The sequence below is a fragment of the Salvelinus namaycush genome, chromosome 25, assembly GCF_016432855.1.
Source record: "Salvelinus namaycush isolate Seneca chromosome 25, SaNama_1.0, whole genome shotgun sequence".
Taxonomy (NCBI): Eukaryota; Metazoa; Chordata; class Actinopteri; order Salmoniformes; family Salmonidae; genus Salvelinus; species Salvelinus namaycush.
The window spans coordinates 24,387,038-24,508,231 of record NC_052331.1 but is presented as its reverse complement, the minus strand read 5'-3'; the positions used below and the strand labels follow the sequence as shown (position 1 = coordinate 24,508,231).

General features: G+C 42.3%; 2 protein-coding genes across 11 annotated transcripts; both read left to right on the top strand.

Moving 5' to 3' along the window:
- The first annotated feature begins 18,438 nt into the window (after positions 1-18,438).
- Positions 18,439-86,220, top strand: LOC120020383 (nuclear receptor coactivator 2-like). 10 transcript variants are annotated; one of them, XM_038963993.1, is made up of 23 exons: positions 18,440-18,581; positions 25,540-25,621; positions 33,458-33,568; positions 34,118-34,290; positions 49,864-49,967; positions 52,040-52,217; positions 52,636-52,833; positions 53,839-53,940; positions 55,085-55,225; positions 55,344-55,491; positions 59,497-60,808; positions 61,964-62,180; positions 62,519-62,722; positions 62,942-63,124; positions 63,334-63,457; positions 65,066-65,234; positions 65,901-66,167; positions 74,037-74,114; positions 74,403-74,892; positions 77,113-77,296; positions 78,054-78,252; positions 83,767-83,814; positions 84,620-86,220. In XM_038963993.1, the coding sequence occupies exons 3-22, from the start codon at positions 33,477-33,479 to the stop codon at positions 83,776-83,778; spliced, it is 4,575 nt and encodes a 1,524-aa protein (XP_038819921.1). In that variant the 5' UTR covers positions 18,440-18,581; positions 25,540-25,621; positions 33,458-33,476; the 3' UTR covers positions 83,779-83,814; positions 84,620-86,220. The 10 variants fall into 10 exon arrangements, with proteins under 10 accessions (XP_038819923.1, XP_038819921.1, XP_038819919.1 ...); XM_038963995.1 differs by lacking the exon at positions 78,054-78,252 and having other exon boundaries at positions 18,439-18,581; XM_038963991.1 differs by lacking the exon at positions 83,767-83,814 and having other exon boundaries at positions 74,040-74,114.
- Positions 86,221-88,381: 2,161 nt separating this feature from the next.
- LOC120020559 (solute carrier organic anion transporter family member 5A1-like) lies at positions 88,382-116,716 on the top strand. The gene is made up of 10 exons (XM_038964264.1): positions 88,382-88,544; positions 90,378-91,783; positions 105,418-105,550; positions 105,914-106,131; positions 106,863-107,027; positions 107,560-107,758; positions 110,123-110,282; positions 110,896-111,137; positions 114,290-114,354; positions 115,720-116,716. Exons 2-10 carry the CDS (start codon positions 90,799-90,801, stop codon positions 116,190-116,192), a joined length of 2,640 nt encoding a protein of 879 aa, XP_038820192.1. The 5' UTR covers positions 88,382-88,544; positions 90,378-90,798; the 3' UTR covers positions 116,193-116,716.
- Positions 116,717-121,194: the final 4,478 nt, after the last annotated feature.

Sequence of the window (121,194 nt, the reverse complement as noted above, 5' to 3'; positions counted from 1 at the left end):
AAACTTCTGACTTCAACTGTACATACCATACCAATCGTAACAGGTCGCAGTGGTGGGTGGTATAAGGTGATTTGGTAACAAAACGGATGGCACTGTGATAGACTGCATCCAGTTTGCTGAGTAGAGTGTTGGAAGCTATTTTGTAGATGACATCGCCGAAGTCGAGGATCGGTAGGATAGTCAGTTTTACTAGGGTAAGTTTGGCGGCGTGAGTGATGGAGGCTTTGTTGCGAAATAGAAAGCCGATTCTAGATTTGATTTTGGATTGGAGATGTTTAATATGAGTCTGGAAGGAGAGTTTACAGTCTAGCCAGACACCTAGGTATTTATAGGTCGGAACCGTCCAGGGTGGTGATGCTAGTCGGGCAGGCGGGTGCGGGCAGCGAACGGTTGAAAAGCATGCATTTGGTTTTACTAGCGTTTAAGAGCGGTTGGGGGTCACGGAAGGAGTGTTGTATGGCATTGAAGCTCGTTTGGAGGTTAGTTAGCACAGTGTCCAAGGAAAGGCCAGAAGTATACAGAATGGTGTCGTCTGCGTAGAGGTGGATCAGGGAATCGCCTGCAGCAAGAGCGACATCGTGATTGACAGAGTCGAAAGCCTTGGCCAGGTCGATGAAGACGGCTGCACAGTACTGTCTTTTATCGATGGCGGTTATGATATCGTTTAGTACCTTAAGCGTGGCTGAGGTGCACCCGTGACCGGCTCGGAAGCCGGATTTTATAGAGGAGAAGGTACGGTGGGATTCAAAATGGTCAGTGATCTTTTTATTAACTTGGCTTTCGAAGACTTTAGATAGGCAGGGCAGGATGGATATAGGTCTGTAACAGTTTGGGTCTAGGGTGTCACCCCCTTTGAAGAGGGGGACGACCGCGGCAGCTTTCCAATCATTAGGGATCTCAGACGATACGAAAGAGAGGTTGAACAGGCTGGTAATAGGGGTTGCAACAATGGCGGCGGATAGTTTTAGAAAGAGAGGGTCCAGATTGTCTAACCCAGCTGATTTGTATGGGTCCAGGTTTAGCAGCTCTTTCAGAACATCTGCTGTCTGGATTTTGGTGAAGGAAAAGCTGGGGAGGCTTGGGCGAGTAGCTGCGGGTGAGGCGGAGCTGTTGGCCGGGGTTGGAGTAGCCAGGAGGAAGGCATGGCCAGCCGTTGAGAAATGCTTATTGAAATTTTCGATTATCATGGATTTATCAGTGGTGACCGTGTTACCTAGCCTCAGTGCAGTGGGCAGCTGGGAGGAGGTGCTCTTGTTCTCCATGGACTTTACAGTGTCCCAAAACTTTTGGAGTTAGAGCTACAGGATGCGAATTTCTGCTTGAAAAAGCTAGCCTTTGCTTTTGACTGACTGCGTGTATTGGTTCCTGACTTCCCTGAACAGTTGCATATCGTGGGGACTATTCGATGCTATTGCAGTCCGCCACAGGATGTTTTTGTGCTGGTCAAGGGCAGTCAGGTCTGGAGTGAACCAAGGGCTATATCTGTTCTTAGTTCTGCATTTTTTGAACGGGGCATGCTTATCTAAGATGGTGAGGAAATTACTTTTAAAGATTGACCAGGCATCCTCGACTGACGGGATGAGGTCGATATCCTTCCAGGATACCCGGGCCAGGTCGATTAGAAAGTAAGGCCATTCTACTGCCAATATTTGTCTATGGAGATTGCATGGCTGTGTGCTCGATTTTATACACCTGTCATGAAACGGGTGTGGCTGAAATAGTGTCCCCATACTTTTGTATGTATGGTGTATATATACACTACCATTCAAAAGTTTGGGGTCACTTAGAAATGTCCTTGTTTTTGAAATAAAAGCAATTTTTTTGTCCATTAAAATAACATCAAATTGATCAGAAATACAGTGTAGACATTGTTAATTTTGTAAATGACTATTGTAGCTGGAAACGGCAGATTTTTTATGCAATATCTACATAGGCGTACAGAGGCCCATTATCAGCAACCATCACTCCTGTGTTCCAGTAGCACGTTGTGTTAGCTAATCCAAGTTTATAATTTTAAAAGGCTAATTGATCATTAGAAAACCCTTTTGCAATTATGTTAGCACAGCTGAAAACTGTTGTCCTGATTAAGAAGCAATAAAACGGGCCTTCTTTAGACTAGTTGAGTATCTGGAGCATCAGCATTTGTGGGTTCGATAACAGGCTCAAAATGGCCAAGAACAAATAACTTTCTTCTGAAACTCATCAGTCTATTTTTGTTCTGAGAAATGAAGGCTATTCCATGCGAGAAATTGCCAAGAACCTGAAGATCTCATACAACGCTGTATACTACTCCCTTCACAGAACAGCGCAAACTGGCTCTAACCAGAATAGAAAGAGGAGTGGGAGGCCCCGGTGCACAACTGAGCCAGAGGACAAGTATATTAGAGTGTCTAGCTTGAGAAACAGACGCCTCACAAGTACTCAACTGGCAGCTTCAATAAATAGTATCCGCAAAACACCAGTCTCAACGTCAACAGTGAAGAGTCGACTCCGGATTTCTGGCCTTGTAGGCAGAGTTCCTCTATCCAGTGTCTGTGTTCTTTTGCCAATCTGAATCTTTTCTTTTTATTGGCTATTCTGAGATATGGCTTTTTCTTTGCAACTCTGCCTAGAAGGCCAGCATCCCGGAGTCGCCTCTTCACTGTTGACGTTGAGACTGGTGTTTTGCGGATACTATTTATTGAAGCTGCAAATTCAACAGTAACTCTGAAATTAGTTGAATTTGATATGCAAGTATAAGGATATATTATTTGTTATAAGCATTTATGAACCTTCGATAATGTGTTATTATAAGGGTTATACTAGGTTATGTTGCTCAGTCCTTAGATATTGTTATATAAGGTAAATGACAGCTACTGCCACATTGACCATTAGGTAGAATCTGTTCATCTGGCATTCATTCTCCACATTGCTCTCACTGACCACTTCCTGTGAGATAATGCCTCTTGTATTGTGCCAGTGTTTTGTCCTTGGGGGGGGGGGGGGGGTTGAGGGGATTGTTCCGAGTCATCATCCATGCCTTCCTTCCAGAGACAAAAAAAACTATATTGACCTCTGACCCCTTTTAGCATTAGAATTGAATTGAATATCAATATTCTAGCGTACCGACAGCGGCAAATGGCTTTACACAATGGCCGTCTCCCGATTTCCAAACTCCAGATTTCTTTAATGAACCCAGAATAAAGTCTGTGTATTGGGAAAGCAGGGAGCGGGGAGTGGAGAGAGGGAAGAAAGAGAGGGAGGGAGGATTGAGCTCATCTGCATTTCAGATGAGGCTTCTATGAGAAAAATCAACCATCCATAATTCATTACATTTTCTACAGAGCCTAGCGACAGAGGTGATCCTAGCAACAGAATCCTAGCAACAGCAACAACCACCCCCTCACCCTATCAAGAACCTGCATGTCTGATCCAATTTAGCCAATGGAGAGAGGGAAGGAACTGAGGGAAAAATTATGTTTCCTTTCTCCCCCAGCTGTGTGGACATACCACTAACTCACAACCTTTCTGTGTCTGTTGCTCAGGTACACACACACACACACACAAACACACACAGACAAATACCATGTTTGTTGGAGAAACACTTATGAATAGAGAGTGCTTTACACATATCCACCTTGGTACAGAGGCTGGACAAAAATAATAACAACTGTCATGACGTAGACCATGTTGATCAAAACATGAACATGAACATTATTAAAGATTACAGAAAGCAAAGCAGATATTATACTTTCTCTGCTATTGCAAAAATACCTGGAGACACATTTATTCAGGTTTGTTTATTAGTATATGGTAGCACACAAACATTTGGAACCCTGAATATTTTTTTAATATAATGTGCTTAGATTTAATATCTCCCTTCCAAAAAGTTCCTGCAGGAATATTTCAGGAAATCCCAGCAGAATCCCTCAGGAAACATCGAAATGAGCATGTCCTACAATATATCATAAATCCTAGTGGTTCTACTCCTACAGGCTCCTGCAGGAATATACGTGAGATGTGCAAGATATTTTAAATTCCTTCAGGATATCTTTTTCCTGCAGGATTTCATCAAGCCACAATCAGTCCACAATTGGGCCACAATCAGCCCAGGGACATTCTATGGTATGAGGGGGAAAAGCTTGCATTTAACTTGAACTTCTTTGACTGAATCCAATATGGCTTTGCATCTGACAGACACAACAGCGTCTTTCTCTTTCCTGGCCAGAGGTGGGTATTATCTAGAGATGTATTATTTGGCTTAATCTAAAAATGAAAATGGGAGTCTTACCTGCTCTTTCAAAAGCTAACACTGCTCATTCATGCCTCCATTCTCTACCAGGCAATCTATCACAGACACTTTCATCTCAGATGATTTCTATAAAAATAGAAGAGCTGTTGTTTGTAATGTGATTTAAAGGGCTTGTCCATGATACAGAAAAGGGGGTGTCAGTGTTATATTCTGTGTTGTCCATCCAGGGCATCAGCTACAGATAATGTGCTATTACTTTGGTGGAGTCCAAATGGCACCTATACAGTCCACTTCTTTTGACCAGAGCCCTGTGGGGGAATATCAAGTTGTGTCAACCAATAAAATCGCTGAACTCTACCACTATGTAATTACAAAGCTGCAACTAAATAACATGTTAGTAAAATGTTACTTAAGTAATTACAGCAATATTACACAGATAGAAACAGCAGCTAATTAGTGTTACCAGTTGTTATATTGTCTGTCTCCAGAAAGTTAAAACTGCTGTTCCTATCTGGAGAGAAAAAAAAAACATGTCAATATTTTCATTTGAAAGTGACATTGAACTTCATCAGATCTCATCGTTACCACCATCCCCTTGCTTTTTGAAAATGTGTAAGTAGGGAGGAATATTACGCTCTTTAAAATTTGAATTCAGAGAGCGTGTAATTGAAACAATTCTAGATGAGACAGTGTGTGGGTAGAGACCCCATTAAAGGGCTAGCAAGGCCCGTGTGACGACTGGGTGACACACGGCTCATTTGGATCAAGATCAGAAAACTGCAGGTCCCCTGACAGGTGGTGGTCTCTCAATGTGCTATTAGAAATAAGGACACTGCACTGAATCATATACAGACACAGGATATGTCCCAAATGGCACCCTATTCCCCACATAGTGCACTACTTTTGACCAGAGCCCTATGCACTACATAGGAAATAGGGTGTCATTTGGGACCTAGATATATAGTTCTAAATGAGGGAGAATGAATCATCATCTCCAGATTAAATTAAAATTATAGGGTCTCGCTGTTGACATCTATGCAATCAGCAAGGATCACACTTTGGAGTCCCATAGATATTCAATATTTAAAACTTTCACAAATGTGATAAAAATCTGAATTGCAAATTCAGTTCATCATTTCCCCTTAGCCAACAATAGTCACCTTTCTATTTTAAAAGGTAATGACTCTGAATGTGCTAGTCGGGTGAGAAAAATCCCATCAGAATGGTATGGCATGGACGAATGAAAAGCGGTACGGATTGGGTAACCAGCCATGCAATAACCTGTCCTAGCATAGAATAGATCAGTATTTTCCTATTACTACAGTTCAATGTTCCTATGTCTGATTCTTCACATGTAGAACGCTGCCATGGATCCTTGCCAGGTTCCGTATGGTGCACATTATTTGCCCTAGCTTTCGGGATTTCACAAGGCAGCAATTTATGTCTCAACACCTCAGTCTATGCTCTTCTTCTATTAACAATTTAGCAATGGATGCCATGGTCGCACTTCAGGATATCCTCTTTCTCTCTCTCTCTCTCTCTCTCTCTCTCTCTCACTCACTCACTCACTCACGATTGTTTTTCTCCATGACTGCTTAGATTAATCAGCAGTTTACTGCCGCTGTCTGACAGTTTTCCCCTAGTTGGCTCTGGTCCAGATCAGCCTGAGACACGAGCCTGCCGTGAATCAGCATATTGGCAAATGGAACAGTTGTAATTTAGTCCTGAGGGGATACAAGCTGCTGAGTAACAATCTCTCACTTCCACCCCTTGTTTCAACACTGTTTTGAATTATTCAAACAGACAACAAAAGGACCCAACATGGCAGTTGGTACCTGCACATATGAAAGGAGTGTGAATCTCCTTGACAGCAGGATTTAACAACTGATAACAACAACACAATCGGGTCGAAGAATATGTTTAAAATTAGATGTTGGATCTTCTGCACATGAAACAAGAATGAAACCAAAGTACTAGAGCCTACATTTAACTTAAAACATGAAGAAGCTGCAGTTTTCAGACAACATGGAACTATCAGAAAATACAATATTGAATATTACAATGATATAGCACCATGCTCAAAAGCTAAAGTTATCTAACTGTCAGGGGTTGTGTTCAGTACAAGCAGCTACTGTAGTCAAGCAGTTATAAAAGACTATGGTAATTAAGGAGAAGCATGGAGAAGGAAGGGATGAGTAGGACATGATGAGGTCTGGAAATTCAACAGCAGTACCCAAACAGCAACTCTTTCAAGTACAATCAAATGGAGGTTTTATTCAGTGTGGAAAATCAATACACTTGAATATGTTTTTACAAAGGGTTTCGTTGTCTCTTGGTGTAACCGGATTTAATGTATTCCAGCTGACGAAACTAATTAAGCAATATCTAGCTAACCCTCCACTCTAATGAAGAGCCAGGAGCGGTCAGACAGGGAAACATTGAGAATGCTGATGTGGTAGAGTAAGGTAAGGTAGGTTAACTGAGTCTGGCAATGTCCCAAATGGCACTCACATAGTGTGCTACTTTCGACCAGGCTCTGGTCAAGCCTGGTCGAACGTAGTGCACCATATAGGGAATAGGGTTCCATTTGGGCTGAAACCTAAGTCTGTCTGCCCACATATCTCATGCAGAGCCTTGTTATACACATCATATTGATTTTGGCTGGCAATATTGACACGATGCTGTGGCCAAGGTAGGAGGACAGCTCAATAGCATCATGCTCTTTCATTGCTGGTGTAAATTGTCAATCCCACTGTGTTATATACACTGAGGGTACAAAACATTAGGAACACCTTCCTACTTTGAGTTGCACCCCCTTTTGCCCTTAGAATAGCCTCAATTCATCGGGGCATGGACTCTACAAGGTGTCAAAAGCGTTCCACAGGGATGCTGGCCCACGTTGACTCAAATGCTTCCCACAGTTAGTTGTGTCAAGTTGGCTGGCTGTCCTTTGGGTGGTGGAACATTCTTGATACACCCGGGAAACTCTTGAGCATGAAAAACCCAGCAGCATTGCAGTTCTTGACACAACTCAAATCGGTGCGCCTGGCACCTACTACCATATCCTGTTCAAAGGCAATTTTTGTCTTGCCCATTCACCCTCTGAATGGGACACATACACAATCCATGTCTCAAGGCTTGAAACTAAACCTGTCTCCTCCCCTTCATCTACGATGATTGAAGTGGATTTAACAAGTGACATCAAAAAGGGATCATAGCTTTCACCTGGATTCACCTGGTCAGTCTATGTCATGGAAAGAGCAGGTGTTCCTAATGTTTTGTCCAATCAGTGTATATTTTGTATCTCGCATCAGAATGTGTTGACGTCCCTTCTGCCTTTCAGCACTCTCATCAGTCCCCCCATATGACCTCTAGCCACAGAACTTTAAAGAACAACATATTTTACAACTGAATCCCAAATTGCACCCTTTTCCCTATATAATGCACTACTGAAGGGTGCCATTTGGGATGTATCCGTAGACTACAGTACAAGAAGCTTCACCACAGCAAGAGGAGGGGTAGTATCCTTCATTGGTGGGGACATCATACAGGGTTAGGACATGGTTGATGCACATGCACAGAAAATTGTATCACAACTTTGACCGGAACAGTCCTTAGCTGCACTCATGGCTCATGCATACCTCATTGCTTCTTTCTCTATTTGAAAGGACTCAGAACTGACAGGGTAGAGTGCAATAAATGGTGGCATATTGCTTGAATACAAGAATTCTGAATGGTGAAACAGTAAACAGACGATATATGGAGTGCAGTCAGAATATTCTAAGAGATACATAGGCAAACGGGAGGCTGTATTTGGATAATAATACTTTGATAACAACATACTCCAAAGTGGGATATTGAAGAGATGATTGTGACTCAGCATCCTCACGACTGTCTGCTTCCATTAAAGATTAATGGGCGTAGATCGCAGCGAAGTGTTGAAGGATGGGGGAGAGATTACACATCAGGCATTTATCCTAAAATGGCTGTTATCTATGATCCATATTTAAAACTCATCCTGCTACACCTGCTTGGTCATACATTATTAACAACCGGTGTCTCGGTCCAATGAGCTGGTTCCTCTGCTTCTCTCTCTCTGCTTCTCTCTCACTCTGTCTCTCTCTCTGCTTCTTTTTCTCTCTCTCTCTCTCCATTTAATCCATTGGTAAATTAAGTTTCTAAATGGGAAATGTAATTACACCACGTTTTTTTGCATTTTGAATAATAAATTATGATAAGATTAGTGCCATTATATTTCTTCTTTTTATGAATTATGAAGGGTTCTATGATATTTTTTTCTGTGTAATTTTTTTCCTGGGTTAATGTCTGAATAGCACTATGCTTCTGCAGGGCTATAACAAAGGCAGTGTGATGGATTTGTGTAACAAAATGCTATAACCAAAGGAGCCTTCAGTAATCCTCAACTTTCTCTCATTTCCCCCTTACCCTCTACTACCCCATTTATTTTTCACAGAAATTCACACAGAACAATTTATTGTGATTAGGCATGTAAATAAAAATATAATTTCTATATTTATTTTCTCCTTTCTTTCTCTAAGTCTATTACATTTGTATTGAATAGGCGGCAGTGGAGAGAGAGTGAGGTATGGAGGGAAGGAAAGCAGAGTGATTATAATGTGAGATTACAGGCAGATTGCACAGCCATTTTGTTGTAATTACAGAGGGAGAGAGGAGAAGTAAAGGGCCCTGATGCTCAGATGGCAGTATCCATTTCATTTAGGAACGGTCTCTGCTACCTCTCAATGCTCCTGTAAATAGTATATAGACCAAGCAGCCATTTTTATATCAAAACACAGCATTCAGTGGGATGGATTGTTGGCCCCATTGTACGATTCATGGCTGCATCTTTATCTCAGTTTTATGGGTTCATTTGAATGTATCGATCCTGTTGTGTTGTAATGCATGCAGTATTACTCATGATGCACTAAGGGGGTAATAGAATGAATAAAATCAATCCTCTAATCAATTCCCTTCATAAAAGATCATGCTGTTCTTTATCTTGTGCATGGGCCTACTGACAATAAGGGGGATAATGCTGCAAAGCCAAAACAAATGGAAATTGTTAAATCCTATAAGAAATGTATCTATTTCCTATTGCATATTGAGACTGTCTATCTAGCAGACAAAAATAATCTGACTTTACTCATTCTAAAGAATCTTGGTCAATCCACTTAGAGAGGCTAAACCATAGAAATATAATAATTATTGTTCTGTGGGCTGGACAAACCCATGGACATTTTTTAAGATGGGAAAACCTAATGCTCACACACAATTTATAACCCAACATTTTATAGAAAAATATGTGTTCATCTTTTTTTTTTCACAGATAAAGAAATTAGTTTTTCATTTTATTGTTCTGTAGCACTTTATATATTCTAAAACATACTGATTAAGACTTATGGAACCAAGTCTAGACTGCACACGTATATTATCTCTGAATAAAATGACAATGGCTCCACCTACTGATCTACCTACCAGCTTGTGCTTTTTTCCTCCCACAATACTTTTATTTTGAAAACGAGGCGATACGTTATACAGGTAGTAACCTTCCACTGGGTGACTATTTCCAAGTTCAAAGCAAATTTCTAGCTGAAACTTCCGTGTCTTTGGCCTCGCCTTTTCCTGTTGCACCTTTGAATTTACATTGAGATTTATATTCTAACCTGGTTGTTTGCCGTAAATCGGACCATGACTGCCATACTCCCTCGTATCGATCAGTTGTCTTCCAGTTGTGTGAATTCTGGCATGCAACCCTGGTTCAATGACAGTACAAGAAACCAATAAATATTTAGTGGAAACGAGAAAATGCGATTTTCATTTAGTAAAATATACTACAGTTGCTAGCCACGCTTGCCCCTCTTGGAGAGCATCGGCTCAGCTTTCCAGGTGCTATTGTAGCAAAGAGGGTTCCATTCTTTCTGGGTTGTCTAATGTATCCCAATAATGGACTAAATGAGCCTACCGTTACTCCTTATAGTCCAAGGACCTTACATGTTCTGTTTAGAGGCGAATTGGCTCTGGCAGCCAAAACGGACAAATACTCCCATCTAAACTAGCCGACTAAACTCCACCGTGTGCGACTTGTGTGAGCGCACTGGAGCTCCAAAGTTACATAAAATACGTATTTTAGCACGCAAAGAATAGCGCGCAATTACACAGAACAACGTCATGTGTAATCGGGGGCTGTTCTTTTGAAATCTGTCGTTTTTGATAACTTTCTTTATTGTGAGGTTCAGTCCGCCCACACTAGTCACCGCTCAACTCCATCTTAAATCGCGGAGTTGGAGTTTAATCGGCGACATCTAAATGAATAGATTCTCAATTGCTGAACAATTCTATAAAGATAGCTAAAGCTCTCTACTTTTGTATCACCTCTAAATAATTTCACAAATGCAAAATATACACTTAACCGTTTTTTACACATTTGAATGCGACTGTATTTTTCAGTGACAACACGTTCTAACGTTACTTACATTTACACTCAGACTCAGATAGCTAATTGGCACAGGTAATCCTGTCTTCCTCTTTTTTCAATAAACATGCCCTGTAACATGGAAACATGGCAGTGTGGGAATTCTAACCCTATAAAGGTGTGATTTTTATTTTTTATTTAACCAGGTAGGCAAGTTGAGAACAAGTTCTCATTTACAATTGCGACCTGGCCAATATAAAGCAAAGCAGTTCGACACATACAACAACACAGAGTTACACATGGAGTAAAACAAACATACAGTCAATAATACAGTAGAAAAATAAGTCTATATACAAAGGAAGGTAAAGGCAAAAAAAGGCCATGGTGGCGAAGTAAATACAATATAGCAAGTAAAACACTGGAATGGTCGATTTGCAGTGGAAGAATGTGCAAAGTAGAAATAGAAATAATGGGGTGCAAAGGAGCAAAATAAATAAATACAGTAGGGGAAGAGTTAGTTGTTTGGGCTAAATTATAGATGGGCTATGTACACGTGCAGTAATCTATCTGTGAGCTGCTCTGACAACTGGTGCTTAAAGCTAGTGAGGGAGATAAGTGTTTCCAGTTTCAGAGATTTTTGTAATAATTTAACCTTTTGTTTTAGAAAAGTATTTCTCGCTGATTTCAGTTCCTTATGTTTCCAAAACCGTACTGCAAGCGATGCGTTTTTAGGTTCATAATGAGTGTCAGGGCAAAACACCCCCGACCAGAAGTTACTATCGTCAATAGACGTAGTTAGGGCTGGGTCAAATGACCCAGTGGGCTGGGTCAAATGGGCTGGGTCAAATGCGGTAAGATTGTAGGCAGCTATTGTTTGTATGGATATTGAAATTGACCAAAAGTGTCAAGATGCATGAATGAAGTACTGTACTTGTTTTCAGACAAGTTTTGATAGACACAAGAGCCTGCTGATGAGTACATCAGCAGTCTCAAACAAGCCTTGAGTCAGTTCAACACTACCATCCAGGAGATCATTGTCACCCATTGGCAGCACCACCATACAGGTGGATAGACATCAGCAGGGACATCACTGGAGGTAAGAGTGACACCTGAGGATAAGCTTCTCTGTCATTTGGTCAGCTCCAGTTTGACAGCGCTGAAGCTCTACAGTGACTAGCTCATTTTCAGGACATAACCTATGGCTTGCTGAGACTGAGCTTCTGTGTCAGCAAGCGTAATGCCTTGGACCAGAGCTAGAGGCCAATGCTTTTATTTTTGCATGCACGTTCAGAGTTAAAAGTCAGTAAACTTCCTCGCTCTCCCCCAACTGACGAAATAATAGTGCAAAGTAAGATGTACACTTACCTGAAGCATGGAGATAGAGGGGGCCACACTGAAGTGAGTTGATTGTCTAGTGTTACTATGTGTTACTAGTATGTGCATGCATGTGCCCTTTTAAGTAATATATTGGCCAAAGCCAGTGTCATGTGTGTCTGTCTGTATGTCTGTCTATCTCTGTGGCTGTATGTATGTGCAGTGTCTCATCCACAGTCTGAGCATGGTTGTCTATCTGTCTGTGCATGGTCCTGTTCTCCCCAGGACACACAGAGGTCCTCGTGTTGGAGGAGGAGAAGGCCAACTTCTCAGGAGACTGTATTCTGGGGGAGGGAACTGCCGTGTTTGAAGATCTCTATGACTATGTGAAATCTCTGCAAATCCTGTTGGACTCACAGGCTGACCTAATATACTCAACTCTGAAACACTGAATGGTATAATTGAATGAAAAGTGCTCAAAAAAGGCATGGATATCATCCATTAGAAAAGACACATTACATTACATAAATTATACTGTCAGTCACACCTTCAAATGGCTAGTTCACATTAGCTACAGTGCCTTCAGAAAGTATTCACACCCCTTGACTTTTTGTTGTGTTACATCCTGAATTTAAAATGCATTACATTGAGATGTGTGTCACTGGCCCATACACAATACCCCATAATGTCAAGGTGGAAATGAAAGCTGAAGTGTCAATAAGTCAATAAGTATTCAACCCCTTTGTTATGGCAAGAAGTACAAATTTGCTTAACAAGTCACAAAATAATTTGCATGGACTCACTGTGTGCAATAATAGTGTTTAACATGATCTTTGAATAACTACCTCATTTCTGTACCCCACACATACAATTATCTGTAAGGTCCCTCAGTCGAGCAGTGAATTACAAACAGATTCAACCACAAAGATCAGGGAGGTTTTCCAATGCCTCGCAAAGAAGGGCACCTATTGAGCATAGTGAAGTTATTAATTATACTTTGGATGGTGTATCAACACACCCAGTCACGACAAAGATACAGGCGTCTTTCCTAACTCAGTTGCCGGAAAGGAAAGAAACCGCTCAGGGATTTCACAATGATGCAGGCCAATGGTGACTTTAAAACAGTTTAATGGCTGTGATAGGCGAAAACTGAGTATTGATCAACAACATTGTAGTTACTCCACAATACTAACCTAAATGACAGAGTGAAAAGAAGGAAGCTTGTACAGAATAAAAATATTCAAAAACATGCATCCTGTTTGCAATAAGGCAAAAAAGTTAAACTGCAAAAAATTTAACTTTGTCCAGAATTCAAAGCGTTATGTTTGGGGCAAATCCAACACATCACTGAGTACCACTCTTCATGTTATCAAGCATGGGGGTGGCTGCATCATGTTATGGGTGTGCTTGTCATCAGCAAGGACTAGGGAGTTTTTTTTTTAGGATAAAAAGAAACTGAATAAAACTAAGCACAGACAAAATCCTAGAGGAAAACCTGGTCAGTCTGCTTTCCAACAGACACTGTAAGACAAATCCCCCTTTCAGCAGGACAATAACCTAAAACACAAGGCCAAATATACACTGGAGTTGCTTACCAGGATTACAGTGAATGTTCCTGAGTGGCCTAGTTACAGTTTTGACTTACACTGAACAAAAATATAAATGGAACATGTAACATTTTCAAAGATTTTACTGAGTAACAGTTCATATAAGGAAATCAGTCAATTGAAATTAATTCATTAGGCCCTAATCTATGGATTTCACATGACTGGGAATACAGATATGCATCCGTTGGTCACAGATACCATTTAAAAAAGGTAGGGGTGGGGATCAGAAAACCAGTCAGTATCTGGTGTGACCACCATTTGCCTCATGCAGCGCGACACATCTCCTTTGCATAGAGTTGATCAGGCTGTTGATTGTGGCCTGTGGAATGTTGTCCCACTCCTCTTCAATGGCTGTGCAAAGTTGCTGGACTTTGGCGGGAACTGGAACATGCTGTCGTACACGTCGATCCAGAGCATCCAAAACATGCTCAATGGGTGACATGTCTGGTGAGTATGCAGGCCATTGAAGAACTGGGCCTCTTTCAGCTTCCAGGAATTGAGTAAAGATCCTTGCGACATGGGGTTGTGCATTATGCTGAAACATGAGGTGATGGTGGGGGATGAATGGCATCAATAAAATGCAACTGTGTTTGTTGTGCCTAGCTTATGCCTACTCATACATAATCCCACCGCCACCATGGGGCACACTGTTCACAATGTTGACATCAACAAACCGCTCGCCCAATTGAGGCCATACACGCTGTCTGCCATCTGCCCGGTACAGTTGAAACCGGGATTAATCCGTGAAGGGCACACTTCTCCAGCGTGCCAGTGGCCATCAAAGTTAAGCATTTTCCCACTGAAGTCGGTTATGACACCAAACTGCGGTCAGGTCAAGACCCTGGTGAGGACGACGAGCACACATGAGCTTCCCTGAGACTTTCTGACAGTTTGTGCAGAAATTCTTCAGTTGTGCAAACCCATAGATTCATCAACTGTCCGGGTGTCTGGTCTCAGACCATCCCATAGGCGAAGAAACCAGATGTGGAGTTCCTGGGCTGGCGTGGTTACACATTGTCTGTGGTTGTGAGGCCGGCTGGACGTACTGCCAAATTCTCTAAAACGACGTTGGAGGCGGGTTAGGTAGAGAGATGAACTTTAAATTCTCTGGTAACAGCTCTGATGGACATTCCTGCAGTCAGCAAGCCAATTGCACACTACCTCAAAACTTGAGACATCTATGGCATTGTGTTGTGAGACAAAGCTGCACATTTTAGAGTGGCCTTTTATTGTCCCCAGCATAAGGTGCACCTGTAAAAAGATCATGCTGTTTAATCAGCTTCTTGATATGCCACATCGTACAAGTGGATGGTTTATCTTGGCCAAGGATAAATGCCCACTAACAGGGATGCAAACAAAATTGTGCACAAAATTTGAAAGAAATAAGCTTTTTGTGCGTATGGAACATTTCTGGGAACTTTTATTTCAGCTCATGAAACATGGGACCAACACTTTACATGTTGCATTTATATTTTTGTTCAGTGTAAATTGGCTTGAAAATAAATAGACTTGAAAATGGCTGTCTAGCAATGATCAACAACCAACTTGACAGAGCTTGAAGAATTTGAAAAAGAATGTACAAATATTTAACAATCCAGTTGTGCAAAGCTCAGAGACTTATCCAGAAAGACTCACAGCTGTAATCACTGCCAAAGGTGATTCTAACATGTATTGACTCAGGGGTGTGAATAAATTATACATGTCAGTGTTTACATTTCAATACATTATGCAAAACTGTCTAAAAACATGTTTTCGCTTTCTCATTATGGGGTATTGTGTGTAAACGGGTGAGAAAAAAAAATATTTAATCCATTTTGAATTCAGGCTGTAACACAACAAAATGTGGAATAAGTCAAGGGGTATGAATGATTTCTGAAGGCTCTTTAGGTATAGAAATCAACACAAAAACATCTTCTACAAGAGTCATTAATTTCTTCCTTATCTAATATCTGCAGGCCATAGCCCTGTGGTCCAAGATGCAGCTTCTAAGTTCCAGCATTACATCAGCCATAGAAACCTCAGAAAGCAACAGTTCCTCACTGTCCTCCAGGCAGCCGTAAGGGAACACATTGACTTCTATGGAACTGGTCAAAGTCGTCTACAAGGTGTGGGAATTGTAACTTAAAGTTATGATCCTCTGTTGGTAACTGTAAGATTGATATACAGTATGTGTAGATGCTGACCCAAGAATGTTAAGTCATTCAAAACATACTAACTAACACTGCTTTGCCTATAGAAATGAACATTTACAAATCTGTGGAATCTTGTGCTATACTCTACTTTGTATCTCACTGTAACATTTAGGAGACACCTGAACGTCTGCATAAAGCAACAAAGGTGAACCTTGTGCATCACCTTAAGGAATTTGAGAAGGATGGGAAGAAAACTGTTGGTTTGTCTTAATTTCTCTCAATTTCTCTCAATTAAATTGTCATCTTATGTTACACTATTTGATTAATGTACTGTAATACTATGTTCTAGATGTTTATAATTTTGTCTCCAATCTTCTCACACAAATAAATGGAAGAGTAGTTTGTGATCCACACTTTAATACGACAAAGGACACTTGAGATCTTGGATTTCCCTGTGCAACGCACAAATGAGCTTGGTTTGGTGTGATATGAAGAGTATTTTGCAAGAATATGAAGTTATTCTTCATATCAATTAAATGATTGTGTCTGTACTGTCTGAATACAGCCAAAGGAGAAAGTTGAAATGTGAAAGAAGAGTATAGCTGGCCCGGCACATCAATTTAGGGCGCTACCAATGTACTGGTGGCCACCTTTCATCCATTTTTAACATGCCGACTTTGGACATTTGAGGACATCGTTTGAACTTCGGTATGTGCCTAGGGACAGCTGAACTCAAGATAAGCACATATAAATTGAAACCCTGTGCAAAGAGTTCATTTCAACCAAGATCACGCTGATTTTCCAATTGAAACACCAAGATCAAACTATATGACTCCATAATGCAAAATGTGCAGATGCCTAATAAATTATACTTTTTCAAAATAGAACAAAACGCGACTGAACGTTCTAATTTCATCATTCATTGCCTTTTGCTGATTGTGCAATTTAAACCTTGTATGGGGGCCCATGATCAACGCTAATGCATGCGCTAACGTCACTCTGAGAAATACTCACAAGGTGGCAGTGTTTATCAAAGAAAGAATAAACGAACTGGAAAATGAGAAAGAGGAGTAGAATCAGAGACGGAAGTGGAAGCAAGAGACAACCCACTCAATGTTTGGAAGGCAATTGCAACCCACCAACCTACTCAATGTTTTTTCTGGTTCAATGAAAGTCAATTAACTAAGTAAACCAGACCCAGCTGCTATTGCATTGGTGCCTATGGGAGACCCTCCCCGTTAAATAGACCGGAACTGACCTTGGTAGAATGTCAGCCTATAATGGCATAGATTTAGCATTTAGCCCACAAGCAGGGAACCACTCAACAAGCAACAACATTAGGATATTACCAATCAGAAAAAACATTGAGTAGGTTGGTGGGTTGGGGTGGCTTTTGAATGTACTACTGAATTGTGATTTTGAAACTGTAATAGGCAACCAAAGCAATGATTGGCTGCCCTTGATTCCACCCTATGAAATGTATGGAACTAAATCCCCAAAATTTCTCAAACTAGATAAACATTATATTTACAGGATAGAGAATTAAAAGGTGTAAAATACTGCTAAAAAGCATGAAACGAGTATAACATAAGGCAGAGAAATAGCTACACGAGTCCCTCTTTCAAAATGTACAAACCCTTTACCTTCCCCAAACAATCTCCATTTAATTGAAGCACATTATTTAACAACAATTAATTTTATCAACAGCAGGTTTGGCCAATAAGCAAGTGGCTATGGCCACTATAAAGGCAGAAACGGGGGAAAGTAAGTAGCCTAATTGGTTCTATGGATATTTTGAGGATGCAACATTGTATCTGTCCCCTTATGGTGTCTTTGAGAGCATGGGCAGCACCATTGAAGCCATCTCCATTTTGAAGTAGTACATTTTTGTCTTCTACTACTTCTATGAGTTTGTAAACAAACTGAAAGGGTACATACTACCACCTGGATTGTGTTGTTTGAACAGGTATAAAACCAAAGTTGTCAATTTACTGCCACCTGCATTTATGGAATGTTTGCTCAGGAGTATAATTAATTGGCTGATCCCTCCTGATGTGGATGGAATTGTGATCGTTCCTTAACTCATGGGAAGTCCCACCCAGTTGACTAGTTAAGAATTATGAAAGTCCTCAATGGCACTGCCCATGTTAACTGGCTTTTGGGCACTAGAGTCCTCTATCTAGCTCTATGGTTTGGACCAAGATGATTTATGAGCAGTTCGAACATCTGCCTGAGACATTTTTACCATGCCATAGAGACAAAATTCCTAATGTGAAGAGAGGCACTATCTTACTGTGTTTGTGTGGAGGCATGTTAATTGACTCCTACTTATATGTGTTGTAGCTTGGGCTGCATGGCAAATACAAAGCCTAACATCAAATACAAACCTGAAGAGTAAGGCACACTTTTTCACTCATTAATTTGGGCCTAAAATGACGGGGTGTTTGTTGGTAGCCTACATTTGAAAGACTCCAAAATGTAATGTTTCATTATTTAAATTCAACCTTGAAAGGACGATATGACTAAAACACTTCTGAGTAAGCACAGCAGGGTCAACCTATTCAAGTTAAAAAAAATACATTGTTAACTAACTTTAATCGGCCGCATTGATACCATGAGTCTGTCTGCCTTTAAGCTGTTATGGTTGGCTGCAGTGTCATTATTTTGTCCTTCTGTTCTGTGAGCAGCAAAGTCTATTGTGGTAATGAGGGCTGGTGCGCTGCGCGTGTGGGGGAGGACTACGGGCATGATAAACAAGCACCCAGTCATCGCAGAGGAACATGGCGGCAGTGCTGTTACATTGCCGATTCACGAGTACGAAGGTCCTGACATAGCAGTTCACATTTATGGGACTTCAAGTTACGGTAAGTTATGGAGAGTAACTTACAATATATGCATTTTGTAGTGAAGAAATATGTTTTTGTGCAGATATATATGCTATAATCCATAATGTCAGTTTAGGTTTACCATTGGGAAGCTGCGTTGTTGCTTGTTATCTGAAGCGAGATATTTCTTTAGATGGTTCGAAGATTACTTCCACACTAGTTTTGTTTTGAAGCGTTGCTGAAGTTTAACTTTGTTTAGGCTACTAAGCAATGTAAATCACATTTGTTTTGGCTTGTGAGTCTATAGGCTACTGTGTTTGAGTTTCAGAGAGAAGTTGAAGGAGATTTCTATTTGCAAATTCATTTGAAGATTGAACAACGACATCGATAGCGGATATAGTGGTAAACATTGCACGTAGTTCGAGGTTTTTGCATAATGCAAAATAGCTTATTGAAACCAAAAGAACAGATGTGGTTGAAGAAACCAAACGTCACTGGCGTATGATTTCAAGTAGGAAATCCTCAGCAAGCAAGGCACCACATTTTCGATTGGTAATCCGTCTTATCAACTATTTAACACTGTTAGAAACTTTTGCGATCTGAGAAGTGCAACAATATATCAATCACATTGACACATTCAAAGAAATATCATTTTGACTTCAACTGTTCATCAACCTTTGAGTGACGTCATATGGCGAACGTGACGCAAGTCTTCCCACAGGAGTTATCTATAACTGTTCCCCCAAAAAATTTTTTGTTCCAAAACACAAATATTTGGCAATTCGTTCCTATAACCTAACTGTTGGTTTATCAGTGACTATCACCTAAACGGTTAAAACAAATATCTCAATCATAGTATTATTTTATTGCTTGCCTTGTTGTGAGAATCTCTGTGTTACTGTGTGTTAATGAATCATAATGAATCATCAGCTTTAAATTGCTAGTAAAGAATTTTAGGAGAAAGGAATGGCTCCAAAATCGAATACAGTTCACATTGAGCAGGGCCAGTTGGCCACCAATAAATTGTCCTGCAGAAGGTTGACCATATGGCAGGTGTAGTGTTATCCATAGTGAGATATTACCTAATAAGTCAAACTGCTATTAGAGTAGAAATATAAAGATTGGACGAAAGGCTGGATCTATTGGTAGAGAATCTCTTAATATTGGACTAGTGGCCCTTTAAAGACTTTATTCTCTGCTTCTGTATTACACACCAGTGAACTTGGAAAGCTATTGCATCACACAGCCGCTTTCCTTGTTCTGTCATTGTCCATCTTTTCATTATTAAATGCACGAATCTTACATGAAAAACTGAACTTTGTTGACAGAGATGGGCAACTTTATATTTGTTTAGTAATGGAACATATAGTATTTTCGATCTTATTTTGCTTATCGCTTTAGAGCCTTTTAGCCTGTTCATTTGCCATTATTTAGTAAGCTATGCAGAAGACTTGGCATGTGCTTCAAACATACAGTACACAGCGAGTGATTTGAAAGGGATGCCATTTCATTGCATAGCTCGATGACTGTACTTAACATTTAAAGTGGAACTGACAGTGTTTTAGCATTTTACATTTTAGGCATTTAAAATACATTTATCCAGAGAAACTTATGGGAGCAATTAGGGTTAAGTGCCTTGCTCAAGGGCACACTGGTAGATTTTTCACCCAGTTGGCTCATGGATTCAAACCAGCAACCTTTCGGTTACTGGCCCAACGCTCTTGGCATGAAATCTTATTTAAATCTGTTCATATTCACCCCCAGGAAGAATATGATGCCTTTAAAAAAAAAAAAACTTTTAATTTACATTTTCTGAGTAGCGAGCACTTAGCTATGGTCATTTTCACGTTTTCATACTTCCATAGAATGTTGGGGAATGACGTAGAGGAAGACTTTTGTTAAAAATTCTAATGCAATATAGAGTGGGAAAGCGGCCATGCATTTGGACAATTCAGTAAATAACACCTAATAAAAACGTGTCAGTCTGGTCAAGGACCGGACTCTACACAGACCGGTTCACCATAGCCAATCGGAGCTACAGTAGGTCCAGATGCAAATAAGCAATTTTCCACATGGGCCTGCCATCATTTACTTTGAACTTTGACTGTGTTTACAGGCAGTAGCAACAGCAAATTTTTTGATAATTAGAAAAGCATTTGCCAAAAGCCACAAAATACCAGAATGAAATTAGCTACAATCTAATGAGGGAACAGTAGATAAACCCTCTCAAACTTTCAGCTTGTAGTTGGCTGTCATAATTGAACTGATAAGCGATGGGGAATAGTAGCCTGCTCGCCCTTCTGCAGCTTGCCTGCCAATGCATGCTTGTCCCAACCCACGCTTTGACAACTGAATGGGAACTTGCCTGCCTGCACATTTTGATCGATGGGCAGTTTTTCTCAAGCAGGTTTCTGCAGGCTAAACATGAATTTAGGGCTTGCAAAGTTATCGTGTAACCGACTAAAATAAAATAACCGTCATGACCGTTTTTATTATATTTTGTTTATTTGTGGAATGAACACCTGACTGAAGACAGGCCAGGCAGTCTTGCAGTTTACTCTATTGTCTGTGGTAACATGAACTCTTTACAGCTGCGATGAAACTGTGTTGCTCCTTGCTGAAACAACCTAGGTGTTTTAGGAAAGGAGTCTGGTTGCCTAGGCTATGCCACCTTCACTTCAGCAGCAGAATATGCAGTCAGGAGAGGAGAAAAATGTGTACCTTTTCATATATATATATTTTTAATGGAAACAATACTATTCAAACGATTATAACAGTGACTGCGATCATTTGGCTGACCAATAACCATTATTGAAAATTCCTTGATGTCACAGCCCTGCCTGAACTTAAATCCCATCTTGGGGTTAAGTCTGCTGAAAGCACAGCAACATCAGTTATTTCTTTTGCTTTGAGTTTATTTACTCATTTCAAAGTAATCCGAACTCTGATATTTGAAGCGCTGCATCAGTAAATTGAGTGCTCTAACCTACATCTCACCTTGTGCTTTCCTCCACTGGCCATTGAAATTCCAGGGTAATGCTCTGCTTCTCAGTAATTGTATTGTATATCTGTTCTTATGTGGCCTAGTTATGAGAGGCTGTGTACTACTACAGTATGATTATTAATTTATCCAGGGCCCTTGAATGTCCATTCTGCGTTCATGTTACTATTGGAATTCTATCTTTTGGACATACATTTTCTCTTTTACTTTAGCGTGCCCAGTTCCTGTCACAGTTGTTCAATTGATCTATTCATATGGATTCATTTCATTACCTTTTATCTTTGTATACAATGCAGACCAGGTTATGATACAACAGCATTGTTTGTTTATATGTTGTCCACCATACTGTGGGACAGAATGGCTCTGTAGGGTGACTACAATTCTAAATGATTGGACCTCGGTACTGGAGAATTAGTCACATTACAGTTTTCTTCCAAGTGCATGCAGGCCAGTGCTGCTTACAAGGGCACTTCCCAGGACAGAGTGTGTGTGTATATGGTGCTGCCACCCTCTGGCAGTCATCTCCTCAAATACCTCAATGACGGTTCATGGGTGGACTGTCACCTTACAATAAGCAGTCCATTCCTTTCTAGCATTCAGCAATGCAGAAAAATAGCAATTACTGTCATGAAATGGTGGATGTAACATACTGGACTGAGGAGGAGACTGGTTCAAATGGTGTATCTGTGTGTGTGAACCCCTCAGTGTACAGTCCGCACACACACACAGTCGAATAAGTGTACTTAGGCTGCATTTACACAGGCAGCCCAATTCTGATATTTTGCCAAATTGTTGGCAAAAGAGCTGATTTGATTGGTCAAAAGACACAATTCGTGAAAAAAATATCAGAATTGGGCTGCCTGTGTAAATGCAGCAATAGTGTACACATAGTCACAACCCACCATGGTAAACTGTTTCTAGGCCACCCAGCAAACAAGAGGGAATGCAGCAGAATGAACCAGTGGCCAGGGAGCCAAGTCCAGGGTTGCATAACAAGTGCTAATTTGGTTTGAGCTGTGGACATAATTCTGCAGCTATGTGACAGGGCCCTGGTGGTAAAGTCTCCCCTGTGCTACACCCTGTGTGAAGCACTGTGGGCTAACATGACTAGCAGCCAAGCCTGCATGCTTGGATCCAACCTCTGTTTTGTTTAGAATGTTATTTTCTTCTTCGGGAATCCCACATTGCTGTGAGAAAGGTCAGCAGCATTTTCATGTAGGTGCTCGCATGTTAACTCCACCAGTGGTTAGGACAAGTACTGTTCTGCAGTATTTGCCTGCATGTGTAGAGAAACCTGGAGGCAGTGGTTGCATGAATTAGCCTGGAATAATATTAGGTAGTATGGATGTGAAAAGCCTACCAATAAACTCTGAAGCCTTGTTCACACTGCAGGCCTTAATGCTCAAATCAGCTTTGTTTTTCAGTTCTGTTTTGGAATATTGACTGTCCAAACACCAAGTTACAAGTGACCAAACTGGATTTGTGTGTGTGTTCAGACAGCAGTTATTTGCTGACATGGCTACAATAGTTATTATAGTAACGAGTGGTGTAGGCTGATTTGGTAGTGGTTCTCATGCTTCTGATCACTCAGACGTTATGTAGCAAGCTAAAGTGACAACAATGTCTGTCATGGATGTTTCCCAGTTGCTTTGAATGTTCAAAATCATTGTGTAAGAACTTATTTTTTTTATTTGTATTTTTTTTAAAGCCTCAAAGGATAAGATGATCCAACTTTCAAAACTAGTCATTTTTGGCTAGCCACAGCACTGAACTAGCTAGCTAGCTGTTTAGCTTTCTATCACATTCACTCATTTGTTTTATAAACAATTAACAAGCTAGTTAGCTACCACATGTTCTTGGCAAACTGTCAACAGAATAGCTAGCAAGCAACAAGGTATGCCAAATAGCAGTTTAAAAACCACTTGAGGGCAAATAAATCAAATTTGACCTTTCAGAGACCAGTCGCATGGCCAAGGTGGTTTGAAATGTGGCTTGAAATATCAGATTCCATATGCTTTTTGGCTGTTTAGACTGCAGGAAAAATAACAGATTTGAGTCGGACATGCAAAAAAAAAAAAAAAAAGGATTTGAGTGATTTCAAACTACCATTGTGAACAAGGCTTAATTGTGCCATGTTATGAAAATAAGTTTGTGGTTATGGTGGTTTTAAGTTAGGATCAATGTAAAATCATCAGGTATTACAATGTGATCATGATATCGACCATTTAACATCCTAACTTTCATCACTGCTGACAACGGAAGGCAAGAAGTATTTGTTGCAATACCATAATGACAAAAGGCTTCTAAGGCTAGATGCTTACCATCTGGTTGCTTGGTAACACAAATTAATCATAGCCTGGAAGTGTGTGTGTGTGTGTGTGTGTAAAATGGTTTAAGGATCACTACCATCGCATGTGCTTCTGTAGTTTACTATGTTGGTGTACAGATGTGAAACTAGACACCTAGAAAACACTATGGAGAAAACAATATTTACTTTCTACAGATCTAAGATCAGCTGTACTTTGTACCGTGTAATTGCTAAGGCTTGGATTGGTTGAGAAAAATCTGATTTTAGATCTGTGCAGGCAGGGGGCAAAGTCTACCATGAGCCAGTTGGACAAATTAAAATTCATGACAGCATTCCGTGTCGATTGAGTAATGACTTGTAAGCACTCGGCCAAAGGTCTGAGAGATCCGCTCGGGTATCTACTGTAGCTTCAAGCCATCAACCAGGAGAGAAATTCCATCTGAGTGAGGTGCCATTTTATCCTGATGTGTGTTGTGTTCAGATCACATGACTGGATCAAATGAATTGATCTGGGTGAGCCAGCATTGCTCTTCGAGCTGCCCTGTCATTGGTTCATTCCGGTGGGAATGAGCCAATGCAAAACTGTCATTGAAGAATCTCAAATATATATAAATATTTTGATTTGTTTAACAATTCTTTTTGGTTTCTACATGATTCCATGTGTTATTTCATAGTTTTGATGTCTTCACTATTCTACAATGTAGGAAATTAGTAAACAAAATAAAGAAAAACCCCAGAATGAATAGGTGTCCAAACTTTTGACTGGTAGTGTACATCCTAAGCATAGCTCATTGTTCTGTTGTGAATTCTTCCTTTAACTGATTGACTATCAACAGAAAGCTGATGTCCTCTGGCCATGCTCCCCCACCCATCCCCTCTCTCTCGGGCCCTGTGGTTGGTGGAGATCATGTTACAGCAGGAGGAAAGCACTGCTGCTCTCAACACACAGCATTACATGATAGTCCTGACTGACTTGGGGAGATTTAACCTGTCCCTGTTCAATGCTGGACTGTGTCTGCAACTGCTTTGTGTGCGCACACAGCACCTGTTCTCATTTGAAGACTATTTGACTTGCTTTTGTCCTGCATATTTTTGAAATTCACTTAACAGGAGATGTGATGGATGTAGGCCTACATCAATATGCAATGAAAGAAGAAACCCTGAAATACAACCAGTGTGTGCTAGGTCCTAGGCCCTGCTCCTCCCTCTGAATGGGATGGTGTGTTAGGATCAGCTGTAGGCCCCACTCCCCACACCTCCCTTTGGTCACTCTGGGACCAGGTGCATCTTTAAGTTCTCTGTGGTTTGAGGCTGCAGCCTGCTGAGCGTCTGTCATACAGCGTCTGTCATACAGTACAAATCAGACAAACACCACCGGGGAAGCTCTAGCAGATGTATACAGTTGACCAGTCACCAACAAATGTGCTTCCCCTTTCTACTCTTTCTCTTACTGCAGTGCTTTCTGACTTGTTGCTTTCAATTTCATGTCATGCTGCTCACACGTTGAAGTGAGGTAATCATGGTATAGCTACCGGTCCTCGCAGGTTCAACTAATGCAAATTAGCAATGTGTCTGTGGAACTTGGCTGATTGCATTGAAAAATTAACTATAGCTCTCGAGTCAATTGAATGTACAGTAAATGTGTCTTTAGGTTTGGATCAAACTGTAGTATGCCTCTTCTTGTTCAGGCCTTCAAAGAGAGGAGTGGGTGATACCTGAAGGAAACCTGCAGCAGAAGTTCGTTAAGAAGGATGCATTTCATAAGCCAAGGTGAGTCAGCTGAATCAACCGTTCTCATTCCCTCCCTGATATTGTGCCATTTCTGCTTTGGAACCGTCCTGTTTACTATAAGACACTTAAGCCTTGTCTGAGCCATAAGGCAGGAGGAGCCTGTCTCGTGTTTCTGAGGGCGTGAGGCTGTTTGATGTACAAGTACAACCCCTGTACAGGACGCTAGCCAACGGTGTATAATATAGTGTATACTATATTTGTATCTAACAACAATCTACATTTACTGGCAATTACTGACATACATACCTCTATGACAACAAGCCATTTGTTGGTTCTATAGAACTGTTATAAACCAAATATTGATGTTATGTAATGATCTGCAAAGTGAAAGTAAAGAGAAGCGACAGGCCTCTGCAGGTTGACTGGCTAGTGAAACGAAAGCCAGCTGCCTGCTGTGTTTAAAACACACACACTTCTTTTGTCTTTTGCCAGCCCATTGTTGCCTCTGCTTTGTCTCATGTGACAAGAGCAGGCCATTATCTTGGTGAAAAGGGAAACCACTTTTTGGGGCCTGGCATCATAAACTATTGGAATTTTCGAGTGCTCTCTGCTCTCTCTAGCTGCTGGATTTCCGGAGGCGGGGCCAGGGAAGAGTGGGGGAGGGGATTGGAGATCATCGGCTGCGACTCTGAGGGGATTTGTGCTGTAGTTTGTCAGCTGTCATTAGGAGCAGATGACACAGGAGGTAATCTGCTGTTTGTGCATGTCCTTGCTCCAGCATGTGTCTCTGTCTACATCGCTGCGTAGCGTGTACAGCGCTGTGACTGCCTGTCTGCCTGGGCTCAACGTTAACCAGGCTATATGGGAGGGCTTCTCCTGTTTTTGCTGTGAAACTGAATCTACAGTAGCCATGGGTCAGACACTGTTGATTTATGGACCCATGTTTGGTCAAAGGGGTAAGTAATCAAGGAATGGAATAAATAGCTATTGTTTCCCAATGGAGGAGATTACATTAAGTTTAGAATTGTTTGTTTCTTGGTATAGAATTGTTGCTGTTTTAGGTGAGTGTTTTGTGTGTGTGATTTTTATCTATGTTGTGTATTTCAAACTTCCTACGGTATCCTGAGAGGAATTTAGATGTCCACAGAACATTCCATTAGCTCTTTGTTGTGTGCTGTCAGCAGTCCTACTGATGCCACCGGAGATGAACAGGACAAGCCCCTCTGTAAACAACCCAGAGGGCCACCAGTCTGGTGAGGGGGCTGGGATACTAAATTAACTTTGTATATAGAGCTGTGAATGTGTGGCCAAATAAATGTGTACAGTTAACTGACAGTAATGAATTTAGGCTTCTGGATCCTGTCATCAGACACGAGGGCTCAGAAGTGCATTTCATTGGGCTTTGGTCAAAAGTAGTGTACTACATACTATTTGTTTTTTTGACCAAGTCGTATATTAGGCCCCTAGCTGTCGGTCATGGGGCATCTCTTCAGTAGAGGGCTGAGGAAGGTGAACCTGGCTCTTTAACACACCTCTCACCCTGCCGGCTTCTTGCCTGGCATAGAAAAGCATAGGCCAGGTGACAGCAACAGGTGGGCCGCAGGCCAAAAACTTTGCCACAGTGTAAGTGTGTTCAATGGTATTGATCTGGTTCCATGATCAATGCATTATAACATTGGTTGTGTCCCAAATGGCTCCCTATGTAGTGCACTACCTTTGACCAGAGCCCAATAGGCCTATATAAGGAATATGGTGCCATTTCTGACACAGACATTGTCAAGCCCACACAGGCTGTAATGTAAGGTCAGCCTGTTATTTTCATGTTGCCTTCCATCGGCCCATTGAGCAAAATCTGAACCAATTTTGTGTGCTCAGAAATATTTCTTAGAGGATAATTTGGACTAATTCTAAGTAAATTACATTGACTGTTCGCTTCATTCAAATAGCAATTTGGGATGTATTAATGGGACAGAAGTGGGTCATTGACGATGAGCACACTTGGACTACACTTCACAGCGCGCACCCAGTCAGTCGTTTGGTGCAAATTCCAGCACACAAGTGTCACAAGGCATCAGTAAATTAGGAAAACACAAAAGACTATTATAAATGCCTATCCTGTTTTACCAATGGTAGCAGCCAGGGCTGAGCAGATAACATCTGGTTGGTCCTATGCTTTCTGTCTATTAGGAGTGACTCATTTCTTCTAGATACACCCAGTCTTCTGGATATTCTATGATATCACCATTAATTCACAAGAGAAGTGTTTGCTAATTCCGCTACGGGGTGCGAGTCATGGGTTGCGTCCCAAATGGCACCCTATTCCCCATTTTTTTTTAATTCCCTATATAGTGCATATGAGCCTTGGTCAAAAGTAGTACACTACAACAGGAATAGGGTACTGTTTGGGACGTACCATAGCTGTCCACTGAAGACTGAGCAGGGTCCAAGCCTCTTGGACCAGGGTTGATAGCCATTAAAGTGCCTTTTTTATTTAGGTCTGACTTTTGTCGGCTGGCAATGCTAAGTGTGTACCCTTACTATAGGGGAGAGGGGCTAGGGGACATAGGCAGGGGAGTGTATCTTAAATGGCACCCTATTACCTATACTTGTGCTCTACTTTTGACCAGGGACCATACAGCTCTGGTCAAAAGTAGTGCACCGAATAGGGTGCCATTTGGGATATACCCAGGTAGTGTGAGTGGGCCAGGGGACGTCGGCAGGCCAGGGCTGAGCCCTGATTCAATTTGACCTGAGGGATCAGCCTGATAATGGCTGGCTCCAGCTCTCATCCGACGTCTCGTTGAATTGATTATTTTAGTCTGCTGCCTCCCTGGCCGCACCAGTATCAGATCAATGTGCAGGGGTACAAGGTATTTGTTTATTTATTTATATTTCACCTTTATTTAACCAGGTAGGCCAGTTGAGAACAAGTTCTCATTCACAACTGCGACCTGGCCAAGATGAAGCAAAGCAGTGCGACACAGACAACAACACAGAGTTACACATGGAATAAACAAACGTACAGTCAATAACACAAAATAAAAAAAGATGTACATAAAGGCAGGGTAAAGTGGCTAGGCATCAGGATGGATAATAAGAGTAAGAATAAAGAACAGAGCAGCAGCGAGTTGAGTTGTCCCTTTTTGTCATTTACAGTTTAGGAATTGACTCGCGTGACAATGGAAAAACCACAGTATTTAATTTGGTTTTGTTTATTAGGATCTTTTAGCCCACCAAGGGCTAGTTTTCAAGAGTATTTTCATTTTCATTGTTTTAGCCAACCCAATGTGGTGGTGTTGGGCTGTGTGTGTTAGTCTATTTTGGTCCATATGTCTTTTGTCTCCCAGACAGCGAAGAGGTTACAGGATAAACAACAGCTGCAAACAGAGATTGCGCACAAACATACGTAGCTACAGAAAAATGAAGGCTCCTAATCTGCATGTACACTAAAGATTTAATACCCAGTGTATATGTCTGATGGGAGGGCTTCAGCCCTGTTACCGTGAGGTTTTATACAGGCTTAGACCTCCGTCTCTGTACAGGCTTAGACATCTTTCAACAGTCGAACTGACTGATATATCTCACTGACTAAGAGGGTCCACGTCATGTCAGTCTGCATGCGTGGTATCTCAACATCCTCAATAAGGCTCTTCTGAACTCAGTTACGCAGGAAAGCAATCAGGCCTATGTGATCAGAAATATTTTGATTTATATATTCCTATATTTTGTTGTGCTGGCCAGCCTTGATACTCTTGTCAAAGCACTTGACTCTCCAGGGAGGATGATGATGATGAAGAGAGCAGTTACATCTGATTATGACATCATGGTGTTGATCCGATGTGGCCCCATTCTCAGCTCCCAGGAGGGTGGTGACCTCACAGAAAGCATGCTGGGACAGATTGCTCCATCACCGCTCGAGGCAGGCACACTCTTGATGAATTAACAGTGATGAAGCCTACCACAAAATGCTAACACCCCAGCATCTTCTCCTTCCAATCCAATGCTAATGAAATTAGAGCCAAGTGCCTCAAAAGTAAAACCATTTAAAAACAATTTCGTCAGAGAGAAGAAAACAGTTCAGAGATCAACTGAGCCATTTAAAGAATGAACAGTTGGATTGATCACTGCTTCCTAGCGGGATTATCTTCCTGATCAAAACACAAACCACTGTTCTGCTTTTGGGAGAATCACTTGTCATGTAGTGTGTTATTTTCAACCATAAAATAATTACAATTGTTTTAATCGTCTTGTGCAGCATGCCTAAAACATTCATACTATTTTTTTTTTAAATTAAGGACATTTTTAGAGTCTTACGCCTACTTTCCCTCACGTGTTATGAACCTGTGGAAATTGGAAGACTAATGTGCTGGCCACACCGGTTGCGTTATGTGCGCGAGCATTGCAAAATAAATGTACACGTGTTATTCAATCATTGCATCCATACTGCTCGAGTGCGTCAACGAGCATCTGCGTTAGGAGCGTATACCCATGTGGGTTATTGAAAGATGAACTGAGGTCCAGTTGCACCTTAAAGTTGGTTGCCAACTGTAATATAAATTCCAAAGAAGAATCCTGAAGGAGGAGAGATTACTAGAAACAAACTCAGTTTACCCTTTTATCTGTGGATTAATTATCGGAGTAGAGGACCTTGTGCATTTTAGGTAAAATAACAACCCAATGTTTATATCCCTGGACAAATTAGCTAGCAACAGCAAGCTAGCTAGCTAAATTGCCATACATGTTTTAATGCTTTCGACCTGTCCCCAAATTAATATAGTTGGTTTAGAGTTTGTTTTGATATTTCAACCTGCGTGTATTGATCGTGTCTGGTGTGAGTGGGTAAAATCGATATGCATGAGATGCGCTTGCCTGGTGTAGTCGGCATGTAAGGCGTCATAAAGATCCATTTCCTCCATTGCATTTCGAGGAGGAGTAAGAAGATGTCACTAAATCTCTGCAAATGTGTCTACAACCCACGATCGGATTGAATCCCGGCTAAAGGTTACTCCTACGTTATCAGACCATTTTTAAAGGGCTTTTGCCCTTTTTTTTAATGTGAAAAAGTATTATAAGTTGGAAGACCTTGCTCCAAATCACAATAGTCAAAGGCCATAGTGTGCTATTTTACTCAATGGTGGAAATGGCTGAATGGCCAACATTCTGAAATGATTTGTAACTTCTGAATGCATTGAGCTGCTACCTTGTAATGGAATGAGGATGTAGGCTCTGTCTATGCATTTAGAGCAAGCAGCCAGTCAAATAGCAGGCTGTTTACAATGGTTTGCGTCCCAAATGGCACTCTATTCCCTGTGTGGTGCACTACGTTTGACCAGGACCTATAGGGCTCTGTTTACTGAGTCATGTGTGACCATGCCTCTGTTGTATTGTACTACCATTACCTTTAGGAGGGCATCTCTTGTTGTCTCTTCATCAGGATCAGAGGCTGTTTCACAGGGTAGGCTATATAGCGTTCTATTACATAATATTATATTCTCCCAAACACCTGCTCTGACTTTAAACTCAAAAGTTCGGCAAGCTACTTTTCTCAGCATCATGGAAAGTGCTACAATCTAAATGGGACGGTGGCTGATGTCTTCAATATTCTCACTGTTATCTAATAACAATATTATTCTCACTTATCACTGTTATATCTCTCATTTAACTGATCAAGTGATTAGCCCTAATGATTCCTTCCTGTATAAATTTGCTAACCATGCATACATGAGAGAAGTAGATTGAGACTCCTCCTGCTCCCACTCCTCATCCTCTTTCCTTCCTCCTCTCCTCTCCCCGCTCCTCCTCCTACTCCCCTCCTCCCTCTCATCCTCCTGATCGAATGGGGCCACTGTACTCTCAGTAAGGATCTGTGGGCTGATTATTCATTTAGATGAGCAGGGAGATTTGCTCCAGCCGGCCCTCTACTCCTCTCATCTGCTCAGTGGCAGGTCCAGGCTGTGTGTTATGTAATGATCAGGTGCTGGCCTGTTAGTAATTTATTCTGCTGCTCCACCAGCAGATCAGCTCAACGCTAGGCTAGCTGACACCACCACTGCCCTAAAGACGAGCTAGGTGGCCACACTGTCGCATATGTAATGAAACCTCACTGTACATAATATGCTTTTGCTGTTTTTATTTATATTTATTCAGGAATTGGGGCATTTATTATGATTAACTTATTTAAATTGTCCTCCGGGTAGATACAGATCACCGTAGGATTGTATTTTCACAAGTTAGTCAGAAATCTGTGATGCTTTTTGCTTACAACATTCGTTCTGGCTAAAGCAGTTCCATTTTGAATGAGGCCACGAATCTGTCTATTCAGATCAGTTGTGATTATCCTCTGTTTTTAAGCGTTATTTGCGTGACTGTTCTTGTCTCTGTGTACCACTGTTGTTTCATGTATTTGTGTGGACTCCAAGAAGAATACTACTGCTTCAGCAAAAGCAAGTGGAGATCTGAACAAACCAATAGTTCACAGCCCCTTGTTGTTGACAGGTCTCTTATTGTTACTTTTCAAGTATCAGCCAATGCAGGACCTGAATGTCAGCCTAGTTGCCATCCACACATACTGGGCACAAGGAAAGAGCTCTGTTTGGGCTACTAAGGTGCTGTGTCCCAAATTGCACCCTATTCCCTTTTAAAGTGCACTGCTTTTGACCAGAGCCCTGGTCAAAGTACTGTACTATAAAGGGAATTGAGTGCAATGTGGGATCCATGCAGGGTGAAGTCTCCAATATTGTTCGGTCTGGCCTGGTAATACACCCTTTTAGAGGCGCTCTTATGCTGCTTTTTGACTGTAACACCAGTGTATATACCAGACTAGGGAAATTGTTTCCATAGCTAGAGCTGACAGTGAGGACTTGTGAAGAGCAGAATCAACAACCTCTGCATAATCAAAACAGTTGCTTTGTGAGAAGGTGTTAAAAGTCACAGTCAGCCATTGTTATGTAAATGCAGGCTGAACAGAACCAGTGGCCTGGCTTTGGCCTCAAGTGAAAGCAGATCCACCAGAGCCATGGCCCAGTGTGATACGGTTGCCGGCCCGGGTAGATGGAAGCTGAGCATTTTGGGTAAAACACTGGGGGAAATGCGGCATTACTTCTATAAATGACAAACAGAGCATTGACCGGTGAAGGGCCTTGGACAAACAGACTAGTGGGGGGGGGGGGGGGGTGTACCTCGGCTGCAAATGGAGCAGAAACACAAGGTGGCCATACTCTCGGGTCTATCACCTTCTGCCTGGATTTGATGAGACGTGTTAAACCGAAGCCCATGCTATAACACAGCCACACAAATTGCCTTATGTTGAGGTAAACATTGACACCTCTTACAGTTAGCCTTCCCACACAACGTAGCTTATTGTGGGATGCCGTGTACTAGATCTGTGGCTGACAGTCATGATTTAACACCCATCTCAGTCTCTCATAGGTTCACTAGCTGCTGTCAACACATTTTGTTAGTACAATTATGATCCACAACATATCTGCAATTCAATTTTAACGGCATGATCAAATTTTATTAGTCACATGTGCCGAATACAACAGGTGTAGACCTTACAGTGAAATGCTTACTTACAGACTAGTGGGGGGGAGGGCAGCCGTATTTTTTTGAAACTGCACTAAGAATAAGTAGCAAGTAATTAAATGATGTAGCTAGTCTCTGGGTCGCTCATTGTCCTAAAATGTATCTGGTTTCAAATGTATTGTACAGACATCCAGTAACTTGCAGGTGCTAGGGTAGAAAAAATGTATGGATAAAATATTGGTAGATACCCGTATACTGATTAATGCTCCAGCGGTTTATTGCAACGTTTCAACCTGAAGGTCTTCATCAGGCTTGAGCCTTAATGGTGTCTTCTCCTCTCTCTTTCTGTAGTTGGTGATATTTGCTGAAGATGAGTAGTGCGGGGGACAACACCCCCGACCCTGCTGCCAGGGGAGAGTCTCTGAAGCGGAAAGAATGTGGTCCGGACCTCCTGGGGCCCAGGTAAGATCAGCTGTCAAACACACACACACACACACACACACACACACACACACACAACCATAGTATGCGTCCCAAATGGCACCCTATTCCCTCTATATAGTGCACAACTTTTGATTAGGGCTCTTACAGATCCCTCTCCAATATGTGCGCGCACACCTACGCCTCAACACAACCTTAGTTACGGATCCCTTTCCGATGCAAAGCTCTAGAAGGTCATTCAGCAGTCAGGTTATACACCGGTCATACGGAGAGCATGTCACCGTTCAAAATGGCACCCTATTCCCTATTTAGTGCACTAGTTTTGATCAGAACGTGATCAAAATAATTGCACTTTGTAGAGAATAGGGTGCCATCATGCAATGACTGAATACAGAATGACATGTTTTTTTTCTTGCCGTCTATTAATCTAAAGTATAGGCTATCTATATTGCTTGCTTAAGTTTTGATTAAAAGACACCACACGTATTGCTGTGAAAGTATTTTTCCTAATCAGTGTTGTTCACGTGCCCTGGGTTGCCGGTTGTCTTACCTCGGTCTCTGTCTCCACAGCCCCAAGCGGAGCACGGAAAAACCAAACCGGGAGCATGAAAACAAATACATTGAAGAACTGGCGGAGTTGATCTTTGCAAACATCAACGACATTGACAACTTCAATGTCAAGCCTGACAAATGTGCAATCTTGAAAGAAACTGTGAAGCAGATTCGTCAAATAAAAGAGCAGGGTAAGGCTTTATTTGACTTTATTGACCCTTTCTAATATTGAGGTAATTCCCCTCCATTGTAAGCACACACATTCCTCTGTCACAGCAATCACTTGCTTTCTTCAAAATACCACACTTAATGTACATTTCATGTGTGTGAGCGAGTAGGACAGCGCGGGTATTTCAGTCAGCTGCGTTGTGTGTCTGTGCTTGAAGGGCAGACAACAGCCGATCAGACGCGCGCACACACAGTGGAAGATCAGATGAGACACTCTTCTTGATGATAATGAAAAGCAGGCTGTTATTCACTGACTGGATTATATAATGATGAGCAATGTGATGGAAGACTCAGAGGAAACTAGGAGAGAGTGAGAGAGACGGCCTACTGTATTATACAGTTGAAGTCGGAAGTTTACATACACTTAGGTTGGAGTCATTAACTCGTTTTTCAACCGCTCCACAAATTTCTTGATAACAAACTATAGTTTTGGGAAGTCGGCTAGGACATCTACTTTGTGTATGACACAAGTCATTTTTCCAACAATTATTTACAGACAGATTATTTCACTTGTAATTCACTGTATCACAATTCCAGTGGGTCAGAAGTTTACATACACTAAGTTGACTGTGCCTTTAAACAGCTTGGAAAATTCCAGAAAATGATGTCATGGCTTTAGAAGCTTCTGATAGGCTAATTGACATCATTTGAGTAAATTGGAGGTGTACATGTGGATTTATTTCAAGGCCTACCTTCACTCAGTGCCTTTTTGCTTGACATCATGGGAATATCAAAAGAAATCAGCCAAGACCACAGAAAGAAAATTGTAGACCTCCAAGTCTGGTTCATCCTTGGGAGCAATTTCCAAATGTCTGAAGGTACCACGTTCATCTGTACAAACAATAGTATGCAAGTATAAACACCATGGGACCACGCAGCCGTTATACTGTTCAGGAAGGAGACGCGTTCTGTCTCCTAGAGATGAACGTATTTTGGTGCAAAAAGTGCAAATCAATCCCAGAACAACAGCAAAGGACCTTGTGAAGATGCTGGAGGAAACGGGTACAAAAGTAACTATATCCACAGTAAAACGAGTCCTATATCGACATAACCTGAAAGGCTGCTCAGCAAGGAAGAAGCCACTGCTCCAAAACTGCCATAAAAAGCCAGACTATGGTTTGCAACTGCACATGGGGACAAAGATCGTACTTTTTGGAGAAAAGTCCTCTGGTCTGATGAAACAAAAATGGAACTGTTTGGCCATAATGACCATCGTTATGTTTGGAGGAAAAAGGATGAGGCTTGTAGCCTAGTGGTTAGAGCGTTGGACTAGTAACCGAAAGGCTGCAAGATCAAATCCCCGAGCTGACAAGGTAAAAAGATCTCTCGTTCTGCCCCTGAACAAGGCAGTTAACCCACTGTTCCTAGGCCGGCATTGAAAATATGAATTTGTTCTTAACTGACTTGCCTAGTTAAATAAAATGTTTTTAAAAATTAAATAAATTGAATTGTGTCTGCAAGTAGCCAACTTCAGGACAGTTAGCTTGGGTGCTTGACCTCCGTTGTGAGGAACGCTCGGATCAACACTACTCATCGGCCAGAGTGTCCAGTGTCCAATAGTGCAGTGTGTGTGCTGCGCGATCAGCGAGCAAAATACTCAGAATTTATGAACGACCCACTGGAGGCAATATACAAACGCACCCTTAGTTGTCAATGAAACACAGTACCAGTCAAGTTTGGACACGCCTACTCATTCAAGGGTTTTTACATTGTAGAATATTGAAGACATCAAAACTATGATATCATGTAGAGAAAAAAAAGGGTTAAACAAATCAAAATATATTTGAGATTCTTCAAAGTAGCCACCCTTTGCCTTGACAGCTTTGCACACTCTTGCCATTCTCTCAACCAGCTTCACCTGGAATGCTTTTCCAACAGTCTTGAAGGAGTTCCCACATATGCTGAGCACTTGTTGGCTGCTATTCCTTCACTCCGCGGTCCAACTCATCCCAAACCATCTCAATTGGGTTGAGGTCGGTGATTATGGAGTCCAGGTCATCTGATGCAGCACTCCAACACTCTCCTTCTTGGTAAAACTGCACTTGAAGAAACGTTCTTGAAATTTTCCGCATTGACTGACCTTCATGTCCTAAAAGTAATGGAATGTCGATGCTCTTTGCTCATGTGAGCCATTCTTGCCACAATATGGACTTGGTCTTTTACCAAATAGGGCCATTTTCTGTATGCCACCCTTAACGTGTCACAACACAACTGATTGGCTCAAACGCATTAAGGAAAGAAATTCCACAAATTAACTTAAGGCACACCTGTTAATTGAAATGCATTCAATTTAAGTCTTGCCATACACTTTCAAGCCGATTTAAGTCAAAACTGTAACTAGGCCACTAGGGAACATTCAATTTCGTCTTGGTAAACAACTTGTGTATATTTGGCCTTGTGATTTAGGTTATTGTCCTGCTGAAAGGGGGATTTGTCTCCCAGTGTCTGTTGGAAAGCAGACTGACCAGGTTTTCCTCTAGGATGTGCTTAGTTTTATTCCGTTTCTTTTTACCCTAAAAAACTCCCTAGTCCTTGCTGATGACAAGCATACTCATAACATGATGCAGCCACCCCGCTTAAAAACATGGAGTGGTATTCAGTGATGTGTTGTTGTGGATTTGCCCAAAACATAATGCTTTGTATTCAGGACAAAGTTGATTTTTTTCCTAGCAGTTTTAGTGCCTTTTTGCAAACATCATCCATGTTTTGGAATATTTGTATTCTGTATGGGCTTACTTCTTTTCACTGTCATTTAGGTTAGTATTGTGGAGTAGTTACAATGATTGATCCATCGTCAGTTCTATCACAGCCATAACTCTGTTTTAAAGTCACCATTGACCTTACGGTGAAATCCCTGAGCAGTTTCCTTCCTCTCCGGCAACTGAGTTAGGAAGGACGCCTGTATCTTTGTAGTGACTGGGTGTATTGAAACAAAAACCCAAGTATAATTAGTAACTTTATCCATAGGTGCTCTTTGTGAGGCATTGGAAAACCTCCCTGGTCTTTGGGGTTGAATCTGTGTTTGAAATTCACTGCTCAACTGTGGGACATTACACATAATTGTATGTGTGGGGTACAGAGAGGTAGTAAAAAAAACACACAAACAAACACATTAAAGCACTATTATTACAGCAAATAAGCACATTTTTACTCCTGAACTTATTTAGGCTTGCCATAACAAAGGGGTTTAATACTTAGACTCAAGACATTTTAGCTTTTCATTTTTAAATTAGTAAAGAATGTCTAAAAGGATAATTCCACTTTGACATTAATAGGGTATTGTGTGACATCTCAATTTAACACATTTTAAATTAAAATCAATCCTTCTAGTGTATAAGTGTTTAAAAGTTATTTTTGAAAGAATACAATATTAAACATTTGGTTTTGTGAGTTTTAAAAATGAAAACCTTCGCCAGCAGAATCAAGCGATTGTATATTATGTTGCATCTGTCCCATTCTGTCCCACACTTGAACCCCTCACTCTGACCATTTTACTCGCTCTGTCCCATTCTGTCCCACACTTGAACCCCTCACTCTGACCATTTTACTCGCTCTAGCAGAGTTGGTTAGGCTGTATCTATCTACATATTATCTAGAGCAATAGTGACTAACTGTGCTGCTGGCAACACTGGCAATGACTTTTTTTGCCAACGTTTACTGACACCGGTCATATTCAGCGGGTTTTGCGCATTCCTATATTAATCAGTTATTTTGCGCTCTGGCACACTCAGACAAGAGTGCTCTGAAATCGGAGTAGATCTCCAGAGTGAATTTACGAATGCAAGAGATGCTAACTGAAGAACAGTCGGTCAAGTTTAGAATAGCTAGCTAGAAAAGCGATTCACATTTCTTCCTTGCTAACCAAGTGACACCTGCATCTCTAGCTGTAGCCACGGAAAATAAAATGAGGGGGGGGGGGGAACTCACCCACTCCTTCGATGACATCCTCCCAGGAGCTAGCTAATGTTAGGCTCTGGGTTTTTAGCTTGCTAGATAAATAGATATGCTAGCTTATTAGCCATGTTATAACTGACTTGTGATTATTGCCCTTGCTAGTTTGATTTTATTGACAATCTCGGCCTTAGTTACATTCGTCCATTTTTTTGTCATTGAAACCAACAGTGCATCCCGACTGGGTGGAGGCAGCAAACAATGTACCAGGCCAGCTGTGATTTACAACCTGATAGTAATATTTTTTTGGGCTACCAAGAAATGTATTGGAAAATTGTATTAGCCGTGCGTTGAACTGCATCCATCTATTCTGCCATCATGCAATCTTGAGTCAAGTAGAACCTATTTTTAAAACATGTTATAAAGTTAGTTTTGTAGCATGAACTGGGAATTTGATTTTGACTTTTATATCCGCAAAGTTGTTAGGGCTATTAGCGCACTACCCTTTTAATAAAGTGGAACTATGTTAGACTGCATCTATAGGCTTTCATGTATTGGCAACTGCATTCATATAGGTCAGTGGTTTCCAAACTTTTTATAGTCCCGTACCCCTTCAAACATTCAACCTCCATCTGCGTACCAGGGTCAGCTCACTCTCAAATGTTGTTTTTTGCCGTCATTGTAAGCCTGCCACACACACACACACTATACGATACATTTATTAAACATAAGAATGAGTGAGTTTGTCACAACCCGGTTTGTGGGAAGTGACAAAGAGCTCTTATAGGACACGGGCACTAATAATAATAAATCATTTTGCTCTTTATTAAGCCATTTTACATATAAAACCTTATTTGTTCATCAAATTGTGAATAACTCACCACAGGTTAATGAGAAGGGTGTGCTTGAAAGGATGCACATAACTCTGCAACGTTGGGTTGTATTGGAGAGCGTCTGTCTTAAATCATTTTCCACACAGTCTGCCTGTATTTAGTTTTCATGCTAGTGAGGACCGAGAATCCAGTCTCACATAAGTACGTGGTTGCAAAGGGCATCAGTGTCTTAACAGCGCGATTTGCCAAGAAACTGCATGCAGCCCAATCCAGAAATCTGTCCATGGCTTCTGATTTTTAAAATCAGTTTTTACAGACCCACTTGTTGCAATTTCGATGAGGCTCTCTTGTTCAGATATCGTGGACTGGAGGCAGGGTGTAACAGTATAACTTTAGTACGTCCCCTCGCCCCGACACGGGCGCGAACCAGGGACCCTCTGCACACATCAACAACGGTCGCCCACGAAGCGTCGTTATCCATCGCTCCACAAAAGCCGCAGCCCTTGCAGAGCAAGGGGCAACACTACTTCTAGGTTTCAGAGCAAGTGACGTAACTGATTGAAACGCTAGTAGCGCGTACCCGCTAACTAGCTAGCCATTTCACATCCGTTACAAGGGCATGAAAGGGATAACGAATCCAGTTTGCGTCGTCCGTTTCGGGAAAGTACCTGTGTAATTGCGCACCCAGCTCACGCCGGTGCTTCGCTATATGACATTTGACATTGTCAGTAAGCTTGAGTTCATTTGCACACAAACAAATCACACAGTGATGGAAAGACCTGTGTGTTAACCTTGTTAATGCAGACAGAAAAGAGTTCCAACTTCTTAATCATCGCCTCAATTTTGTCCCGAACATTGAATATAGTTGCAGAGTCCCTGTAATCCTAGATTCAGATCATTCAAGCGAGGAAAAAATATCACCCAGATAGGCCAGTCGTGTGAGAAACTCATCATGCAAGCGGTCAGACAAGTGAAAATTATGGTCAGTAAAAACTTTAGGCTCGTCTCTTAATTAAAAAAAAAAAGTGTCAATACTTTGCCCGTTGATAACCAGCGCACTTCTGTATGTTGTAAAAGCCTTACTTGGGCGCTGCCCATATCATTGCATAATGCAGAAAATACACGAGTTCAGGGGCCTTGCTTTAACAAAGTTAACCGTTTTCACTGTAGTGTCCAAAACGTCTTTCAAGCTGTCAGGCATTCCCTTGGCAGCAAGAGCCTCTTGGTGGATGCTGCAGTTCCCGAAGCCACTTCGGTACACGACTGCTTGCACGCGCGGTACCACTCCACTATGTCTCCCTGTCATGGCTTTTGCACCATCAGTACAGATATCAACACATCTTGACCACAAGTCCATTTGATGCCACAAAGCTGTCCAGTACTTTTAAAAATATCCTCATGTTGTCCTGGTTTGCAGACGAGGATGTCTTCCTTAATTGACCCCCCCCCCCCCCCCATAAACGTAACGGACATATACCTGGAGCTGTACCAGGCCCGCCACATCTGACTCATCCAGCTATAACGCATGTAATTGTTTCAAAACATCTCCTGCCATGTCACTGATGTGTCGTGAAACAGTGTTTGATGAAGGCGTTGTCTGTATAGTTTTTTTGGCCTTGTCATGTTTTGTTTCCAAATGTCTGCGCAAAGAGTGAAGGTTTCCCGCGAGAGCGTAACGGTTAATGTGATTGGATGTTAATTATTTGACAAGGCTACCTGTATTTGACATTGTTGTTATTTCGCTGAACACTAATGTTTTTTTTTGGTAGTGAAACGAGGCTACTCAGGCGAGGGGGGACCTCACCCAAATGTATAGCCCTGTTGGAAAATATAAATGTACAGTTTGAAAATGTTAAGTAAAATATACATGCATGCATGCATGCATGCATACACACACGTGTATATAAATAAATGTGAATCACATTTTTATCTGGTGTACCCCTTGGGGCATTGCGAGTACCCCTGCTTTCTGCTGTTTAACAAGGGGCATGACCTATTTCTACAGAATAAGCCCATTTTTATTCACAACCTATTTAACTCTTCAATATGCTTTTTAAAAGATCGCTTTTCATCTATATTTATAAGCTGAGAGACGATCAATTTGGGCACCATCCACAGTACATATGCCTAAATCATCAGATACATTTTTAAGTGTTCTGGAAAACAACATATACTTGGTTTTATCTGCATTCAGCACCAATTTCAGTTCAACAAAGACTTTCTGTAAAGCAATGAATGGAGACTTTAGCTCAAAGAACCTGGTTGACTGTGGGGTCAATAGCATACACAAGTGTTCATGTAAATGGTGAACAGAAATGGACCAAAAATGTATCCCTGTGGGACACCTTATGTCCAGATTTTTTTCTAACCAGCTACACACAGCCTGGTTCAGGCAAATTGATGAAAGCCTCTGAATAAGCAATAAGTGATCAACAGTATTGAATTCCTTAGACAGGCCAGTGAAGAGGGCAGCACAATTTCCTTTTATCCATGCAATTGAATTAACCACGTTTAAAACCATGGATGCATCAGAGATGGTGCTTGTGCTATAACCTGGTCTGAAACCTGACTGACTACATTTAGATGGGTGGAAAGAGTACTGTAAAATCCTACTCAAGTAGAAGTACTGTTACTTTAATGAAATTGTAATCAAGTAGAGGTAAAAGTATTGGTGTAAATATAAAATATAAAAAAAACTAAAGTACTGAGTAAAAGTGACTAATTTCTAAAATAATTTGCTATTTCAATTTTGATGGTTATTTTTATTCTCTGTGTACAAGAACTGAATTTCATGTGAAAAGGGCGTGGCAATTGAGTGCAAGCTTCACAAATGAATATTAAAAAGTAATTTTCTATATACTACTGTAAATGCAATATTGTTTACATGTAATGCTTCCATAAAACACCAGAAAAGAACCAACACAGCTGATTTTAATATTAAATCTTCAACTTCACGTATACAAATGTTCAAAAGGCATATATTGGTGGAACTACCAATCGTACACAACTCATTTCACTTCTCTCTGAATTTGCCATTGTTTCAGTAGGAGCTGATTTAAAAATATATATATATTTTTAAAGTTAATTGAGTCTATCCTGGCTCGCTTTGCAGTGAAGAGCATTCCAGCACAGCTAAAAAGCCGCTCACAGGTGGCAGATGCAGGCAGGCCTGTTTTGAGTTTTAGAGACAACTTCTTTATGTACGGAACAAATAAAGTAAATCCATTTTGTCCGATGGACTAGCAAGATACCCATCCAGCTCCCCTGTACCTTCTGACCATTTGGTTGTCAGTGATGAGGGGGAAATCTTCATCAGATTAATGCTGCCTTAGATGCTCAGTCTCGTCCTGTGTGATTGTGTCAAGATGATTCTTCAGGTACGCCAAACCTGTACATTGGAAACAACACAACATTCAATGTTTCAGCAAACTCTGTTGTATGTGACTGGCAACACAAGCATGTTATTGGCATTGCAATAGCTCTAACACAGACTTCCACACTTGTTATTCTCAGATACTGAGATTGGAGTTGTTCAATTACAATCAGACCTTACAAATTCTCTAATGTTGAGGTGAGTCCGTGTCTGGCTGTACCCAAACATAGTTATATGCAAAGGTTATTGTCCAGCACCTGTAATGAAACTTAAATAATGAAAAAAAAGAAACCTAAGCAATTAAAGAAAAGACTCAAAGACCAAAAGATATCATCATCATCAAATGGACAATGAGGTTAAAACCTTTTGGAGTAAAGAATCATACCGGCTGACGACATCTTGAACTTTGGCAGAAGGATTGCAGCAGCAATAAGCTGTGGCTCCTCCATCATTTCTCCAAAGTGCTTTTGGAGACCGTTCTGAATGGCTCTAAGTGTCGGCACATTTGGCAGGATGCTTCCAGCCTTTTGAAGTTTTGTTTTTAGTAAGAAGATCACTGCCAGCAGCCACCCCATATGTGTGTTGGTCTCAGACTGTAGAATGTTCAAAGCTGAGACCAAAGGCTTCATCACTTTGCAGTACTCATTCAAGAAGGACATTTCTGCCGGACTCAGCTTGAAAGATAAGGTAAATGTAATACCTCTTAGAATTCTAACATTTCATGGACAATAAATATTACTGTAATAGGAAAACATTACATTCATTCAAAGAATTGCTACTCACATTTTCACTTTTAAATCTTCACACACATTTCTTATGGCATCCTCCTCCTTCGCTTGTATGATATGTGTGATCCTCTCCACAGCCAGGTAAGTTGAGTTCCAACGTGTTTGATTTGGACGGATCAACTGCAGTTTGCACTCATTCTCTACAACTTCGGCAGCTAAGGTTGACCGCCCCGTTTTATTCCACATGGCATTTGGCAAAAGACGACCTGGACAACCTTTTGTAGCCATCACTATTTTGTTTCTGCCAACGCAGAATCTGTTGCAATGAGGTTCAGCGGGTGACATGCACACCGTTGATGCTGAGAGAGTTGATATTCTAGGCTACTGTCATTTTCCAGGATGGAATAGGTGTCTTGGTATTCAACCTGCTCTGATGGCTCGTCAGCATCTGAGTCTCGGTCTGCTGACTCGACTGCCTGGCTCTGCTCACCAAAAACATTGAATGCTTTGATGAAGTTTGATCCACAGTCTGTTGTGGTTCTTACCACTTTCCCCCTGATCCTGTATGCACAATGGATGTCATCGAGAGCACCTGCAAGCACATCAAATGTGTGGGAACCTCTCAATCTCTTGCAAGCGAGTGCAGCAGAACTTCTCACCAGAGTTTCTTCATCTATCCAGTGACATGTGACCCTGATGTAACTTCTTTGAGCTGTTCAACAATGTGGTGGTGGCAGCATAATTTACCCTGCCAAGGTGTGTCATAACTGTCTTCATGTGATTGGCAGCTTCATGTATTCTTGAACGAACAGTAGGTCTGGAGATTACTTTGCATTGAGGATGCAGTGTTGTTACCAACTCTTTAAAAACTGGTTGTTCGACCACAGAGAATGGCTGTTTTCCCTCCCAGATCAAATTTAATGACAAGCTTGTCAACGGTTGCCTGTGAAACTTCCCACTGCCATTATCTCAGACATCTTTGCTTGCTTGCAAGTTGAAGAGGTGTTTGATAGTTCCTTGGTTTGTTTGTCTGTGGTTGCAGAGGTGAGCATATTGTAGTTTGTCATCTTTAACCTCTCTAGGGTATGTGGGACGGCAGCGTCTCACCTCGTCAACAGCCAGTGAAACTGCAGGGCGCCAAATTCAAAACAACAGAAATCCCATAATTAAAATTCCTCAAACATACAAGTATTTTACACCATTTTAAAGATACACTTGTTGTAAATCCAGCCACAGTGTCCGATTTTTAAAAAGGCTTTACGAAGAAAGCACACCAAACGATTGTTAGGTCAGAGCCAAGTCACAGAAAAACACAGCCCTTTTTCCAGCCAAAGAGAGGAGTCACAAAAAGCAGAAATAGAGAAAATTAATCACTAACCTTTGATCTTCATCAGATGACACTCATAGGACTTCATGTTACACAATACATGTATGTTTTGTTTGGTAAAGTTCATATTTATATCCAAAAATCTGAGTTTACATTGGCGTGTTATGTTCAGTAGTTCCAAAACATCTGGTGATTTTGCAGAGAGCCACATCGATTTACAGAAATACTCATAATAAACATTGCTAAAAGATACAACTGTTATGCATGGAATTTTAGTTCCACTTCTCCTAAATCAACCGATGTGTCAGATTTCAAAAAAACTTTACGGAAAAAGCACACCATGCAATAATCTGAGTACAGCGCTCAAAGACCAACACAACCCAAACAGATATCCGCCATGTTGTGTAGTCAACAGAATTCAGAAATGGCATTATAAATATTCACTTACCTTTGATCTTCATCAGAATGCACTCCCAGGAATCCCAGTTCCACAATAAATGTTTGTTTTGTTCGATGAAGTCCATCATTTATGTTCAAATACCTCATTTTTGTTCGCGCTTTTAGCCCAGTAATCAAAATTCATGACGCGCGATCACTAGGTGCAGATAAAGTGAAAAAGTTCCGTTACAGTCCGCAGAAACATGTCAAACGATGTATAGAATCAATCTTTAGGATGTTTTTAACATAAATCTTCAATAATGTTCCAACCGGAGAATTCATTTTATCTTCAGAAATGCAATGGAACGCAAGCTAACGCTCTCACGTGAACGCGCCTGGTCAGCTCGTGGCTCTCTGGCAGACCTCTGACTCATTCCCCTCTCATTCGCCACCACTTCACAGTAGAACCCTCAAACAAGGTTCTAAAGACTGTTGACATCTATTGGAAGCCTTAGGAAGTGCAATATGACCCCATTTCCACTGTATCTTGGATAAGCAAAGAGTTGAAAAACTACAAACCTCAGATTTCTCACTTCCTGGTTGGATTTTTCTCAGGTTTTTGCCTGCCATATGAGTTCTGTTATACTCACAGACATCATTCAAACAGTTTTAGAAATGTCAGTGTTTTCTATCTAAATCTACTAATAATATGCATATCCTAGCATCTGGGCCTGAGTAGCAGGAAGTTTACTCTGGGCACGCTTTTCATCTGGATGTGAAAATACTGCCCCCTACCCAAGAGAGGTTAATGGAGGTTTCCTCTGTGATGCAATCATTTTGTTCTATCTGGGCAAAATGTATATAGCCTGACCAGTTTTGGTTTTATACAAATGAACTTAAACCAGTACATAAAGTGCAATCTGTAATTATTTGGGAAATTACAACTTTTTTGATTTGGCTCTGTAGTCCAGCACATTGGAGTTTAAAATATACAATGACAATGGGGTTAAAGTGCAGACTGTCAGCTATAAGGTGTTTTTTATTCATATTAAATGAACTGTTTAGAAATTACATTATGCTTTGAATAATGTCACTGTCCAAATACATACGGATGTTGGGGAATATTGTTCGTTCTTTTCGCCAGTTATAAGAACTATAGTTTTACCAAACATGATTTTTGGCTATTATTCTAAACTCAGTGATCCAACCAGATATAACTAGATAATAAGAAGCAATAAAAAGATAATGCACATACCTAAAAATCCCAGGTCTCAAAGGTATTTATTTTATCTTCACAAGTGCATTCATTTCACTTTTAGCTATCCCCAACAACTTACATTATGGGGATGGCTAGCTAAACTCAGCAAAAAAAGAAACGTCCTCTCACTGTCAACTGCGTTTTATTTTCAGCAAACTTAACGTAAATATTTGTATGAACATAAGATTCAACAATTGAGACACAAACTGAACAAGTTCCCCAGACATGTGACTAACAAAAATGTAATAATGTGTCCCTGAACAAAGGGGGGGTTAAAATCGAAAGTAACAGTCAGTATCTGGTGTGGCCACCAGCTGCATTAAGTACTGCAGTGCATCTTCTCCTCATGGACTGCACCAGATGTTTTTACTTTTTCTCCCCAATTTCGTGGTATCCAATTGTTAGTAGTTACTGTCTTGTCTCATCGCTGCAACTCCCGATCGGACTCGGGAGAGGCGAAGGTTGAGAGCCATGCGTCCTCCGAAACAAAACCCAACCAAGCCGCACTGCTTCTTAACACAGCGCGCATCCAACCCGGAAGCCAGCCGCACCATGTGTCGGAGGAAACACCGTACACTTAGCGACCTGGTCAGCGTGCACTGCACCCGGCCCGCCACAGGAGTCGCTAGTGCGCGATGATACAAGGATATCCCTACCGGCCAAACCCTCCCTAACCCGGACGACGCTAGGCCAATTGTGTGCCTCCCCATGGGCCTCTCGGTCGCGGCCGGCTGCGACAGAGCCTGGGCTCGAACCCAGAGTCTCTGGTGGCACAGCTAGCACTGGACCACTGTGCCACCCGGGAGGTGGACTGCACCAGATTTGCCAGTTCATGCTGTGAGATGTTACCACACTCTTCCACCAAGGCACCTGCAAGTTCTCTGACATTTCTGGGGGGAATGGCCCTAGCCTTCACCCTCCAATCCAACAGGTCCCAGACGTGCTCAATGGGATTGAGATCTGGGCTCTTCGCTGGCCATAGCAGAACATTGACGTTCCTGTCTTGCAGGAAATCACGCACAGAATGAGCAGCATGGTTGGTGGCATTGTCATGCTGGAGGGTCATGCCAGGATGAGAGTGCAGGAAGGGTACCACATGAGGGAGGAGGATGTCTTCCCTGTAATGCACAGCGTTGAGAGTGCCTGCAACGACAACAAGCTCAGTCCGATGATGCTGTGACACACCGCCCCAGACCATGACAGACCCTCCACCTCCAAATCGATCCTGCTCCAGAGTACAGGCCTTGTGTAACGCTCATTCCTTTGACGATAAACGCAAATCTGACTATCACTCCTGGTGGGACAAAACCGTGACTCGTCATTGAAGAGCACTTTTTGCCAGTCCTGTCTGGTCCAGCGACGGTGGGTTTGTGTCCATAGGCGACGTTGTTGCCGGTGATGTATGGTGAGGACGTGCCTTAGAACAAGCCTACAAGCCCTAAGTCCAGCCTCTCTCAGCCTATTGCGGACAGTCTGAGCACTGATGGAGAGATTGTGCATTCCTGGTGTAACTCGGGTAGTTGTTGTTGCCATCCTGTACCTGTCCCGCAGGTGTGATGTTTTGGTGTACCGATCCTGGGCAGGTGTTACACGTGGTCTACCACTGCGAGGACTATCAGCTGTCCATCCTGTCTCCCTGTAGTGCTCTTTTGGGCGTCTCGCAGTACAGACATGGCAATTTATTGCCCTGGCCACATCTGCAGTCCTCATGCCTCCTTGCAGCATGCCTAAGGCACATTCACGCAGATGAGCAGGGACCCTGGGCATCTTTCTTTTGGTGTTTTTCAGAGTCAGTAGAAAGGCCTCTTTAGTGTCCTAAGTTTTCATAACTGTGACCTTAATTGCCTACCGTCTGTAAGCTGTTAGTGTCTTAACGACCGTTCCACAGGTGCATGTTCATTAATTGTTTATGTTTCATTGAACAAGCATGGGAAACGGTGTTTAAACCCTTTACAATGAAGATCTTTTTACAAATTATCTTTGAAAGACAGGGTCCTGAAAAAGAGACGTTTCTTTTTTTTGCTGAGTTTACTAGCTACCATAATGTCAATGCGGTAGTAGCCCGCGCTACAGCTTATAGTTCCTTCAGCTGTGTGAAGATGTTGGTCAGGTTTAGCTTGTAACTAGCTAGCAACAGGATGAGCTAGCTAACGTTAGCATTATGCTACAGATTGAATGCAACTGGCTAGTAGCAACACTTTGTTAGCTACATAGCCTACATAACAAATGCCATTCATGGCGATAAAATATATTTTTAACTTTACTTTTCGTACCATTACATGTTTCCTCAAGTTTGACACAGAGTTTTTGTATGCAGCCACCTCCACCATCTTTGGTAAGCAGAGCTTACATTCCATAATTACACATTGTTCTCTGCATGAAGCTGAAGTGTTCTTTGAGATGCGGTCAGGGATTTCCTTCCGCATGGTCTTCAAAGACCCGGCCACTGGCTCGGTCTCTGTGTGTCGTCTCCTGAACCTGCTCAATCTCGTTAGGCTCCATTTATTTTTCAAGTTGATTAGGAAAAAAAATTTTTTCGTGGCATGTAGCTGCTTTTTAAATTTTATTTTATTTTATTGTAACTGTTAGAAAATCCTGCTACCGATCATCATTTGGTTTGCATACACAGCTGTGATTAGGCCGTTTTGGCGCGATGCGTGAAATTGAATTGTTTTGGTCCATCTGGTCATGTTACTTGTCACTGACGAACAAGTGAACAGTTCTAGCTGCTACATAAGGTGCAAACTTTATGCTTGCCATGTGTATCCTTTTTTTAGATTGTACTTTGTAATGAATGGTTTTGAAAATGTACTTAAGTAAAAGTACAGCCTTTGAAAAATACTCAAAGTACAAGTACACAGAAAAGCTCCTCAATTACAGGAACGTGAGTAGTTGTAATTTGTTACTTCCACCCCTGCGTTTAGAATACCAATTCGTAGTTCAAAAAGATCTTAGCTGAGAATTAATCAAGGATTCTAATATTTTTTCTACAGTTAATGTAGTTGGTGGACAGGAATGTCAGCTATGTACCCTATTGAGGCAGACAGGACAGACAGCGGACAGACAGCGGACAGCTTGACTCTAGTGGCACCAACCAATGACACCACAGTACGAGGGAGAGAAAGTGAGAAATATGGGAGGGGGAAGAGGAGCTCCGGAGAGGAGGATGACTGGAAGAGACGGAAAGGCCTATTGAGGCATTAATACAATATCCAATCACTCAATGATGCACACTGGTATTTAAGTCAACACACACGGTCCCAAGTACATCAACAGTATGGTGGTTTACTGTTTGCACTTGGCTAGGTATAGACTGTGGGAGACTGTTTAAAACATTTTTTTTTTAAATTATGTTGCTAATGATTATCAGTTGTCCCCGACAAAATAATATTAACACAACAACCTGTTGTAAGTCATTCTCAGGATTGGTAAAATGAGTGCTTCCTAGAAATGAATCAGCACCCACACAAACCACATTTAATTGGCCTTCATTTTAAAAATGAAGGCTAATGTTGACAAGATTCTGTTAGTTTGAATGACAAATTAGTCTCATTGTCTTTTTGATCCTCCCATCTCAGGATTTTTGTTTAGACTATGGTATATTTAAGTAGTCGTGTTTTCTTTCAACACAACACTCCCTTTGCAATGGCTGTGCTGGGGCTGACATGATTACATGTTAACTTGTGAAACATGTCTAACAACCTCGCTCTCCTCCTCCCTCTCCCCCCCAATCTCTCCAACCCTGCAGAGAAAACAACTACTGCCAATGCAGAGGAGGTACAGAAAGCACACGTCTCGTCAACAGGCCAAAGTGTTATTGACAAAGACGCTCTTGGACCAATGATGCTCGAGGTGGGTGTGAGCAATGCACACTATTCACAACACTGACTCACTTTGGATCATGTGATCCTTTACCTTGAACACACACAAGTCACATGATTAGTAGGACTTGTGAAATCGACACATTTAAAATATATAGGGGTGTATAACTCCCCTGCATAGGGTTGTAGCTAACGCCCCTGCAAGTTTGGTAATGCACGATAGAACAAAAAGTAAATCCTCACACTGGTATATTGCTCCCAAAATGTGTAATAAGACAACATTTCGACTCAAAACTGGGTCTTCGGCAGGACAAGTTGTTCACCAATGCACTAGCCTGGTCCTCATATGATGACAGACAGAGAGGTCCCTCTATCTATAAGCAGGGAAAGTGGTCATCAGTGAGTGGCTGCCATTGTTATTCTCCAGTTCTGTCTAATCTGTTGTCAGTGGGTATTTATTCTCCCTCTGGCTCATACGTCTCTGCATTCAGACAGTGGCTGCGTCCCAAATGGCACCCTATTCCCCACATAGTGAATAGGGTGCCATTTGAAATGACCTACGTCATGGCATTGACACAGTAGACTCTAAATATAACTGCTGCGGCCGGTTGTCCGCGCTGTTTGAAGTGGTGCAGGTTGGGAGCAGGGACAATTCACAGCCGGGCTGCTGACGTGGTGGAGGAGAGGATTACTCATCAGTCCTGACGGTAACCAACCATGGGTCATAAAGCAAACTCTGAGAAACCTCTCTGTAGCTACCAAGAGGACAGGCGATTTACCCGAAATCATAGCTTTTAAAACCAGTTTCTGTCTATGAAGAGTTCAACTGTGTTTTCTATTGCACACAGAATAGCTGCAGTAGCACCATGGCTAAAGCAAGTTGATAGAGGAAGAGTGGAAGAGTATTCCTCTTTTAATCGTGTTAGTGTTTCAAGCATAGTTTTACCCTAGTTTGACCCATTTGTCATTGTAGTTTAGTTACATTGTGTACAACCCAAACCCACTAATATGACAGTGAATTGTTGCCAGGCCAGAATAAGCGAGTACAGGCTTAGGCTCAGGGAATGAGTTTAATGGCCTAGCTGTCTTGTACACACTCTCCCGTCCTAACACACACACACACACACTGTCTCTGGCTCAGACTTCCTTTTCTCTAAGCTATTTAGTTCACTGAGGATGATGAGCCTGTTGCTACAAAATGCTCTCAGTTGAGTCGGTTCGCTATGCAGTAATGCATGGTTATACTCTATGGTTATATTCCAACTTGACTGTCCGACTTGCGTGCTGTCATGTTTTAATGATGAAGCCCACGATGCATCCCAAATGACATCCTATTCCCTATATATCATGCACTACTTTGGACCAGAAGCCAATGGGCCCTGGTAAAAAGTAGTGCACTATAAAGGAAATAAGGTGCCATTTGGAACTAAGACTCACTTTTCACATGCTGTTAGCTAGCCCATTTTACGTCCTATCATTCCCTGCTAAAGTTTTGATCTCGAAGCATGTCTTTAGTATGGTAGCTTTGTGCTGCTCAGCCGTAATTGACTATAATTTTGTGTGGAACTTAACTTCTTATGCCCTTTTCTTTGTAATGGCTGTAAAGTAGAAATACGGGTGTTTGTAAAAAAAATAATTATAATATTCCGTAGATGATGGCTCTCTATTTTGTATCCTCACTGTAATGGCTCTAAGAACACTTTGGCTAATGGCTCAGTAATATCACATAATTCTCCTCTTAACCCATTGGAACCCAGGCCCTGGATCAACACCATGCTTGCATCCCAAATGGTACCCTATTCCCTATGCACTACTGTCCAGGCCCCATAGGACTCTGGTCCATAGAAGTCCACTATATAGGGAATAGAACATTTGGGACACAATAGATAACAACCCTGAATATACCAAAGGTAGCTGATGTTTCTCACATTTTCTATACTCTGTCTACAGTTTCTGTCAATTCACTAATAACCTTCTTCTTCTCCTCCCTCGCCGACCTAATTTGTGTATGTGTGTATATCAAAATACACATTTCTGTCTTGTATGGATCAGTTAAGTCTTCTTCTAATAAACCTCATCTTCTCCCAATGCCTTCCTCCACAGGCTCTGGACGGGTTCTTCTTTGTGGTGAACATGGAGGGGAACATTGTGTTTGTGTCGGAGAACGTGACCCAGTACCTGCAGTATAACCAGGAGGAGCTGATGAACACCAGCGTCTACAGCGTCCTGCACGTAGGAGACCACGCAGAGTTCATCAAGAACCTGCTGCCCAAGTCCCTGGGTGAGTTATACTATACCTTTCTCTCACTCCTTTATCAATCCATCTCTGCTGCCCAAGTCCCTGGGTGAGTTGATGTACCCACTCACACTCACTGTGATCCATCTATCAAATATATACACTTTTGCGATTAATGTCTAAATCATCTAAGTAATTGAGTTGAACATGAAGTGTGATACCAAGGTACCATTGACTTGCATTGGATTTGTCACAAATGCTAAAAAGATAGCATTTGAAACAGTGGCCAGGTAAACAAAACCAAAGCATAGGTTGCTGTTATACCTTCTTTAAGAAGATTTTAGATTGCCAGTGAATGAGTCAATCATGAATTAGACAGGAAATTATATGATTTGATATTCGGTGCCAATGGGGACAGTAAGTTGATCGTTTTGACCTTTTGCCCACTGTGTGTGCCCCTTAGTGAACTGCAGAGCACCGCGGTCCAGTGAGAACCCCAACAGGAATAGCCACACGTTTAACTGCCGCATGATGATCAACCCCCACGGGCCCTGGGAGGGAGGTGAGCAGGAGCCCCAGGACCAGGAGGTGCAGCAGAAGTATGAGACCATGCAGTGTTTCGCCGTGTCCGAGCCAAAGTCCATCAAAGAGGAGGGCGAAGGTACATAAATGTTTGTTTACCATCAACTCAAACTTGAGTTGAAAACTCACTTTACACTAAAGAAAATTCAATGATTGACATAAGAGGTGAATAAAAGAGAAAGGATGTTTAATGTCATCATGAAGTACCTTTATGATCAGTTATCCACTCCCCTGTCTTCCCATGAGGGGTTAATGCTGAACTCTTGGAATGATGTCTTCTGTCTGAGTAAATGTCACTAAATCTTCCAACATGGAACATTAATGTTTGTGTCAGATGTTACATGTGCACTTCAAGAGCACTACACTCTACATTCCTAAAATGATTAGTTTTAGAGTTTTTCCAATTTTGGATGCTATTATTAGTATGATTTATCACGAGAATACACTTTGTGGTCAGCCATATTGGAGTGCTGAAGCTTTGGTTTGGACAGAAATCACAGACTTGGGTCGCGTTCATTAGTGCAAAACATTTTACAATGAAAAACAAGCGTTCCTTATTGGACATGTACAGGTAGTCCCTCCCCTTTTCGGGCTGTTTGTTTCCGTTCGTTCCTAGTGAATACAGCTCTATGTGGTTGGGTGTCTTCTCTCCTCTCCGTTCATCTCCATCTCTCCAGTGTCCTGTCCTCCTTTAGATTCCTGTCGTCCGTCAGACACATCCTCAGAGAGGACCATGGGACGTCTAATTAGTGTCTGCCACTTCCTCCTTTCCCTTGGAGCTCCCAGGGAAATATGTCTTGTCTAATTTTAGTACCGCCATCCATCCGCCGCTGCTTCCAAGATATTCTGCAAAAAATGTATTTTGACATTAAAACCGCATCATAGCTGCAAATTCAATGGAGACGTGTTGATGTTGAGTAAGGACAGTAGCCAAGAGAGTTGAGGCAGGGTGTGAACTGAACATCGCCAAGTTTTATCACCTACCGCCTCCAACCAAGCGGATAACTTGGAGGTCATGTTCATGAACTTGGGCTACTTCTAGGTAAATATTTTAATATGTTTGTTTTTGGTTCTCCTCGTAAAGATTTCCAGTCTTGCCTGATCTGTGTAGCACGAAGGGTTCCTGTCAAAGAGAGGCCCATGCTCCCAACGTACGAGAGCTTTACCACAAGGCAGGATCTCCAAGGTAGGGGACAACTACTACGGTGCTACTGTACTGTATTCATCTGTTCTAAATAAGTCTCATCACCTCTGTGGGTTGGGTCTCAGAGTTTCATCATTCGCATTCAATGTTTGTTTGAAATCTACATTAGGATCAAAATTCTGACACCAGTTGAATAGCCTATGCGCAATGAAGCCATTGTCTCATGTCAGAAGGCTGTTTGTCTGATAACTTGCAAGTACTGATGGGATAGCTAAAAAGAAGTCTGTCTACAAAATACTGTCCTAACATTTGAAAATGTTACCAAGGTGATATCGTCCACTGAACCCCCTTTCATCCTCAAGAGTCAGCGTAAATCTTACCATAAACTTGTAACTAATATACGTGTTTTTTTTTCATGAGCGCACGTCTTCACGTTGGTAGAATCAGTATCTATGAAATTCAAAATGTGCACAAAAATTGGCTAGCTAACGTGTCTGCTTGCTGGCTGAACCAGTCTCAAATTAATGCTAACAATGCCAATTCACATACTCAATGTTGAATACTCCCACGAAGCATTGTGCATTAGCTAGAACTTCAATGAGTTTTCATGATACCTGTTGTGATTAGTGCACCGAGTTCTACAGCAGAGCTGACTGCTCTCTGCGAAGTTATTGCGTTGGCCAAATGATACAAAGTAGCGAGGCATAGTTCCAGCTATCAGATGCTGATTTTTGAGAACAGTTCCATAACTTTGGTGCCTTACATCTTAATCAACAAGCTGGCAAACTAGCTACTATATGGCCAGTCAAACAAGCTTGCACTAGGCTGCTAGTTGCAGCATGGTTTGTCGTAATAGCTAGTGCGTCATAGCTTCCGAGAGCGGAGTGATTTTCAGAATTAGAAACTAGTGTTAGGCGGATGAGCATAATCTTGATTTTTAGAGCTGAGTTCCACGTCCTACAAGAAAGATGGGTTGAGGGACGAGCGTCGCGTAGGAGTGATGCGATCTGATGTAAGACAATGCAATGAAGCATTGTGTTTCTTTCTGCTTTGCTTGCTGTTCGGGTTTTTGGCAGGGTAATTGTAAAGCACTTTGTGACAACATGCTGATGTAAAAATGTATTAATAACATAAAGTTGTTTCATTGATTGAAGCTGGGGAAACTAACTTAGCATTGTAATTGTAGGTAAGATCACGTCGCTGGACACCAGTCTGCTGAGAGCCTCCATGAAGCCAGGCTGGGAAGACCTGGTCAGGAGGTGCATCCAAATGTTCCACCTGCAGAACGACGGGGAGATGTCATTTGCCAAAAAGCATCAGCAAGAAGGTACGTCTCACGGGCTCTCTAGGCCTTTGATCTTCTGTTGATTAATGCCCAAATTTGAAAGCATGTCAGGAAATCTCTCTCTCCCCCATATCTCTCACTCTCTCATCCCTCTCTCCAGTCCTGAGACAGGGCCATGCGTTCAGCCCTCTGTATCGCTTCTCCCTGTCCGACGGTACTATTGTGTCGGCCCACACCAAGAGCAAGCTGGTGCGCTCCCCTGCCACCAACGAACCTCAGCTCTACATGTCCCTCCACATCCTCCAGAGGTACGTCTCCCCTGAACACCACCTCTCTAGTTCAGGGTTATTCAACCAGGGATCACGGAGGTACTGCAGGGGGGGCTGCGAAAATATAAAAAAAGTGTTTATTTTTTATTTCATTGTCTTTAGTTATATTGCTTGCAACAACAGAATAAACACATTTTTTGTTACTTATCTACAGTAGAAAAGAAGAGAATATATTATTTCTAATGATGTCAGCTTCAGTTTATATACACATAGGTTGGAGTCATTAAAACTAGTTTTTCAACCACTCCATAAATTTCTTGTTAACAAACTATAATTTTCGCAAGTCGTTTAGGACATCTACTTTGTGCATGACACAAGTCATTTTTCCAACAATTGTTTACAGACAGATTATTTAATTTATAATTCACTGTATCACAATTCCAGTGGGTCAGAAGTTTACATACACTAAGTTGACAGTGCCTTTAAATAGCTTGGAAAATTCCAGAAAATGATGTCATGGCTTTAGAAGCTTCTGATTGGCTAATTGACATAATTTGAGTCAATTGGAGGTGTACATGTGGATGTATTTCAATGCCTACCTTCAAACTCAGTGCCTCTTTGCTTGACATCATGGGAAAATCAAAAGAAATCAGCTAAAATTGTAGACCTCCACAAGTCTGTTTCATCCTTGGGAGCAATTTCTAAACGCCTGAAGGGACCACGTTCATCTGTACAAACAATAGTACGCAAGTATAAACACCATGGGACCATGCAGCCGTCATACCGCTCAGGAAGGAGACGCGTTCTGTCTCCTAGAGATGAACGAACTTTGGTGCAAAAAGTGCAAATCAATCCCAGAACAACAGCAAAGGACCTTGTGAAGATGCTGGAGGAAACAGGTACAAAAGTATATTTATCCACAGTAAAAATGAGTCCTATATCGACATAACCTGAAAGGCTGCTCAGCAAGGAAGAAGCCACGGCTCCAAAACCGCCATAAAAAGCCAGACTACGGTTTGCAACTGCACATGGGGACAAAGATTGTACTTTTTGGAGAATGTCCTCTGGTCTGATGAAACAAAAATAGAACTGTTTGGCCATAATGACCATCGTTATGTTTGGAGGAAAAAGGGGGATGCTTGCAAGCCGAAGAACACCATTTCAACCGTGAAGCACGGGGGTGGCAGCATCATGTTGTAGGGATGCTTTGCTGCAGGAGGGACTGGTGCACTTCACAAAATAGATGGCATCATGAGGTAAGAAAATTATGTGGATATATTGAAGCAACATCTCAAGACATCAGTCAGGAAGTTAAAGCTTGGTGGCAAATGGGTCTTCCAAATGGACAATGACACACAGCATACTTCCAAAGTTGCAGCAAAATGGCTTAAGGACAACAAAGTCAAGGTATTGGAGGGGCCATCACAAAGCCCTGACCTCAATCCCATAGAAAATTTGTGGGCAGAACTGAAAAAGAGTGTGCGAGTAAGGAGGCCTACAAACTTGACTCGGTGTTACCAGCTCTGTCAGGAGGAATGGGCCAAAATTTACCCAACTTATTGTGGGAGGCTACCCGAAATGTCTGACCCACGTTAAACAATTTAAAGGCATTGCTACCAAATACTAATTGCGTGTATGTAAACTTCTGACCCACTGGGAATGTGATGAAAGAAATAAAAGCTGAAATAAATAATTCTCTCTACTATTATTCTGACATTTCACATTCTTAAAATAGTGGTGATCCTAACTGACCTAAGACGGGGAATTTTTACTAGGATTTAATGTCAGGAATTGTGGATAACTGAGTTTAAATGCATTTGTCTAAGGTGTATGTAAACTTCTGACTTCAACTGTAGATCAAATGACACTAATTGGAGCCAATTACACTCACTGGAGTATATGACATGCACTACTGTAAAAAAATAAAAAATAAAAAATAAATAAAAAGATGCCTCAAGTCATCAACTGGCAGCTTCATTAAATAGTACTCGCAAACACCAGTCTCAACGTCAACAGTGAAGAGGTTACTCCGGGATGCTGGCCTGTTCTTTTGCCCATCTTAATCTTTTATTTTTATTGGCATGTCTGAGAGATGGCTTTTTCTTTGCAATGCTGCCTAGGACAGCATCCCGGAATCGCCTCTTCACTTGACGTTGAGACTGGTGTTTTGCGGGTACTATTTAATGAAGCTGCCAGTTGAGGACTTGTGAGGCGTCTGTTTCTCAAACTAGACACACTAATGTACTTGTCCTCTTGCTCAGTTGTGCACCAAGGCCTCTGACTCCTCTTTCTATTCTGGTTAGAGCCAGTTTCGCTGTTCTGTGAAGGGAATAGTACACAGCGTTGCACGAGATCTTCAGTTTCTTGGCAATTTCTCTTATGGAATAGCCTTAATTTCTCAGAAGAAGAATAGACTGATGAGTTTCAGAAGAAAGTTATTTGTTTCTGGCCATTTTGAGCCTGTTATCGAACCCACAAATGCTGATGCTCCAGATAGTCAACAAGGCTAAAGACCAGTTTTATTGCTTCTTAATCAGAACAACAGTTTTCAGCTGTGCTAACATAATTACAAAAGGGTTTTCAAATGATCAATTAGACTTCAAATTATAAACTTGGATTAGCTAACACAACGTGCAATTGGAACACAGGAGGGATGGTTGGTGATAATGGGCCTCTGTACGCCTATGTAGATATTCCATTAAAAATCAGCCGTTTCCAGCTACAACAGTTATTAACAATGTCTACACTGTATTTCTGATCAATTTGATGTTATTTTAACGGACAAAAATTTGCTTTTCTTTCAAAAACAAGGACATTTCTAAGTGACCCCAAACCTTTGAATGGTAGTGTAGGTAAGCTTTCTTGAATTGGACATACATTTTTGCCAACAAATGGCTAACATTTGTTTAAAGAGCTGCTCTTAGCGAAAATGTGTTTGGAGTTACTTTTCTAGCTAATAGGTAATATTACTGTTTACAGTTATAGTGTCATTATTTTTCCCTCCCTACATTATCTTCCAAATCTATTCATTTAAAAAAAAAATTGATTACCTTGCAATTATCATTTACCTGATAAGACATGACAAAAAAAATGCTAACGTATGTTTGGAGTCACTGGTTTGCCTGGGAGGGGGTCCCTGGGCAAGAGAAGGTTGAAGACCCCTGCTCTAGTTCAACCCCCAATGTTTGGGCCTCAGCAGCCATTGACATTGACCCTGGGCCGTTCTACTGATTCTAATTCTATGGGTGCATCCACACAACGGAGGCTCAGTTCATCCCTTGCCACAGCTAATATGATGTGCCCCACCTCTTAAACATAGTCAGGGGCTGTGTGCCAAATGCCACCCTATTCCCTGTATAGTGCACTGCTTTTGACGAGAGCTCTATGAGCTGCAATCTGAAGTAGTGCACTATCAAGGAAATAGGGTGCCATTTCGGAAGCAACCCCAGTTTTTCACCCGTTTATCTGGCGGCCTTGGGGCAGAGCGCGACAGGAACAGGAAACAATAACAGGACTTGTTGTTGAGAATGAGTGGATCAACTGCAAACTTGGCGCTTTCTTGTCTAATTCTCAAACTCATGTTGCTTCAGTGCCGTGCACAATGACGCCTTTGTGTTTTTAACTGTGCCTGAAGCTGCTTAAGCCCGCTCGGTGCGTACTGCTTTATAGCTGTGGACTGGAGACCCCACTGGCGTTTTGAGTTTGCGCTGTCTCATAGGAGGGAACTTTAGTTATTCGCCTACATTATCTTTTATCAGTGTCTGTCATGGAAGTAGTACTGTGTGAATGGAAAACGTTGACAGTAAATGCCATTTTTTATGCTTTTCTATAGTTTAGGCAGAATGACTGAAAACAGCTTCCTTAAGTATTTGTGCATTCCAAATGGCACCCTATTTCCTTTATAGTGCACTACTTCTGACTAGGGCCCATAGGGCTGTGATCACTTCACTATATAGGTAATAGGGTGCCATTTGGGATTGAGCCTATGATTATGTCCATCTCCATCCCTAAAGCTGTGTGTCTATTTGTTTTGCCCTCTTCCAGGGAGCAGACGATGTGTGGGATGAACCCAGACATGTCTGCCCAGGGACAGGGGATGGGGAAGCAGCCAATGAACACTGTGTCTTCACTGACTCCTCCCAGTGTGGGTGGGCTGTCACCAGGGTTGGGGGGACAGGACACAATGGTTGGCAGCAATACCAACATGGCCACCACGGGTGGGCGTTACAGATGCCAGGGGGCTATGAACCGTTCTCCCACTCCTCGGGGTAGCAGCAACTATGCACTCAAGATGGAGATGAGCAGCCCGTCGCAGGGCAGCCCCAGTGTGACCTCTCAGGGGGGTCAAGGTGGCGGTGGTACCATGCTGTCCCCACGCCACCGCCAGAGCCCCAGTGTGGCGGGTTGCCCCCACGTTGTTCCCACAGGACCCTTCTCCCCGACAGGCAGCCTGCACTCTCCACTAGGGGTGTGTAACAGCACAGGGGTGGGGAACAACCACAGTGTCTACACTGGTAACAGCTCCCTCAATGCACTTCAGGCCCTCAGCCAATGCCACGGGGTCTCCCAGCAGGGGCAGTCCATAGGGTCACCTGACAGGAAGCCAGGCAACATGCTGCAGATGCAGAGTCCCCCTGGTAGTGGTGGAGCTAGCAGCACTAGTAACCCCAACCTCAACTCCAGCCAGCTGGCCAACCGCAGCAGCTGCACGTCTGAGATAGAGATGTTTGGAGCGTACGGGGAGCAGTCCCAGCCAGACGGGGAGGAGAGGGAGGACGTGGAACAGAAGAAATCGAAAGATGACACCCTCAAGCCTTTTGGAGGATCAGGAGGAGAGCTGACCGAGGCCCAGAACAGGCTCCTCAACAGTAAGGGCCACACCAAGCTCCTGCAGCTACTCACCAACAAGTCAGAGCACATGGAGCCCTGCTCGCCCCACGGGGCCCCTGGGGGAGGCGAGCCCAACTGTAAGGATCCCGGGATGGGACCAGGGGGCCACAACAACCACTCCACCTCGCTGAAGGAGAAACACAAGATCCTCCATAGACTCCTCCAGAACAGCACGTCCCCGGTGGAGCTGGCCAAGCTGACGGCTGAGGCCACGGGGAAGGAGCTGGGTCAGGGCCAGCAGGACCAGGGAGGACCAGACTGTATGGCTGCCACCATGGCTGAGATGGCCACCAAGCAGGAGCCCACCAGCCCCAAGAAGAAGGACAACGCTCTGCTGCGCTACCTGCTGGACAAGGACGACAACACCATGCAGGAGAAAGGCATCAAGATTGAGCCCGGGACAGAGATGAAGCTGGCCAATGTGAAGACTGAGAAGCACGACCCGGGATACAACATGGCAGACCAGGTCAGTAGAGCAGCAATGTGATACATTGGTTGCGTCCCAAATTATACCCTATTCCCCCTATGGGCCCTGGTCAAAGGTAGTGCGCTATATAGGGAATAGGGACACAACCACTGATCGAGAGTCTGAAGTAGGAGGTAGAGGTTGTAGTAAGTCTGTGTTCAGGGGATAAGAGGTGGATGGATGGGTGGATGGATGGATGGGGAGGTAAAAACTACAGCTTGTAAGTTTAGTTGTAAGTTAGGCTACACATTTCCTCTAGGGGAACTACAGAGATTAATCTCAGATGAGAATATTGAGCATAATATAACATATTGTTTTATGCCATATTTTTTTTGAAAATCTCCTGAAATACACTACATTCAGAGATCTCTTTTAGCATAGCCACAATATGTGAGTTCCAATTCTCCACCCTTTTCCCAAAGGGTGCACTTGCACACACCATTTTTAACAATGGTGAAGACTCCACTCCAGTCAATGTTTACTCCAATCCAATACTTTTAGATCATGACGGGAAGTGCACACTTTGGGAGATTGTTAGAGAATCGGGACACTGCCCGAGAGGAGGCAGGAGGTGGAACAGGAACTAACCAACAGCAGGTCACCCTGGCATGCAGACGTGCAGTGCACAGGGAGGAGGGCAGAGTAGAGCTGCGAGCCGTGCGGATCGGAGGGCAGAGCAGCCTTACATCATACATGACCTCATTAGTTCAGCTTGCTATTTATATCCTCCCCTCTATTCATTGGCCTGCCTGTATGAAATGGCCTGGGCAGGAAGATTCCATTCCCATCTGTAGGCCTCTCTCCTCTTTCTCTCTCTCTCGCGCTTTCTCTCTGCTATCATATTTAAATGAAAAATGTAGCTCATTCTCAGTGATGATGGGTACAGTAATTAGCCTAGGCTAGCTATGCACTGGAATCGTTGATTTGAAAGCGATCCACATTTTAATGTGGAGTATTCAGTGTTTTCCTGCGCTAGAAAATATGTTCCACAATATCTATATATTATTTATGTACGTAGTACTCAGATGTTCTAAATGCTCATGGACACAGTCTCCCACATTCTACTATCCTACTCATGTCTGCTCCCGAAGTCTACTTTAATGCATATAAGACTTGTCTGTGTCTTTCTGTGTGTGTGCTTGGATGTGCATGCAGTCTAGTGTGCTGGAAGACATCTTGGATGATCTGCAGTGTCGCCAGCAGCAGCAGCTCTTCTCAGGCCAGCACCACCAGCAGTCCAGACCCGTGTCTCTGCCCGCCAACGTAGACAAGCAGTCCATCATCAACGACATCCTGCAGATGACAGAGAACAACAGCAGTCCCACGGGCACCAACACCCAGCAGAAGGCCTTCCCAGGTATGGGCCCAGGACGTGAGTTAACCACACCCCTGCTCTTATCTGTTCTAGGTTGCATCCCAAATGGCACCCTCTTCCCTATGGGTCCTGGTCAAAGTAGTGCACTGTATAGAGAATAGGGTGCCATTTGGGAAGCAACCCAAGTAGCATGAGATGGTAGTAGCCCTTAACCACAGATCTGAGATCAGCTTACCCTCCCCAAATCTTAATAACCTTCATCATAAAGAATATCTGACCCGGTGTTAGGGGCAACTTCTACCTACTTTGTCCCACTTTTGGGGAAAAGATTGTTAGGTCAAGCCAGTATAGTTTAATAAGATGATTGTGTAACTTTTTCTGTCTTGTGCTCCCAGACTTCAATGGTCCCAGGATGGGTCAGGTAGGCCAACGGCCCCCTGTCCGCAGTATGACACTGGATCAGTCCAACATGTCTGCCCATGGTTCTCCCCGATCCTTCCCTCCTCCCAGGAACAGCAGCCCCTACTCTGTCATGCAGCAGCAAGCCATGATGGGAAACCACGGAATGCTGCAGAACCAGGCTAACATGGGCAACCCAGGTGAGGAGTCTAAAAATTCATTAAGCATTACCATCAAAATGTCTAGTGCAAATTTAAGATATGTGCTCTGTGTTATTAGATATAGGAGCAGTCCCAAATGGCACCCTATTCCCTATATAGTGCACTAATTTTGACCAGGGACCGTAGGGTCCAGTTTCAGTGTTTGTAAGCTGAGCCAGGATCACTTCTAGTCTGTCCTCTTCTTTCCCCCTGTCCCAGGCTTGCCCCAGGCTAGCATGCAGCAGGGTTGGGGTCCTCAGGGGCCAATGGGCCAGGCTCTGCAGCAGAGAATGGGGCCTGATGGTCGCATGGTGCCCAACATCTCAGCTGGAGTCCCCATGAGGCCCAGTAACCAGCAGCCTGGACTCAGACAGATGGTCCCAATGCAGATGATGGGAAACGGTAGGTGCTGGTGCTGCCCACCTTTTTCCACACACACCTTGCCCGTTTTTCCACGCACACCTTGCCCTTGTTTCTCCACGCACACATTTACAACTTGCCGCCGTTTCTCCAAACACACAAACGTCTCCATTGTCTCTGTATCCATCTAGAGCCATATGAAGCCCATAATTTAAGTTATTCTGAGTATTTTCATAATGTCTGTTGAACAGTGCAATCAGATATGGAGATGGCTGGTCCTCCCTACCCAGGACAGCAGGCACCGCCCAATCAGACAGCCCCGTGGCCTGACCGCATGATGTCAGTGGATCACGGGCCTTATGGGAACCAGAACCGGTAACTAGCTACACACCGTACAGACCCCTTCTCTCAGTGACAGTACAATACACCTCTCTGCTGTCTGACACGCTCTTTTGAGAAGTAGTGCACTATATAGAGAATAGGGTACCATTTGGGACTAAACTAACTCAGTCTGAACCTACTCTGGGCCCGGTTTACCAAAAGCATCTTAAGGCTAAGTTCATCGTTAGAATCTTAGTAGGAGTATCGTTAAATCTCCGAGCTGTTTCCCAAAACTATTGTTAATAACGTTGCACTTAAATGCTTGTAATCTAACGCCTGCCTCAGACCACTCGTAGAAGTGCATCAATGGGTGCTTTTTTTTTGACCTCCCACACAGATCTCCGCTAAACATAAAATCACATGCTTTATCCATCTCTGTGACCACCGATAACCTTAAAACAAAGTTGCCTATAAATACAAAGTTGCCAATGTCTTTGCAATTGATACAACCAACATACTGTATAAAAATATGCTTTAAATGAAAACTGAGATGACTGCATTAAAATATAAACAGTAGGGGCCTCCCGGGTGGTGCGGTGGTCTAAGGGACTGCATCGTGCTAGCTGTGCCACCAGACACTCTGGGTTCGAGCCCAGGCTCTGTCGCAGCCGGCCGCGACCGGGAGGTCCATGGGGCGACGCACAATTGGCCTAGCGTCATCCGGGTTAGGGAGGGTTTGGCCGGTAGGGATATCCTTGTCTCATCGCGCACTAGCGACTCCTGTGGCGGGCCGGGCGCAGTGCTCGCTGACCGACACATTGGTGCGGCTGGGTTGGATGCGCTCTGTGTTAAGAAGCAGTGCGGCTTGGTTGGGTTGTGTTTCGGAGGACGCATGGCTCTCAACCTTCGTCTCTCCCGAGCCCGTACGGGAGTTGTAGCGATGAGACAAGACAGTAACTACTAACAATTGGATACCATGAAATTGGGGATAAAAAGGGGGTAAAAAATTATTTAAAAAAAATATATATATATAAACTATTTTGCTACTTGTAGGCTACTGCTATGTGTCTCAACATATTTCAAGATGTGTAGCCTATGTGCACAATGATGTGCCAAATCTGTGATTTTGTGCATTTTTATTGGGTAAACATTAGAAAAAGCCACCTCCAATAGGTGATATGTCTCTAGGCGCTGATCCGTCGTCCGTATTGTGAAATAATTGTAATGTTAAGGAAATATTTTAAGGTATAAAGCTGATCCGAGAGCAGCACTCCCCTTCCCTTTCCTTCAATCCTATCAGTATCGACACATGCTCCAACAACTTCAGTCAGGGGCTGTTGAGTGAGTCAAAATGACAGTCGTATGGTATGCACATGATGGTGTGTGTATGATGAGAAGCAGATGATTCACCGTGGTGATCTCCTTGGCCACACTGCCCTTTCCAGTCTGACCTTTGACCTCTAACCTCAGACCTTGTGTTGTGTTCTTGCTCTTAACACCCACACTTTTTTTTCTCGCACCGATTCTACTGATAGCGGCTACCTCGAGAGGGTCTACTTGCAATAACTGTGATATGTGATTGTATTTTCCTACTGAACCTTAGTCTGGATCGGAGCGTCTGCTAAATTACCTTAATGTAATGAAACGTTGTGTTCCCCACAGACAGGCTTATGGTAACCCCCAGGATGAGGTACTGTGTTCTCCCTTGCGGCCTGGGGAGGGTCCTTCGGACGGGGATGCCCTGCTCAGCCAGCTCTACTCAGTGCTGAAAGACTTTGACGGCCTGGAGGAGATTGACCGCGCCCTGGGAATCCCCACTCTGATTAGTCAGGTAATCTCTATTAGCCACTCTAATCTGCGCAGGCCACATATGTACTTGAGCAGGGTTTCCCAAACTTGGTCCTGAAGCCCCTCCGGGGGCACGTTTAGTTTTCTTCCCTAGCACTACACAGCTGATTCAAGTTTTGATTATTTGAATCGGCTGTGTAGTGCTAGGGCAAAAACAAAAATGTTTACCGGGGCGGGCTCAGGGCCGAGTTTGGGAAACCCTGTACTAGAAAGCTCATCTCCTATCTTTGCAATGGCCACTTCAAAAAGGTGCTGTCAATGGCGCTGTCCATGCTAACACTGGCTTTGGGCCAAGTGTGCCCTCTATCCAACTCTATGGCCCAGGCCAACAAGCCTATACCAGGCAGCTGGACTCAGCTCATTTTCTCCTGAGGCCTTACTGTAGTACTGTAATGCACTGACTGCTGTACAGTAGTTACTACAGGGAATTTGTATGTTGCTGTGGGTTCTGTCATTTTAATGGATTGAGATATTAAGGAAGTTGGTGTAGAAACTACAAAATCTCAAATGAAATTAACTGACTAGTTAGCAAGCCATTACTTATTAACGGAAGGAAGACAGCCAAACGAACACTGACCTACAGTAGCTTTTTTTTTTTTTAAATGTCCTGCTATGTGACTCAATTTCTTACTTGGTTTGATCTCTGTAGGGCCAGCCAGTGGCGCAGGAGCAGTATGCCAGTCAGGAGTCACCCATGAGGAAGCCACCCATGTATAGCCAGTACCCCCAGGCTGGTAGCATGGCACAGGGCAACTACATGAGCCAGCAGGACCCTGGCTTCCACGGTATGCCCGGTCAGATGGGCCAGCGGATGGGGTACCCCATGCTCCGACTCCCTGCCCGACCAGGAGGCCCGGTGCCTGCCCAGCCCAACAACCTGAGGCTGCAGCTGCAGCACCGACTACAGGCACAGCTGGTAGGGCGACACACCATCCCTGGAGCCCTCACTGTTAATAATATAGGCCCTATCCTAATGAATGTCTTCATCTGCAAAGAAACATTTAAAAAGCTTGAAATGATGTTTGAAATTATAAATACTTTACAAAGTTTACATATTAGACCTAAGGCACAATATACAAACTTCTCTTTCAAAATCAGACACACCACCCCTAGAGCCCTCAATGTAAATCATAGGGCATATAGAAGTCCTGACCTGAAAAGGACAAGTGCTAAGCTAAAGCTTGAAATGGTATTGAGTAGTTTGCAATATTGACATGGATAATTGAACAACCTAAAGGAACTGGACATTTAAGAACATTGCAAACTGAACTGGACTTCTGAAAATAACTGTTTATAGTCTACTCAGTTTCTGCAGTAAACTCTGAGGATTCTACTGCCACCTGCTGGAGAGGTTGAGAAATGGATAAACTATTTTATAGCAATGACTCAAATGAAATGTTATTTTTATTTTATATATTTCACCTCTATTTAACCAGGTAGGCCAGTTGAGAACAAGTTCTCCTTTACAACTGCGACCTGGCAGAAGATAAAAGATGAAGATAAAGCAAAGCAGTGCGACACAAACAACAGAGTTACACATGGAATAAATAAACATGCAGTCAATAACACAATAGAAAAGTCTATATACAGTGTGTGCAAATGAGGTAAGATAAGGGAGGTACGGCAATAAATAGGCCATAGTAGCGAAATAATTACAACTTAGCAATTAAACACTGGAGTGATAGATGTGCAGAAGATGAATGTGCAAGTAGAGATACTGTGGTGCAAAGGAGCGAAGAATAAATAACAGTATGGGGATGAGGTATTTGGATGGGCTATTTACAGATGGGCTATGTACAGGTGCAGTGATCTGTGAGCTGCTCTGACAGCTGGAACTTAAAGTTAGAGAGGGAGATATGAGTCTCCAGCTTCATTGATTTTTGCAATTCGTTCCAGTCATTGGCAGCAGAGAACTGGAAGGAAAGGCGGCCAAAGGAGGAATTGGCTTTGGGGGTTGACCAGTGAAATATACCTGCTGGAGCGCGTGCTACGGGTGGGTGCTGCTATGGTGACCAGTGAGCTGAGATAAGGCGGGGCTTTACCTAGCAAAGACTTTTATAGATGACCTGGAGCCAGTAGGTTTGGTGACGAATATGAAGCGAGGGCCAGCCGACGAGAGCATACAGGTCGCAGTCGTGGGTAGTATATGGGGCTTTGGTGACAAAACGGATGGCACTGTGATAGACTGCATCCAATTTGCTGAGTATAGTGTTGGAGGCTATTTTGTAAATGACATCGCCGAAGTTGAGGATGGGTAGGATGGTCAGTTTTACGAGGGTATGTTTGGCAGCATTAGTGAAGGATGCTTTGTTGTGTGATAGGAAGCTGATTCTAGATTTAATTTTGGATTGGGGATGCTTAATGTGAGTGGAAAGAGTTTATAATCTAACCAAACACCTAGGTATTTGTAGTTGGCCACATATTCTAGGTCAGAACCGTTTAGAGTAGTGATGCTGGACGAGCGGACAGGTGCGGGCAGCGATCGGTTGAAGAGCATGCGTTTAGTTTTACTTACATTTAAGAGCAGTTGGAGGCCACGGAAGGAGAGTTGTATGGCATTGAAGCTCGTCTGGAGGTTTGTTAACAGTGTCCAAAGAAGGGACAGAAGTGTACAGAATGGTGTCATCTGCGTAGAGGTGGATCAGAGAATCGGCAGCAGCAAGAGCGACATCATTGATGTATACAGAGAAAAGAGTCGGCCCGAGAATTGAACCCTGTGGCACCCCCATAGAGACTGCCAGAGATCCGGACAACAGGCCCTCTGATTTGACACACTGAACTCTATCTGAGAAGTAGTTGGTGAACCAGCCGAGGCAGTCATTTGAGAAGCCAAGGCTGTTGAGTCTGCCGATAAGAATGTGGTGATTGACAGTGTCGAAAGCTTTGGCCAGGTCGATGAATACAGCTGCACAGTATTGTCTCATATCGATGGCGGTTATGATATCGTTTAGGACCTTGAGCGTGGCTGAGGTGCACCCATGACCAGCTCATGACCAGATTGCATAGCGGAGAAGGTACGGTGAGAATCAAAATGGTCGGTGATCTGTTGGCATAAGCCTTAGAAAGGCAGGGTAGTATACAGTGGGGCAAAAAAGTATTTAGTCAGCCACCAATTGTGCAAGTTCTCCCACTTAAAAAGATGAGAGGCCTGTAATTTTCATCATAGGTACACTTCAACTATGACAGACAAAATGAGAAAAAAAATTCAGAAAATCACATTGTAGTATTTTTATGTATTTATTTGCAAATTATGGTGGAAAATAAGTATTTGGTCAATAACAAAAGTTTATCTCAATACTTTGTTATATACCCTTTGTTCCAATTATTAGGAAATGGAAGACATACAAGACCACTGATAATCTCCCTCGATCTGGGGCTCCATGCAAGATCTCACCCCGTGGGGTCAAAATTATCACAAGAACGGTGAGCAAAAATCCCAGAACCACACAGGGGGACCTAGTGAATGACCTGCAGAGAGCTGGGACCAAAGTAACAAAGCCTACCATCAGTAACACACTACGCCGCCAGGGACTCAAATCCTGCAGTGCCAGACGTGTCCCCCTGCTTAAGCCAGTACATGTCCAGGCCCGTCTGAAGTTTGCTAGAGAGCATTTGGATGATCCAGAAGAAGATTGGGAGAATGTCATATGGTCAGATAAAACCAAAATAGAACTTTTTGGTAAAAACTCAACTCGTCGTGTTTGGAGGACAAAGAATGCTGAGTTGCATCCAAAGAACACCATACCTACTGTGAAGCATGGGGGTGGAAACATCATGCTTTGGGGCTGTTTTTCTGCAAAGGGACCAGGACGACTGATCCGTGTAAAGGAAAGAATGAATGGGGCCATGTATCGTGAGATTTTGAGTGAAAACCTCCTTCCATCAGCAAGGGCATTGAAGATGAAACGTGGCTGGGTCTTTCAGCATGACAATGATCCCAAACACACCCCCCGGGCAACGGAGTGGCTTCGTAAGAAGCATTTCAAGGTCCTGGAGTGGCCTAGCCAGTCTCCAGATCTCAACCCCATAGAAAATCTTTGGAGGGAGTTGAAAGTCCGTGTTGCCCAGCAACAGCCCCAAAACATCACTGCTCTAGAGGAGATCTGCATGGAGGAATGGGCCAAAATACCAGCAACAGTGTGTGAAAACCTTGTGAAGACTTACAGAAAACTTTTGACCTCTGTCATTGCCAACAAAGGGTATATAACAAAGTATTGAGAAACTTTTGTTATTGACCAAATACTTATTTTCCACCATAATTTGCAAATAAATACATAAAAATACTACAATGTGATTTTCTGGATTTTTTTCTCATTTTGTCTGTCATAGTTGAAGTGTACCTATGATGAAAATTACAGGCCTCTCATCTTTTTAAGTGGGAGAACTTGCACAATTGGTGGCTGACTAAATACTTTTTTGCCCCACTGTGTGTGTGTGTGTGTGTGTGTGTGTGTGTGTGTGTAATAGTTTGGGTCTAGAGTGTCTCCCCCTTTTGAAGAGAGGGATGACCGCGGCAGCTTTCCAATATTTGGGGATCTCAGACGATACGAAAGACGTTGAACAGGCTAGTAATAAGGGTTGCAACAATTGCGGCGGATAATTTTAGAAAGAGAGGGTCCAGATTGTCTAGCCCGGCTGATTTGTAGGGGTTCAGATTTTGCAGCTCTTTCAGAACATCGGCTATCTGGATTTGGGTGAAGGAGAAATGGGGAAGGCTTGGGCAAGTTGCTGAGGGGGGTGCAGGGCTGTTGACCGGGGAAGAGGTAGCCAGGTGGAAAGCATGGCCATCCGTAGAAAAAAGCTTTTTGAAATGATCAATTATCGTGGATTTATCGGTGGTGACAGTGTTTCCTAGCCTCAGTACAGTGGGCAGCTGGGAGGAGGTGCTCTTATTCTCCATGGACTTTACAGTGTCCCAGAACTTTATGGAGTTTGTGCTACAGGGTGCAAATTTCTGTTAGGAAAGCAAAGGCTAGCTTTTTCAAACTGCCTGTGTATATTGGTTCCTAACTTCCCTGAAAAGTTGCATATCGCGGGGGCTATTCGATGGTAATGCAGAACGCCACAGGATGTTTTTGTGCTGATCAAGGGCAGTCAGGTCTGGAGTGAACCAAGGGCTATATCTGTTCCTGGTTCTACATGTTTTGAATGGGGCATGCTTATTTAAGATGGTGAGGAAAGCACTTCTAAAGAATAACCAGGCATCATCTACTGATGGAATTAGGTCAATATCCTTCCAGGATACCCGGGCCAGGTTGATTAGAAAGGCCTGCTCGCTGAAGTGTTTTAGGAAGCGTTTGACAGTGATGAGGGGTGGTCGTTTGACCGCAGACCCATTACGGACACAGGCAATGAGGCAGTGATCGCTGAGATCCTCGTTGAAGACAGAGGTGTATTTGGAGGGCAGGTTGGTTAGGATGATATCTATGAGGGTGCCCGTGTTTACGGATTTGGGTTTGTACCTGGTAGGTTAATTTGATAATTTGTGAGATTTGTCACATGCTTCGTAAACAACAGGTGTAGATTAACAGTGAAATGCTTACTTAGGGGCCCTTCCCAACAATGCAGAGAAATAACTTATAGAAAGATAACACAAGGAATAAATACACAATGAGGAACAAAAACTTGACTATATACACAGTGTATTGAGTCAATGTGTGGCGGTATGAGGTAATTGAGGTAGATACTAAATGTTAATATGGGTAGGGGTAAATTGACTAGGCAACGGCATGGATAATAAGCAGTAGCAGCAGTATATGTGATGAGTCAAAAGAGTCTGTGCAAAGGGGGGTCAATACAGATAGTACAGGTAGCTATTTGGTTAACTATTTAGCAGTCTTATGGCTTGGGGGTAAAAGCTGTTCAGAGTTCTGTTGGTTCCGGACTTGGTGCATCGGTACCGCTTGCTTTGCAGTAGCAGAGAGTCTTTGACAATTTTTAGGGCCCTCTGACACTGCCTGGTGTAGAGGTCCTGGGTGGCAGGGAGCTTGGACCCAGTGATTTATTAGGCCATACCCACTTCCCTTCTGTAGCTCTTTGCGGTTGGATGCCAAGCAGTTGCCATACCAAGCTGTGACACAGCCAGTCAAGATGATCTCAATTTTTTTAGGCTCTGAGCGCCCATGCCAAATATTCAGCCTCCTGAGGTGGAAGAGGCTTTGTTGGTGTGTGGGCCATTAAGTTAATTCCTTAGTAATGTGGACACCGAGGAAGTTCCAGCTCTCGACCCGCAACACTACAGCCCCGTGGATGGGCCGTGCTCGGCCCTCCGTTTCCTGTAGTCCACCATCAGCTCATTTGTCTTGCTGACATTGAAGGAAATGTTATGGCACCTCACTGCCAGGTCACTGACCTCCTCCCTATAGGCTGTCTCGTTGTTTGTGATCAGGCCTACCCTCTTGTCGTCTGCAAACTTAATGATGGTGTTTGAGTCGTGCGTGGCCACGCAGTCGTGTGTGAACAGGGGGTACAGGAGGGGACAAAGCACACACCCCTGAGGGGACCCCATGTTGAGGGTCAGCGTGGCGGATGTATTGTTACCTACCCTTACCACCTGGGGGCGGCCCGTCATGAAGTCCAGGATCCAGTTGCAGAGGGAGGTGTTCAGTCCCAGGGTCCTGATTTAGTGATGAGCTTGGAGGGCACTATGGTGTTGAATGCTGAGCTGTAGTCAATTAACAACATGCTCTTTATAGGGTTTCCTCTTATCCAACTGGGAGAAGGCAGTGTGGAGTGCAATAGAGATTGCGTCATCTGTGGATCTGTTGGGGCGGTATGCAAATTGGAGTAGGTCCAGGGTGTCTGGAATGATGGTGTGGATGTGAGCCATGACCATCCAAGCATTTCATAGCTGCAGATGTGAGTGCTACAGGGGCGATAGTCATTTAGACAGGTTACCTTGGCATTCTTGGGCACAGGGACTGTAGTGGTTTGCTTGAAACATGTAGGTATTACAGATGGGGTCAGGGAGCGGTTGAACATGTCAGTGAAGACACTCATCAGTGAATGCCGGCTGGTCAGTGAATGCTCTGAATATTCCTCCTGGTAATCCATCTGGCCCGAGGCCTTGTGAATGTTAAAGGAAAGGTTAACCCAGTTTTTGAATGTTATATATCGTTTTTGTGCATCTCTGAGTGATGTATGATTGATTCCCTGGATAATTGCATGTTTTCATGTGTATCTGAGTTATTGGCCTTCAAGCAGGGAGAAATCCGTCCGGTATGACATCGCACCGTGATAGTGGCTCTCACTATACTGGAAGTTAATAGGAATACGACTTCTAGATCGCGAAAAACGTCTATCATAGATTTCAATACTGACTGATGTCTTAACTCGGGAGGTTGTCTTCTCTCGAATGAGCCATTGATCATAGTTTAACGATATTCCTACCTCGAGAAATGTGTAATTTAACGGAGGGTCTAGCACATTATTCCCATTTGTCTACCTTTTTAGTCCAGGGTGCATTGCATGGTGCCATTGCCAGAGATATTATAGAAAGTAGATAGGAGTCCAATGAATGAATGAAGGAACGTATACCGTCCCACCCAGCAGACTGTTGACCAATCGCGTCCACTTTGTAATGCTGCTTCACGCAGTTGCTAAGCTAATCATCATGCAACCCCTTCTCAAAGTCAGTGTGTATGTCGAGAAACGTGCTTATTTTCCTCTAAAGTACGTGATTTCACGATTCCAAAGCTCCTTGTCCCAGAATCGCCCAGAATACACCATGCTTGACGTAGCATGGGCAACGTTTCCCATCCCCTCAAGTATATCTGTCGTTGCGAATGTTAGGTTGAGCGTTAGGTTGAACATGGCGAGATTGTAGACTCCTAAATTGATAGTGCATTTTGTTTAGGTGATTTTACAGATACCTAGCTATGTTACATGCTGATATTGTCTTTGGTATTACTGTATTTAGCTATGTTTGCTTGATACCTGCCTAGCTAGCCCATAGATAGAGAGCATTGCATTGTGTATTTTGTAGTCGACTTGAGCTGCAACACATTTCCACAACGATTTTCCAGGTTCCCACCAACCTTATAACGCCAAAATGAAACATTTTTTCGCAAAAAATATTCTCACATATTAGTTTTACTTAACACTGTAAATTAAAGGAATTAGTGTTTTAGGGTGGATTTTTCCTTTAACCTGTTTAAAGGTCTCACTCACATTTGACCTAGAGTTTGTGTATGCATTGATATGTAGGCTACGTGTGCCTTTTAAAAATGTATGTAGTTCTGTCCTTGAGCTGTTCTTGTCTAATGATGTTCTGTATTATGTTTTGTGTGGACCCCAGGAAGAGTAGCTGCTGCTTTTGCAACAGCTAATGGGGATCCTAATAAAATACCAAATACCAATACATTGGCTACAGAGAGCGAGATCAGAGTCGTCTGGAACAGCTATTGCTCTCATGCATGGTTCAGTGTTGCTTGCCTCAAAGCGAGCATAGAAGGCATTTAGCTCGTCTGGTAGGCTTGCGTCACTGGGCACCTCGTGGCTGAGTTTCCCTTTGTAATTCGTGATAGTTTGCAAGCCCTGCCACATCTGACACGCATCAGAGCTGGCATAGTAGGATCCATCTTGGTTCTGTATGGACACTGCCTGTTTGATCGCTCGTCAGAGGTCGTAGCGGGATTTCATTACATTATCAATGAAGTGCAGTATCATAAATGTCTTTGGACTTCACCAAGTAATGGGTCTAATAGAATGGCAAGGGCTATGTAATTAACACATTTAAGTCGGTTAAATTCAACAACAACAAAAAATATTTTTCTTATTTCCTCAGCAGAATCGTCAGCCAATGATGAATCAGATGGGTGTGTCCAACATGAACCTACCTCTCAGACCCAGTGTACCTAACCAGGTTAGTCAGAATACTGTAGCAGATCATTATTATTACAGCTCCATGCGTGTGTGAGTTTGCATCCTTAATGGCACCTGATTCCCTATAAATAAAGGTTAAATAAATAAACAATAAAATTCAAATATAGTGTACTTCTTTTGGCAGCAGCCTATTCCCTATATAGTGTCCTACTTTTGACCAGCCCTATAGGGCTCTGTTCAAAAGTAATGCACTTTATAGGGAATAGGATTCTATTTGGGCTGCACACTAAATGCCTGAAGTCTAAATGTGTATTGTCTGTCCTCCTAGGGAACCCTGAATGCTCAGATGTTGGCCCAGAGACAGAGGGAGTACCTGAGTAACATCCTGCGCCAGCGCCAGCAGCACGTCCACCAGAGAGCCATGCTGATGCGGGCCCAAGGCCTCAACACCCCCCCCAACATGGCTTCAGCGGCTGGGGCAGTGGAGCCCTCACAGTCCCCTGGCATGCCCCCCGGTTCCATGGGCACCAACCCTCGGATCCCCCAAGCAAACCCCCAGCAGTTCCCCTACCCGGCCAGCTACGGTACTGGTCTTACGTCCCCGCCACCCTCCACCAGCCCCTTCCCCCCGCTGTCCCCTGGTCTCCCTGGGGCTCAGCAGCTCCTCTCCCCTCTCCACTCCTCCTCAATCTCGCATGGCTCCTCCCAGATGAGTCTAGCTAACCAGCAAGGGATGATGGGAAACGTAGGTGGCCAGTTTGGAGCCGTAGTGAATCCACAAATGCAGCAACACCGTGCCTTCCAGTTTCCCAGCTCAGGTATAATGTAATATAATGCTGCCCGGTCACCTCGCTGTGTGGCTTCCTGTCACAGCTTTGGTTTAATTTCAATTGATAATAATTTTAATCATACGTGGGTTTAATTCGGTGGCTGCATGACTGTAGTGGTATTTGTTTCTCATACATACTCCGTGGTGGTTTAGCTGAACAGCTGCCAATGAAATGGTACACTACCGGTCAAACGTTTTAGAACACCTACTCATTCAGGCGTTTTTCTTAATTTTTACCATTTTCTACATTGTAGAATAATAGTGAAGACATTAAAACTATGAAATGACACACATGGAATCATGGAGGAACCAAAAAAGTTTTATATTTTAGATTCATCAAAAAGCCACCCTTTGCCTTGATGACAGTTTTGCACACTCTTGGAATTCTCTCAACCAGCTTCATGAGGTAGCCACCTGGAATGCATTTCAATTGTGCCTTAAGTTAATTTGTGGAATTTCTTTCCTTCTTAATGCGTTTGAGTCAATCAGTTGTGTTGTGACAAGGTAGGGGGCATATACATAGCCCTATTTGGTAAAAGACCAAGTCCATATTAGGGCAAGAACAGCTCAAATAAGCAGAGAGAAACGTGAAGGTCAGTCAATACGGAAAGTTTCAAGAACTTTGAAAGTTTCTTCAAGTGAAGTCGCAAAAACCATCAAGCGCTATGATGAAACTGGCTCTCATGAGGACCGCCACAGGAATGGAAGACCCAGAGTCACCTCTGCTGCAGAGGATAAGTTCATCAGAGTTACCAGCCTCAGGAATTGCTTCATGGTTGAATTGCTGAAAAGAAACCACTACTAAAGGACGCCAATAAGAAGAAGATACTTGTTTAGGCCAAGAAACACAAGCAATGGACATTAGACCGGTGGAAATGTGTCCTTTTGGTCTGGAGTCCAAATTTGAGATTTTTGGCACCAACCACCATGTCTTTGTGAGATGCGGTGTGGGTGAACGGATGATCTCTCCGCATGTGTATTTCCCACCGTGAAGCATGGAGGAGGAGGTGTGATGGTGCGTTGCTGGTGACACTGTCAGCGATTTATTTAGAATTCAAGTCACACGTAACCAGCATGGCTACCACAGCATTCTGCAGCGATACGCCATCCCATCTGGTTTGCGCTTAGTGGGACAATAATTTTTTTTTCAACAGGACAATGACCCAACACACCTCCAGGCTGTGTAAGGGCTACTTGACCAATAAGGAGAGGGATGGAGTGCTGCGTCAGATGACCTGGCCTCCACAATCCCCCGACCTCAACCAAATTGAGATGGTTTGGGATGAGTTGGACCGCAGAGTGAAGGAAAAGCAGCCAACAAGTGCTCAGCATATGTGGGAACTCCTTCAAGACTGTTGGAAAAGCATTCCAGGTGAAGCTGGTTGAGAGAATGCCAAGCGTTTGCAAAGCTGTCAGCCACCCATTGCCTTGATATTTGAAGAATCTCAAATATAAATATATTTTGATTTGTTTAACACTGTTTTTTGGTTACTACATGATTCCATATGTGTTATTTCATAGTTTTGATGTCTTCACTATTATTCTACAATGTTGAAAAGTCAAAATAAAGAAAAACCCTTGACTGAGTAGGTGTTCTAAAACTTTGGACTGGTAGTGTATGCCTCATGTAATCTCACAGGTATATCTACCTAAAGATATCAGAGGACTTGTGATCCATAGTATTAACAACTCATTGTCTCTGTCATGTTAGTCAAAACAATCCATTACATATGATACAGGGATAAGAATTACCAATAGCATTATCAGATTGCTTCATGTTGGTGTTCACAAAGACGTTGGTGGTGGCTGAGCTGTAGAATTTTCATATTTTTCTTCTCCTTCTCTTACCCATTTATGTGACTGTGTAGATTTTGATTGTGCAACGTTTTTGACCAACTGCATGTACTTTACTTTACTTTGGCTCTTCATATATTTCTGTTTCTTCATTAACATATCTGCAGTAGTCAACTACAACACATAGCTTATCTTTAGCCTGGTCCCACATCTATTTGTGCTTTTGGCAATTCCATTTCTGTCATTGTCAAGCCAAACATGGCATGACGATGAATGACAAGGAGTTGGAATGGTGGAAAAAAGACTGGCATTCAAGCAATTTTATCTTGACAATGAAATGAATGTTAAGGTAACGTCTACTGTACTCTCCACCCCTCAGTACTGATAACAAATGTCTCCTCCCTGGTCCTGTCAGGTATAAACCAGCAGCGGCAGGACGCAGGCTTCACAGGAGCCACCACCCCCCAGAGCCCCCTCATGTCCCCCCGCATGAGTCACGCCCAGAGCCCCATGATGCAACAGCAGGCCCAGGCCAACTCCTCCTACCAGCCCTCCTCTGAGATGAACGGCTGGCCTCAGGGCAACATGTCAGGAAACAGGTGAGACTGACTGGCAGCTCTAACTGGATCTTTGATCAAAATCTAATTTTATCACATGCGTCAAATTTTTATTTAACCTTTATTTAACTAGGCAAGTCAGTTAAGAACAAATTCTTATTTACAATGACTGCCTTCCCCGGCCAAACCCAAACGATGCTGGGCCAAATGTGCGCCGCCCTATGGGACTCCCAATCCCGGCCGGATGTGATACAGCCTGGATTCGATCCAGGGTGTCTGTAGTGACGCCTCAAGCACTGAGATGCAGTGAGTTAGACCGCTGCGCCACTCGGGATCTAAAGTGTTAAAATAACTATGCATAGATAATAACCAGAGAGTAGCAGCAGTGTAAAAAGGGGGGGGGGGGGGGGGGGGGGGGAGACAATGCAAATAGTCTGAGTAGTCATTTGATTAGCTGTTCAGGAGTCTTATGGCTTGGGGGTAGAAGCTGTTAAGAAGCCTTTTGGTTGCAAAATTCAAGTAACTTCAGAAAGGGTTTCCAGGAAGTCCTGGTTGGATGATTCCCTGAATCAGGAGGAAATTAACAGAAATATGTAATTCTTCATCCAGGTTGCAACCCTACTGCTAACCTTTGTATTTAGTTGTCATGGTTATGATCATAGACTTATGTTTTGATTCTGCATGAATCTACACTGTCTGTAGGATATATCCAGTATGCTCTCATGATACACATTTTCATCAACCTGTGGTAAAATCTGTGATTGAACATGTACCTTTTGATTTCCATGCTATGTTTCAGCATGTTCACACAACAGTCTCAATCTCAGCAGTACATGCCCCAACAGTCTAATGGTGGAATGTACACCGGCACAAACCTGAACATACAGGGTGTCCCCATGGCCTCCAACGCCAACGGCAGCATGAACAACATGAACCAAGTGTCAGCAGGCCAGATCACCATGCCTACAGGAAGCCTGTCTTCCATGGAGCCTGAGCAGGTGTGTGTGTCCAGTTCAAGTTCCACCCACTCCTTTGTGTACTTTAGTTTCTCTTTATCATTTAGAGAAACTAAAGTTAAATCTGATTTAGAAATTAAAATGAAAGAAAAAAAGAACACCATCTTAGAAAAAGCCAATAAATAATCTTTACAAGCTAAAGAAGGAAAATACAATTTCATAACTACGATCTTTTACTTTTGAAGAGAGCCAACAACTACAGGTTAAACTCAAATAAAGAATACTACTTAATGGCAAATAAAGCTGTAAAATATCTCTCACCTCTCACAAAACAAATACATGCTAAACCAGTTAGAATTTTAAAAGATATAAACTCTGTATTTAGAAACAACGTGATTTTGACCATTTTAAAATCTTCAATGAAAATGTATATGAATCAACATTAAACAGTTGGATGGATCCTATAGCCTTCTTAGACTCAACAACTCTGAAGCAGTTATCAACAGAAAAAGTATCATCACTAAAAACAGAGATTATTCAAGAAGAAATATTAGATACTGTTAAAACATTTGCATGGAAAAAAGCACCAGAAATGGATGTCTTTCCCATAGAAATCTATTCAACATTTTGGGACAAAGTAGCCTCCCTATTTACACAACACTCAACTCAGTACTTCCTAGTTCCATGTATCAAAAAGTTATTTCAATTATATTAAAACCAGGAAAATCTGTAGTCCCCTGCTGATTATAAACCCATAAGTTTAATAAATTGTGACAAAATAACAAAACTTACAAGCAATAGAATGGCAAGTCTTACCAGACTTGATAAACATTTATCAAACAGGAATTATTAAAAATAGACACAAACAAGAACATGTCAGTTTAATACAATACACAACAACAACAAAGATATACAGATTTATCAATAATGGCTGTTGATGCCAAAAAGGCTTTCGACTGTCTTGAATGGCCTTTTCTATTCAAAGCTTTCAACTTTCCATCTGAAATAATATATTTAATAAAAACATTGTATAATTGTCCCTAAGCAAAAATATACACAAATACAGTTGAAGTCGGAAGTTTACATACATGCACTTAGGTTTGAGTCATTAACTCGTTATCAACCACTCCACAAATTTCTTGTTAACAAACTATAGCTTTGGCAAGTCGGTTAGGACATCTACTTTGTGCATGACAGAAGTCATTTTTCCAACAATTGTTTACAGACTACAGATTATTTCACCTATAATTCACTGTATCACAATTCCAGTGGGTCAGAAGTTTACATACACAAGTTGACTGTGCCTGGGCCTCCCGGGTGGCGCAGTGGTCTAAGGCACTTCATCACCAGAGATTCTGGGTTTGAGCCCAGGCTCTGTCGCAGCCGGCCGCGACCGGGAGGTCCATGGGGCGTCACACAATTGGCCCAGCGTCATCCGGGTTAGGGAGGGTTTGGCCGGTAGGGATATCCTTGTCTCATCGCGCACTAGCGACTCCTGTGGCAGGCCGGGCGCAGTGCACACTGACCAGGTCGCCAGGTGTACAGTGTTTCCTCTGACACATTGGTGCGGCTGGCTTCCGGGTTGGATGTGCATTGTGTCAAGAAGCAGTGCGGTTGGGTTGTGTTTCAGAGGACGCATGGCTCTCGACCTTCGCCTCTCCCGAGTCCTTACGGGAGTTGCAGCGATGAGACAAGACTAACTACTACCTATTGGATACCACAAAATTGGAGAGAAAAAAGGGCAAAAAAAAAAGTTTGCTGCCTTTAAACAGCTTGGAAAATTACAGAAAATTATGTCATGGCTTTAAAAGCTTCTGATAGGCTAATTTACATCATTTGAGTCAATTGGAGGTGTACCTGTGGATGTATTTCAAGGCCTACCTTCAAACTCAGTGCCTCTTTGCTTGACATCATGGGAATATCAAAAGAAATCAGCCAAGACCTCAGCAAAAAAATTGTAGACCTTCACAAGTCTGGTTCATCCTCGGGAACAATTTCCAAATACCTGAAGGTACCACTATCATCTGTACGAACAATAGTATGCAAGTATAAACACCATGGGACCACGCAGCCGTCATACCGCTCAGGAAGGAGACGCGTTCGGTCTCCTAGAGATGAACGAACTTTGGTGCAAAAAGTGCAAATCAATCCCAGAACAACAGCAAAGGACCTTGTGAAGATGCTGGAGGAAACAGGTACAAAAATATCTATATCCACAGTAAAACGAGTCCTATATCGACATAACCTGAAAGGCCGCTCAGCCAGGAAGAAGCCACTGCTCCAAAACCGCCATAAAAAAGCCAGACTACGGTTTGCAACTGCACATGGGGACAAAGATTGTACTTTTTGGAGAAATGTCCTCTGGTCTGATGAAACAAAAATAGAACTGTTTGGCCATAATGACCATCGTTATGTTTGGAGGAAAAAGGGGGATGCTTGCAAGCCGAAGAACACCCTCCCAACCGTGAAGCACGGGGGTGGCAGCATCATGTTGTGGGGGTGCTTTGCTGCAGGAGGGACTGGTGCACTTCACAAAATAGATGGCATCATGAGAAGGGGAAATTATGTGGATATATTGAAGCAACATCTCAAGACATCAGTCAGGAAGTTAAAGCTGGTTGCAAATGGGTCTTCCAAATGGACAATGACCCCAAGCATACTTCCGAAGCTGTGGCAAAATGGCTTAACCTCTCTGCGCTACGGATCCCTTTAGCGGGATCATTTTCCTAAACAACCGCTGAATTGCAGGGCGCCAAATATTACTCAAAATATTTATAATCATGCAATCACAAGTGAAATATACCTAAACACAGCTTAGCTTGTTGTTAAGCCACCTATCGTGTCAGATTTTGAAAATATGCTTTACAGCGAAAGCAATCCAAGCTTTTGTGAGTGTATCAATCAATGCTAGAACAACTAGCCCCAAATTAGCATGGTCACGAAAGTCAGAAAAGCTTACCTTTGATAATCTTCGGATGTTTGCACTCACGAGACTCCCAGTTACACAATAAATGTTATTTTTGTTCGATAAATATTACTTTTATAACAAAAAAACGCCATTTGGGTTGCGCGTTATGTTCAGAAAACCACAGCCTCGTTCCGTTCGACGAAAATTACAAAAAGTATCCGTAATGTTCGTAGAAACATGTCAAATGTTTTTTATAATCAATCCTCAGGTTGTTTTTAACAAACATAATCGATAATATTTCAACCGGACCGTAACCTATTCAATAAAAGAGAGAAAGAAAATGGAGAGCTACCCCTCTCGTGCGCAGGAACTAATCAAAGGACACCTGACTAGTTTAGAAAAATCTCGCTAATTTTTCAAAATAAAAGCCTGAAACTATGTCTAAAGCCTGGTCACAGCCTGAGGAAGCCATTGGAAAAGGAATCTGGTTGATACCCCTTTAAATGGAAGAAAGACGGGCAATGAAACACAGAGTTTTAAAAGAAAAATCACTTCCGGGTTAGATTTCCTCAGGTTTTCGCCTGCAAAATCAGTTTTGTTATACTCAGACAATATTTTGACAGTTTTGTAAACTTTGGAGTGTTTCCTATCCTAATCTGTATATTATATGCATATTCTACGATCTTGACCTGAGAAATAGTCCGTTTACCTTGGGAACGTTATTCAAAAATAAAATAAAATAAATCTGACCCCTAGCGTCAAGAAGTTAAGGACAACAAAGTCAAGGTATTGGAGTGGCCATCACAAAGCCCTGACCTCAATCCCATAGAAAATGTGTGGGCAGAACTGAAAAAGCGTGTGCGAGCAAGGAGGCCTACAATCCTGACTGTTACACCAGCTCTGTCAGGAGGAATGGGCCAAAATTCACCCAACTTATTATGGGAAGCTTGTTGGAAGGCTACCCGAAACGTTTGACTCAAGTTAAACGCAATGCTACCAAATACTAATTGAGTGTATGTAAACTTCTGACCCACTAGGAATGTGATGAAAGAAATAAATAAATAATTCTCTCTACTATTATTCTGACATTTCACATTAAAATAAAGTGGTGATCCTAACTGACCTAAGACAGGGAATTTTTACTAGGATTAAATGTCAGGAATTGTGAAACTGAGTTTAAATGTATTTGGCTAAGGTGTATGTAAACTTCCGACTTCAACTGTAATACATTATCTGATTAAATTGCTTTAGAATTGGGCACGACAGGGATGTCCCCTCTCCCCCCTCCTATTTGCACTGGCAATTGAACCGCTTCTTAAATCTAAGGGTGGTTTTAACCTTCCAGACTTGGAATTGTATCAACTTGCTACCCAAAGCTTTTACTTACGGCATATAGTTAAATTCACTAAAGAGGAACAATGGGTACATATTGAAGATGTGCACGCTCATCCCCAGAATATTTTTACGTGTCTATTTTCAAAGGATAAAGCTAAGAACATTAACAACTTCATAGTTAAGAACACTACAACAATATGAAACGTATTCTACAAGAACCAATATCACTCTCTAAAACCACATCCTTATGAAACAATCCTTGGATAACCTTTCAGAATTCACAGATAAATTGGTCCACATGGAAAAACTAAAGGTATATCAACCGTAAATGACTTGGTAACAGGAAATACACTGAACAAAAATATAAATGCAACATTTTCAAAGATTTACTGAGTTACAGTTCCTGTAAGGAAGTCAGTCAGTCAATATAAATAAATAAATTAGGCCCTTATCTATGGATTTCACATGACTGAGCAGGGGCTGGGCTGGCCTGGGAGGGCATAGGCCAACCCACTTGGGAGCCAGGCCCACCCATTGGGGAGCCAGGGCCCAGCCAATCAGAATTAGTTTTTCTGCACAAAGGGCTTTATTATGGGGTATTGTGTGTAGATTGCTGAGGAAATTGTTTTATTTAATCCATTTTAGAATAAAGCTGAAACGAAACAAAATGTGGGAAAAGTCAAGCGGTCTGATTTTCTTTCCAAAGGCACTGTATAAGGAATAGGGTACCGTTTGGGAGGCAGCTGTAGTGTGGTGATGTAGTGGAACATCAAACAAGTCTTTGGGTGTTCCTACTACCACAGGTGAATCATGATAATGCCTTGAGATGAAGGGATAGCATCATTCTAGACCAGTTGGCTGGAATTGACATGTTAACACAAAGTGACGCAACTCCAGTGAGTAACGTTTCATCTTCTGTTGTTGTCTGCCCAACATTAGGGATTAGTGTATTTAAAAACGTTTACACATCAAAACAGACAGCACCGATTTGTCAATGAGGGCCTTCTTCCCATGTCCTTATAATCCCCTGTGTCTCTTTTAGAATGTTGTCAGTCGTATTTCACTAAATTCTGCCCTTTTGTCCCCCACAATGAAATCGGGTGGGAGACTGGATCTGTCTCTGTCCGGTCCTATGTTAGTTAGATGTGATATCTGACACCACTGGCCCGATTTTGACTAAACTTGGGTGAATGATGTGTCTTGCCATAGAGATCTGGCATTTACAATATTACACTGATTGGCCTAAGGGGGGCAGTATAGTAATCAACTGAAATGTTGCCTTGTTTAAATCAAAGAAACATTTTCTTTTTCAGAACTATTGCTGACCCCGGTCTATTGTTGGACAACACGGTTTACAAAAGGTCAACACCCAATGAAAACACTGGCATCCAACCAACCAACTGCTCCTGCAGTTCTCCCTGAACCAACCAACTGCATTCACCTTAGTGTGACTTAGGTCCTTCACAAATAGGCTACACGCAGACACACACACACACACACCGACACTTGCACAGACACTTGCACACACACGCCCACGTATGTATGTGTGTATATATATATATATAATGGACTCATACTCACACAATATAGAAGCAAAACTGATCCTGTCAGCAGGCATCTGGTCAGATAAATGTATTCATTTCAGGGGATAGAACGCAGACTATGGCTCCCCTCAAATGCTCTCTACTCCTCTTTTTAGGTATTTTCTTAATAACAATATTTTATTTGTCTGATCGTTTCTTTGTATGCACAGGTGTGAGACAAAATTATATCACATGATTTCAAAAATTAAACAAGTGATATTAGAAATGGTTTGAAGAGCATAAACTATACAATGATGTTGATTTTGAATGGTTACATTGTAAAGCCTGACTAAAGTAGTCACTTGAAAGGTTTATAAAATAAATGTTTTACAGGTATTTATTGTTTTTAAACTTGAGAAACTTTCTTTGTATGAAACTGTAAAAAGGGGGCAAGGGTTAAGTTTCTTAACAAGTATCCCTTAATGGTACCTTAGTGTCTATTTGAATTACATATTTTAGGTCCTGTAGTTTCAGATGAAATTGTCAAATGAATCCCCCTGCTGCGATATGTATGAAGGTGAATGTTCATAGTTTGTATATATTACAGTATAGATTAATTAAGATGTTTTTTTTTTCTCTCTAGCCTGGTGTTACGACCACTGAAATATGACTTCACAGTCATACCGTTTGTGTTGGATTAACTAACAAAGGACTGTTTATCAGGGTTTCAACCAATTTGCGTAAGGATTTTTCCTTGCACTTCACCTCGACCTCATTACAATGAAAGGAATGGACAGACCTACCAACAGGCATAACTGAATACTTTAGGGTGCTCTGACTGTGCTGATTTTGTGTGCTGCCCTATAAAAAAGCTGGAAGTGTAAAATGAACAGGTAATATGTATTTTTCAAGCCATATTCCTGTACTATTCCCATTTTTGTTTATCGTCTGTAAGCACATAGCAAATATGAACTCATAGAATTTATTTTAAAAAATTGTAGAATGTGAAAATTCCAAATTGTCTGCAAACACTGAAATGAAGTTGGGCTCACATAATCAAGTGTTTAAAAATGTGTGGCCAGAAAATATCTATTTTGTAGGTTTGCACTGGTTATTATGATGTCACTCTGACGATGCAAAGGATATTTAATTTTTTGTGTGATGGCCAATTTCTCCCAATTAATTACAAATTTTCCTAAACAAGGCATTATTAAAGAGTTCAGCAAAGTTTGAAGATTAGGATGCTCTGATATATATATATATATATATATATATATATATATTCAAGAAAAGTAATTCTAGAACGATGCACTGCTCTCATTGCAAATCCAAAGATGTTATTACTACCTTTTAAAATAAACTTAAGCCATGAAGTGTTACTGTGTTAACAGCCTTTTGTAAGGCATGCATTTTGGCAATCATGATGACAAGTTTTAAGGAAAGAGTTTGCATACAAATATAACTCACAAAGTTTGGTTGAATTGAATTGCTTTTTGTCTTCAATTCTGACTGATCAAGACATTTATTTTGTAAAATGTGTTATTAATTTATAGTTTGCTATTTGATCAATTGGTAAATATTACATGCAAGTACCTTAACATGCTAAAGACCTAGCATAATGCCTTAGATCTGTTTTTCTGTCATGTGTATTGCTGTGAAGTTGAAAGTTGTATCATATATGTATAGTGAAGTGACAATACTGAAGAGTGCATTGTTACTCAGTGGCCGTAACTGAAGTGGCACCCTATTCACTATATATAGTGCACTACTTTTGAGCAGGGCCTCTAGGGAATATAGGGAATAGGGTGCCATTTCAGACGCAGACAATGTACTTGTGCTATGGTTAGACTACTACACCCCTGTTTTTTTCTTTCAGTTGGTTTTCAGATTTTTCTTTCCCCCACATTTTATTTGTGATCAGTGGGTTTTATTATTATTATTTGTACAATTGTTTCATATTTTGACTTTAAGATGAGTATGTAAACAATGGTAAATCAAAGCAATATTGTAAAACATGAGTTTTTGTGTAGAAAGCTCAGTGTTGCAGTTCAGAGATGTTTTTCGAGGTGTGATGTTCATATTAAATATCACTGTTCACCTGCATCAATGTTTATCCAGAGTGGGAGCATTTATGTAAAAAGTTTTATTTACACCTTATGCAAGCTGTTGACTAATATTGCATTTGCCAATGCTGCTTGCTAATTTATGATTTGTCATTGTAAATAAATTATTTTTTATTGTTGATTGACGTGTAATTACTGATTGACTTGGTCTACAATTCATGTCACTGTCCCATAAAAGACACATGGTTGACAGTTTGGTAAGACATTTAACTAAGGTTTCCAGAATGTAATTATTCAGTTGTACACGGAACCACATAAAACTGAATTGTAATAAGACTGAACAAATGATAAAATCAGTTAGCCAAACGTACAACTAACTGTAAGATACTGTGCATGTGTTACATGGTATCGTTGCAACTTAATGTAAAGTTTGACAAGTTTAATATTTCCCAATAACAGTTGAAATACTACCCCAATTTAAGGTTATCATAGATCTTGAATGAATACATTTATTTGTGTTTGACATACAGTACAAGTGAAGTTTGGACACCTCAATGGTTTTAAAAAAATGTTTCTACATTGTAGAATAATAGTTTGTCTTCACTATGAAACCAAAAAAGTGTTAAACAAATCAAAATATTTTTCAAAGTAGCCACACTGCACACTCCTGGCATTCTCTTAACTAGCTTCATGAGGTAGTCACCTGGAATGCTTCAACAGTCTTGACGGAGATCCCACATATGCTGAGCACTTGTTGGCTGCTTTTCCTTCACTCTGCGCTCCAACTCATCCCAAAAAGTCAGGTGATTGTGGAGGCCAGGTCATCTGATGCATCACTCTCCTTATTGGTCAAATAGCCCTTACACAGCCTGGAGGTGTGTTGGGTCATTGTCCTGTTGAAAAACAAATGATTGTCCCACTAAGCGCAAACTAGATGGGATGACGTATCGCTGCAGAATGCTGTGGTAGCCATGCTGGTTACGTGTGCCTTGAATTCTAAATAAATCGCTGACAGTGTCACCAGCAAACCACCATCACACCACCTCCTCCACGCTTCACGGTGGGAACCACACATGCATGCGGAGATCATCCGTTCACCTACTCTGCGTCTCACAAAGACACGGCGGTTGGAACCAAAAATTTGGATTCATCAGACCAAAGGACAGATTTCCACCAGTCTAATGTCCATTGCTCGTGTTTCTTGGCCCAAGCAAGTCTCTTCTTACTGGTGTGGTTTCTTCGCAGCAATTTGACCATTTGGGCTGCAATCTGAGGTGCTGATTAGCTGATTTCTGAGGCTGGTAACTACTGCAGAGGGTAAATTCATTAGAGGTAACTCTGGGTCTTCCTTTCCTGTGGCCGTCCTCATGAGAGCCAGTTTCATCATAGCGCTTGACGGTTTTTGCGACTGCAGTTTAAGAAACTTTCAAAGTTCTTGAAATGTTCTGTATTGACTGACCTTAATGTCTTAAAGTAATGATGGACTGTCGTTTCTCTTTGCTGATTTGAGCTGTTCTTGCCATAATATGGACTTGGTCTTTTACCAAATAGGGCTGTCTTCTGTATACCAACCCTACCTTGTCACAACTGATTGGCTCAAACGCATTAAGAAGGAAAGAAATTCCACAAATTAACTTTTAACAAGGCACACCTGTTAATTGAGATGCATTCCAGGTGACTACCTCATGAAGCTGGTTGAGAGAATGCCAAGAGTGGGGTGGCGACTTTGAAGAATCTCATCTAAAATATATTTTGATTTTTTTAAAACACTTTTTTGGTTACTACATGATTCCATATGTGTTATTTCATAGTTTTGATGCCTTCACTATTATTCTACAATGTAGAAAATAGTAAAAATAAAGAAAAACCCTTGACTGAGTAGCTGTCTCCAAACTTTTGACTGGTACTGTACATCACCACATGGTTGGGCCATCCGAGCACAGATACCCAACAAAACTAAGTATTACTTTAAAGTATTTTTAATTTACACCACTGGAAATGACCTGCCATCCAGTAAAGCTGGTAAATGCTACTATATCAGTATTTTTTTTTAATTGTACGAAGTGAACATGTTTCCGAATGCAACAAAGTCACGCATGAACTGAGAGGATGTTTTCACTGGCAGGTGCCAGATGCAGGAGCAAACCGACAAGTGATCACAAGTCTGCAGTGACCATTAACAGCTGTATGGTCAAGTACTGGGCTTTGTACAATAAGCTGATTCTAGATCGGTTTTTAGGGGCAAGTCCCCCCTCTCCCTCCCGACGACACTTCCGCCCCAGTAAAATCGAACCAATAAGGTGGCTCACTCAGTCGGACGCTGCAGAAGCCTATAACCTGGGTTGTGGTAAACATCTTAGATGGTCTTCAGTGAGAGGGTTATAATGTACAGCTTTCTACGGTATAGGATGACGATGGTTTTATCTGGTGCAATTTGATAACGGCCGTCAAATGGGATTTTCGTAGGAATTAAGGGCCCTGATATTGCTTAAAATCGTCAGGTTGGTAAGTAAAATGTGTTAGCCAACGTTAAATGTTTTCATTCATAGCTACAACGCGAGCTACAAGCCTGCCACCAGCAGATCATCAGCCGTTCACCCGAGCTAGCCGCGGTTTTAGTTAGTTAGCGTAACGGTAGGCTATGCCTACTCTGAGGGGATTGTAATTGAAAACAGGTTCACGTCGGTAAATCCTAACTAGCCGGTCACCGTTTTTTAGTAACATGTCCGTTTTTATTCAATGTCAAGACTGGTTTAATTAGTTCGTCTTCATGTCTAGGTACTGGTAGTTCCAGTACCTAACTACTCGTTAACGTTGCCTTTGGAGAAGCCAAGGGTTTACAGTTTACCCTGCTCTGGGTTCTCAGCTGGACGTATCGACCACAGCTGGCTATAGCTAAAGATTGTTACACCAGATAATGTGATTTAAGAAATATTTTTGCTATCCATTACTGGGAGTTACAGGTTACTGTTTGGTGTAACAGATCAATTTCGACCAACCTTAATTTGGCGATGCTAGCTATCTTCGTTCTCGATTTGGCCAAACATGTAACGTTATCTAAAACGTCCGTGTCCAATTGCCAGTGGTGTTTGAATTTAGAAAATGCTCCATTATTAAAGTAAAAATAATTGTTTTGTTCAATAAAGAAACCCTACAATGTGTACGCTGCTATCTTGTCTTTAAAATATTTTCTCGTTCTATTTAGACAGGTAAGTGTCATAATGACATGCCGCACTTTGGGGTTTGTCTCTATCAATGAGAGATTTTAGTCTATCTGGACCGGGTTACCCCGTTGGGAGGAGTTTGGAGCGGGTGAAAAGTGATTTGCATTAGTTTTGGAACTGAGCAGACTCCCGGCGTGAGCCAGGTCCCCCGCTCTGGCGATGGCGAAGTTGACTCAAAACAAAAGCGATGTAATTATGCACGTGAAGTGATAAGCAGGATTCTGCCTTTTCACATCCAGAAATGATTGCTTTTGATATATAACGCTTTATCTGCCTTCCCAATGAAAATGTATGTTTCTGGATGATCACCATGCTGCCTTGTTGACAACATGTCCGATTGGTGTAGATTTACTGTTTGATTTGAGATGGGCGCGCCTCTCCTCTTTCGCCCAATGACGTTACGGGCCATTGCCCTGTTCAACCGGGGCCAGCGTAATAGAACTCACTCAATATTTAAAATGGACAAGATGGCGGTGTACACATTGTTGGATTACTAAATGAAGCAAAACAATTATTTTAACGGAGCATTTTCTAAATTCAAACGCACCACCTGTAACATTTTAGAAAATGAATGTTTGGCCTAATCGAGAATAAAGATGGTATCGTTAAGGTTGGTTAAAAAAAAAGATCTGCAACACTAAACGGTACCTAACCTGTAACTCTCAGTAATCGATACAAAAAAATATTTGGTTCAATCACATTATCTGGTGTAGCTAATCTGGCTCCATGTGAACTACAATCCCGACACTCTGTTTTAACGTTTATAAACGTCAATGATCCTCACTTGCGATATGGTTTTGGAAACATAAACATATTTTCACATCAAAATAATTTCACAAATGCAAAATATACACTTGCTATATACGGTTTCATTTACAACACTATTCTGGCGTTTTCCTTTCGTTACTCATCGATGTTCAGAGACGCTTTGATGGCTAATTAGAACAGGTGGTTGGTTGTCCTCTGTAAACAAGTGCTGTAACATGAAAAAAAATGGCAGTGTGGGAACCCTAATCCTATACAGTTTGACAATGATGACATCTAACTAGAGGGTATGGAGGGAGGTGAAAACATTCAATATGTGTGAAATGTATCTTTTTTTTCTTAATTGAAGGTGATAACAAGGGAACCATGTCAACACCACTGTCTGCCATTTTCTTTCTGCTTGACTCAAAACACCAACATCCTCCACCACCTGCCAAGTAGTGATGGTGAGATCCTGCAGCATATCTAGCTAGCTGACTGCATGAGAGTCAACGAAACTAGCGGCCTCGAGCTCAGAATCACATGCTGGCAGAGCACAAGTGTTTGCGAGATAAACAGAGGCAGTGCTGCTTACAGCAACACTGATAAGCCAATGCAGAAACCATATGCCCATATTTTCTCAATTTTATTGGGCCTGGCTTGCAGCCTGAATCTTATTTTTTTACTGGATGAAATGTGTATATTATAGTGTAAGTGGTGTCAGAAATGCAGTGATTGGACTTTTAAACCTACACTTGTGAAATCAGCCAGCTCAACAACCACAAAACACAATGGCTTCCGGTGACCACAAAGAGACCGGGAATGAACTGTCAGAACACCTTCAAATGGATCATGAGTTGAGTCAAAATCAGGACCCTGCTGGGACTAACTTCAAGTCCAAAAGTTTGCCCTCTCTGAATGACTCAGGCCAGCAAAGCAAGGCCTTGTTGACTAAGTCTATGCAGCAACAGGTGTCAATAACGGAGGACAAGAGTACTGAATTCATCCAACTCCCACAGAGGATCAACCTGAACCAACCTTTACCTGAATCCCCCACCAGGACTAATGTTAACTATTCCCCTTCCAGGTCTAGTGTGGTGGGGATGAGTCGTTCAATTAACACAGAGACGCAGGTCAGCAAACCCAGGTGTAAAAATCCTACGAGGCAAGGCTTCATTGCCTCGAGACTACCCCTGATGCGTTTACCCACTAGGAAATACATGAGTGTGATTCTCGAAGACTCACGCTGTTTTTTATGCTGCATGTGCTACCTGACATTTTTCCAGTCACTGATGGTGTCTGGCTACCTTAGCAGTGTAATCACCACCATAGAGAAGAGGTACAGCCTCCGGAGCTCTGAGTCTGGTCTGCTCGTCAGCTGCTTTGACATAGGTAGTCTGCTGGTGGTGGTTTTCATCAGTTACTTCGGAGGCCGAGGGCAGAGGCCCAGATGGTTGGCCGTGGGTGCAGTGTTTATAGCCGTCGGAGCAGCACTCTTCTCCTTGCCTCACTTCATCTCCCCTCCGTACCAAATCCTGGAGGTGAACTCATCACGGGGCAATGAAGGACTGTGTATGAACAACAACGGCAGTGGCAAGGACTTCCTGGATTTGTCCTCCTGCCCCAGAGACCAAGAGGGTAATGAACACAACCTGTACGTGGCCCTATTCATCATAGCACAGATCCTGGTGGGTATGGGGTCAACGCCCATCTACACCCTGGGACCCACCTACCTGGACGACAACGTCAAGAAAGAGAACGCCTCACTTTATCTTGGTAAGTAACTGTGTGTCTGTCATGGGGTTTGAAAGATGTGAAGATTACACAAACCAAAGTTAATAAACTACTATGACATAAAGGAAGGTAGCTCAGCTAGCAAATGTGTATTGATCTGGCCCAGGGCTCCAGACCAATGTTTTCAGCTAGTGGCACTGGTACCACTACGTTTTTCAGTTGGTTGCAGCATCCTGTGATTTGGTTGTATCATGCAATAGAAAAGTATCATCTTATAAAACTTTTTAGGATCAATTTACTTGTCTGAAAGCTCAAGTCACTTGTCGCCCCCCCCCCACACCCTAAAAAATGGTCTGTAACAGCATGAAAATTGTTGGTTGACGGAAGTAACCACTTCACAAAATAACATTCATAAATCAGCTGCTCAACAGGACCTTGATAAGCAGACTTGTGTTTGATGAGCAGGGTTGGATCAAAGCCTGCACACCCAGTAGCTCTCCAGATGGTGGGTTGACGGATTACGTGTTTTATACAGTAGCCCATCAGTGCAGTTAAGTACCTTGCTCAAGGCCACAACGGCAGGAGATATAATTCATGGTATCAGAGACCAGGAGCCATCCATCGTCCAGTGATAATAATGATATATATTTTTTTTTTTACAATGTGTTTGAGCAGGGCTGGAGCAAAAGCCTGCACACCCAGTAGCTCTCCTGGAGAATGGTTTTCCACCCTGCAGCATTACAATCACAACCAAATACTTGTTATGTCTTTATGAAATAATTCACTCATTCAATGGACCAGGGATCAAATGGCTGAGGTGGGCGGTGTAGCTAATGACTAACACATGTTTGTCTTTTTGTAAGGCTAAAATGTTCAGGGTAGATCTTGACAGCATAGTTACTTGTAAATTAGGCTTTTCTAAGATTTTATTTTTTACTTTGTCAGAATTACTTGGCCAATATTGAATGGAGGAGAATCCTAGCTTAGCAACGGTGTCAGAATTATTTCTGACCACCTAATTTTGAGCTTTTGAGACTGTTCTATTACTGGAGTAGGCAGCATTGGTTTCATCAACTGTGCACCTGTACCAACTGGCCATTTGCAGTTATTCTCGAGTACTGGTGGAAAGGTATTTTAAGACATGGCAATGACATTAATGCATGCTAAATAGTTAACTAGCAAGATTACCGGCCAAACTACACAATGTTTTGAATTGGCTATCTAGTTAGTCTGTTGTGCAGTATATCGTTATTTTACCTGCTGTGCAATGTCTCCTCTTTCTCAACGGCCCACTGGCACATACACAGGTGATGCACACACTGCTGACCCAAAATGTGCTTTAACTGAGCAAATAATTCACTAACGAGCAATGTATATCAACAAATGTGCGCACACACTAGGCTTGCTTTGAACTCCAACGTGTCTCACGACTGCATGGTTGAAAGACTACTCATGCCTGCCAATGCAGAACTACAATTATGCTCCGATGCCCTCTGCAGTGATTGGAAGGACAGTGCCCAACACATCGCATCCGGAGGACGCTTAGATCCAATTCTGATCGGAATAGCCTGATTCTTTGATATTGTGATTATTGCATGAACTTTGTTTTTTACTTGTCCATTCGGACAGCTTAAATCTACTTGTCCAACAATTTTTTTTCTTCTTGCAAGCCTACAAGCGTTAATGTCGAGCCCAGAGATTACTGAGATGTTATTGAGGAAATAAGTTGTTTAATCATCTTTTCATGTTGTGATTCAAAATATGAATATGCAACCTAATCCAGTGATTGTCATGCATTTTGGGTAGACAGTTATGCTATTGTTATATTTTACTGTTAAAATAGAGCTCCAGAATTAGTCTAGGCAGCCGCTAGTGGGCACTAGATCTCCAGTATTGTCTAGGCTTAATGTGCTCAGCTGGTAATACACGTGTCTCCAACGACTGGTTCGTACATAACATCCAACATGAAGGCTACAAAGGTATGGGTTTCCGCAACTAGCTTTAATGGCGTGCCGCCGGAAAAAAACGGGAAAAATGTGCGTACTGTCTTAACCACATTTTCCTGCTGTTGCGCACTGCGTTCAGCCAGTCAGGTTGCAGCAGTCTGTTTACCTCTGCTGAATGCTGGGCGCAACATCACAAAGTAGCATTAGCCATTCTAGCTGCCTTTCCACCTGCCTCTGCCTATACACAAGGCCTTACAATACACATTTGTCTACTATGAAATTAGCTACTTAAATGGTTTTTTTTGCCCCTTTTTCTCCCCAATTTCGTGGTATCCAATTGGTAGTTAGTCTTGTATCATCGCTGCAACTCCCGTACGGACTCGGGAGAGACGAAGGCCGAGAGCCATGCGTCCTCCGAAACACGACCCAACCAATCCGCACTGCTTCTTGACAGAATCCCCACTTAACCCGGAAGCCAACCACACCAATATGTCGGAGGAAACACCGTACACCTGGCGACCGTGTCATCAGGGACAAGGACATCCCTGCTGGCCAAATCTTCCCCTAACCCGGACGATGCTGGGCCAATTGTGTGCCGCCCCATGGGTCTGCCGGTCATGGCTGGCTGCAACAGAGCCTGGATTCGAACCAGGATCTCTAGTGGCACAGCTAGCAACTGCGCTGCAGTGCCTTAGACCACTGCGCCACTCGGGAAGCCCGGCTGCTTAAACTTTGACTTCAGTTATTCAATCAATCCTTGTTCCTTTCAACTGTCGTCCTAGATCTTCTCCTTCCAGTGCTCTGAAACAATGTGAACTCATTAAGACCTTAACACTGAAAATAAAAGAATAGTTATGAAACAGGCTTGTATTCTGTGGTGGCCTGGTGCCTGCCTCCATTACACTCAAAGAAAAAAACCTACACAAAGGGATTAGCTCCTAGGATGTGTCCCAAATGGCACCGTATTTAAAAATATATATATATATAGTGCACTACTTTTGACCAGAGACTTTTAGGGTGCCAATTGGGACACAGCCCCATAGTCGCCTTTCTTCTCCTCGACCCTGTCTCTAATGATGTTCTTGTGGAAGGCCAGTTCACAAAAGACTTGGTGCTTTGATCATGCGGTCTGTCTTTTGGTGCCAACCAGCAGTATGGTGGCTGGTTATGCATTGGCCAGGATGTGAGGGGATGGCCCATCAGGACCCACCCGCCTGGCTGGAACACACTGTATCAAATGACACCCATCAGGGCTCTGGTCTAAAGTAGTGCACTACATAGGGAATGGGGTGTCATTTGAGACAGCCTAGAGTGGACAACACTAATGGTACTTGACAGATCTCTGATCAGTATAGCCACAGACAGTTACTCTGTGAGGACAGGACGTGACTGTTGGGTAATATAGCAACGGTTTATTAATTGAATGTTCATGGAGTTCCAGGAAGAGCCATTTATAAACTTTGGAAATGAGAGAATGGACCTATAGTTAGTCCAAAAAAGGCTAGATAACCAATGTTCTTTACCAGATTAAGAGGGTGCCTGCAGTATCCTATAATCTGAGATTGTATACACAGTGTATATATAATTTTAGATTTTGTTGCTACTAGAGTTATTACGTAGGTAAGGTTGTTATGAGGAGTGTGGACATGTCTGACCAACAAAATGCAACATTTTCTGCGACTGCACTACTAATAATATAAGAACAAGAACGGGTGGACTGACATCATCCTGAAACAAAATATTATTTTATTCTGAGTGTTATGTTATTTAGAGGCACATGTTGAAACAGACCCAAAAAGAGGGGGTGTTCCATGAGAGATGAGTACTGGGGGGGAAAAAATAGGTCCGTGTTATCATTAGACAGAATAAAAGATATTGCCTCTCAGCACCGTCAATAGATGCATGGCAATTCAAGTAGACCTAATACAGTAAGAAAACATATATATTTCACATACAGTGCCTAGTGAAAGTCTATGCACCCATTGCACAGGTTTTTAGACACATTTTACTGCCTTAAAATTAATGTTATTATAAAATGGGATTAAGTTGGATTTTTCCCCCTACCAATCTAAACAACCTGCTCCACATTTTCACAGTGAAAGAGAAATGATCAAACATTTTCTAAATGTATAAAAATGAAGATTTCTTGATTGCCTATGTCTTCCCACCCCAGAGATAATACTTGGTGGAAGGACTTTTTGGTAGCAATTACAGCTGTGAATCCATTTGAATAAGATTCTGTCGACTGCACAACTCTTAGGGCGACATGCACTGAGTTTAGGAATATATTAGGAACACGGTCCTAATATTGAGTTGCACTCACGTTTTCCCTCAGAACAGCCTCAATTCATCGGGGCATAGACTACAAGGTGTCGAAAGAATTCCACAGGGATGCTGGACCATGTTGGCTCCAATGCTTCCCACATTTCTGTCAAATTGACTAGATGGCCTTTGGGTGGTGGACCATTCTTGATACACACGGGAAACTGTTGAGTGTGAAACCCAGCAGCATTGCAGTTCTTGACACACTCAAACCGGTGCGCCTGGCACCTACTACCATACCCTGTTCAAAGGCACAAATATTTTTTTTGCCCATTCACCCTCAATGAATCCATGTCTAAATTGTCTCAACTAAGGCTTAAAAATCTTGTAACCTGTCTCCTCCCCTTTATCTACACTGATTTGAAGGTGATATCAATAACAGGCGGACTACACCGCTCGGGTCGCGTGCGTTGCAAAATAAATTTAGAAATCTATATTATTCAATTATTGCACCCACACTGCTCGCGCGCCAACGAGTGTCTGCGTTGTCACGGGCTAAAATAGAAGTCAGTTCTATTTGTGATGCAGATCGCGCTGCAAGTCCTGTCTCTCGCATCTCCTCATTGGTTATACCCACGTGGGTGACTGAAAGATGAACGAGGTCAGTGGTGGTAATGCACCTAATTTATAAAAGTTGCCAATCGCAATAAAGTCAAGAGAAGAAAAGGCCTGGAAGGAGGAAAGATGACTAGAAACGATTCGGTTGACTGTTTTATGTATGGATTAATTGTCAGAGTAGAGGACCTTGTGCATTTCAGGTAAAATAACAACTCAATGTTTATATCCCAAGACAAATTAGCTAGCAAGTGCAAGCTAGGTAGCTAAATTGCCATAAATGTTTAATGCTTTTTGACTTGTCCCCAAATTAATGTAATTGGTTCAGAGTTTGTTTTGATATTTTAACCTACGTGTCGTAATCGCGTTTGGTGTGTGGGGGGACAAAATATATTTATGCAAGATGGCGCACGCGTGCCACCGGTTTGGGTTCCGTGTAAGGGATCAAGGTGACATCAATAAGCAATCATAGCTTCCACATGGATTCACCTGGTCAGTCTGACATGGAAAGAGCATGTGTTCCTAATGTTTTATACACGTAATCCCTTTAAAAAATAAAGTTTGTCAAAATTGCTCAAGCTCAGTACATGTGGTTGGGAATGATTTTCAAGCAAACTCAACACAGGACTGAGACTGAACATTCAACACCTCTTGGAAAAACATTCTGGTGTGTCTTTGGCATTAAATGTTGTGTAGTTGTCCTGCTAAAAATAAAACTACACTGCTCAAAAAAATAAAGGGAACACTTCAACAACACAATGTAACTCCAAGTCAATCACACTTCTGTGAAATCAAACTGTCCACTTAGGAAGCAACACTGATTGACAATACATTTCACATGCTGTTGTGCAAATGGAATAGACAACAGGTGGAAATTATAGGCAATTAGCAAGACACCCCCAATAAAGGAGTGGTTCTGCAGGTGGTGACCACAGACCACTTCTCAGTTCCTATGCTTCCTGGCTGATGTTTTGGTCACTTTTGAATGCTGGCGGTGCTTTCACTCTAGTGGTAGCATGAGACGGAGTCTACAACCCACACAAGTGGCTCAGGTAGTGCAGCTCATCCAGGATGGCACATCAATGCGAGCTGTGGCAAGAAGGTTTGCTGTGTCTGTCAGCGTAGTGTCCAGAGCATGGAGGCGCTACCAGGAGACAGGCCAGTACATCAGGAGACGTGGAGGAGGCCGTAGGAGGGCAACAACCCAGCAGCAGGACCGCTACCTCCGCCTTTGTGCAAGGAGGAGCACTGCCAGAGCCCTGCAAAATGACCTCCAGCAGGCCACAAATGTACATGTGTCTGCTCAAACGGTCAGAAACAGACTCCATGAGGGTGGTATGAGGGCCTGACGTCCACAGGTGGGGGTTGTGCTTACAGCCCAACACCGTGCAGGACGTTTGGCATTTGCCAGAGAACACCAAGATTGGCAAATTCGCCACTGGCGCCCTGTGCTCTTCACAGATGAAAGCAGGTTCACACTGAGCACATGTGACAGACGTGACAGAGTCTGGAGACGCCGTGGAGAACGTTCTGCTGCCTGCAACATCCTCCAGCATGACCGGTTTGGAGGTGGGTCAGTCATGGTGTGGGGTGGCATTTCTTTGGGGGGCCGCACAGCCCTCCATGTGCTCGCCAGAGGTAGCCTGACTGCCATTAGGTACCGAGATGAGATCCTCAGACCCCTTGTGAGACCATATGCTGGTGCGGTTGGCCCTGGGTTCCTCCTAATGCAAGACAATGCTAGACCACATGTGGCTGGAGTGTGTCAGCAGTTCCTGCAAGAGGAAGGCATTGATGCTATGGACTGGCCCGCCCGTTCCCCAGACCTGAATCCAATTGAGCACATCTGGGACATCATGTCTCGCTCCATCCACCAACGCCACGTTGCACCACAGACTGTCCAGGAGTTGGCGGATGCTTTAGTCCAGGTCTGGGAGGAGATCCCTCAGGAGACCATCCGCCACCTCATCAGGAGCATGCCCAGGCGTTGTAGGGAGGTCATACAGGCACGTGGAGGCCACACACACTACTGAGCCTCATTTTGACTTGTTTTAAGGACATTACATCAAAGTTGGATCAGCCTGTAGTGTGGTTTTCCACTTTAATTTTGAGTGTGACTCCAAATCCAGACCTCCATGGGTTGATAAATTTGATTTCCATTAATTCTTGTGTGATTTTGTTGTCAGCACATTCAACTATGTAAAGAAAAAAGTATTTAATAAGAATATTTCATTCATTCAGATCTAGGATGTGTTATTTTAGTGTTCCCTTGTTCCCAGTGTATATTCCAGGTTTAGGTATTCAGATGACTGAGGCACGTTTTCAAACTTTGTACCTGGGCTTTGCTCCTTTCATATTTATTTTGACCCCTGACAAAATCCCCAATCACTGCTGGTGACGAGCATACAGTACCCACAACAATACACCGGGTTTCATTGTGTTGTGTGGTATTGGATGTAGCCCAAGCTTGTAGGTTTTTACATTTAGGCCAAAAAGTTCAGTTCTTTGCCATGTCCTGCAGTATTACTTAACAGCCTTGTTGCAGTGGATTTGGAGTGGATTTTTTTTTAAACACAGGCTTAAGTTCTTTTCACTTTGTCCTACAGGCAGGTAATTTGGAGTGCATGGATTTTTCTCCCATTTAAATCCTTGGGCAGGTTACCTAAGTGCTTTTTCAGGATGCCTAAATCCAAACAGTGAAAGAAAATTTTGGGATTGAAAAACACCTAACTTAAACAGCTAAACCCAGACATGGAGTATGTAGGAAAGATAATGTGCCTATATATATTCTTCATAATATACTATTTGAGAACTAACAAATCACCAAAATAAAATCTAGACAGTCAATGAGAATTGAAAATTCCTAAAACAATGAATTTAAGTGTTTGTTATTATGTTTGAGCAAAAAACTAAAACACAGCATTAGCCATGGCAAAATGCATAGAATTGCAGGAATTTAGCTTTAAAACAGAACATTTCTCTCAGCTCCATGCCAGAATATGTAGAACCGCAGGAAATCAGCTTTAAAAGTGCAAAAAAAAATCTCAGCTGAATAGCAAACTGTGTAGAATTGCAGGATATTAGCTTAAAAATGCAAACATCTCTACACCGTCAAGATGGGGGCCTCTAAAATGTTCTCTAAAATGTTGCCGAGCCGACCGCTCAAATTGCCACTCCCACCACCCAAGCCACTTTGATCATGTTTTTCACTTTGTAAATGTGGAGTAACTTATGTACATTGGTAGAAAAAATTATAATAATGTGAAAACTGCAAGAGGTGTGCAGACTTTCAATAGGTACTGTAGTTCTTTGAGTGCATTAGCCATCAAAGTCACGTCCGGTTTCAGTAGGCTGCTTTGTTGAGGTCAAAATGAAAAAATAAATCTAAAAAGCCTCAAAGATTTCCTACTGTTTCCAACCAAAACAGTGTGTTGCAGGGAGCTATCAGCTACAACCTATCAACAATTTAAAATCAAATTCAGCTTTCGTATCAATCCACAAATTCACCAAGAATGTTCTTTAATAAAAGATCAACATTATGAAAAGGTATGACTGTCTTTCTGTGAGGGGCATGCTGCTGACTACTCAGCATGTGGATCGGATGGCCAGCACATACCGGGAGTATGAACAGAACGCTAGGCTCTCTCTGCTGCAGCCACACTATCCGCCCGTTTCCATTGACCTGCTAGACTAGGGATAATGGAGATTCATAGATTCACAGCACCCACCAGGCAGTCTGCAGCTGGGCGTGGGTGTGGAGCAATACAGTTCAACAGAGCGCAAGGCGATGGCAAGCGACCCCCGTTCACCAACTGCTCATCTGTCCGTCACCGAGACCAGGGGAGAGTCAGAGACATGTACGGGTTTTGAACTGGTTGTAATGTACTGAGTGTGGCCAATTTATTTTCAATGGGGAACAGACTGGTGAACTAGCTTGTCATAATTACCATTAATGGGCTTTGCACCTTTCATATTTATGGTATTGCCTAATTACATGTTGTAACAGTCAGATGAAAACCTCCTCTCCAAAACAGAAAACACTGACATATTTTCCCATTAACCAAAATACAATTATGCCAATTCAGAAGCTATTTTGAATACATGTCCTTGGTCCTAGAGTCATGAACTGTTCAGATTACATTGGGGGAAGTTACTGCTTTCAATACATAAATAAATAAATAAAAAATTGGGCAAATACGGAGTTACAAGGTTTTCATCAGGCAGCGAAGATATGTTCTATGTCTCTACAGCCTTGAGTACATGAGCTCAGATGAGTGAAATTAGGTGTGTTACTGTCCTGTACTCAAAGGAGATTGATGCAGGAGTAATGGGCCAGGGCCGTACGTTACAGGAAAGTGATGCGAACCTCAACCTGGCAGCTGGACCATGTGACCTTGCTGGAGAGGGAGACACAGGCAGCAGGGACAGGCACAACTAAATGTGGGATAACTTCGTCGTCATGGCAACCTGCTGACACAGCACCGTCTTCTTACAACTTTCCAACCAACCTGCTATCTTTCCCACAGAAAAGGCCAGCCCATCACACCAACTGATAGAGAACTGCCTGTATGACCCACGTATGGTTTTACATCACAGCCTGCCAGGAGGACTCATCTTGAACAAACCTCAAAAGTCAAAGTATAGGCCTACAGTGCCTTCAGAAAGTATTCACAATCCTTGATTTAATTGTAATTTTTTTGTCAACAATCTACACAAAACTCTGTTACTGAGGTTGTAGTTTAATTCTTTTTAAATATCGGCTTAATAAGCTATGGCAAGACTTGAAAATGGATGTCTAGCAATGATCAACAACCAACTTGACAGCTGGAGCTAATATATCTTGACTACATAAATATTCAGACCCTTGAGTCAATACATGTTAAAATCCCCCTTGGCAGAGATTTCAGCAGTGAGTCTTTCTGGGTAAGTTGCTTATGAGCTTTGCACACCTGGATTGCACAATATCTGCACATTATTCTTTAAATAATTATTCAAACTATGTCAAGTTGTTTGTTGATCATTGCTAGACAGCCATTTAAGTCTTGCCATAGATTTTTAAGACTATAAGTCAAAACTATAACTTAGCCACTCAGGAACATTCAATGTCATCTTGGTAAGCAACTCCAGTGTAGATTTGGCCTTGTGTTTTAGGTTATTGTCCTGCTGAAAGGTGAATTTGTCTCGAAGTGTCTGTTGGAATGCAGACCGAACCAGGTTTTTCTCTAGGATTTTGACTGTGCTTAGCTCTATTCCGTGTCATCCTAAACAACTACCTAGTCCTTGCCGATGACAAGCATACCCATAACATGATGCAGCCACCGCCGTGCTTGAAATTATGAAGAGTGGTACTCAGTGATGTGTTGTGTTGGCTTTGCCCCAAACATAAAGCATTGTATTCAGGACAAAGGAAATTTCTTTTCCACATTTTTTTGCAGTTTTAGTGCCTTATTGCAAACAGGATGCATGTTTTGGAATGTTTTTTAAAATTCTGTACAGGCGTCCTTTTCACTGTCATTTAGGTTAGTATTGTGGAGTAACTACAATGTTTATCCATCCTCACTTTCTCCTATCACAGCCATTAAACTGTTAAAGTCACCATTGATTGGTTTCATGGTGAAATCTCTGAGCAGTTTCCTTCATCGCCGGCAAAAGAGTTAGGAAGGACACTTGTATCTTCATAGTGACTGGGTGTATTGATACACCATCCAAAGTGTAATTAATAACTTCACCATGCTCAAAGGGATATTCAATGTCTGTTTTTTAAATTACTCTATCAATAGGTAACCTTTGCAAGGCATTGGAAAACATCCCTGGTCTTTGTGGTTGAATCTGTTTAAAATTCACTGCTCGACTGAGGGACCTTACAGATAATTGTATGTGTGGGGTACAGAGATGACAGAGTTATTCAGAAATCATGTTAAAAACACTTATTGCACACAGTGAGTTCATGCAACATATTATGTAACTTGTTAAGCACATTTTTACTCCTGAACTTATTTAGGCTTGACATAAAGGGGTTGAATATTAATTTCAGCTTTTAATTAATACAATTTCTAAAAACATAATTCCACTTTGACATTATTGGGTATTGTGTGTAGACAAGTGACATCTCAATTTTTAATTCGGGCAGGAACACAACAAAATATGGAAAAAGGGGTGTAAATACTTCTTGAAGGAACTGTAGCCTCTACCCTCCCCCTTATTTCCATAGAAACCAGAGCATAATGCTCCAGGGTTTACAAGGCTAACTGAGGTGTGAAAGCACTTAGTCTGATTACACCAGCTGTGTTACAGCTGTGTTACACCAGCTCCTCCCTCCCACACTCAGAGGTGGCAGTGGTTTGCACATGTGTGAAGTCATCCGACCCAGCACGTATGCAATAAAGCTATAGGCCAGGGACCCCAACTGACGGCCCACGGGCTGAATGTGGTCAGCGGGTGATTTTATTTGGCCCCTCAAGTTATATTGTTGGACATAAGACTGTAAAAACACCATCAAATCAGCTCCAAGTGATTTTAATTTTGGACATCTGTTCCAAAGTATTCCCGCGCATGAAAGGAGATACATTTGTATACGATCACATATACTATAAGCAAGGTTTGAAATTATTAAGTTTTAGTCATATCTTTTTATGCTATTTGCAGTCTACAAATTGTTTGTAATTATGTTCTGGCCCCCTGACCATCCTCTCAAGAAAGAAATTGGCTCAGGGTTGTATCTAGTTGATGATCCCTGCTATAGTCCTACTGTTAGACATGCATGCTTCATACATCGTCAAGTACCATGAACAAATGTCAGCCTAGGCCTACAAAGTGCAATTGAAAATCACAATGGCTTCATGTACAGTGCCTAATGAATGTCTATACATCCCTTGCAGTTGTCACATTTTGCTGCCTTCGGTCTTCTGAAAAGTTAACCCTGGGATAGAGATGTATTTTTAGCGGGACAATTACATTATTTTCAATGCTATCAGCAGAATGGATTTTCCAAAAAGTGTTGAGTGTTCTTGTGTGGGTTTGAATATTGCTGTCCATCAATGATTGGAAACTCAGTAAAACAAATTCACTGAGCTTGAGCAATTTTGACTAAAACAATGGATAAATGTTGCCCTAAGAGTTGTGCAAAGTTAGTAGAATATGATTCATAGCTGTAATGAATACAAAAGGTGATTCCATCAAGTATTAGGCTAAGTCTGGGGTGTGAAGACATGCAATATTTTTTCAGGGATTGCAGGACTTCTTTTAACTTTGTGGTTTCTTTTAACTTTGTGGTTGACATACTATCAACTTTTGACGCTGATAAAGTCTTTACAGACGGTCCCTAACCGTGCATTCATTCTCTCAATCATATTTCTCATCTCCTTTTTCTAAGTAAAAATATCCACTTGGTGTATAATTTTACTGCAAGAAATGCTTAATCCTGCAGAAGTTCATATTATATTAGGTTGTGTAAGAGGTTATAGACCTAGTCAGTGTCCAGATTTCAGTCAGGCTATTACATTTAACCCATCTGAACAGTAGACTGCAGTTGCCTTGACGTGCCATATTTGAAGTCACCTTCTTGTGACTCTCGAATAGTGCCTAACCATCATCACACACAACATAACCGACCGGCACTGCTATCATTCGCTTTTACCACTTCACCAAATATTTCCCAAACATTACTTTTCTGGCCCTCCATTCTCTTTATTTTCAACTCTCAATTTTGCAGCCAATCTCTTATTGAATTACACTCTGGCATTGCCCATTTTGCGGATTGAAGTTTGTGTGGATCGAAGTTGACTTGTTCTGCCCGTTCTCAAAAGCATTTGGTGATTGGCGTGTAGGCTATTTGGCGCGCGAACAGTTAGGCCCTAAAGCAGGCTTATGTACTATCACAGATAGACTCAAATAATGAAAGAAAAACCTCAATGTAGATATAGATATAAATTCCACAAGAATGATACATTTCTGGATTTTTTTAAAGTATTGTTTTCTTTGTTCAACCCACCCGCCCTGCAGTGTTGACCCTTCTTTTTCAAGACCTCTGCAATCCACCCTGGCATGCTGTCAATTAACTTCTGGGCCACGTCCTGACTGATGGCAGCCCATTCTTGCATAATCAACGCTTGGAGTTTGTCAGAATTTGTGGGGTTTTGTTTGTCCACCCGCCTCTTGAGGATTGACTCAAGTTCTCAATGGGATTAAGGTCTGGGGAGGTTACTGGCCATGGACCCAAAATATCAATGTTTTGTTCCCCAAGCCACTTCTTTATCACTTTTGCCTTATGGCAAGGTGCTCCATCATGCTGGAAAAGGAATTGTTGCTCGCGGAGGATGTGTTGGTATCATTCTTTATTCATTTATTCATTCTGATTGAATGGCTTGTCCTGCACTTTGTAAAAACCTGCATGTTGTAAAAATATCTTGGTTCCTTGCTATGTTTAGAAATGTTAATACAAAGAGGACTCTGTCCACAAAAATATGAGTTGAGTCCTCATTCAAAGGCAACGGCAGTTTTGAATACAAAGATAACTGTGTTATTTAGCTCCAAACCCCCCCCCCCCCCCCCCGAGATCAGTTATTTTAAAGAGGACTATATGTGAAAATACCCTTAGATGCCTCACATGATTGAGTCAGGGGTAGAACATAGGCTTACACCCCAAATTGCACCCTATTCCTTATAGTTCACTACCTCTGATCATAGGGCTCTGGTCAAGAGGAGTGAACTATATCGGGACTATGGTGCCATTGGACGCACCCATGCTCTTGATTCTCCATTCTGTTGATCCGTTCTCTTAGCATCCATACTCTTCTAACCCATTAAGTTACATATCCATTTGTCCTGATGCCTCACGCCTGTCTCTCTCTGCAGCTGTCATGTATGTGATGGGAGCCCTGGGTCCGGCTGCTGGGTACCTGCTAGGAGGAGTTCTCATCGGCTTCTACGTCGACCCCAAGACTGTGGTCAACATAGATCAGAGCGACCCTCGCTTTATTGGCAACTGGTAATGTTCCAGACTTTTCACTGAATATGTTAAATTATGAGATTAAATAAAGATATTAGCCAATTTCATGTTTGGTTGCCAAGGCCTAATATGTAAATATGATTGGATATATTAGAAATGTACATGTTAGCTTGTCAAATGGTGTTGGACTTTGAAATGCATATTACTATTGTCGTGTTCCATGGTGTGTTTAATTTGGGGCTTGTATGTTGTGGGAATGTGCTATTGAACTCAATGCAGATAATAGGATAGATTGTCTTAGACACACAGTAGTTGTATACATAATAAATACTGTACATTACACTGAACATAAATTTAGTTTTGTAACTAATAGGGCCTAAGCTAAACCCTCCCTGCTCTCAGGTGGAGCGGATTCCTGCTCTGTTCTGTCGCCATGCTGCTGGTCATCTTCCCCATGTTCACCTTCCCCAAGAAGCTGCCTCCCAGAAACAACAAGAAGAAGAAGAGGAAAAAGATCAGCCTGGACAACGTGTCCAGTGATGATGAGATCACCAAGGAGAAGACCAACAGCAAGAGCCAGACAGTTACATCGTCCATGGGCTTTGGGAAAGACATCAAAGGTATGCTATACAGAAAGCAGATGCGTTCCAAATGGCACCCAATTCTTTGCGTCAGGGCTGTTCAATCCTGGTCCTGGAGGGCTGAAACACTTTGTGTTCATCCTCTCCTTCTAAGCAAGGACTAATTCAGACCTGGGACACCAGGTGAGTGCAATTAACTACCAGGTAGAAACAAAGTGTTTCAGCCATCCAGGACCAGAATTGAACAGCCCTATGTGCCCTGGTCAAATGAAGTGCACTATATATAGCTAGGGTAGGTTGCAATTTGGGGCGCTCACTGAGGCTATTATTAAAAGCAGGGTTATCTTAATGACTCTTGCCTCTCATACTATTACTGATGATAGTCTATCAGCGCTCGGCATGGTTTGTTGCTGCCACAGACTGCTATATACAGCTAGAGCTGCACTGCTGTCACACACAAAAACATTTTTATTACACAATCACAGCTCATTGCCACTTAAGTGGGGTTTCATACTAATCTGGGCAGTTGAAATGTAGTTCCTATTAAGGTGATGCGTAATCTGAATAGGAAGTGAATTACATTATACATAATCCTTTGTCTTCCTGGTGAGCAGATGTGCCCTTGGATAACTCCATAATATAATTGGACCTTTAGCCTTTGAGTCTGTCTGTGATGCTCATTTAGCTAACGCGCGGTGTTCTCTCTTTATATTTCTGTCTCTCAAACTTTCTCACTCACTCTCTTTCTCTCCCTCCCTGTCCCTGTGTAGAGCTGCCTAAGGCTGCAGTGAGGATCCTGAGTAATGTCACCTTCCTGTTTGTGAGCCTGTCCTACACTGCAGAGAGCGCCATCGTCACCGCCTTCATCACCTTCATACCCAAGTTCATAGAATCTCAGTTCGGCATCCCAGCGTCCAGCGCTAGTATCTACACAGGTAAAGGCACCCCTAGTAGCTACACGGGTAAAGGCGCCCCTAGTAGCTACACGGGTAACTGTATCCAATTTAACTGTTCACCTGTACTAGAGTTGCACTCTGAAGCGCATAGCTTGGAACACAGGTCTGTTGGATCTAAATGACTTCCAGCTTCACCACAGAGATCAATTAGAAGTCAGAGCCTTCCCATTCCTCACAAGCACCTCAGTCTGGGACACCTCAGCCTGTATCATTTAAGACTACTCCACATCAGTGGGGCCACGGTGAGATTCACACTCACTACTCACTACTTGACCATGTTCCAGGTGCCCCCTTTATTTGAGGGGGTGTCTTAAAGCTCCCTCACCACTCCCCTAGAAAGGAGTATCTACTCTGTGTCATGTGTACTTTGGATGGTGTGTTTGGAAGTGAACAGAAGGCCGAAGTAAATTCTGTTGTACAATTGTATAAGTGTAAATGTGAAACAGATTGCCGTGATCTAATCTTTCCGTTCTAGAGAACACCATTGACTATCTTTCTTGTGCTGGCCCAGGTGTGATCATCGTGCCCAGTGCTGGGGTGGGGATAGTACTGGGGGGCTACATCATTAAGAAGCTGAAGCTGGGAGCCAGAGAGTCAGCCAAGCTGGCCATGATCTGTAGTGGGGTCTCTCTGCTCTGCTTCTCTACTCTGTTCATAGTGGGCTGTGAGAGCATCAACCTGGGAGGCATCAACATTCCATACACCACCGGGTAAGATGGAGACCGCCCTCCTTCCTTTCTTTCTTTCACTCAATATCCCTCTCTGAATCTTTTGATTCTTTCTCTGCAAACATTCCAGCCTCCAAAAACCAATATCAAAGAATTAAGCAATGTGAGGATTGTTTTTGGTTTGTACACTCAGCATTGTGCGTGAATTTGTGGTGAAGGTCATGATAAAGGCAGAAGGCCCCTGTGGCTGTCACCAGACTGAACAACTTTGATGCATGAAACTGTTATCTAGAATATGAGGCTGATCGATATGCGATTTTTGGGTCCGTTACTGATTTTAGGAAGGCAAAAGTCACTGATTACCGATATCTGCCGATATATCGTTTTTTAGAGGTGGAATAAAAAACAAATTGACACATTGTGCTCAAAAGGATTAACACATACTCTAAATTATGATGATTTCTTAGATTTATTTAAGAACATTTTATTTGTGGTTTAACATGAAGCAACTATATATCCTCTATAAATACAACCCTTGTTTAGTTTACCTTCTTAGGTACCATGTAAAGATGTGTATATCGATGGAAGTGGATAAGAAGTATGCAAAAGTGTTTGTGCTAAACCACCACAAGGGGTATCTGGCTGACGAATTAAACTTTGTCTCAAGGTAAATCTGAAACTGCACCGTTCACAAATAAGCATTGAAATGCAGTAGCATGCCATTCGTAATGTCACCACTGGTGTCAGCATTTGTCTTGAGTAGATTTACTACAGCGTTTACAACAGTCGAAGGTCATGTAAACAAACACTTGATGACACCTCAGTGGTTATGACAAGCACAAGCTTGTCTTACAGAAAGCACATGTACATTGCACTGTTATTCAATACAAAATATATTGGCTAGATTTCAACTTCAAATTGCATGTGCCGATGACTGAAAACGTTTATGCAGCCAAATGCTTGTCGCACTGGTTTTAGTCACACGTTCTAATTTAGCTAGCAAACATTAGCTTCTTAGATCCGCGCCAACTGTCTTGCTGTTTGCAGATTGTATATTTCAGGAAAAACTAACCAAATAAGCCCACTAGATAACATAATGGGGCCCAGAAAGTAACAGCATAGATATGTATTACTAACCCAATATACTGTAGTTCATCTGTGTTGTTTAGTGGGAGAAAATTAGGCATAGAGGGCAGAACAAGCAATGATGTGGGCAAAGTCAAGCATGAGCTAGCGAGACCCTATTGGTGCGTTGTGGCGTGTATTTGCATTTTTCCGTTAGGGAATGCCTTTAAAAAATATATATATACTTTGGTAAAGCATTATGTTCGTAACAGATTCTAGTTTTGGGAACTGGGGAATGTATTGAGATTTGTTTCACTGATTGCGAAAATTAGCAGAATGTCGGCCCAGTTTCATCTAGTTCCATCCTCTCCTACTACCCGCTACTGGACTTCCACTGCAGTGTTCTTTTTGTATCAAGGACGAGTGTTCACTTTAGCGCAAGTCCAGTGTTGGCACATATTGCTAACTAGCAAGCTAAGCTAACTACCTTGCTGGCTAGCTTACATTAACTAAGTGAGAATGTGCTGAGGACAGGCCTGCTTGCTTGGTGACGTATACATTTTGATTAGTTACTTACTCAAATAGGCTGGCTGTGGCAAGCTGCTCATCGTCAAACCACCATGCCTAGTCTCTCACATTGTGACCTAGAGCTGAATGATGTTCAATGAGCAGCTGGTAGAGCGCCCTCTTCAGGCAAACAGTTAACATTGATTTTTTTTTACTGCAGATTAGTTTATTATATGTATATAATACCGGCGCTTTATCTGTTGAATAAAGATCGATACACGTATCTCAATGAAAGGCTAGTATCAGACGATTTTAATATTGGTCAACTGATTTATCGGTGGGGCTCGATCTAGAAGGGAACTCTCTGTTCTGCAGTCCTGGGGCCTTGTCTCCTCTCTTATGTGCATCCCAAATAGCACCCTATTCCCATTTAGTGCACTACTTTTGACCAGGACCCATTTGTCCCTGATCCAATTATGATTTGTTCATCCCTCCCTGATATATCTTCAATTGTTGTAATTGCCCTTGTTCTGGGAAATGTGTTTCGGTGCAACTAATATCAGTGTAAATGTGCCGATTTGAATAGCAGCAAGGAAACATATTCTGACTTAATATTATGTTTTAATCAGTCTTCGGATAAAGCTGTGATGGTTGTTTTCCTCTAAGGGTATTTAGGCCTCTTCATCCCTCTCCCTTTCTCTCCCCTTCTTTCTTTCTCACTTCACCTCTTGCTTTCTCTCTCTCTCTTCCTATACTCTCCCCCTTCATCTCCCTCTCCTTCCCTATACTCTGTCTCTCTAAATAATATATATCTCTCTCCCTCTCTCTTCTCAGTCCTACTCTGACTATGACCCATCGTAACCTGACTGGAGGGTGTAACGTGAACTGTGGCTGTAAGATCCATGAGTACGCTCCGGTCTGTGGCTCTGATGGCATCACATACTTTAACCCCTGCCTGGCAGGCTGTAGCAGTGTGGGCAACGACAGCAAAGGAGTGAGTCCCTCAGTCACCACAGTAGGGTTGCAAAATGATAACAGGTTTTCACAGATTTCCTATTTATTCCCTCTAGATTCCAGAAATATTCCAAATAGGATTTCTGAGAATTTGGGGAAATTTACCAGAACTTTGCAACCTAAAGCTAACCCTAAGGGCTCAGACTCACCAAGAGTGTTTGCTGGCCGAGAGTACTTAGCACCTCTGAACGTAATTTGCGAACCGAGTGCGCACCGATTTTACATGTAGAATTGTGTGAAAAATGTCGTCAGTAAGATGTCCACAGCGGGTGGTTCCTAAAACACAGTGAGCTGAACGATCGGCAGATCAACATTCGGAGTGATGTGTGTGAGAGCATTAAAGCTAGGGCCAAGAGTTCTTCTTGGCCATCGTGACTTGACCAGGAAAAACTATATTGTTAGGCCCTAGTTATAGCTAACTGTTCATAGAACAAACATTCGTTAAGCATCTATTTACACTGTACAGCCCACATTGGTAGTACTTGAATAACACACTCCTAATGGTACGCACAGTTGCTCCTTAGAAGTTCACATCCATAGTACAATAAGATGAGCTGAGTGTGATGCTTTGTGTCCCTCCCTCCTTTTCTCAGATCCGGAACTACTCGGACTGTGCGTGTGTCCAGAGCAGACAGGTCATCACCCCCTCCTCCAACGGCCAGGGCAACCAGCTGCAGCTGGTCATCGTCAAGACCTACCTGAATGAGAACGGCTACGCAGTGTCTGGGAAGTGTGACCGCACCTGCAGCACACTCATCCCCTTCCTTATCTTCCTATTCATCGTCACACTCATCACCGCCTGCGCTCAGCCCTCCGCCATTATCGTCACTCTCAGGTATAGACCAAAAGAAAATACACTTGCAGTGCATTCGGAAAGTATTCAGACCCCTTCACCTTTTCCATGTTTTGTTACGTTACAGCCTTATTCTAAAATTGATTAAATACATTTTGTTCCTCATCAATCTACACACAATACCCCATAATGACAAAGAGAAAATATAACAAAAACATAACTTATTTACATAAGTATTCAGACCCTCTGAAATTGAGCTCAGGTGCATACTGTTTCCATTGATCATCCTTGATGTTTCTACAACTTGATTGAAGTCCACCTGTGGTTAATTCAATTGATTGGAAATTATTTGGAAAGGCACACCTGTCTATATAAATCCCCACAGTTGACAGTGCATGTCAGAGCAAAAACCAAGCCATGAGGTCGACAGGATTATGTTGAGGCGCAGATCCGGGGAAGGATACCAAAAAATGTCTGCAGCATTGAAGGTCCCCAAGAACACAGTGGCCTCCATCATTCCTAAATGGAATAAGTTTGGAACCACCAAGACTCTTCCTAGACCTGGCTGCCCGGCCATACTGAGCAATCGAGGAAGAAGGGCCTTGGTCATTGAGGTGACCAAGAACCAGATGGTCACTCTGACAGAGTTCCTCTTTGGAGATGGGAGAACCTTCCAGAAGGACAACCATCTCTGCAGCGCTCCATCAATCAGGCCTTTATTGTAGAGGGGTCTGACAGAAGCCATTCTTCAGTAAAAGGCACGACAGCTCGCTTGGATTTTGCCAAAAGGCACCTAAACGACTGTCATACTATGAGAAACAAGATTCTCTGGTCTGATGAAACCAAGATGGAAATCTTTGGCCAGAATGCCAAGCATCACTTCTGGAGGAAACCTGGCACCATCCCTAAGGTGAAGCATGCATGCTGTGGGGATGTTTTTCAGAGGCAGGGACTGGGAGACTAGTCATGCTCAAAGGAAAGATGAACGGAGTAAAGTACAGAGAGATCCTTGATGAAAACTTGCTCCAGAGCGCTCAGGACCTCAGACTGGGGTGAAGGTTCACCTTCCAACAGGTCAACGACCCTAAGCACACAGCCAAGACAACACGGGAGTGGCTTCGGGACAAGTCTCTGAATGTCCTTGAGTGGCCCAGCCAGATCCCGTACTTGAACCCGATCAAACATCTCCGGAGAGACCTGAGAATAGCTGTGCAGCGACGCGCCTCATCCAACCTGACAGAGCTTGAGAGGACCTGCAGAGAAGAATGGGAGAAACGCCCCAAATACAGGTGTGCCAAGCTTGTAGTGTCATACCCTAAGACTCGAGGCTGTAATCGCTGCCAAAGGTGTTTCAACAAGGTACTGAATAAAGGGTCTGAATACTTATATAAATGTATTTCAGTTGTGTTTTTTTTTTTTTTTTAATTTGCAAACAGTTCTTAACCTGTTTTTGCATTATCTGTATGGGGTATTGTGTGTAGGTTGAGGGGGAAAAAACTATTTAATCCATTTTAGACGGCTGTAACTTAACAAAATGTGGAAAAAGTCAAGGGGTCTGATTACTGTCTGAATGCACTGTATAGACAGAGGTCGACGGATTATGATTTTTCAACGCCGATTCCGATTTTTATATACAGTGGGGAGAACAAGTATTTGATACACTGACGATTTTGCAGGTTTTCCTACTTACAAAGCATGTAGAGGTCTGTAATTTTTATCATAGGTACACTTCAACTGTGAGAGACGGAATCTAAAACAAAAATCCAGAAAATCACATTGTATGATTTTTAAGTAATTAATTTGCATTTTATTGCCAGCCTAGTTTCGGGAATTGATAGGCTTGAAGTCATAAACAGTGCAATGCTTGAAGCATTGCGAAGAGCTGCTGGCAAATGCAGAAAGTGCTGTTTGAATGAATGCTTACGAGCCTGCTGCTGCCTACCATCGCTCAGTCAGACTGCTCTATCAAATCATAGACTTAATTATAATATAACACACAAATACGAGCCTTAGGTCATTAATATGGTCAAATCAAAAACAAAACGTTTATTCTTTCAGTGAAATACGGAACCGTTCCGTATTTTATCTAACGGGTGGCATCCATAAGTCTAAATATTGCTGTTACATTGCACAACCTTCAATGTTATGTCATAATTACGTAAAATTCGGGCAAATTAGTTCGCAACGAGCCAGGCGGCCCAAACTGTTGCAGATACCCTGACTCTGCATGCAATGAACGCAAGAGAAGTGACACAATTTCCCTAGTTTAATATTGCCTGCTAACATGAATTTCTTTTAACTAAATATGCAGGTTTTAAAAAATATACTTTTGTGTAGGTATTGATGTTTATGGTTAGGTACATTCGTGCAACGATTGTGCTTTTTTCGCAAATGCGCTTTTGATAAATCATCCTCCGTTTGGCGATGTTGGCTGTCTTCACACAGTTAGCAACGAGCCAGGCGGCCCAAACTGCTGCATATACCCTGACTCTGTTGCACAGAATGCAAGAGAAGTGACACAATTTCCCTAGTTAAAAGAAATTCATGTTAGCAGGCAATATTAACTAAATATGCAGGTTTAAAAATATATACTTGTGTATTGATTTTAAGAAAGGCGTTGATGTTTATGGTTAGGTACACATTGGTGCAACGACAGTGCTTTTTTCGCGAATGCGCTTGTTAAATCACCCGTTTGGAGAAGTAGGCTGTGATTCAATGATAAATTAACAGGCACCGCATCGATTATATGAAACGCAGGACAAGCTAGATAAACTAGTAATATCATCAACCATGTGTAGTTAACGAGTGATTATGTTAAGATTGATTGTTTTTTTATAAGATACGTTTAATGCTAGCTAGCACCTTACCTTGGCTCCTTGCTGCACTCGCATAACAGGTAGTCAGCCTGCCACGCAGTCTCCTCGTGGAGTGCAAAGTAACCGGCCATGATCGGTGTCCAAAAATGCCGATTACCGATTGTTATGAAAACTTGAAATCGGCCCCAATTAATCGGCCATTCCGATTTAATCGGTCGACCTCTAATAGACACACCTATTTTGTAAGGTATGAGGTTGAGGTATGGACCCATCCCGGTACAAAACAAAATGTACAAACAAGATGTTATTGTGTGAAGTAGTAGTTGTAGTGTGAGCACTCTTCTCTTGACTGTTTCATCCCTTCTTTCTCTCCTCTAGGTCAGTAGAAGAGCAGGAGAGACCCTTTGCACTTGGGATGCAGTTTGTTCTCCTCAGGACCCTTGGTGAGGGATGCAGCTAGGCTAACCAGTGAAATACAGTAATGTGCCATTCTGAGAGTTTATTTTTTTTGAGTTAAGTGTGATCTGACTGTCTCCTCCATGAGGAGTAATGAAAGGGAAATGTAATTTGGGAAGACAGGCTCCCATTTCCTGTCAGAGAGCATTACTAAGAGGACAGAAAATGATTTTTTTTTAATTCTCTGCATTTTGAGACATGTATTGGTGATAGGGCTGTCAAAGTTAACATGTTAATTAGTTAACTTTTAGTTTTTTTTCACGCCTTTCATTTTGGAATGGTGGGCCACTGCTGTTAAATGAATGTAGGGTAAACACTGGAGTGGTGTCTCTTGTATGCTTAAACCATCCACTCTGCACTCAGCTTTGAGCAACAAAGTGAAAGGAAAACTTAGACAGTTTTACCATAAACACCAGGTGTTAAGATAACAGCAAAAATGTAATTTGCACAGAAGTAGCTAGCCAGTTATGTTAACATTAGTTATGCTAATCGAACAAGAATGTTTACGATGCCATGGCTTAATGCCTCTAGATTTAACACGATGATTTTAATCAGAAAATAACTTCCATTCCATTTAGCTACGGTTTTTGTTGTAGATCTCAGTTCAAAAGATGAAAGCAAATGATCCCAATTCTAGTGTAGTAGCCGCTTGTGACGAGTTCATGTTGGACATGGATAGGAAGTAACCAAGGCTAGATCTAATATTTGTTCATTTATTTTTTTTACCTTTTATTTAACTAGGCAAGTCAGTTAAGAACATATTATTTACAATGATGGCCTACCCCGGCCAAACCCTCCCCTAATCCGGACGACACTGGGCCAATTGTGCGCCACCATATGGGACTTCCGATCACGGCCGGTTGTGATACAGCCCAGGATCAAACCAGGGTCTGTAGTGATGCCTCTAGCACTGTGATGCAGTGCCTTAAACCACTGCGCCACTCTGGAGCCCGAGCTGTATGATATTTGACCTTTTATCAGACCAGGCTGAGTTTATTTTGTGTTTCCTAACCCTATAATCAAAATATATTACACCTACAACCCAATGGAATGAGTTTTAAATTGAACCTCTTTTAAATAGGGTCAAATTTGAACAATTTCTAAAATAAATACAGAAACCCCTGCGATTAACTAGCTACATTTAAAAAAAAATCTCTTAACAGCCCTAATTGCTGATATTAAATATCTGAAGATCAAGTTGAAAACTTACTGTAATTAGGCTTAAGACATTAGGTTTTAGAAATGGGAATATGTGTTTGGCTTCCTGCTCTGAAAGATGTTCCCCTCAGCCTACATCCCTATACCAATCTTACTTCTGCTGTGTTCTAACTGTTCCTCTCCTCTCTCCCCAGCCTATATCCCTACTCCCATCTACTTTGGGGCCGTGATCGACACAACCTGTATGCTGTGGCAGCAGGACTGTGGCATCCACGGCTCCTGCTGGGAGTACGATGTCACGTCCTTCCGCTTCGTCTACTTCGGCCTGGCTGCCAGCCTCAAGTTCATTGGCTTCATCTTCATCTTCCTCACCTGGTACTCCATCAAGTACAAGGAAGAGCGTCTGGAGCGCTGGCTGAAACACCTCTCGCCCATGGACACGGTGAGCGACCTCATCTGCCACGCCGGGGGTCACAAGGGGCACGCCCGCACCCGCTCCTGTCCCGTAAATATACCACGCAACGAACCTCCCATCATTCCCATCCTCAACAGGGGCCTCAGCAGCCAGAGCTGCCCGGGAAACAGCCTGAAGAGCTTGAAAGCAATAACCCCGCCGGCCCCTCGCCCTCCCACTCGCTCTCTGGAACAGGTGTCTGCCCGTATCTGAGGGCTGGGTGTTGTTTCCAGCCCTCCCTGCTAGCATCAGTCTTCAATGTGTACCTTTCTTATTCTGGTTCTCACTTGTATAGTATTATAGTGTGCACACACACACACAGGCACTGGACGTCACTCAAACAGTCAGCGGTTGGTCAACACGTATACAGGAAGACACTGGGATGGATACCTCGACTTAGCTAATCCCCTCTTCCCTCTGCCTAGTTTTTTTGTGCTTTTTTGTTTTCATCATGGAAGTGAATGAGTATTATCCCTGCATATCATTTCTTTAGAAAATTGCAAGTATGATTGTAATGATGGTATTATGGGATGGTGCTATGTGAAAATGACATGAATAATATCCTTCATTGCTCAGTTTTATTGTTAATTCTAAGACCTCAGCAGAATGAGGTGATTGAGCTAAGAAGCTTGGCCGGCTAGCACAACTAAATCCTGTACTATGCAAGGTCTTTTTGCCCTATTATACAATGGCAAGCAGTATTAAAGGCACACAGTGAGTGTTACCTTCCCTTCCCATACAATGTGCAAACGTCATTCAGTAATGCCCCAGACCTGCGTGTAATGATGACTGGTTGACTTGGAAAGGATATTTTTGGAACATTTGGAATTGGAACCTCTTCTTCTGTATTCTGTGGCAACCTCATAGACAGGCCCACAAATTCTTCCCTCGCTGTAGTTGTAGTTCAGACAGTTGGCTTGCATCCCAAATGGTTCCCTAATACCTATATAGTGCAATACATTTGACAAGTACTCATATGTCTCTGATCAAACGTAGTGCACTACATGGGGAATAGGGTGCCATTTGGGACACCAGCTTAGTACACTCATGATGACTCCCAAATTTTGCTTCATGTACCATGGGCTTTACAGAACAAAGGTGTATTTTGCTTACCAGTCTCTAAGAACTTGTTTTAGACAAAGCTCCGGACCTGATCCTAGATCACCACTCCTACTTTAAGACTTGATACAGAAGGCCCATGAGCTGGAGGGCAACAAGATTGTTGAAACATTCAGGTAGCTTGTGGGTGGAACATGCAATATATTCAAGTACATGTTGCTGTTAGTTTTGCAGGGTGTTTGAGGACACCTGCTGGTCAGATGTGGTAAGCAATATTGTAGAAAGACAAATTAAACTTTAGTGTTTTCCAAAGTAAAATAACTAGGCAATTATTTGGTGGAATAATCTTAATTTTCAGTTCAATCTAACACTTTAATGTTGGAAGTTAAATTATGCTTTTCTATGTACCTATGTTGAGTTTGGGCAGTTGGGAGAGCACTTACATGATACAATGTGGCAGTTGGGTTAAAGTTAATAGCATTAAAAGCTCTGGTTTGTGTTGCCTTTGGGATATTGTACTGAACTAAAATATAAACGCAACAAATGAAAATCAGATTTAGTCACATACTTACTTACTTACTTAACCAACAATGCAGTTCAAGAAATGGAGTTAAGAAAATATTGACTAAATAAACTAAAGTAAAAATTAAATTACATGCAACAATTTCAATGATTTTACTGAGTTACAGTTCACATAAGAAAATCGGTCAACTTAAATAAATTCATTATGCCCTAATCTATGGATTTAACATGACTGGGCAGGGGCACAGCCATGGGTGGGCCTGGGAGGGAATAGGCCCACCCACTGGGGAGCCAGGCCCAGCTAATCAGAATGAGTTTTTCCCCATGAAAGGGCTTCATTACAGACACAAATACTCCTCGGTTTCATCAGCTGCCCGGATGGCTGGTCTCAGACGATTCCGCAGGTGAAGAAGCCGGATGTGGAGGTCCTGGGCTGGCATGGTTACACGTGATCTGTGGTTGTGAGGCCGGTCGGAAGTACTGCCAAATTCTCTAAAATGACGTTGGAGGCATTTTATGGTAGAGAAATTAACATTCAATTCTCTGGCAACAGCTCTGGTGGACATTCCTGCAGTCAGCATGTCAATTGCACGCTCCTTTAACTTGTTAGGTCTTTTATTGTCCCCAGCACAGGGTGCACCTGTGTAATGATCATGCTTCTTGATATGCCACATCTGTAAAGTGGATGGATTATTTTGGCAAAGGAGAAATGCTCACTAACAGGGATGTTAACAAATTTGTGCACAACATTTGAGAAGCTTTTTGTGCATATGGAACATTTTTGTGATCTTATTTCAGCCCATGAAACGTGGGACCAACAATTTACATGTTGCGTTTTGTATTTTTGTTCAGTATATAAGATGTTGCCGATTTAATATGGAAAGTTACCATAGCTCTTTATAATAAACTGAATGATTAAGTGATTATTAAATGATTAAACTGACATTGCAATGTTATTCTAGATGACCATGTATCTGCCAATAGTAGTGACAGACATAGGCTAATTGGTGTAATAATTTTCAGTACTCAGTGGAAAAATACACTAAAGGATAGAAATCACAATTCTTAGTCAAACATTACATATTATTTCACATGAAATGCAGTGTATGTAGTGCACATTTAGGGGCAAATGTATTATATTTCTAGCTACATTTTGAATCAAGGATGCTAACTTTAGTGTTATTTAATCCAATGTTATGTTTCTCAGTGCCTACTTTTCCTACTCATTGATTACAGTTGAGATGGATTAATACGTCAGTGTTTATTTCACCTTTTATGCTATATTTTTATTTGGAGATTCTAAAATGCTCTTGACTTCAAGTAATGACACTAAATGATATGACTGACTGGCTGAAGAATTTAACTCTAGGACTTTTTGTTTACTTGCTGCCATCAATAGACCTTTTCAACCTGTACCTACAGTACCAGGATGTTTGCTGCAGAATTCCGGTAATCTTGTGATACTCTCCCTCAAACCTACTGTTCCTCTGGAGCGAGGAGCTCTCTCTTACCTCCTTGTGTAGTGCTGTCATTGTATGTGGCATAAAACGAGGACTTGACCTGGATGCTACGATAAAGACTATTTCAGGTAGATTGTAGTTGTATTGTTTTTATTTCAATTCAAATTAGTGTTTAATGACAAGTTAATGGCTCAATTATATGGTCAACATCATCATAGGAAGAAAAATGTAAATTGTTTGCGGACACAATGTTTACAAATGCCTTGGATACTTGATCTCTGTCAATAAAAATGTGAAAAATAAACATCCTGTGTATTGAAATGTGATTTTTGACTGATGCAACAAAAAGCCTGGGAGATAGTTAATGAAGAGCTTGTTGGAGCTGGTAATAAAGATAGCCCATGACCAGCTTCAATCATGACAAAATGCTGAGTCCCAAATGGTAACCTAATCCCTACACAACGCACTACTTTTTGACCCGTGGACCCTCAAAAGTAGTGCAGTATATAGGTAGGATATACGGTACCATTTGGGATCCACACACTGTCTGGGACTGTGGGCTGTCTTCTTCCGTTGACCCTGACAGGTAAGCATGTAATGATGAATGATACATTTTTAATGGGACTTGCAAATGTAGTCACAATTTAAATATTGTAAAAAGTATTATTATTCTTTAGAACTATTTTTTGTACACTGTTGAAGCTAGAAACATCATTCACACTTAAAGTGCAGACTGGTCAGGATTGAGTTGTTGTATACAACCTTTTGATAACATGTATACTTTTTAAACTATTACTTTTTGTCTCTTTGTCCATCTCTATTCACTTTAATGGGATTTATTCAACATTCTAAAGCTTCAACTGTTAACTTCCATGACTTCTAACATTATATTCACTGTAAACAAAGTAACTTTTATTTTTACCCTCCTTTTTCTCCCTAATTTCGATCTTGTCTCATCGCTGCAACTCTCCGACGGGCTCGGAAGGCGAAGGTCGAGTCATGCGTCCTCCGAAACATGACCCGCCAAACCCCGCTTCTTAACACCCACCCGCTTAATTCGGAAACCAGCCGCACCAATGTGTCGGAGGAAACACCGTTAAACTGACCGCCAAGATCAACCTGCAGGCGCTCGGCCCGCCACAAGGAGTCCCTAGAGCACAATGAGCCAAGTAAAGCCCCGCGGGCCAAACCCTCCACTAACCCGGACAACGCTGAGCCAATTGTGCACCTCCCTATGGGACTCCGATCATGGCCGGTTGTGATACAGCACGGGAACGAACCCAGGTCTGTAGTGACGCATTTAGCACTGCGATGCAGACCGCTGTGCCACTCAGGAGGCCAACAATGTAACTTATGACACAAATCAGTTATTTTTGACAACTTTTCCAACAAATTATACAGAAACTTCGAGCGTCCAGAAGTCTTAGTCTACTTTTATGCTATTCAAAATTGAAATCAGAACAGAAATATCTTCTATCAATCAAATGATACAGCCTATTTTAGTAACCACAACTTATTTTCTCACAACTTTTACAAACAACAAATGTTGACCAAAAAATCAGAACATAAATATATTCTACCAATCAAACTATATGTTGCCTGAAGAGTTAAGCAAAGTTGGTAGAATCCTAGTCAAACTGATCCACAGCTCTAATTGCTGCCAAAAGTGAGGAACGCATTTTGTAATTTGGGCAGTGCTTGACTTGGGCAGGAGCTCACCGGCACCTCAAATTTTCCACTGCTTGAGTTCCTGTTCCCCTTGTAGAATATTAGATCAAAAGTATTGTGGAGCTCCTCCACCTAAATATAAACAGTACTGGCACCCGAAACTAGTACAGGCACCTATTTCAGTCCAAGTCAAGCACTGCATTTGGGTGAATTATTCATTTAAGCTCCTATTTAATGGGAGTTCTATTGTATTTGATAGGAGATGGTTTAAACTGTATGGGTTTTCAAGGCAGTTGTCTTTGGACAGTGTGTAAATGTGTAATATGTTGTTTTTCTGGATATAATACAGTGAAACTTAATGTTGGAACATTGATCAAACTGGACATTGGTGATCCACAGTGGTGCAAAAGTTGTTGATGTCCCTAGCTCTTGAACCCAAGGGGTTCTCAACTGAAGGTATGGACCACTGCTGGCTCCATTTGAATTACAATCCAGAAGCTCTGTTT

Bases quoted from the DNA above. Each gene is read 5' to 3' on its own strand.
- LOC120020383 (XM_038963989.1), top strand. From the start codon at position 33,477: ATGAGTAGTGCGGGGGACAACACCCCCGACCCTGCTGCCAGGGGAGAG. The intron at 63,125-63,333 runs GTAGGTGCTGGT...TCTGTTGAACAG, and splicing joins AATGCAGATGATGGGAAACG to TGCAATCAGATATGGAGATG. The intron at 77,297-78,053 runs GTGAGACTGACT...GCTATGTTTCAG, and splicing joins GGCAACATGTCAGGAAACAG to CATGTTCACACAACAGTCTC.
- LOC120020559 (XM_038964264.1), top strand. From the start codon at position 90,799: ATGGCTTCCGGTGACCACAAAGAGACCGGGAATGAACTGTCAGAACAC. The intron at 91,784-105,417 runs GTAAGTAACTGT...CTCTCTCTGCAG, and splicing joins GAACGCCTCACTTTATCTTG to CTGTCATGTATGTGATGGGA. The intron at 114,355-115,719 runs GTGAGGGATGCA...CTCTCTCCCCAG, and splicing joins TGTTCTCCTCAGGACCCTTG to CCTATATCCCTACTCCCATC.